The sequence below is a fragment of the Anolis sagrei genome, chromosome 5, assembly GCF_037176765.1.
Source record: "Anolis sagrei isolate rAnoSag1 chromosome 5, rAnoSag1.mat, whole genome shotgun sequence".
Lineage (NCBI taxonomy): Eukaryota > Metazoa > Chordata > Lepidosauria > Squamata > Dactyloidae > Anolis > Anolis sagrei.
The window spans coordinates 8,620,933-8,765,111 of record NC_090025.1 but is presented as its reverse complement, the minus strand read 5'-3'; the positions used below and the strand labels follow the sequence as shown (position 1 = coordinate 8,765,111).

General features: G+C 43.3%; 1 protein-coding gene across 4 annotated transcripts; it reads left to right on the top strand.

Moving 5' to 3' along the window:
• Positions 1 to 25,232: 25,232 nt before the first annotated feature.
• RNF24 (ring finger protein 24) lies at positions 25,233 to 129,322 on the top strand. Of its 4 annotated transcripts, none has more exons than XM_060779423.2 (6): positions 25,233 to 25,356; positions 99,183 to 99,332; positions 113,462 to 113,504; positions 115,470 to 115,511; positions 127,057 to 127,136; positions 128,343 to 129,321. In XM_060779423.2, the coding sequence occupies exons 2-6, from the start codon at positions 99,190 to 99,192 to the stop codon at positions 128,485 to 128,487; spliced, it is 453 nt and encodes a 150-aa protein (XP_060635406.2). In that variant the 5' UTR covers positions 25,233 to 25,356; positions 99,183 to 99,189; the 3' UTR covers positions 128,488 to 129,321. The 4 variants fall into 4 exon arrangements, with proteins under 4 accessions (XP_060635406.2, XP_060635408.2, XP_060635409.1 ...); XM_060779425.2 differs by lacking the exon at positions 25,233 to 25,356 and adding an exon at positions 46,568 to 46,683 and having other exon boundaries at positions 128,343 to 129,322; XM_060779426.2 differs by lacking the exon at positions 25,233 to 25,356 and adding an exon at positions 85,561 to 85,610 and having other exon boundaries at positions 128,343 to 129,322.
• Positions 129,323 to 144,179: the final 14,857 nt, after the last annotated feature.

Below are 144,179 nucleotides of genomic sequence, written 5' to 3'. Positions count from 1 at the left end.
GTTTCAGGGACTCTGCAGACAGGTGGCTTCTTTTGGCTGCAATCATAGGACAAGCCACCTGTCAATTATAGTTAGGCTCCCTGGTCCCACACCCTTTTTGGGTTTTTGGAGGGAATAGGAGCCTTTTTGGGTCAGTCCACACAGAGAAACCTTTCATGTAGGACATAATGCAACATTCACACTTGCCTAAAACAGACAAGAGTTCTTTCCCCCAGCCTGGTCATTATTCCACAGATGTATAACCCTAACTTGCCTAGTTTCCAACAGACCTCACAACCTCTGAAGATTTATTTCTTTTGTCGTGTCAGCAGTGATTTGAGAAACTGCAAGTTGCTTCTGGTGTGAGAGAATTGGCCTTTTGCAAGGATGTTGCCCAGGGGACGCCCGGATGATTTGATGCTTTTATCATCCTTGTGGGAGGCTTCTCTCATGTCCCCGCTTGGGGAGCTGGAGCTGACAGAGGGAGCTCATCAGCCTCTCCCCGGATTCGAACCTGCAACCTGTCAGTCACAGGGGTTTAACCCACTGCGCCAATGGGGGCTCCAACCTCTGAAGATGCCTGCCATAGTTGTAGGGCAGTGTTTCTCAACCTGGGAGTCGGGACCCCTGGGGAGGTCGTGAGGGGTGTCAGAGGGGTACCAAAAGCCATCAGAAAACATAGTATTTTCTGTTGGTCATGGGAGTTCTGTGTAGGAAGTTTGGCCCAATTCTATTGTTGGTGGGGTTCAGAATGCTCTTTGATTGGAGGTGAACTATAAATTCCAGCCACTGCAACTCCGAAATGTCAAACTCTATTTTTCCCAAACTCCACCAGTGTTCACATTTGGGTATATTGAATATTCATGCCAGGTTTGGTCCAGATCCATCATTGTTTGAGTCCACAGTGTTCTTTGGATATAGGTGAACTACAACTCCAAAACTCAAGGTCAATGCCCACCAAATCCTTCCAGTATTTTCTGTTGGTCATGGGAATTCTGTGTGCCAAGCTTGGTTCCATTCCATCATTGGTGGAGTACAGAATGCTCTTTGATGGTAGGTTTGACTATAAATCCTAGGAATTACAACTTCGAAATGACAAAATCGATTCCCCCCAACCCCACCAGTATTCATTTTGGACGTACCAGGTATTTGTGCCAAATTTGGTCCAGTGATTGAAAATACATACTGCATACCAGATATTTACATTACTGTTCATAACAGTAGCAAAATGACAGTTATGAAGTAGCAACAAAAATAATGTTATGGTTGGGGGTCACCACAACGTGAGGAACTGTATTAAGGGGTCGTGGCATTAGGAAGGTTGAGAACCACTAATGTAGGTGAAACGTCAGGAGAGAATGCTTCTGGAACATGGCCATACAGCCCAGAAAACTCACAGCAACGCAGTGATTCTGGCCTTTGATAAAACAACTCCGAACTGGCTTAAATATTCTAAAGCTTGTGTTTCTCAAACTATGCTTTGGATTTCAGGTCCCAGAAATCGCAGCCATCTTACCAGCTGTTAGGAATTGTGGGAACTGAAGTCCAAAACGATCTTGACAGATTAGAGAGATGGGCCAAAACTAACAAAATGAAGTTCAACAGTGACAAATGCAAGGTACTCCACTTTGGCAGGAAAACGAAATGCAAAGATACAGAATGGGGGACAATGCCTGGCTCGAGAGCAGTATGCGTGAAAATGATCTTGGAGTCCTTGTGGACAACAAGTTAAACATGAGCCAACAATGTGATGTGGCGGCAAAAAAAGCCAATGGGATTTTGGCCTGCATCAAGAGGAGCCTAGTGTCTAAATTCAGGGAAGTCATGCTATCCATGCTCTATTCTGCCTTGGTTAGACCACACCTGGAATATTGTGTCCAATTCTGGGCACCACAATTCAAGGGAGATATTGACAAGCTGGAATGTGTCCAAAGGGGGGCGACTAAAATGATCAAGGGTCTGGAGAACAAGCCCTATGAGGAGCGGCTTAAGGAGCTGGGCATGTTTAGCCTGAAGAAGAGAAGGCTGAGAGGAGATATGATAGCCATGTATAAATATGTGAGAGGAAGCCACAGGGAGGAGGGAGCAAGCTTGTTTTCTGCTTCCTTGGAGACGAGGACGCAATGGAACAATGGCTTCAAACTACAAGAGAGGAGATTCCATCTGAACACGAGGAAGAACTTCCTGACTGTGAGAGCCGTTCAGCAGTGGAACTCTCTGCCCCGGAGTGTGGTGGAGGCTCCTTCTTTGGAAGCTTTTAAACAGGGGCTGGATGGCCATCTGTCAGGGGTGATTTGAATGCAATATTCCTGCTTTTTGGCAGAATGGGGTTGGACTGGATGGCCCATGAGGTCTCTTCCAACTCTTTGATTCTATGATTCTATGGAGGAGCACAATTTGAGAAATTATACAGGGTTAGGACTTAAATGAAGGACCATCAAGGCATGCCAGGTGATGCAGGCTAAATTTCAGAGGAAGGAACTAGCAAAACCAACTCCCTTCTAAGGAAACCCTGCGAAATTCATTGCTCACCGTAACTCGACAGGTGACTTAAAGGCACACACAAATACACACACATATGCAAGAACAAAGCTGCCACTCCTCCTGGGTAAGGCGGCATTCAGTTCACGTTCACCTGGCCCAGCTGTGGGATGAGTCACCACCACCACTTTTCCACATCAGCATAACATTTACACCAGAGAAATCCAAGCAGCGCATTTCACGCCACTGAGTCACCAAGGTCTGGAGCCCACTCCCAGGATGCGATGCACCACCACAACAACAACCACTACCGGCTATCAGGAACTTAACACAGCCTTCTAAAAATGCAAACAAACATTGCACCCCTTCCCAATATATATTTATTTGTCAAGGACACGGTGTTCTCGCCGGCGCTTTGTTTGTTACCATGTTGGGTTTAGATTTCCTCAACCCACACTGCTGCTGCTGCTGCTTTTGCAACAAATGTGGGACTCCTACTCTTGACCAGACCTTGTTGTGCTTTTTAAAAGGACACAAACAAAGGCCTCGTTCAAAGGAATTGCAATTGGATTTTAACCTCACAAGATGCAGTGCAGGCTGCCATTAGCGTGTCTCTTAATTGCCTGGCTCTGTGGGTTTAATACAGAAGCTGTAGTGGGGAAATCCAAATTCAAATTACAAGAATCTCATAAAAAAGGAGAAAAGAAAAAGAGAACAGGATCCAGAAAGATCTTTTTGGGATCTGATTACAGTCTACCCCATGCCCATAACTGCATAAATATGTGTTTTTGAAGGCTTTCGTGGTCGAAATCACGGGGTTGCCATGAGTTTTCCAGGCTGTCTGGCCACGTTCCAGAAGCATTCTCTCCTGACGTTTTGCCCACATCTATGGCAGGCATTCTCAGAGGTTGTGAGGTCTGCTGCAAACTAGGAAAGTGAGGTTTATATATCTGTCGAATGATGTCCAGGGTGGGAGAAAGAACTCTTGTCTGTTTGGGTTTATATATCTGTGGAATGACCAGGGACAATCAGGGACATCTAATTACCTCTCAACAAAAGATTGCTCCAGGCACTGCCAGGCTATGAAATGCTAATCAAGGTGGTCAGTTGAAACATTCACACCTAGCTCCTGCAGACAAGAGTCCTTTGTCCCACCCTGGTCTTTCCACAGATATATAAACCCATTTTCCTACTTCCAACAGACCTCACTACCCCTGAGGATGCTTGCCATAGATGCAGGCGAAACGTCAGGAGAGAATGCCTCTAGACCATGGCCATATAGCCCAAAAAAAACCTACAACAACCCAGATTTTGTTCATTTTCATGGTTTCCTCCTTTCTGTTGAAATTGTTCACATGCTTGTGGATTTCAATGGCTTCTCTATGTAGTATGATATGGTAGTTGTTAGAATGATCCAGCATTTCTGTGATTTGAAATAATAGGCTGTGTCTTCCAGGTAGGAAGCAACCAGGCTTTGAAACTGCAAGGCTATTCAATGCTAATCAGGGAGGCCAACTGCAACATTCACACTTGCCTCCAACAGACTCTAAAATCAGGATAGTAAATTAAAGAACAACACTCAGAAAACAGGGAAAATCCAGACAGGAAACAATCAGGGGCAACTAACACCTCCCAATAAAAGATCCCCCCTAGGCAGGAGCAACCAGGTCTTGAAGCTGCAAAGCCATTAAATGCTAATCAAGCTGACCAATTGCAACACCTACCTCAAACAGACAAGAGTTCTTTCTCCCACCCTGAACATCGTTCCACAGGTATATAAACCCCACTTGCCTAGTTTCCAACAGAACTCACAACCTCTGAGGATGCCTGCCATAGATGTGGGTGAAACGTCAGGAGAGAATGCTTCTGGAACATGGCAGACAGCCTGAAAGACTCACTGCAACCTTGCATAAATATGCTTTGTGCTTAAAGCTTTAATACCACTCCACATTGCATCCCAGTGGGAAACTAGGCAAGTGATGATTATAGATTTGTAGAATAATGTCCAAGGTGTGAAAAAAAAACCTCTCGTTTGTTGAAGCAAGTGTGAATGTTGCAACTGGCCACCTTGATTAGCATTGAATGGCCTTGCAGCTTCAAAGCCTGGCTGCTTCCTACTGGGGGAATCCTTTGTTGGGAGGTGTTAGTTGGCCCTGATTTATTCTTGTCTGGAATTCCCCAGCTTTTTGAGTGTTGCTCTTTATTTATCTTTGTTGGGGTTTATATGAAAACTTACATTAGTCAGAAATATACTTTTTTTTCTACCCCAACCTCCACTTTTCTTATGATTTCCGAAGGCCCTAAACCAACTACCCATCTTTCTATGGTGAATAAAGGAGTGGGCATCTGTTACCAATTTCTGGAGGCTCCACATTGGCTTATTCTAGGCAGGAAGTTGTTTAGAGCTGCCTGTTTAAAAGCTAAAAGGATTTTTGGAGAGTTGGTCCAAAAGTATTGGAAAAAATTGTTTTTGCTGTGGCTTGTCTGTATTTACCTTTTGCCAGCTTATGTTGGCACACCAGCCGAATGGTGATAGCTGGCATTTATGTTAGTCATGCCCAGATAACCTGCTGCATAGGTTACCACAGTTTGTTTTAGGCAAACCTACCTCTTGAGATAGTTTGCAATTGTTATTAGTTGGTATAAAACAGAGCATGGAAAAATAATCAGGGGAAAAACATTTTCTTCGTGGAAAAATTTTGGATTGAGTCCTGTTCCTTAGTCCCAACTAGAGCAGACCTACTGATCCTGATTTTTACACAAGGTGCAATGATGCACACAATTTGTTGGAGGAGCGTAGGTTTCCTGTCTGAGTCACGTTCAGGAAGGAATGATAACAGAAGCAAACTACTTCCACTCCGCTTGCTGATAAACCACGCCAGCTCACCCTGAGATCCGGAACAGCACATAGAAACAAAAACACTAAGGAGGGGTTTTGCCCAATCTGGATGGAGGAATCACCCACCACAAGGTCTGTTTCCTTATCAATCCAACAAGCATCTCCTTCATGAAATCTAGAAAATATTGTTGAACTGCTATGCAGAGGTGGCCCTAGGTAATTTTCAACGGTAAGCAAACAGTATTTTGCCCCCCCCCCCCCCCATCAATCATTGATATATATATTCTGTTTGTCGTGGGAGTTCTGCGTGCCATATTTGGTTCAATTCCATCACTCGTGGAGTTCAGAATGCTCTTTGATTGTAGGTGAACTATACATCCCAGTAACTACACTTGCCACATTTGCTCCCTTGCCTGGCCCGCTTTGGGTCCAGAGGCGTGCCTGAAGACCCCCGGTGTGTGCACCAAAAGTCACCTCTTCTCCTGACTTTCTCCTCAGCCATTGGGACCGAGAGAGAGAGAGAGAGAGAGAGAAAGAGGTGGAGATGCCCACCTTTTCGTTGCTACTTCATAACTGTCATTTTGCTACTGTTATGAATCCTAATGTAAATATCTGATATACAGGATGTATTTTCATTCACTGGACCAAATTTGGCACAAATACCCAACACACCCAAATTTGAATACTGGTGGGATTGAAAGAGGGGGATTGATTTGGTCATTTGGGAGTTATAGTTGCTGGGATTTAAAGCTCACCTGCAATCAAAGAGCATCCTGAAAGATGAAATTGGGCCAAACTTCCTACACAGAACCCTCATGATCAACAGAAAATACTGTTTTCTGATGGTCATTGGTGACCCCCCAGGGGTCCGATCCTCAGGTTGAGAAATGCTGATCTACAGTATAGAAGTAATGCAGTTTGACACCATTTTAATTGGCATGGCTGAATGTTATAGAGTCCTGGGAGTTGCAGCTTGGTGAGGTACCAACAATCTTGGGCATCGAAGAGTAAAGACCTTATAAAACTACAGTTTTGGAGCAGAGATGGAAACTATGCCGTCCATTCAGACATTGCTCAACTACAACTCCCATTAGTTAGTTAGCAAGACTTATATCAAAGAATTGGAAAAGAGAAATAAATATACAAATAGAGGAGTGGTATAAGGAAGTATGGAAATTGGCAATAAATGATAAGCTGACACGTATATTAAAAGTTAAAAGAGGTATATGGAAACAAGGTGATTTTGATGAAATATGGAGAAAAATTATTGAAAAAGTATTTTAAAAGAAAGAAGGAAAGTTACATCCATAAGAAGAACTGAAATTTTGTTCAGATGATATATAAAAGCCGTGGCTTGAGAGGGGGGAGGGGAACACAGGGATGAGAGATAGAAAATATGTATAAGCAGAAAAATAACAGTAGATACTAAAATGATCAGGGGTCTGGAGAACAAGCCCTATGAGGAGTGGCTTAAGGAGCTGGGCATGTTTAGCCTGATGAAGAGAAGGCTGAGAGGAGATATGATAGCAATGTATAAATATGTGAGAGGAAGCCACAGGGAGGAGGGAGCAAGCTTGTTTTCTGCTTCCCTGGAGACTAGGACGCGGAACAATGGCTTCAAACTACAAGAGAGGAGATTCCATCTGAACATGAGGAAGAACTTCCTGACTCTGAGAGCCGTTCAGCAGTGGAACTGTCTGCCCCGGAGTGGTGGAGGCTCCTTCTTTGGAAGCTTTTAAGCAGAGGCTGGATGGCCATCTGTCAGGGGTGATTTGAATGCAATATTCCTGCTTCTTGGCAGGGGGTTGGACTGGATGGCCCATGAGGTCTCTTCCAACTCTTTGATTTTATGATTCTATGAAAAGTTAAAGTATGATAGATTGTATTGAATATTATGAATCTGCTGTAAATAAACAATGTATAACAATTGTATCGAACTCTCAAAAAATAATAATTTTTTTTTTAAAAAAAAAACTCCCATTAGTTCCAATTATCCTATTGAGACTTGTACCTAACACCATCCAGAGAAGCACGTGGTTCCCACTCCTGGAGCATCACCTGTTTTCAATAACCAGCATTTGGGAGTTTTATCTTTTTGGACACAATCCCCGGAATCCCACAGTTAGCATCGTCAGAAAAAGTAACTTTCCCCAAGCTCTGCCTCTTTGGAGATTAGCGTATTTGGATAAAGAATGAATTACACAAGGTCCTTTCTTGTTCTCTCTCTCCAAAAGACATCACAGCATATTGGCTCTGTTTGCACAGACGTATTTGTTCCGCTGGAGGTATGCTCGTTAAGGGATCTGGTCTGATTAGCCAAATATTTGAGAAATATCGTTAACACTCCAATGTTCATTACATCGTTCACGGTCACTTCTTCTAAAGTGTCCCTTCACTGCAGAGGACTTGTCTTGCTAATAACAACAAAGAGCAGATGTGATCCAGAGCCATGTCCTTTCAGTTATAGGTCCTTTTTTTTTGGTCTAATGCTAAAACCATTATATTGCGCTAACTCCTATATATTTACATGAGTACCTACCTATCAGTGACACTATTTTCCTACATTGGTAGGATTGTAAGGCAAGAGGTTATGATGATGGCAACAGTGGCTCCCAAATCAGACAAGCTTTTTTCAGATGTGCCAAAAAACAGCTTTAGTAGGGCATGACACTGTTGGAGGATATCTCAGGCATGTGCTTGGTAATATTGCACAGAAGGAGGCAGGGGAAAAATCCCTTGGATGTTTATTTGACATGTAAACACTAAGACAATTCAAAATGATACAGAAGATGGTGCCAGAAGATGAGGCTCCCAGGGTGAAAGGCACTCAATGAGCAGAAAACAACTCCACATTCCCAGGTTGAGCATCTTCAGGTCTGATTATTTGAGAAGCAATTGGCAGGCTATCGTTGTTCCTCTCTGCCATCCCTGGATCTGCAGCGAAAGTGGAACACTCTGCCCTGGAGTGTTGTGGAGGCTCCTCCTTTGGAAGCTTTTAACAGAGGCTGGATGGCCACATGTTGGGGGTGCTTTGAATGCAATATCCGTTTCTTGGTAGGAGGTTGGACTGGATGGCCCACAAGGTCTCTTCCAACTCCAGGATTCTATGAAAGTATAAAGCTGCACAACACCTATTAAGGGTAACATGGAATGTGAGAAGCATGAATCAGGGGAAACTAATAGACATAGTAAAACAGGAAATAGGGTGTGGATACTTCAACCAGAGAAATCAGCTGTAGCAGAGCACCTGATGAACCAACCTGGACACAGCATTTTATTTGAGAACACAGAAATGCTGGACCACTCTCACAACCACCATGTCAGGCTACTCAGAGAAGCCATTGAAATACACAAGCATGTGGACAATTTCAACAGAAAGGAGGAAACCATGAAAATGAACAAAATCTGGCTACCATTGAATATGAAACAATAAACTTTTTTTAAAAAAGAGTGCAAAGAAATATGTGTTTTCTGATGGTCTTTGGTGACCCCTCTGCACATTGCTCCACAACCCCCAGATTGAGAAACACTGATCTATAGGGATATGTTCTACGACCCCACTTGGAGAACTGAAGCCCAGGGCTGGAAGCATATCATAGAATTGCTTTGGAAGACCTAGAAAAGCAAGCAAATACTTCCAGAGGGGAATTTTTTTTTTTTTGGAGCATGGGTAAGTGGAGTCATGGGTAAGTTAATAAGATTTGTTCAAGGGTGTGCCTTTGCCGTCTTCTGAGGTTGAGAGAATGTCACTCAGTAGGTTTCCATGACGAGGTCTCCAGATTCATAGTACTCAAACTACTACAACACATTGTAGCCAAGACAAATATCTTGGGATTAAATCCTGCCCAATTTACTAAAGATTAAAGAAAGATTTGTGCATTAAAGGGGGTTGGTTTTCTCTTGCTTATTCAGCAGACACTCTCAGTTCAAAGCACCCTGCAAAGATAATTTGCTCCAAGTTTCATAGAGCACAAGCATGAGTCTTATTTCCATGGAAAATAAAATTGAGGAGTGGCCGAACAGGGAAAGGATTCACACTGGGAAAGGGCAAAATGTTGGCCTCACAGATGCGTTTATATCCCAAGATAAACAGAACAATGCTGTGTATTCATGACGGAGAAACCCTGCAAAGGAATGCAGTTGCTGACTGTTGCAAACGCAGAGCGAAATCCATGCAGATCTTATATAATAATTTCCTATGCCGTTGCCTGTTGGCTTCCCTGCCTGAACTATTTTTGACACTATTGACACTGCAGAATTATAGCAGTTTAACACCGCTTTAATTGTCATGGCTCCATCCTAAGGAATCCTGGGATTTGTATTCTGTTGCGGCAACAGAGCTTCCCGACAACTGGGAGTCAATATCTCACAAAATCACACATCTAAGATTTCCATAGCATTCAACCTTGGCAGCAATGTCATGTCAAACTTCTATGAGGATTCCAAGAGCAGAAATTTACCTACGTTTGGGCTAGACAAAGTTCACTCTGGGCTACTAAAGGTGTTGAAATCCACCCAAAAAGACTTTGGAGACAGACTTTCCGTCCCTTCTCTAAGATGTTCTTCAGATCCTTGGTATTTCCTGCAAAAAAGGTCAATAGTAAGTAATAGGAGAGGCTTTCATCCAAGACTCTGATTCTAAATTAAGTCTCTTCCCATATTCCCGTTTTCACTTTAGGAGCACTAACGAGAAACGCAGTGTCTTATGAGTAATCAGGGCCATTGGGATTTCCAAAGATATTCACCCAACCCTTGGACATTGTATGACTATAATAGTAGCTAAATGACACAAAATGCACAGATCTAAAAGCAAAGGAGCAAAGGAGGAAGAATGCATGAGAGCATATAGATCTAGGAAGCATAATGCAACTAAGGACACTGTCCATAATAGCAGATACCTATTGACTGGATATCAGCCCTCTTGCAATTGAGCTGGTTCACCAATTCATGATTCCACATATCCTTGCAAACCTGCCTTCCTACAAATCCTTAATCTTTTTAAAAAGTTGGAGCCCTTTTGGATTTTCACCTTTTAAAAACAAAAGGCAAATTTACGTACAAAATATAGAATAAAAGGAAAATGGTCGGCTAGAGAAGAGGGAGTGGGGAAAAGGAACCCTATCTCCTGACATCACTTTAATAGGTAAAGGTAAATGTTTTCCCCTGACATTAGGTCCAGTTGTGTCCGACTCTGCGGGTAGGTGCTGATCTCCATTTCTAAGTTGAAGAGCTGGCATTGTCCGTAGACACCTCCAAGGTCATTACTGCATGGAGCACCATTACCTTCCCGCTGGAGTGATACCTATTGATCTACTCACAATGTCATTGAGGGCATCCCAGGCCCCTGCCTTCAAGCTGGTGTGACCAGCAGCAGGGAGTTCCACAGTTCCCGGATGCAAAGATTGGGCCAACTGATGAAATGTGCCCCAACAGCAAGCTCAACCAGGGACTCAACACAGCCTATGCTCTTTCCTTTCACTTCCCTACCAAGCCCCAACTTTGTAACAAACCCTCAAATAAAGACTAATGAAATTGCAACTTTTAACTCTCTAGTAGTGATACTTTGTGTCTCTTCTTGCCTGAAACTATCTAGATGCATGAAACTAACCTTTTCCAGGCCGCAGGAGACTGCAGGCCTGCCCGGAATGCCTCCCTGCAGGCCGAATCTGCGCTCCCCCAAACCGCGGATACGGAAACCCCCAGAAGCCCCCGTATCTGCAAGATGGCGGATCGCCTCCATTTTGATGGCATATTTTTCCTAGCTTAATTCTAACATTATCTGCTATATCGCTTTTTGCATTTCGAGCTTCTACGCCCAGGGAATAATCATTTACGTTTTAAGAATATATTTTACAAGAAAGAGCTGATTGTCAAAAAGCCGGGTCCGTTGCTGCTGTGCTGCCGCGTTTTGCCATTTCATTGCCCCGGCCCCGGTGCGGCTACCCCATGGGGCTCTCGGGGAAGAGCTTGGCCTTGGGGCTCCAGTCCTTGGAGGGAGTTATAGTTTCCCAAGGACCAAAGACCATCTCAATCTTGGCGCTGCAGGAATCGATCAAGAAGCTACCAGCTGTGCGGAAAGGACAATTAGCAATCACAAAGGACTCTTATCATGATAACTCGTGCATGGAAAAATATAGAACTGGAAACCTCAAGTTTCCAACAGACCTCACTACTTCTGAGGATGCTTGCCATAGATGCAGGCGAAACGTCAGATGAGACTGCCTCTAGACCATGGCCATATAGCCTGAAAAAACCTACAACAACCCACTATTAGTTTGCCTGCCTTGTGTGATACAGTCCAAACTTTGTATCTGTGAGCACAGTTGTGTGTCTATGCAGGCTTTGCAAAACAAGAGGAGATTCAAGAGCCAAAGGGGAATAAAAAGTCAGAGCAATGGGAATCTCAGATCAATTGCATCAACACAGCCCATATTTTTAAAAAGGCATTTCCCAACAGTTTAGTGTTTTTCTCACAGTATCATTCCAACTTCAACGCCTCAGCTTAACAGGCCTGGAGGAAGTTTCGTATCCAAATTTGCACCGCAGTGTCAAATTGAGTACCATTGCATCAGGGAGCAGCATGCTGACTTCACGCTCCGTTCGTGAATTTCTCGCTAACCCTGACCCTCGTGGAAAACAGAACATCAGGCGAGATGAAACCTTGGGCTGAACAGCAGGATGCTTCTGTGCACGCAGCATATTTTTGTCGCAGCTGTCATGCAGCTTGGGAAATTGTGCTCTCCTGTACTATACAAACTGATGCAATGCAAGTTACCTTGGAAGCAGGTCCCAGTGGATTCGGGCGAAGCTACATCCAAATAACTGTTTTCAAGGATTGCAAAACTCCACCAACTGCTTACTGGAGTTGTCATGACCTGAAACTTCGGTATTATTTACTGTAATGTTAGCTTCAGATTATGACAGCCCAATTAAAAAGAGACATGCTTGATTATCAAACTTGGGGCTGTGGCTTCTTTATTGAGTCCATCCACCTGTAATACAGACTTTCTTCCACTTTGTTGTTGTTGCTGTTGTTGTCTGCCTTAAAGTTGTTCCTGACCTATTGCTTCCCTCAAGCATCCCTATCACATAATTTTCTTGGCAAACTCTGTTCAGAGAAGCTCTGCCAAGATTGTTATTTTTGTGCATGTCCTCTAGTTTGATTTACAGTCCCCACGAGGAAAGAGGTTTACGTGGCAATATACCACACTCAACAGGTACGTAAATAGGCAAACCCACAGACTATAGAGAGTGACACAATTGGCCCTAAACTGGATTACTGCCAAAGTCTGATTTAAGTGGGTGACGGTGGAAAGCTTGGCTCCTGTGGTTTCCTTGGTTTAGGAGGATGTATGTATGGCTCAAGCACAAATGATTCCTGAGAATCCGAAAATGGGTGGGTAGAGACGGAAACAACTTCTTCTGCTGAAAGACCGGATTAAAAGGGCAAGAGGTTAAACCCAGCAGCAGGGAGAAACCAATTAAAGCAACTTGGCTCATGGACCTGAGGGCCAAGTGACGGCTCAGGTTGGACCTTCGCCACGAAGCCCAGGCAGAGAAAGATCTGTGAAGTTGCCTACAGAGAGGTTTTCCCAATGCAAGGAGTTAGACCAAACTGAGTAGATTTTGTCACTTCCTGCAACAAGCCATGTATCATTGAATCCGTGGGTGGAGAAGCATCTGATCTTTAAAGCAGCATTGACATGTGAAAGCAACCTCTCCACTTACAAAAACAATTTCCTTTTGAGTCAAAACAAAGCATAGATTCCTTCTGTTATACGTACAGTTGAGAAGACTTATCTATTAATGTATGCATACGTATACAATTAAATTATTTTCATTGCTACTTCATAACTGTAATTTTGCTACTGCTATGAATCGTAATGTAAACATCTGATATGCAGGATGTATTTTCATTCACTGGACTACATTTGGCACAAATACCCGATCTGCCTACATTTGAATACTGGTGGGGTTGAGGAGGGATTGATTTTGTCATTTGGACACACACAAATTAGACACACAGGGTATCCCAAAAGTCTCCAAACATAGGAAAAATTTTGTCTCACCCTGGTCATTCCACAGATATATAAACCCTTTTTCCTAATTCCAACAGACCTCACTATCTTTGAGGATGCTTGCCATAGATGCAGGTGAAACGTCAGGAGAGAATGCCTCTAGAACATGGCCATGTAGCCCAAAAAACCTACAACAACCCATAGGAAAAATTAACAAACACATATTCTTGTTTATATTTTGACTTTGTGTTATGTTTGCCAAAAAAGGTGGTTAACACTAGAGAATATTTTGCAAATATTTTGTAATGAATATTTTTTAGCAAACATTTAGCAAACTATTTCCCTTTTTCCCTACATTTGGTGACTTTTGGAACATCCTGCATATATAGATAGGTAGAGAAAGAGAGCGTTAGAGAGAGAGAGCCATGATCTCCGTTGATCTATCTTCTAATAGATTGTAATTGGTAAAAACAGTCATTCCTCCATATCATTGAGCCACATGTTTGCGGATTTGACTATTCACAGATATGAGCATTCACGGATTGGATTAAAAATGTGCTCTAGGAATTTCTAGAGCCTTCCAATGCAATTACTTTTGTTTGTTGAAGAAGTGCCACAAGTAAGTCCCGTCTTGTATGGCCAGGAAAGGCATCAATATCCATCAATGGCATCTAGACAGGTAAGCAGACAATGGCACCTAAATATAGGTAAGCTCATATTTTATTGGCTGTCTTTATTGACTGCATTATGATTGGGTTGCTGTAAGTTTTTCGGGCTGTATGGCCATGTTCCTGAAGCATTCTCTCCTGATCTTTTACCTGCATCTATGGCAGGCATCCTCAGAGATTGTGGGGTCTGCTGGAAACTAGGAAAATTGGATTTATGTCTGGAGTTCATAACAGTAAATAACAGAGTTCATAACAGTAAGTAACAACATTCAAAAACAGGGGAACTCCAGACAAGAAACAATCAGGGACAGTTAATTACCTCTCAACAAAGGATTCTCCAAGGCAGTAAGAAGACACATCTCGAAAACTGCTAGGTCGTTAAATGCTAATCAAGGTGGCTAGTTGAAACATTCACACCTACCTCCAACAGACAAGAGTTCTTTCTCCCACCCTGGACATTCCACAAATATATAAACCCAATTTTCCTAGTTTCGAGCAGACCTCACAACGTCTGAGAATGCCTGCCATAGATGCGGGTGAAATGTCAGGAGAGAATGCTTCTGGAACATGGCTGTTGCACTCCAGGCAGGGAAAGCCCTCTGACTTTAAACACCACACAGCTGAGTAAAAATGCAAGCAGTTTATTGAAGATATTTTAAAAGCAATAGCAGTAAAAAGCAATCCACAAAAATAGGTAAATCCAATTAGGTAGAAAGATAGATAGAAACAAATAGTCCAGGAAATTAATCCATCAGAGTTTATGAAAACAAATACTGAAACTTCTGAGGTAAAACCCTAAAACTTGAACATGAATCAAACAAGGCACTTAGAACAGGAATCTATCCAAGATAAGGCTTCCAGGGACCTGGGACAACGTCTTGACTCAATTCCAACATTGCTTCATCTGGCTACAGATTCTGTACTTGGCACTTTTATCCCCTAATCTACTCTATATCCCAAGCAGTCAGGAATGGATTTCTTTTCAGCCCTGACTCTTTTATCAATCTCTCTCGCAATTTGGCAGAGCATCTGAGAGTTTGGCCTGTTTGTCTGTGCTGACTGAAAGCATTTCTCCTATCTACTGGCTTGCTGATTTCTGCATCTGGCCCAGGTGCTGAGCTTTTCTCAGGCTCAAAGCCTTGGGAATTTTCTGGTAGCAATTCAGGCCCAGGGAACATACCATCATCCCCAAACCCTTCAGGAACATTCCCATCAGAAAAGTCACTTTGAACTTGAATCCCATTGTCATTCTCTGCATCTAGAGCAGTGGTTCTCAACCTTCCTTATGCCGTGACCCCTTCATACAGTTCTTCATGTTGTGGTGACCCCCAACCATAAAATTATTTTCATTGCTACTTCATAACTGTAATTTTGCTACTGTTATGAATTGTAATGTAAATATCTGATATTCAGGATGTATTTTCATTTATTGGAACAATTTGGCACAAATACCTGACATGGGGTTTTGGGGGGTTTATTTTGTCATTTTGGAGTTGTAGTTGCTGGGATTTATAGTTCACCTATAATCAAAGAGCATTCTGAACACCTACAATGGAATTGAACCAAACTTGGCAGACAAAACTTCCATGACCAACAGAAAATTCTTGAAGGGTTTGGTAGGCTTTGACTTTGAGTTTTGGAGTTGTAGTTCACCTACATCCAGAGAGTACTGTGGGCTCAAACAATGATAGATCTAGACCAAACTTGGCAAGAATATTCAACATGCCCAAATGTGAACACTGGTGGAGTTTGGGGAAAATAGATCTTGACATTTGGGACTTGTAGCTGCTGGGAATTATAGTTCACATACAATCAAATAGCATTTTGAACCCCACTGATAGAATTGGGCCAAACTTCCCACACAGAACCCCCATGACCAACAGAAAATATTGTATTTTCCGATGGTCTTTGGTGACCCCTCTGACATCCCCTCGTGACCCCCTCAGGGGTCCCGACCTCCAGGTTGAGAAACACTGATCTAGAGTAACCTCATCATTAGAAACATTAACCTCATTGTCACTCCCAACATCCAGAGTACCCTGATCATTAGACACAATCACAAGCTGAACTCCAACACTGGCCATACATGAAATCACTCTCAACAAAAGATTCCCCCCAGGTGCTTCCAAGGCATTGAATGCAAATCAAGGTGATCAGCTGAAACATTCACAGCTAGCCCCAGCAAACAAAAGTCCTTTGTCTCACCCTGGTCATTCCATAGATATATAAACCCATTTTTCCTAGTTCCAACAGACCTCATTACCTCTGAGGATGATTGCCATAGATGCAGGCGAAACGTCAGGAGAAAAATTGCCTCCAGAACATGGCCATATAGCCTGGAAAAACCTACAACAACCCATGGATTCCGGCCATGAAAGCCTTCGACAGTACACTGGCCATACAGCCCGAAAAACTTACAGCAACCCAGTGATTCCGGCCATGGAAGCCTTCTACAATGCATTATGATTACTTATTATATCAGTATTGTGCCCCACCTCAAACTGTAAGGAGAGGCAGGTAATAAATAAAAATGTTGTTGTTTTGTTATTGTTATTATTATTGTTTCTCCAATGTAAAAATAATTGATTTGAATGTTGAGAGATTCCCCACGCAACGCTCTGGAGTTTCGTTTTGCCGGCTTGATCTCCACTAGCCGCTTCTGCTGGACCGCTTACCCTATTTCATTTTATTTTTTGCTTCAGGACTACTATTATTGTTATCCCCAATGCGTTGACATGCAAAAACCCAAAATAAAATAAAAGGGAGAGTGACATTGGCCCTGTCTACCAAAGCAACAAAGGGAACAGTGTGCTCTTGCAGAAAGCATTGTCTGGGCAGCGGCCTGATTCAGCAAGCTGCCCTTCCCTTTCATTGCGTCCTGGCCATGTGAATGCACACAGGGAAAAAAGCCGACAGCAGCAGTGGCACAGGCGAGAGAATGAGACCTTTCCCCTCGATGCCTGGGGGCCCTTGTCCTGCTGACTCTCGTCTCCTGAAATCCATCTAGACAGGCAAATGTGAGTTCAGGTCAGCACAGAACTGACCCAAGGAAGGGCACTGCCCACACTTCCACTTAGACGATCCCTCATTGTCCGAATAGGGTAGTCATCCAAGATCAGTGTACTGGTGGGTCTGTGGGTGACTGTGGAGCCCTATTCTTGACCTGCATGTTCTCCTGCAGTGAGGGCATTGATTTCCAGGTGGAATGAGGTCTCGGTCAGAGTTGGCTTGACGTGCCTTCCTCTTGGCACGTTTCTCTCTTTCACACTCCATTCGTGCCTCTTCAAATTCTACAGCACTGCTGGTCACAGCTGACCTCCAGCTGGGGCGCTTAAGGGCCAGGGCTTCCCAATTCTCATTGTCTATGCCATAGTTTTTAAGGTTGGCTTTGAGCCCATCTTTAAATCTCTTTTCCTGTCCACCAACATTCCGTTTTCTGTTCTTGAGTTCAGAGTAGAGCAACTGCTTTGGGAGATGGTGGTCGGGCATCCAGACTATGTGGCCGGTCCAGCAGAGTTGATGGTGGAGGACCATTGCTTCAATGCTGGTGGTCTTTGCTTCTTCCAGCAAGCTGATATTTGTCTATTTTTCTTCCCAAGAGATTTGCAGGATTTTCCAGAGGCAACGCTGATGGAATCGTTCCAGGAGTTGCATGTGACGTCTGTAGACAGTCCACATCTCGCAGGCGTAAAGCAGGGTTGGGAGTAGAGTAACTGCTTTGGGAGACAGTGATTGGGCAGTTGGACAACGTGGCCGGTCCAACAAAGTTGATGGTGGAGGAGCATCGCTGAAGCAGTGCTCGTAGTCTTTGCTTCTTCCAGCATGCTGACATTTGTCCGCTTGTCTTCCCAAGAGATTTGCAGGATTTTCTGGAGGCAGCACTGATGGAATTATTCCAGGAGTTCCATGTGACATCTGTAGACAGTCCATGTCTCGCAGACGTAAAGCAGGGTTGGGAGGACAATAGCTTTATAAAAAAAGCCCCTTGGTATCCCTGCGGATGTCCCGGTCCTCAAACACTCTCTGCTTCATTCGGAAAAAGCTGCACTCGCAGAGCTCAGACGGTGTTGAATTTCAGTGTCAATGTTGACTTTTGTGGAGAGGTGACTTCCAAGGGAGTGGAAATGATCAATATTTTCTAATGTTACACCATTAAGCTGTATTTCTGGCATTGGAGAGGGATTGGCTGGTGACTGCTGGAAGAGCACTTTGGTTTTCTCAATGTTCAATGATACGCCAAGCTTCTCGTATGCTCCTGCGAAGGTGTTTAGAGTGGCTTATAGGTCTTCTTCTGAATTTGCACAGACAACGTTGTCATCAGCATACTGGAGTTCTATAACAGATGTTGTTGTAACCTTGGTTTTGGCTTTCAGTCTGCTGAGGTTAAATAGCTCTGTCCGATAGATTATTTCCACTCCGGTGGGAAGCTTCCGGTCAGCAAGATACAACATACCACAAAGTGTGGTCTGATGGCAAATTAATGAGCAAGAAAACCAAAGCTAAGAGAGGTTGCAGCAGTTTGCTTTTGCCTGAGCCTTTTGGGAAGGGGAAGCTTCCCCCCCCCCCTCCCAGCTGAGTGCAAAACTTCTTTGGAGTTCGAACTGAATTTGCAACAATTTAAGTAAACTGAGGACAAAGGAAGAAACTGGGAGGACAAGGAAGAAAATTGGATGATTTAATCACACACTGATTTAGTTGAATCATAGTTTCATGGACTAGCCGTTGACCATGTGAAAGGGATCTATGAGTCAAAGTAATCCACAAGCTGAACATGAGCCAAGAGTGTGATGCAGCAGCTAAAAAAGCCAATGCACTTCTAGGCTGCATCAATAGTGTCGAAATCAAGAGAAGTCATGGTGCCTCTCGATTCTGCTTTGGTCAGGCCTCACCTGGAATAGTACTGTGTCCAGTTCTGGGCAAAGCTATCCAAGAAGGATATTGACAAGCTAGAATGTGTCCAAAGAACTGTGATCAGAATGATCACAAGTTTGGAAACTTGTGAGGAACACCTTAGGGAGCTTGGAGAAAAGAAGGCTGGAAGGGACATAAGAGCCATGTTTCCATCTTTGAAGGGATGTCACATGGAGGAGTGGGGAAAGCTTGCTTTCTGCAGCTCCAGAACACAACGAGCAATGGATTCAAATGAAGATTTCACCTTACCATCTTCCTGATGATAAGAACTATTCAACATTGTAATCTGCTGCTGCTTGGGAGTCTCTCCTGCTGTGAGGGCATCGGTTTCCAGGTGGAAGGTGGTCCCGGTCGGGGTTGGCTTGACGCGCCTTCCTCTTGGCACGTTTCTCTCTTTCACCCTCCATTCGTGCCTCTTCAAATTCTACAGCACTCCTGGTCACAGCAGATCTCCAGCTAGAGCACTCAAGGGCCAGGGCTTCCCAGTTTTCGGTGTCTATGCCAGAGTTTTTAAGGTTGGCTTTGAGCCCATCTATAAATCTCTTTTCCTGCCCACCAACATTCTGTTTTCCATTCTTGAGTTCAGAGTAGAGCAACTGCTTTGGGAGATGGTGGTCGGGCATCTGGACAACGTAGCCAGTCCAGCGGAGTTGATAACGGAGGACCATCACTTCAATGCTGGTTGTCTTTGCTTCTTCCAGCACGCTGACATTTGTCTGCTTGTCTTCCCAAGAGATTTGCAGGATTTTTCGGAAGCAACACTGATGGAATCGTTCTAGGAGTTGCATGTGCCGTCTGTAGGCAGTCCACGTCTTGCAGGCATATAGCAGGGTTGGGAGTAGAGTAACTGCTTTGGGAGACAGTGATTGGGCAGTCAGACAACGTGGCCGGTCCAACGAAGTTGATGGTGGAGGACCATCGCTTCAATGCTAGTGGTCTCTGCTTCTTCCAGCATGCTGACATTTGTCTGCTTGTCTTCCCAAGAGATTTGCAGGATTTTCCGGAGGCAGCACTGATGGAATCGTTCTAAGAGTTGCATGTGACGTCTGTAGACAGTCCACGTCTCGCAGGCGTAAAGCAGGGTTGGGAGTAGAGTAACTGCTTTGAGAGACAGTGATTGGGCATTCGGACAACGTGGCCGGTCCAGCAGAGTTGATGGCGGAGGAGCATTGCTTCAATGCTGGTGGTCTTTGCTTCTTCCAGCAAGTTGACATTTGCCCGCTTGTCTTCCCAAGATATTTGCAGGATTTTACGGAGGCAACGCTGATGGAATCGTTCTAGGAGTTGTATGTGACGTCTGTAGACAGTCCACGTCTCGCAGGCATAAAGCAGAGTTGGGAGGACAATAGCTTTATAAACAAGCACCTTGGTATCCTTACGGATGTCCCGGTCCTCAAACACTCTCTGCTTCATTCGGAAAAATGCTGCACTCGCTGAGCTCAGGCGGTGTTGTATTTCGGTGTCAATGTTGACTTTTGTGGAGAGCTGGCTACCAAGGTAGCGGAAATGGTCAGCATTTTCTAATGTTACACCATTAAGCTGTATCTCTGGCATTGGAGAGGGGTTGGCTGGTGACTGCTGGAAGAGCACTCCTCCAGCAGGCACAGAGTTTATTTATTTATTTACGAGAGTGGGTTACAAGTAAAAAGTAAATACAATATATTATATTATTATCATAGCGCAATATTAATATTATATATTACGATGTATTATAACATTATACTGTAATATTATTAGTAATACTGCATTTATATAAAATATATAATTATAATATCATATTAGTAGTATATTGTATTACATAGAATCATAGAATCAAAGAGTTGGAAGAGACCTCGTGGGCCATCCAGTCCAACCCCATTCTGCCAAGAAGTAGGAATATTGCATTCAAATCACCCCTGACAGATGGCCATCCAGCCTCTGTTTAAAAGCTTCCAAAGAAGGAGCCTCCATCACACTCTGGGGCAGAGAGTTCCACTGCTGAACGGCTCTCACAGTCAGGAAGTTCTTCCCCATGTTCAGATGGAATCTCCTCTTTTGTAGTTTGAAGCCATTGTTCCGCGTCCTAGTCTCCAGGGCAGCAGAAAACAAGCTTGCTCCCTCCTCCCTGTGGCTTCCTCTCACATATGTATACATGGCTATCATATCTCCTCTCAGCCTTCTCTTTTTCAGGCTAAACATGCCCAGCTCCTTAAGCCGCTCCTCATAGGGCTTGTTCTCCAGACCCTTGATCATTTGAGTCACCTTCCTCTGGACACATTCCAGCTTGTCAATATCTCTCTTGAATTGTGGTGCCCAGAATTGGACACAATATTCCAGGTGTGGTTATGAATATTATATGTGTATACTATATATTATATACTATATTATATTATATTATATTCACAGTGCAGGAGACAAGAAACCTAGAATTTCCCGGCAAACTGTTTTATTAGGTTAAAAAAATTAAGAATGATTAAATTCATGGTTTTTCACTTTTGTAGGGGTAGTCCTAACTCCAGCGAACATGGAAACCTTATTGTATTACGATTTATTTATATAATTCCTTTAAATATACATGGCCCTTAGTGTCTCCTATCAAAGGCCTGCGATCTAAAATATATGTGTGTAATATACACACAGGAATAACAAAGCACAAACTGTACAATGCAATTGCCAAACAAACCATCCAAATGAAAATACACAAAACTCCCCAAAAACAAAACAAAGACACCAAGGACTCCGGGTTCCCCTTCTTCACGGGAAGCAAAAATGACATCATAGTTGGAACATGCAAACATGGTGAAATTCCATGTTTCCTTTGCTGCGCTGACCTCCGTGTTCTCATACAGGGCCGGCTGGGATGTGTTCTGGATGAGATACAAACACATCGCGTCCACATTATTGTGGTACAAGGAGTAAAAAGTCCCAGAGACAACCACACTTCATAGACAGAAACCAGAACATGAGAGGTAATGTCATTGTCAGCGTGTGGTCAAGATGTCAACACAAAGGGAGGGGGTATGTCTACACTGTAGGAATTAATGCAGTTTGACACCACTTTAACTGCAATGGTTCAATGCAATGGGATCCTGGGATTTATAGTTTAGCAAGGCACCAGCACTCTAGCAAAGAAGGCTAAAGACCTCATACAAGTCCAACTCTTATGATTTCATAGCATTGAGTGATGGCACTCAGAAGTAGTGTTGAACTGCATTAATTCTACAGTGTAGAGGTGCAACCTTCACCTGCCTTGCTTCCATGCTATGGAATCCTGGGATTTGCAGTTTGGTAGAGCCACAGTACTCTCTTTGGCTACAGGCCTTGTAAAACTACGACTCCCAGGATTAAATGGTACTGCGACATGGCAGTTCTAATTGTATTAATTCTACAGTGTAGCCTCAATGCTATAGAATCCTGGGATTTACAGTTTGGTGGGGCCACAGTACTCTCTTTGGCTACAGGCCTTGTAAAACTACGACTCCCAGGATTAAATGGTACTGCGACATGGCAGTTCTAATTGTATTAATTCTACAGTGTAGCCTCAATGCTATAGAATCCTGGGATTTACAGTTTGGTGGGGCCACAGTACTCTCTTTGGCTACAGGACTTGTAACGCTACGACTCCCAGGATTATATGGTACTTAGACATGGCAGTTCTAATTGCATTAATTCTACAGTGTAGCCTCAATGCTATAGAATTCTGGGATTTACAGTTTGGTGGGCCAACAGTACACTCTTTGGCTACAGGCCTTGTAAAACTACAACCCTCAGGTTTATATAGAACTGAGGTAAGGCAGTTCAAATTGCATAAAGTGTAGAGAGATGCACCCTTCACCAATGCTACGGAGTCCTAGGATTTGTAGTTTGGTAGGGGCCCCAGCACACACTTTGGCTACAGGCCTTGTAAAACTACAACTCCCAAGAATGAATGAAAATACACACACACACACACACATATACATATATATATATGCCGTAACAGTTCAAACAGCATTAATTCTACAGTATAGCCTCAATGCTATGGAATCCTGGGATTTGTAGTTTGGTAGGGGCCACAGCACACTCTTTAGCTACAGGCCTTGCAAAACTACAACTCCCAGAATTATATATAGCACTGAGCCAAGGCTGCACTAATTCTCCTATGTGGAGAGATGTATCTTTCACCAATGCTATGGAGTCCTGGGATTTGTAGTTTGTAGAGGGCAAAAAGCACCAATAGCCTTGCAAAACTACAGCTCCCAGGATTATATATGGCGCTGAGCCAAGACTGCATTCATTCTATGCAGCTTTCACCTGCCTCAATGCTATGGAGCCCTGGGATTTGTAGTTTGGAGAGTGGAAAAAACACTAATGTGCTTGTAAAACTACAACTCCCAGAATAATTTGTAGCACTGAGCCAAGGCTGTATTAATTTCTACAATGTGGAGAGATGTATCCTTCATCACTGCTATGAAGTCCTGGGATTTGTAGTTTGTAGAGAAGGCAAAAAGCACCAATAGGCTTGTCAAACTACAACTCCCAGGATCATATATAGCACTGCGACAAAGCTGCATTAATTTCTACAATATGGAGAGATGCACCTTTCACCAATGTAATGGAGTCTTGGGATGTGTAGTTTGGAGCACCAATAGGCTTGCAAAACTACAACTCCCAGAATTATTTATAGTGCTGAGCCAGGGGTGCATTAATTCTACAATGTAGAAATTAATTCTACACTTCATCAATGCTATGGAGTCCTGGGATCTGTAGTTTGGAGAGGGGGGGGGGGAAATGCACCAATAGGCTTGCAAAACTACAACTCCCAGAATTATTTATAGCACTGAGCCAAGGCTGCATTAATTCTACAATGTGGAGAGATGTATCCTTCACCAACGCTATGGAGTCCTGGAATTTGTAGCTTGGAGAGGGAAAAAAGCACTAATGTGCATGTAAAACTACAACTCCCAGAATTATATATAGCACTGAGCCAAGGCTGCATTAATTTCTACCATGTGGAGAGATGTATCCTTCACCAATGCTATGGAGTCCTGGGATTTGTAGTTTGGAGAAGGGGGAAACACTAATGTGCTTGTAAAACTACAACGCCCAGAATAATTTATAGCACTGAGCCAGGGGTGCATTAATTCTACAATGTAGAAATTAATTCTACACTTCACCAATGCTATGGAGTCCTGGGATTTGTAGTTTGGAGAGGGGAAAAGGCAGTAATAGGCTTGCAAAACTACAACTCCCAGAATTATTTATAGCACTGAGCCAAGGCTACATTAATTTCTACCATGTGGAGAGATGTATCCTTCACCAATGCTATGTATTTGTAGTTTGGAGAGGGGGAAAACACTAATGTGCTTGTAAAACTACAACTCCCAGAATTATATATAGCACTGAGCCAAGGCTGCATTAATTCTACAATGTGGAGAGATGTATCCTTCACCAACGCTATGGAGTCCTGGGATTTGTAGCTTGGAGAGGGAAAAAAGCACTAATGTGCATGTAAAACTACAACTTCCAGAATTATATATAGCACTGAGCCAAGGCTGCATTAATTTCTACCATGTGGAGAGATGTATCCTTCACCAACGCTATGGAGTCCTGGGATTTGTAGTTTGGAGAAGGGGGAAAACACTAATGTGCTTGTAAAACTACAATGCCCAGAATAATTTATAGCACTGAGCCAGGGGTGCATTAATTCTACAATGTAGAAATTAATTCTACACTTCACCAATGCTATGGAGTCCTGGGATTTGTAGTTTGGAGAGGGGAAAAAGCACCAATAGGCTTGCAAAACTACAACTCCCAGAACTATTTATAGCACTGAGCAGAGAGTGCAGAGAGATGCAGCTTTCACTTGCTTCAATGCTATGGAGTCCTGGGATTTGTAGTTTGGAGAGAGGAAAAGGCACTAATAGGCTTGCAAAACTACAACTCCCAGAACTATTTATATCACTGAGCCAAGGCTGCATTAATTCTACAGTGTAGAGAGATGCACCCTTCACCAATGTAATGGAGTCTTGGGATTTGTAGTTTGGAGCACCAATAGGCTTGCAAAACTACAACTCCCAGAACTATTTATAGCACTGAGCAGAGAGTGCAGAGAGATGCAGCTTTCACTTGCTTCAATGTGATGGAGTCCTGGGATTTGCAGTTTGTAGAGGGGGGGGGAAATGCACCAATAGGCTTGCAAAACTACAACTCCCTTGATCAAGTGGGAGTCCAACTGCACTGTTTCTTAAGCCCAGTTGTCCCTATGCTCCTGCATTGCACCTCCCGCGCCTGCGCAGTGGGGAGCAAGACAGGGCCAGCCCCCTTGTGGGCGGGAGAGGCGAGAAAGGAGCGTTCTCCATCCGGGCACTTTTTCCCGGGGCTGCCTGCCTCTGTGCGCGCGCGCCTTGTGTTCAGGGCTGGCAGAGAGTGCAGCGGCTCGCTCAAGTTGGCAGTCCCCTGATTCCTCCGCCCAGCAGAGACACAGCCGCATCTCCCCTGGGTAAGTAAGCAAAGAGTCCTTCATTGTCCTCAATGTATTTTACCTTTGGAGGTGGGGTGCATTAGGGTTTGGGGGGGAATTCAACAAGAATAGCTTAACATGCATTTTTTTGCAATTTTCTGAAATTATTCCTAATTATCATTTGCAAATATAGGGGTGGAGGGGAAAAAACCCTCCTCCAATCATAATAATGTTTTGCAAAATTGCAAAAAAGGGTTCCTACTCTTAATTGCAAGCATGCAATCTTTAATTACTAATGATCAATTAATTTTACTATGTGTTTCCATGCTGTGCAATGCATGCATTACTCCAATCATAATAACAATCATATTAGTTCCTTTTTTTGCAGTTGTCTAAAGCAAGTAAAAAGGGGTTCCTACTCTTAATTGCAAACATGCAATCATTAATTACTAATGATGAATTAATTTCAGTATTTGTTTCCATGCTGTGCAATCCATGCATTACTCCTCCAGTAATAACAACATTAATATTGTTTACTTTTTGCAACTGTCTATTGCAAGCAAAAAATGGTTCCTACACTTAATTGCAAGCATTTTTGCAATTGTCTGTTGCAAGCAAAAAAAAAGGTTTCTACACTTAATTGCAAGCATGCAATCTTTAATTACTAATGATGAATTAATTTTGCTATTTGTTTCCATGCTGTACAATGCATGCATTACTCCAATAATAATAATAATAATAGTGCTTACTTTTTTGCAGTTGTCTATTGTATGCAAAAAAAGGTTCCTACATTTAATTGCAAGCATGCAATCATTAATTGCTAATGATCTATTAATTTTACTATTTGTTTCCATTCTGTGCAATGCATGCATTACTCCAATAATAATAATAATAATAATAATAATAGTGCTTACTTTTTTGCAGTTGTCTATTATATGCAAAAAAAAAGGTTCCTACTCTTAATTGCAAACATGCAATCTTTAATTACTAATAATCAATTAATTTTACTATTTGTTTCCATGCTGTGCAATGCATGAATTACTCCTCCAATCATAATATTAATATTGTTTACTTTTTTTGCAATTGTCTATTGCAAGTATAAAAACCCTTCCCACTCTTAATTGCAAACATGCAATCATTAATTACTAATGATTAATTAATTTTCCAATATTTTGTTTCCATGCTGTGCAAATGCATGCATTTGCAGGCACAGAGTCTCCTTGAATGGGGTCTTGCAACAAAGAGAGCCTTGGGAGGCTTGGGAAGCTTTGATTGTCTTGCTTTGCCTAATAATAATACTATATGAGAATAATAATCGTATATCAGAATGGCGTGCTAATTGTAGGGCTTGATCATGACTAGCTTTGGTAAAGCAGAAGAAAATGTATGAGAAATAAAGTAATTTTATATAGAGGGATGTATGGAAAACCTTAGTTCAGAAAGTCAGGTGGCAATATTTTCTTTATTTTTTTCTGCTAATATTTTGGGCATTTTTTTTCTTTATTTCTCTTCTTTGAAGGCATTGTATAACCATAGTTAAGAAAGGCAATGTAATATTTTCTGGTTTTTTCCTACTATTATTTTCTGTATATCTTTCTTTTTTGAAGTCATTGTAAAACTATAGTTTGAAAAGCTGAGGCAATGTATTATTTTCTCTATTTTTCTGATGATTTTTCTATGATTATTATTATTGTATATTTCTCTTCTTTGAAGTAATTGCAAAACCATAGTTTGAAAAGCAAGGAGGCAATGTAATATTGTCTACTTTTTCTGATGATTTTTCTATTATTATTATTATTATTATTATTATTATTATTTTCTATATGTTTTCTTCTTTGGAGTCATCCTATAATCATAGTTTAAATAGCAAGGAGGCAAGGTAATATTTTTTGTATTTTTTCTGCTGATTTTGCTATTATTATTTTCTGTTGAAGTCATTTGAAAACCATAGTTTGAAAAGCAAGGAGGCAATATAATATTGTCTGTACTTTTTCTTCTGATTTTTCTATTATTGTTAGTATTATTACTATTATTATTATTTTCTATATATTTTTCTTCTTTGAAGTAAATGCAAAACCATAGTTTGAAAAACCAGGAGGCAATGTAATATTTTCTGTAATTTTTTCTGCGGATATTTCTATTATTATTATATATTTTGCTTCTTTGAAGTAATTGCAAAACCATAGTTTGAAAAGCCAGGAGACAATGTCATATTTTCTATATATTTTCTGCTGATTTTTCTATTATTTTCTGTTGAAGTCATTGTAAAACCATAGTTTGAAAAGCAAGGAGGCAGTGTCATATTTTCTATATCTTTTATGCTTATTTTTCTATTATTTTCTGTTGAAGTTATTGTAAAACCATAGTTTGAAAAGCCAGGAGGCGATGTCATATTTTTTTTCTGCTGATTTTTCTATTATTATTATTATTATTGTATATTTTGCTTCTGTGAAGTAATTGCAAAACCATAGTTTGAAAAGCCAGGAGGAAATGTCATATTTTCTATATATTTTTCTTTAATTTTTTTCTGTTGAAATCATTGTAAAATGCACTTTTTCTGCTGATATTATTAATAATAATAATAATAATAATATGTATATATTTTAATCATAGTTTAAACAGCCAGAAAGCAATGTAATATTTTCTGTATTTTTTCTGTTCATTTTTCTATTGTTGTTGTTACTATTTATTATTATTTGTATTTTTTTCTACTTAACCATAGTTAAAGCCAAGAGGAAGTGCAATATTTTCTTTATTTTCTTTATTTTTCTATTATTATTATTATTATTATTTTATGCTTTTTCTTTCTCAGTATATCTTCTAATAAGAAACTATAATTCTTTGTGTATGTGTATGAGCTGTGAAAAAGTTCAGTGCCAACCATATCCTTGCTGCCAAGTTTAAATGGGTATTATAATAATAATGACGAGGAGTTCGTTCTGTAGTACTATCCTGCTCTTTTCGTAGGGTAAGAGCATTTGCAATTGGAGATTAGAGTCAGCATGGTTTGAGCATTGGTCTCTGAAGCAGGCATGGGTAAGGATTTGAACCCTGGTTTTTCAAAGTCTTCTACATTCAAAGCACTAGATCGCAATGGCTCTGAACATATGAGAAAGCTATCCTAGGTTGCTCTTGGATTTGCCGTTTGAGGTTGAGGGAGTGTGATTCGCACCAATGTCACCCAATGGGTTTCTGTTTCTGATCAGGGATTATGTAGGAGGTAAACTACAAATCCCAGCAACTACAACTCCCAAATGTCAAGGTCAATTTTCCCCAATCTCCACCAGTGTTCACATTTGGGCATATTGAGGATTCGTGCCAAGTTTGGTCGAGATCCATCATTGTTTGAGTCCAAAGTGCTCTCTGGATGTAGGTGAACTACAACTCCAAAACTCAAGGTCAATGCCCACCAAACCCTTCCAGCATTTTTTATCACTCATGGGAGTTCTGTGTGCCAAGTTTGGTTCAATTCCATTGTTTGTGGAGTTCAGAATGCTCTTTGATTGTAGGTGAACTATAAATCCCAACGACGACAACTCCCAAATGTAAGGGTCTATTTTCCCCAAACTCCACCAGTGTTCACATTTGGACATATTGAGTATCCGTGCCAAGTTTGACCCAGATACATTGTTTGAGTCCATATTACTCTCTGGATGTAGGTGAACTACAACTCCAAAACTCAAGGTCAATGCCCACCAAACCCTTCCAGCATTTTTTATCATTCATGGGAGCTCTGCGTTGGTTCAGTTCCATTGTTGGGGGAGTTCAGAATGCTATTTCATTGTAGATGAACTATAAATCCCAACAACTACAACTCGCAAATGTCAAGTTCTATTTCCCCCAAACTCCACCAGTGTTCACATCTGGACATATTGAGTATCCGTGCCAAGTTTGGCCCAGATCCATCATTGTTTGAGTCCATATTACTCTCTGGATGTAGGTGAACTGTGTGCCAAGTTTGGTTCAATTCCATCGTTGGGGGAGTTCAGAATGCTCTTTTATTGTAGGTGAACTATAAATCCCAGCAACTAAGACTCCCAAATGTCAGGGTCTATTTTCCCCAAACTCCACCAGTGTTCACATCTGGTCATATAGAGTATCTGTGCCAAGTTTGGTCCAGATCCATCATTGTTTGAGTTCACAGTGTTCTCTGGATGTAGGTGAACTATAACTCCAAAACTCAAGGTCAATGCCACCAAACCCTTCCAGTGTTTTCTGTTGGTCATGGGATTTTTGTGTGCCAAATCTGGTTCAATTCCATTGTTGGTGGAGTTCAGAATGCTCTTTGATTTTAGGTGAACTACAACTCCAAAACTCAAGATCAATGCCCACCAAACCCACTCACTATTTTCTGTTGGTCATGGGAGTTTTGTGTGCCAGGTTTGGTTCAGTTCCATTTTTGGGTGAGTTCAGAATGCTCTTTGATTGTAGGTGAACTACAAATCCCAACAACTACAACTCCCAAATATCAGGGTGTATTTTCCCCAAACTCCACCAGTGTTCGTATTGGGGCATATTGAGTATCCGTGCCACGTTTGGCCCAGACCCATCATTGTTTGAGTCCACAGTGCTCTCTGGATGTAGGTGAACTACAACTCCAAAACTCAAGGTCAATGCCCACCAAACCCTTCCAGCATTTTTTATCAGTCATTGGAGCTCTGTGTGCCAAATTTGGTTCAATTCCATCATTGGTGGAGTTCACTGCCTTATAGGAACCTGGTGTTGTTGCTTTGGAGATTGTGCGGTCGGTGTGGCGACATGTGGGTTGTTGTTCAGCGGAAGTGGGTGGAGGTGTGTGTGTGTGTGCATGTCTGTTTGGAAAGAAATGTGAATTTAAATGGCGGCATGTTTTTAATGGGCGTCTCCAGGAAAAACGTGCCCACCTTGTAGGGGAAAGGCGAGCTTCTCCAAGGATTGTTCCAGGTTCCGATTTGGGTGTTGTTGTTTCATTGCCAAGCTCAAAGTATACAAAGTCAACAGCTGATACCATCATCATCAATTTGCAAGAGTCCTCAAAGGCCACCTAGTCCTATCCCTTTTTTGCCATGCGAAAAAGCACAACCAAAGCCCTCCCGACAGATGTCCATCCAGCCTCTGCTTAAAACTTCCAAAGAAGGAGTCTTCCAAGCAGGAAGTTCTTCCTAGTATGTCATAATACATGCTATTTATTACCTGTTGCTCCTCAAAGTAGGACCACAACTACACAGATTAAATGCATATACTAAAACATCAATCTATGTAAATAAAAATGTAATATTCGTTTGTGGGATCAACATAACTCAATAACCACTGGACGAATTGGCACCAAATTTGGACACAAGACACCTATCAGGCCAGCAAATGACCATCACGCATAAAAACACTGAAAAACACAGCAGAAGAGACTTAAAAGGCCAAAAAACCCACAAAAATTACATTACAACACATGCACAAAACCACACATATATACGCAAACACACAAATATATACACAAAACACATATACACAGACTGGACCACAGCAACACGTTTCAGGGGATGGCTAGTAATAATAATATAATTGGGTAGCTGTGAGTTTTCCGCACTGTCTGGCCATGTTCCGGAAGCATTCTCACCTGACGTTTTGCCCACATCTATGGCAGGCATCCTCAGAGGTTGTGAAGTCTGTTGGAAACTAGGAAAATGGGGTTTATATACCTCTGGAATGATGTCTAGGGTAGGAGAAACTATCATGGCCCGCTAACATCTCCCAACAAAGGATTCCCCCCAGGCAGGAAGCAGCCAGGCTTTGAAGCTGCAAGGCAATTGAAGGCTAATCAAGTTGCCCAATTGCAACATTCACACCTACCTCAAACAGACAAAAGTTCTTTCTCCCACTCTGGGCGTTATTCCACAAATATTTACACAATCAGCCAGCTAACATCTTCCAACAAAGGATTCTTCCAGGCAGAAAGCAGCCAGGCTTTGAAGCTGCAAGGCAATTGAATGCTAATCAATCTGGTCAATTGCAACATTCACATTTGCCTAATAAAGCAGACATTATTCCACAGATATATAAACAATCACAGCCAGCTAACATCTCCCAACAAAGGATTCCATCAGGCAGGAAGCAGCCAGGCTTTGAAGCTGCAAGGCCATTCAGTGCTAATCAAGGTGGCCAATATTAACACTTGCTTCAAGCAGACAAGAGTTTTTTCTCCCACCCTGGACATTATTCCACCTCACTTGCCTAGTTTTCCAACAGACCTCACAACCTCTGAGAATGCCTGCCATAGATGTGGGCAAAACGTCAGGAGAGAATGCTTCTGGAACATGGCCAAACCCATTGCATTTCTGAGCTGATCTTGGTCAAATGTGTCAGGGAATGTATAAAGGGCAATTGGTGCCATTTCCTCTGCGTATGGGAAAGCCAGGCGAAATTATACGGGTGTCTCCAAAGTGTCTAGACGGGAGGGGAAAAGCTGCATTTTTTTGGCTCTCTACCTCCACCCTGCCTCCAAATTGCCATTGATTGTAGCGTGAGTAAAGCACCAGGATTGTGTGAAATCTAGTGCTGAGATGAGCATATGAGTGGTTTAGATGTTGGACCCAATGTCTCTGGAGACAAGGTTCAAATCCTTGCTCTGCTATGAAAACCCAGGTCACTTCGGAAAACCCCATGATAATTGGTCTTGCTTAGATTGAAAACATATTACAACAAAGGAATTGGAACACCTTCAGAGGTTTTTCTGGATGGCCATCCGTCGGGAGTGCTTTGATTGTGTGTTCTTGCCTGTCTAGAGGGTTGGACTGGATGGCCCTTGGGGGTCTCATTGACGTATATGATTCTTTGGAGACTTTATAATGTCATAGAGTTGGAAGAAAGCTCCCCAAAGGCCATCCAATCCAACTCAATTCTTCCATGCAGGAAGACACAGTCAAGGCACTCCTGACAGATGGTCATCTAACCTCTGTTGACAACCTTCACCACACTCCTAAGAAGTGTGTACGTTCCACCCTTGAATAGCTCTTACTGCCAGGAGGTTTTCTATCCAATCCAACCCAAGTCTTCCATGCAGGAAGACACAGTCAAAGCACTCCTGACAGATGGCCATTCAGCTTCTGTTGAAAAACCTCCACCATACTCCTAAGAAGTACGTTTGTTCCACCCATGAAAAACCTCTTACTATCAGTAGGTTTGGTATCGGATCCAACCTAAGTCTTCCATGCAAGAAGACACGATCAAAACACTCCTGACAGATGGCCATCCAGCTTCTGTTGAAAAACCTCCACCATACTCCTAAGAAGTACATATGTTCTACCCGTGAAAAACCTTACTGTCAATAGGTATGGTATCAGATCCAACCTAAGTCTTCCATGCATGAAGACACAATCAAAGCACTCCTGACAGATGGCCATCCAGCTTCTGTTGAAAAGCCTCCACCACACTCCCAAGAAATGTGTATGTTCCACCTTTGAACAGTTCTTATTGTCAGTAGGTTTTGTATCCAAACCAACCCAATTCTTCCATGCAGGAAGACATAGTCAAAGCACTCCTGACAGATGGTCATCCAGCTCCTAAGAAGTATGTACGTTCCACCCTTGAAGAGCTCTTACTGTCCGTAGGTTTTGCATCAAATGCAACCTAAGTCTTCCATGCAGGAAGACACAATCAAAGCACTCCTGGCAGATGGCCATCCAGCTCCTAAGAAGTATGTACGTTCCACCCTTGAAGAGCGCTTACTGTCAGTAGGTTTTGCATCAAATGCAACCCATTTGAAGACATAATCAAAGCACTCCTGACAGATGGCCATCCAGCTCCTAAGAAGTATGTACGTTCCACCCTTGAAGAGCTCTTACTGTCCGTAGATTTTGCATCAAATGCAACCCAAGTCTTCCATGCAGGAAGACACAATCAAAGCACTCCTGACAGATGGCCATCCAGGTCCTAAGAAGTATGTACGTTCCACCCTTGAAGAGCTCTTACTGTCCGTAGGTTTTGCATCAAATGCAGCCCAAGTCTTCCATGCAGGAAGACACAATCAAAGCACTCCTGACAGATGGCCATCCAGCTTCTGTTGAAAAACCTCCGCCACACTCCCACGATGTATGTATGTATGTTTCACCCTTGCACAGTAAGGTTTTCCTAATGCTTCAGCAGAAACACATGATGTGCTTTTGTGTGTGTGTGGTTTTTGCTCCAAGCCACGATTGGCTAGCTAGCCCCGAAATGCCTCTCCCCTTCCACTCCTTTTTGCAAATACCAAAGGAAGTGCCGAGCCTTCTGTGTGTGTCTTGTCTGTGTGTTGAAAGAACTTTTTGGCAATACATTCTGGTTGCATATGGCTCTGATTGGCTTCTCTCTCTCTCTCTCTCTCTCTCTCTCATTCCTTCCCTTTCCTCCCCTTCATCTGTCGTTCTCGATCGTGCATGTTCTCGCTGGCGCTTGCAACGTGCTTGGCGACACGCAAAGCCAGCTCAGTAGCTCCGCTTGCAGGGCTTCTTTGAAATGCAGTGTGCGCCGTTGTGCCAACTCCCATCCTTTTGCATTCAAGGCATTGATGCAGGCAGAGTATCCTTTACTCGAAATGCTTGAGGACAGCATTTTTGGGTTTTGCAATACAAACTTCAGACTTGCAAACAACTTCTAGTTAAGAACGGGTCTGAGACAACAGGAATCGACTCCTCGGAAGGGTAATTCACTCCTGGAAAAATTATTATGCAACATTACAATACATTTAGAAGCATAAAAACAATGAATAATAAAATAAATAATAATAATAATAATACAATAAATAAATAAATAAATCATTTTCATTACTACTTCATAACTGTAATTTTGCTACTGATACGAATCATAATGTAAACATCTGATATGCAGGATGTATTTTGATTCACTGGACACAAATAACGGATACGGCCAAATTTGAATACTAGTGGGGTTGTGGAGAGGATTGATTTTGTCATTTGGGAGTTGTAGTTCACCTACATCCAGAGAGCAGTGTGGACTCAAACAATGATGGATCTGGACCAAACGTGGCACAAATATTCCATATGCCCCAATATGAACACAGATGGAGTTTGTAGGAAATACGTTGACATTTGGGAGTTGTAGTTGCTGGGATATATAGTTCACCTACAATCAAAGAGCATTCTGAACTCCACCAACGATGGAATTTAACCAAACTTGGCACACAGAACTCCCCCCATGACCAACAGAAAACACTGGAAGGGTTTGGTGGGCATTGACCTTGGAGTTTGGGAGTTGTAGTTCACCTACATCCAGAGAGCACTGTGGGCTCAAACAATGATGGATCTGGACCAAACTTGGCACAAATACTCAATATTCCCAAGTGTGAACACTGGTGGAGTTTGGGGAAAATAGACCTTGACATTTGGGAGTTGTAGTTACTGGGATTTATAGTTCACCTACAATCAAAGAGCATTCTGGACCTCACCAATGATATAATTGGACCAAAATTCCCACACAGAACCCCCATGACCAACAGAAAATGCTGTGTTTTCTTATGGTTTTGGCAACCCCTCTGACACCCCCTCACAACCCCCAGGAGTCCCGACCCCCAGGTTGAGAAACTCTTCTTTATCCCCAATCCTTGTTTCCACATCAAGCCAAATTTTCCAAAATCCAATTATCACAGGGACACAAAGTGCAGCGAAATCTTCTGCACAGCAGCACAGACTGCAAAACAAATGTCACAGGGGGGTGTTAACCCTTCCCTATTCGATCCAGAACTGATATATATATAGTTGGTTGGAGCTGTACTTAAAAAAGTACTTGTTCCAACTTACATACTGATTCAACTTAAGAACAAACCTGCAGAACCTATCTTGGGTTGTCGTGAGTTATCTGGGCTATCTGGCCATGTTCCAGAAGCATTCTCTCCTGACGTTTCGTCCACATCTATGGCAGGCCTCTTCAGAGGTTATGAGGTCTGATGGAAGCTAATCAAGTGGTCTTTATATATCTGTGGAATAATGTCCAGGGTGGGAGAAAAAACTCTTTGTCTGTTTGAGGCAAGTGTGAATGCTGCAGTTGGCCACCTTGGTTAGCATTGAATGGACCTGCAGCTTCAAAGTGTGGTTGATTGCTGCCTGGGGGGGAATCCTTTGTTTGGAGGTGTTAGCTGGCCCTAGTTGATTCCTGTCTGGAATTCCCCTCCTTTTTGAGTGTTACACTTTATGTACTGTCCTGATTTTGGAGCTTTTTTTAAAATGGTAGCCACTTTGTTCATTTTCATAGTTTTCTCCTTTCTCTTGAGAATGTCCACATGCTTCTTGCGGATTTCAGTGGCTTCTCTGTGTAGTCTGATATGGTAGTGGTTAGAGCGTTCCAGCATTTCTGTGTTCTCAAATAATATGCTGTGTTCAGGTTGATTCATCAAGTGCTCTGTGTGTTTGAGGCAAGTGTGTATGCTGCAGTTTGCCACCTTGATTAGCATTGAATGGCCTTGCAGCTTCAGTGCCAGCCTGCTTCCTGCCTGGTTCCTCAAAGCGGACAAGAGCAGAGCAGACAGCAGTCTCCCAAAGCGGACAAGTGCATGAGGCACGGAGGCTGCTCCCTTGAACCCTGAAAGTCCTGGGCTCTCGCGCTAGTGCTCCTCCTGGCGCCAGCGCCTAATGCAAAATGCTGCTCGTATGTCAAAGCAAATCCAGGCCATGTTCCAGAAGCATTCTCTCCTGACATTTCCCCTACATCTATGGCAGGCATCTTCAGAGGTTGTGAAGTCTGTTGGAAACTAGGCAAGTGAGGGTTATACATCTGTGGAATAATGACCAGGATGGGAGAAAGAAGTCTTGTCTTTTTGAGGCAAGTGTGAATGTTGAAATTGGCCACCTTGATTAGCATTGAATGGCTCTGCAGCTTCATTGCCAGCCTGCTTCCTGCCTGGTTCCTCAAAGCAGACAAGAGCAAAGCAGACAGCAGAGTCCCAAAGCGACCAAGAGCACGAGGCACAGAAGCTGCTCCCTTGAAGCCTGAAAGTCTGGGGTTTTGCACTAGTGCTCCTCCTGGCACTAGCGCCTAACTCAAAATGCCGCTCATATGTCAAAGCAAATCCAGGCCAGGTGATAGCTCTTAACTCAAACCACTCTTATGCTGGAACACAGCTCTTAACTCAAAACACTCTATGCCGGAACACAGCTCTTAACTCAAAACACTCTTATGCTGGAACACTCTTAAGTCACTGTATTTAAGCCAGTTTGGAATTGGTTTTGCCAGCTTGTTCCAGTAGCATTCCCTCCTGACATTTCACCTGCAACTTTGGCGGGCATCCTCAGAGACCTCGCAACCTGATTGATCCCAGACTGGAATTCCTCCGTTTCCTGAGTGGTGTCCTTTATTTACTTTCCTGATTTTAGAGTGTCTTCGTACTTCTTTTCTGGTTCAAGGATGGATTCTATCTGATGAACAGGACTGGGAATCATTAAGAATGCTTTTTGCTCCAAGCCGTGTTGACATTCAGTTCCAGGTCTCTCTCTCCTTTCTTTCCTCTTTGCTGACACCTATTTTGTCCACAACTGAGACTCGATATTTTGGTTCAGCGAAGCGTTAATGTGTGGCATGTAAGGTAGATGAGTAGCTGCTTTAACCAACCGTTGGGTTAATTTTCAAACAACCATTGCTTCTAACTTGTTGTGTTTCTGTGTTTCTTAGGGAGAATTGTTGCTTAATTGTAGACTTCTGTAGAATTGCAGAGTTCTAGAGAAAAGGCCAATACCTAAAGGAAGTTGAATTGAGAAAGTAATGGTTATGTAAAATATTTAGTACAGATCTCCAGGCAAGTCAGATTTTGGACTGCATCACACGTTGCTGTGGCCCAATTCTATCATTGTTTGGGGTTCAGAATGCTCTGTCATTATAGGTGAACTATAAATCCCAGCAACTACAACTCCCGAATGTCAAGATTCTATTTTTCCCAAACTCCACCAGTGTTCCCATTTGGGAATATTGAGTATCCGTGTAGAGTTTGGTTCAAATCCATCATTGTTTGAGTCCACAGTGATCTCTGGATGTAGGTGAACTACAACTCCAAAACCAAACCTTTCCAGTATTTTCTATTGGTCATGGGCGAACTGTGTGCCAAGTTTGGGTCAATTCCATCATTGGTGGGGTTCAGAATGTTCTTTGTCCTTCACTCAAAAAAAATGATTTTGTCATTTGGGAGTTGTAGTTGCTGGGATTTATAGTTCACTTACAATCAAAGAGCATTCTGAACCCCACCAATGATAAAATTGGGCCAAACTTGGCACACAGTTCTCCCATGACCAATAGAAAATAGTGGAAGGGTTTGGTGGGCAGTGTCCTTTGATTTTGGAGTTGTAGTTCACCTACATCCAGAGATCACTGTGGGCTCAAACAATGATGGATCTGGACCAAATTCTACACGAATACTCAGTATGCCCAATGGTTGCATTGGTTGCTAAGGAGGCTTTTGGACAATTAATTAAAATTAATTTCGCACAATTAATTAAAACTCAGCAGCAGAGTAGCAAAGCACAAGGGAAGATGTCTTCACTGTATCTGGTTGTGATCCCCAGGTTGTGCCAGTCAGCTTTGCAAATTGCTATGAATCCAATGGTATTGAAACACTGTTGAGGCTGTAAACAATCTGGTTCCAGTACTGCTTTTATTAAATAATGCAAGGAAGCAGGTAATCGGATGCTTCTATTTATCACCTGAATAAGTTATCAGATTTGTGGGACGAGATCTTGATAGCATTTCCAAGGGTGGCTGCATTGGCTGTGCAGCAAAATACAGTAACACCCCAAATCTACCAAAAGGCATTATTGTGTCAACAAAAATATAGTATATATTGCACATTTAGGAGCCCGACTTGCTTCTTCGTCCGGCAAAGGTGTTAAAGACCACGCTGGAGAGTTGCAAGTCTACATTTTGTCAAGATACTGTTTTTGTGACTCATTTACGATAGTCTGGAGGGCCACATGGGAAACAAAGAGTCATAAAATCCAGGCCATCAAATTCCAACTCCATTAGCAACAGAAAAAAATAATAATTTCCCTTTTGGCTCAGGAATTTTATGTTTTGATATCATTTCTCCATGAACAGCCCCAAAAGGCCTTGTAAATCAAGTTCGAATTCTAGATTAAATCCAGACCAAGATGAGATGGTCTCATAGAATCATAGAATCAAAGAGTTGGAAGAGACCTCCTGGGCCATCCAGTCCAACCCCATTCTGCCAAGAAGCAGGAATATTGCATTCAAATCACCCCTGACAGATGGCCATCCAGCCTCTGTTTAAAAGCTTCCAAAGAAGGAGCCTCCACCACACTCCGGGGCAGAGAGTTCCACTGCTGAATGGCTCTCACAGTCAGGAAGTTCTTCCTCATGTTCAGATGGAATCGCCTCTCTTGTAGTTTGAAGCCGTTGTTCCGCATCCTAGTCTCCAAGGAAGCAGAAAACAAGCTTGCTCCCTCCTCCCTGTGGCTTCCTCTCACATATTTATACATGGCTATCATATCTCCTCTCATCCTTCTCTTCTTCAGGCTAAACATGTCCAGCTCTTTAAACCACTCCTCATAGGGCTTGTTCTCCAGACCCTTGATCATTTTAGTCGCCCTCCTCTGGACACATTCCAGCTTGTCAATATCTCTCTTGAATTGTGGTGCCCAAATTAGACACAATATTCCAGGTGTGGTCTAACCAAAGCGGAATAGAGGGGTAGCATGACTTCCCTGGACCTAGACACTATGCTCCTATTGATGCAGGCCAAAATCCCATTGGCTTTGTTTGCTGCCGCATCACATTGCTGGCTCATGTTTAACATGTTGTCCACAAAGACCCCAAGATCTTTTTCACACGTACTGCTCTCGAGCCACCTGTCCCTCGTTGTGTATCTTTGCATTTCGTTTTTCCTGCCCAAGTGGAGTATCTTGCATTTGTCCCCGTTGAACTTCATTTTGTGAGTTTTGGCCTATCTCTCTAATCTGTGAAGATCGTTTTGAATTCTGCTTCTGTCCTCTGGAATGCTGGCTATCCCTCCCAATTTGGTGTCGTCTGCAAACTTGATGATCATGCCTTCTAACCCTTCATCTAAGTCATTAATAAAGATGTTGAACAGGACCGGGCCCAGGGGGGAACCCTGCTTGTAGCACTCCACTCGTCACTTCTTTCCAGGATGAAGAGGAAGCATTGGTGAGCACTCTCTGTGTTCGTCCACTTAACCAATTACAGATCCACCTCACCGTAGTTTTGCCTAGCCCACATTGGACTAGTTTCCTTCCCAGAAGGTCATGGGGGACCTTGTCGAAGGCCTTACTGAAATCCAGGTACGCTACATCCACGGCATTCCCCGCATCTACTCAGCTTGTAACTCTATCGAAAAAGGAGATCAGATTAGTCTCAGACTGTTCCTGATTCCAAAGGAGCAAAATCCCAACTTGTTCTTTTTCCTCCTGCTTTAGATAACTTTCCCGACGCTCATAAAACTCCTCCTCAGAAGTTGTGTTCCTTGGTCACTTGACCACCGATGACTTTCATCCTCCTTCGCTTGATGCATCATTAAAGATTAACTATTAGTTTGAGCTTTCTTTGAAAGGCAAACTATAAAATGTATTCTGAGGTCTTGTTTTGGAATGCAAGAGATGCCCGGTGTCCACCTTCCTTTCTATTTAAAAGCTCCTTCAGTGTGCATAAGAGATACTTTGAATGGGTTGTTGTAGGGTTTTTCGGGCTATATGGCCATGTTCTAGAGGCATTCTCTCCTGACGTTTCGCCTGCATCTGTGGCAAGCATCCTCAGAGGTTGTGGGGTCTGTTGGAACTAGGAAAATGGGTTTATATATCTGTGGAATGACCAGGGTGGGACAAAGAACTCTTGTCTGTTGGAGCTAGGTGTGAATGTTTCAACTGACCACCTTGATTAGCATTTCCAATTTTAAGTTTACATTTGGCCTTCCCACAGTTTTTAATTGTGTGTTGTCTTATTGTTAATTGTTGCATATTTTATTGTCTATGTTTTTTTTTATTTTAATTGCTTGTATTGTTATTATTGCTTATATTGTTGTATTTGGGCTCGGCCTCATGTAAGCCGCACCGAGTCCCTTGGGGAGATGGTATTGGAGTACAAATAAAGTGTTGTTGTTGTTGTTGTTGTTGTTATTATTATTATTATTATTATTATTTGATGGCCTGGCAGTGCCTGGGGCAATCTTTTGTTGAGAGGTGATTAGATGTCCTTGATTGTTTCCTCTCTGTTGTTTTGCTGTTGTAATTTTAGAGTTTTTTAATACTGGTAGCCAGATTTTGTTCATTTTCATGGTTTTCTCCTTTCTGTTGAAATTGTCCACATACTTGTGGATTTCAATGGCTTCTCTGTGTAGTTTGACATATAGACCGAAAAAAACCCACAACAACCCAGTGATTCCAGCCATGAAAGCCTTTGACAAGGATACTTTGAGTGTTTTGGTACCACCACAAGTTCTATGAAGACCCTGAGTCCCATGGAAATCATTAGGTACATCTATACTATTGAATTAATGCAGTTTAACACAGTGGCGCAGTGGGTTAAAGCACTGAGCTGCTGAGCTTGTTGACCAAAAGGTCGCAGATTCGATTCCAGGGAGCAGCATGAGCTTCCGCTGTCAGCCCTAGCTTCTGCCAACCTAGCAGTTTGAAAACATGCAAATGTGAGTAGATCAATAGGTACTGCTCCGGCGGGAAGGTAACGGCGCTCCATGCGGTCATGCTGGTCACATGACCTTGGAGGTGTCTATGGACAACGCCGGCTCTTTGGCTTAGAAATGGAGATGAGCACCACACCCCAGAGTCAGACATGACTGGACTTAATGTCAGGGGACAACCTTTACCTTTAACACTACTTTTTTTTGGCATGGCTAAATGCTTTCGAATCCTGGGAGTTGTAGTTTCACCAGGTCTTTTAGCATTCAGGTTCCTCACCAAACTATAAATCCCAGGATTAATAGCACTGAGTGATGGCAAACTGTGTAGATACAAATCTAGAGTTCTGTAATTCATTCAGTAAGGTCAACACTTTAATGACTGTCACCATTTAATCTGGCACGTCTTCTGTTTATTTAGCATCAAAGTGAAAATTGCGCACAGGTGTCACCGTGCAGGTACTACAACCGATGTGTTTGCTTTAATGAGAGCAGTATTGCTCATTTCCCAGGTGCATCCGGATTTATTGCTGGAGAGCCGGGCTCTGTTTGAATGCAAATGTGTTTTTCTTCAACGAGCAGATTGGAATGGCAAGCAATGGGCGCATTGTAAACATAGGAAACTTCCTTCTACAGATACTGAGAGTTGGTCCATATGGACCTTGTATTATCTACTCTGGCAACCTTAAATCTAAGGAGTCTTTCCTAGCCTGAAGTTTCGCCTGCATCTATGGCAAGCATCCTCAGATGTTTTGAGGATGCTTGCCATAGATGCAGGTGAAACGTCAGGAGAGAATGCTTCTAGAACATGGCCAAATAGCCCGAAAAACCTACAACAACATAGTGATTACAGCAATGAAAGCCTTCGACAATACACTTTCCTAGCCTCCTTATTGTTACCACTCTTCTGTTAATTGCTTTGGACAACATCTTATTTATTTATTTATTTATTTACAGCTTTTATATTCCACCTTTCTCACCCCGCAGGGAACTCAGGACGGATTACAGTGGACACATATATGGCAAACATTCAATGCCAATTTTGACATACAAACATATACAGACATACACAGAGGCTATTTAACTTTTTCTGGCCGCCAGGGGAGCTGTCGCTTTTATCGTCCATCTGCAACGCTGATGAAGCACTTCCGCATTCCCCGCATGCTTCCCCGCTGGAATGCTTTGCTGGAGTCTTTTTTTTATGGCCTCATAAATTAGTTAATTTAGCCTCCCCACACGTTAAGGTGGTACCTAATTTTCCTACTTGACAGATGCAACTGTCTTTCGGGTTGCAAAGGTCGACAACAGGCTACACAATGGTTGGAAACCCACTCTAACCCGGGCTGGCTTTGAACTCATGACCTTTTGGTCAGAGTGATCTTAATGCAGCTGTTTTCTGTTGGTCATGGGAGTCCTGTGTGCCACGTTTGGTTCAATTCCATCGTTGGTGGAGTTCAGAATGCTCTGACTGTAGGTGTACTATAAATTAAAGCAACTACAACTCCCAAATGACAGAATCAATTTTTTTTAGTGATGGTCACTCCTTGGATTAGTAGGTGTCTTGTGACCAAATTTGGTATCAATTCGTCCAGTGTTTTTTGAGATATGTTAATCTCACAAACAAACATTACATTTTTATTTATATAGATGAGGCCATTCACAAGGGCACATCTACACTGCAGAATTAAAGCAGTTTTGACACCACATTAACTCCCATGGCTCGATGTGATAAGATTCCTGGGAGTCATAGTTTTGAAAGGCTTTTGGTTGCTGTGTCAGCTCTGGGTGCAGCTCAGCACCACACATTTCGAAAAGGAAATGATATCTTGCATTACAAACTACACAAATACCCATCCCCTCTGTTGCGTTGACAGTGTGAAATGGAACTCATATCCTGTTGGGAGTGTATAAAAACAAACGTGCCATAAAATGCACATCAGCCAACCTGGCTGATGTTTGCTTTCTTGTTTACCTTTCTGCTCATGATGGTGCAGATATGATCCCTACCATGATATCTGCAATACATATGTTCACATTTGCCATCATTGGCTTAGACGAGGACGAGTTCTCAACCTTCCTAATGCCGTGACCCCTTAATACCCACTTTGTGGTGACCCCCAACCATAAAATTATTTTCATTGCTACTTCATAACTGCAATTTTCCTACTGTTATGAATCGTCATGTAAATATCTGATATGCAGGATGTATTTTCATTCACTGGACCAAATTTGGCACAAATATCCAATACACCCAAATTTCAATGTTAGGGGGGTTGATTTTGTCATTTGAGAGTTGTAGTTGCTGGGATTTATAGTTTATCTCAAATTATGATGGATCTGGTTCAAACTTGGCACAAATACTCAATATGCCTAAATGTGAACATTAGTAGAGTTTGGGGAAAATAGACCTTGGAATTTGGGAGTTGTAGTTTCTGGGATTTATAGTTCACCTACAATCAAAGAGCATTCTGAACTCCACCAATGATGGAATTGAACCAAACTTGGCACACAGAACTCCCATGACCAACAGAAAATACTGGAAGGGTTTGGTGGGCATTGACTTTGAGTTTTGGAGTTGTAGTTCACCTATATCCAGAGAGCACTATGATTGATCTGGATCAAACTTGGCATGAATACTCAATATGCCTAAATGTGAACATTGGTGGAGTTTGGGGAAAATAGACCTTGGCGTTTGGGAATTGTAGTTTCTGGGATTTATAGTTCGCCTACAATCAAAGAGTATTCTGAACTCCCTAGAGCACATTGAACCCCACAAATGATGTATCTAGAGCAGACTTACCCAACATAAGAAACTTGGCTATGGCTGCTAACACAGTAGAAGGAGATTTGGAGAGCTAGAAAACTCATAGTTTGGACAGCCACAGGTTAAAGAAATGCATAGCAAAGTGTAATTTCGCCTAGTAATAATATTAATATTTCAGAGTATCTGACAAAGTTGGCGGCGGGCCTCTTAACAACCTGCCTAATATTGATGCTAGCGCTGGAGTCATTTTGGGACACACAATCCACTGAATGTAGCTCTGTCCAGAAACAGTTGGAAATTTGGAAAGGAAACCAATGAGGAACCCTTTCCAATAAACACTGTATGTTAAACTGATGACTTGCACCAACACTGTGAGAAGTGACTGAGACCCAGTGATGCCATGTTGGAAGCTTGCAAAGTAGTTTGGGGTTTTTCTCTCTCTCCCTAACACGGTTTGAATGAAAGCATTAAAGATCGAAATGATCTGTGAGTTTCTTTGTTCCTTGCTTGTAAATGGAAGGGAGACTCGGATGCGTACATATGCACAGACCCCTTGGTTGTAGATGTGCCTCTTGATTGATTCCACACTGGTGCCCTCCAAATAGTGCTGTTGGGTTGCAGTTCTCATTATCCCCTGTCCACATGGTGGTTCATGGTGGAGTCGTTGTTCAGGAACATCTGGGGAGCCAGATTGGGTACAAATTAAAGCGCATGGGCTGCTCTGTAAAAAAATTACAGTTGGCCCTTTGTATACACTGATTTTGCATCCATGGACTCAGTGCCAGAACCAAGGTGATAATAACAATAATAATCTGGCACACTACACCACGGGAGAAATAACACTGCTTAGCCGGTATTGCACCACCTGACATCCGCCAGGAAGTAGCAACCAATAGTGAAAGGACCAAGGCAGAGACGTCTCTAGCTCATCCCCTGTTTGGGTATCAGCCAGCACATCAACGACTTAAATCAAGAAATAGTTTTCTAAGATCTACAGAGACACTTGCTGGAACATCTCAGCAAGCGAGAGTCCAAAAGTGGCAGGCTCAAACCCAGAACTTCAATCAATGGCTGATACCAAATGAGAGACTCCCCCCTGGGCACACAAAAGACTGGGCGACTTGGAAGGTGCTGAACAGACTGCGCTCTGGCACTACAAGATGCAGAGCCAACCGGAAGAAATGGGGCTACAAAGTGGAGTCCACAACATGCGAGTGTGGAGAAGAGCAAACCACTGACCACCTGCTGCAATGCAACCTGAGCCCTGCTACATGCACAATGGAGGACTTTCTTACAGCGAGGCCAGAAGCACTCCAAGTGGCCAGCTACTGGTCAAAGGACATTTAATCAACTACCAAGCTTGCAAATTCTGAGTTTTGTTTGTTTGTTAAAAAATGCAATACAACTGTTTGGTTTGTTCCTGACACGATAAATAAATAAATAATCTGGTCCCAGTGGAGATTGTCACACTGGGTTCAGTGCCTAAAGACCTTGGCCTGCACTTAAACACAATCGGTGCTGACAAAATTGCCATCTGTCACCTGCAAAAGGCCACCCTAATGGGATCTGGACACATTATTCGCTGATACATCACACAGTCCGAGACATTTGGGAAGTGTCTGACATGTGATCCAATGCAACAGCCAGCAGAGTGACCTTGTTTGCTGTGGACTCGTGTTGTGTTTCAAATAATAATAACAACAATAATAATAACTGTATAATAATAACCAGTACAGATGATCCCAGTGCTCATGGGCACACTGGGTGCCGTGCCAAAAGATCTCAGCCAGCATTTGGAAACAATAAACATTGACAAAATCATGATCTGTCACCTGCAAAAGGCCACCTGACTTGAATCTGCGCGCATCATTTGAAAATACATCACACAATCCTAGACTCTTGGGAAGTGTTCGACTTGTGATTTTGTGATACGAAATCCAGCATATAGATCTCATTTGCTGTGACATACTGTGCTTTTGTGTCAGTAAAATAATAATAGTAATAGTCCTAGACACTTGGGAAGTGTCCGACACGTGATCCAATACAACAGCCAGCAGAGTGTCTGCTGTAAACTCATCTTCTTGTGTTTCTTCTTCTAACAACAACAACAACAACTCCATCTCCCCAAAGGGACTTGAAGCAGCTTACATATAGCACAATGTGCCAACCCCCCCCCCCAAAAAAAACCCCCACATAAAATAAACAAGATGGTGGGACCAAGAGAAGGGCCTCCCCGGCAGATCTTAATGCTCATGCAGGAACATTGTGGGGATGCGGTCACGAAGTTAGGCAGGGCCCGAGCCCTTCAGAGCTTTTTAGGTGATGACCTGCACTTCGAATTGGAACCGGAAAGTTATCGGCAACCACTCCAGCTGTTTTTGTTATCACTACTTGTGCTGGCTCACGCCGCTGCTGCTAAGTTACTCTGATGTGCATTTATGAGGAGGGTCTTTTGTTATTAAGCCCACTCTCCCAACAAAAACAACCATTTTTTTCACCATCTTGAGATGTTCTTCTATGCATTTGCCTCCTTGGTGGTCTGTAGACTACATGGGAAGAAAACTATTGGATGCGTTTCCAAGATTCGCACTCCAACCTAGCTATGGATAGGTTTGCTATTTATTTATTTACAGTATTTGTATACTGCTTTTCTCACTCCGAGGGGGACTCAAAGTGCTAGTTGACCAACGATGGAGGGAAGACCCATCCCACCCAGCGTCCGTTCATTTGGCTGCCGGCCAAGTGCAGACCACCTGGGCTTGTCCATTAACAGCTCCGTTGCTTCGTCAGGGCTCTTGCAACCCGTATTACTTTCCACCCTCGATACATCAGCTGTCCTATTTGCGGCCAGTGGGATTTGGGGTTAGTCGACTTCTTTCCTTGATCAACGCCGTTGCTTTTGTATGCTTCGCTTTGGGCTTTTAACCTGTCTTTTTTTCCTTTTACAATCTGTGCAGATGTCCCTCTCCCTTCAGATGTCAAACTTGATGTAAGTTGCGGGGCATTTTTTCCCCCCAAATACGGGGTTGGTCAATGTGAAAGAGTTTGGAGGTGCTTTATAGGTTTCTGCTTTTGATGCAATTGGGATGTTTGGATTTATGCAGTTGGGTTACTTTCAGAAAAAGTTGACTTCAGTGTTTATCATTTTGACATGCAAAGAATGAAAACACGTGTTTTTGGTAAAGAGGGAACGATCGGCTTCGACTTGGTGCTTGTGTTTGATGTCTATTACAAGTTTAATGCAGTTTCTGGGCTGCTACTAGGTGAATCCTTAATTATACATTCAACATCGGGGTGCAAATATCACCGTCTTGTATTTATATTCCTTCCGAAAAAACTGTTACGGAGGCAAAGACAGAAAAGGAAGATTCGGTTGGTTCTTGGTATTGGATTATGTTTACTTCCAAAATCTTTGGAACTAAATCAAACCCCATTGTATACAATGGTGCAATAAGATAGTATCCCTTATATAAAATGGGAAAATCAAGGTTTGCTGTTTGGATTTTTTTTTTAAAAAAAATCAAGCCATAGATGGTTGGATTGGTGGATACAGAATCCGTGGATACAGAGGGTTAACTTTAATGCTTTTTGATTAGGTGTTTCTAATTCAGGAGCACAAAATATGATACCTGTTTTTCTTTCTCCATGTTTTGTTTCGTTATATTAGTTTTGGATGTAATGCTAGAATTTTCCTTTTACTTGTGTTTGATTTGGCCGGCCCGTTTCTCTCTATTATTACCACCAATAATAAAGGGATTAAGGCAGGTATGGGCAAACCCAGGATCCGGGACCCGGTGTGACCCATTGGACCCTGTTCTCAGGCTCTCCTCTCTCTCAACATCCTGTCCTTCCTTCCTTCTCTCTTTCCTTCCTCCTTCCCTCCCTCTCTTCCCTTCTTACCTCTTTGTTTCTTCCTCCTTCCTTCCCACACTTTTGTCCTTCCTTCTCTCTTTCCACCTTCCTTCCCTCTATCTCTTTCTCTCTCCTTCCTTCCTTCCTTCCTTCCTTCCTTCCCTTTTGTCTTTTCTTCCTTCTTCCTTTCCTCCCTCCTATCCTTCCCTTCCTTTTCTTCCTTTCCTTCCTCCTTTCTTCCTTCTCTTCCTTGACCCCTTCTTTCTCCCTCTTCCTTCTACCCTTTTATCCTTCCTTCCGTCTTTCCACCTTCCTTCCCTCTATCTCTTTCTCCTTCCTTCCTTCCTTCCTTCCTTCCTTCCTTCCTTCCTTCCTTCCTTCCCTTTTGTCTTTTCTTCCATCTCCCTTTCCTCCCTCCTACCCTTCCCTTCCCTTCCTTTCCTTCCTCCTTTCTTCCTTCTCTTACTTGACCCCTTCTTTCTCCCTCTTCCTTCCACCCTTTTATCTTTCCTTCCTTCCATCTTTCCACCTTCCTTCCCTCACTCTTTCTCCTTCCTTCCTTCCCTTTTGTCTTGTCTTGTTTCTTTCTTCCCTCCTACCCTTCCCTTCCTTTCCTTCCTCCTTTCCTCCTTCCCTTCCTTGACCCCTTCTTTCTCCCTCTTCCTTCCACCCTTTTATCCTTCCTTCCCTCTCTCTTTCTCCTTCTTTCCTTCCCTTTTGTCTCCTTTCTTTCCTCCCTCCTACCCTTCCTTTCCTTCCTCCTTTCCTCCTTCCCTTCCTTGACCCCTTCTTTCTCCCTCTTCCTTCCACCCTTTTATCCTTCCTTCCGTCTTTCCACCTTCCTTCCCTCTCTCTTTCTCATTCCTTCCTTCCCTTTTGTCTTTTCTTCTTTCTTTCCTCCCTCCTACCCTTCCTTGACCCCTTCTTTCTCCCTCTTCCTTCCACCCTTTTATCCCTCCTTCCGTCTTTCCACCTTCCTTCCCTCTCTCTTACTCCTTCCTTCCTTCCCTTTTGTCTTTTCTTCCATCTCTCTTTCCTCCCTCCTACCCTTCCCTTCCCTTCCTTTTCTTTCCTTCCTCCTCTCCTCCTTCCCTTCCTTGACCCCTTCTCTCTCCCTCCTTTCCTTCCACTCATTTATCCTTCCTTCCCTCTTTCCACTTTACTTCCCTCTATCTCTTTCTCCTTCCCTCCTTCCCTTTTGTCTTTTCTTCCATCTCTTTCCTCCCTTCTTCCCTTACCTTCCCTTTCCTCCCTCCCTCCCTCCTTTTCTTTTCTTTTCTTCCTCCTTTCCTTGCTGCCTGGGAGTGTGGTGTAGTCTCCTTCTCTGGAGGTTTTTCCGCAGAGGCTATCTATCGGGAGTGCTTTGATTGTGCCTTCCTTCATGGCAGGGGGTTGGACTGGATGGCCCTTGGGGGTCTCTTCCAGCTCTAGGATTCTATATTGGGACTAGGCAATACGAGGACTAAGGGATACGCTTTTTGTTTTCCGTCCACCATCTCATCTTGACCAAGGCCAACCCTTTTGGGATCCAAACATTTCCCATCTTTCCTTCACTTTCTGCCTCCAAGACATTAGATCAGAATGAATACAGTTGATGATTAAGATCTTCTAATTCTAATGTCATTGCGATGTGTCTTCAGGTCAACTTTTAAGTTGCAGAAACCCCGTCTTCATTTTGTTTGGGGCCAGATTCTGTTCAGAGAGGATGTGCTTTTGCCTCCGTCTTAAGGTTGAGAGAGTGTGACTTGCCCAAGGTCACTCCATGGGTTTCCGTGGCTGAGCAAGCATTCAAACATTGGCAATCCTAACCCAACACTCCAACCACAAAACCATGTTGGTTCTTAATTGCATTCAAAGCAAAACATGAATGGGAAGATGTTGCATGGGGTGCTTACTTTAGTCATTCCTTGGCACCAATGAATTTTAAAACTCGTTCATGCATTTTAGAAAACCAAAGTGCCTTTAAGAACTGAGCAAGGCATTGCATTGCCACATGATCTGGGAATGAGCAAATAATTACAGATATTCAGTTACAAGACGAGATTCCATTCTGCATTTTAGCAGAATGGCCCGTGGTCAATCTTTCATTCCGATTCACAGCTTCGGAGTACCTGATCTCTGTAAAATATCTCTGGTTACTCATGCTAAGATGTTTAAAAGTGGTTTATGTTTCTTAAGTATTTTTGTTTTTCTCAAGACCTCCCCCAACTATCTGTGCTAAGGTTCACTTTGGCCGAGTTTTGTTTTGGTTCTTTGGCTTCTTCACACTGTGAAACCGTTCGTTGCACAATATAAAGCTTGGCAATGGAAATAAAAGCACATTTATTTTTATCTGGCTATGGGAATAGTGTCTGGTTTCAGAAAATTGCAAGCGGGAAATGTTTGTTGAGCTTGACCATGGATCTGTGGCCAACCCTAGAAAGGTGGCCAACTTTGGCCCGTGACGTAACTTGGGATCGGGTGACCGCTGGCCCATGTGATGCGGATCTGCCTTACGGTGTCTGCCCTTCGGGTTGGTCTTCAAGTTAACCCCATGCTTCTTGTATGAATTGTGGAATATTCCCTACTAGCTTGGGTACCCGGTGGTGCCCGGGTTATTTGAAAAAGGCTGTGACAGCGCAAGTGGCGTCACCTATATGTAGAACAAGCTTCAGGATTTGAACTGTTGTATCGAACCTGATTTTGCCTTTTTACCCTGTAAATGTATAGTTGAATTGATTGGTTATTTATAGCTGTCAATCAGTGTTGTTTGCACCAGTTGAATTGCTCCTCCTGCTCAATTGTTTGACCCCACCTCTTCCTAGAGAGCAGGACAGTGTTTCTTTTTCCATTCCACCATCCAACTTTCTATCAGATGGACGTGAGAGAGAGACTTGGCTCTGAAGCCCTTGATTAAGTTATCTCTCAGCACCAATTCTGAGGTTCTTACCCTTGAGACTTATGCTTCATGTTCAGATCAACCTGGACGACGTTGAGAAGTCTCAAGCGCCTTCAAACCAGTTCTTTGGCACCAGAGGAAGGCTTTGTGCCTTCAAAATATAGGCCATTGGAATTGGGGTTGTGATTATTCTGATATTCACAGCCATTGAGAAAGAGGGATCTGGAAAACCTTCTCAGCTGCAAAACTTCTTGGACCCAAGAAAACCAGAGACTGTAATGTGTATTTTCCTTTACCCCTTTGAAACTTCCAACTTATTGCTTTAAAGGGATAACTCTTTGTGAACAAATAAACCTATTTTGAGTTATCTACGGTGTTTTGGTCCTTGGGAGTTCCAGTTTTCCTAAAGGAGGGCAAGAAGCAATCTCCTGGGGGAAAGATGTCACGTCCATGCCTCTTTCACTAAGAATTATCGCCCCCAGGCGCAACGGCATAAAGGCACTGTTCATTTTGGCGTGTTAGGTAATACCATTTAGTTACGAGGGTTGAATGAGAAGTAATGCTTCCACCTTCCTAACTCCTCAACAGATGGCAGTACTGGTATGTGGCAGGTACTGGCTTGTTCAGTAAACTCTCCTCTACAGTTCCATTTTGTCAGGAAGCCTTAGCATTGTACAGTTGTGTTGTTAAAGTGTGAAGTATGGAACCCTGCGCAGACAGTCGGTCAGTGTGCCTTAAGCAACATGCAGTCATTGAATTCTTGGCAGCAGAAGGTATCACCCCAAAAGAGATTCATCAGAGAATGCAAGCTATTTATGATGATTGTGTTGATGTGAGTACTGTGTGTCGTTGGGCGAGTAAGTTTAAAGATGTTGAGGTGGGAATATCTGAATTACATGAATTACATCTTTTGGGGAGAGTTGGGCGTCCTGTGACAGCAACCACCGAGTTTCACAAGCAAAAGGTTGAATGAAAAGTAATATCTCCACCTTCGTAACTCCTCAACAGATGGTGGTACTGGTATGTGGCAGGTACTGGCTTGTTCAGTAGACTCTCCTCTACAGTTCCATTTTGGCAGGAAGCCTTAGCATTGAACAGTTGTGTTGTTAAAGTGTGAAGTATGGCACCCTGCGCAGACGGTTAAGTAGCGTGCAGTCATTGAATTCTTGACAGCAGCAGGTGTCACCCCAAAGGAGATTCATCAGAGAATGCAAGTTGTTTATGGTGATTGTGTTGATGTGAGTACTGCGTGTCATTGGGCGAATAAGTTTAAAGACGTTGAGGTGGGAACATCTGAGTTGCGCGACAAACAGAGTTGGGCGTCCTGTGACAGCAACCACCAAGTTTCACAAGTGAAAGGTTGACATTGATTCAGGACGATCGTCGTATCACTCAGAGAGAAATTTCAAGCATAATCGACATTTCAGAAGAATGTATGGGTCACATTATTGCTTTGCTTGGCTATCGGAAGATCTGTGCATGATGGGTTGCAGAAACAGTGTGTCAACTGTATTGTCAAAGGCTTTCATGGCCGGAATCACTGGGTTGTTGTAGGTTTTTTCGGGCTATATGACCATGTTCTAGAGGCATTTTCTCCTGATGTTTCGCCTGTATCTATGGCAAGCATCCTCAGAGGTAGTGAGGTCTGTTGGAACTAGGAAAATGGGTTTACATATCTGTGGAATGACCAGGGTGGGACAAAGAACTCTTGTCTGTTGAAGCTAAATGTGAATATTTCAACTGACCACCTTGATTAGCGTTTGATGGCCTGGCAGTGCCTGGGACAATCTTTTGTTGAGAGGTGATTAGATGTGCCCGATTGTTTCCTCTCTGCTGTTTTGCTGTTGTAATTTTAGAGTTTTTTAATACTAGTAGCCAGATTTGGTTCATTTCCATATTTTCCTCCTTTCTGTTGAAATTGTCCACATGCTTGTGGATTTCAATGGCTTCTCTGTGTAGTCTGACATGGTGGTTGTTCGAGTGGTCTCATCTCCTAAGATATCTCATGATGCATATACAGATATTCCAAAATCCAAAACACTTCGCGTCTGAAGTACTTTGGAGAAGGGATACTCAATCTATATGTATGTATGCATACATGTATATTATACATAAATAGAGAGAGAGCTAAATTGATGTATTGCCTAGTCTCAATTAGAATAGACTCGCTGGATCAATGGAATTTACGTAAGTATTAGGATGCCAAGTTTCCATTGACCCTTTGTGTCTATATTACCAGTGGCAATCAATTGGATTTAGGTCACCGAAGGGCAAAGGGCAGCCTTTCAGATATTGGACTGCATCTCGCAGTCGCCCCAGCCAAAACAAGAGCTAGGATTTAGGGCATAGCTGGCAGACATTCTGTGCATTGGTGAAAGCTGCAGTATTCAGTGTCTTGCATGCAGACATAATAATAATAATAATAATAATAATAATAATAATAATAATAATAATCCTGAGCTCACAACCGTGTTAAAAAACAAAGTATGGATCAATGTATTGTCAAAGGCTTTCATGGCTGGAATCACTGGGTTGTTGTAGGTTTTTCCAGGCTATATGCCTCTAGAACAATGCCACAATAACAACCCTACAACAACCTAAAGTATGGATCGTTAACGTCGTAATCCCATCAGGATTGAAGAGAAACAACCGGAAAAGCTGAGACGATATGAGGATTTAAATATCGAACTGCAAAGACTCTGGCACAAACCAGTGAAGGTGGTCCCAGTGGTGATCGGCACACTGGGTGCGGTGGCACAAGAACTTGGCCTGCACTTAAACACGTCAGGAGGGAATGCTTCTGGAACATGACCACACAGCCTGGAAAACTCACAACAATCCAATGCATACATACAGAAAGACTATTTTTATCTGAGGGAACATCTCTGTAGAAATCTCTAGTGTCACCTGAAGATCCAATTGTTTTAGAGAGAACATATGACCCAAATTCATGAATAATCAAATCCGTAAATGGAGAGTAGATTGAATTTTGTGGGACCGGATAATGGATACTCAACGCTACCTTGGCAGCCACCTCTCCACAAAAGTCAACATCGACACCGATAAACAACACCGCCTCAGCTCTGCGAGTGCAGCATTTTTCCAAATGAAGCAGAGAGTGTTTGAGGACCGGGACATCCGTAGGGATACCAAGGTGCTTGTTTATAAAGCCATTGCCCTCCCAACCCTGCTATATGCCTGCAAAACGTGGACTGTCTACAGACGTCACATGCAACTCATGGAACGACTCCATCAGCGCTGCCTCCGGAAAATCCTGCAAATCTCTTGGGAAGACAGATGGACAAATGTCAGCGTGCTGGAAGAAGCAAAGACTACCAGCATTGAAGCAATGGTCCTCTGCCATCAGCTCCGCTGGACCGGCCACGTTGTCCGACGCCCGACCACCGTCTCCCGAAGCAGTTGCTCTACTCCGAACTCAAGAACGGAAAACGGAATGTTGGGGGGCAGGAAAAGAGATTGAAAGATGGGCTCAAAGCCAACCTTAAAAACTCTGTCATAGACACTGAGAGCTGGGAAGCCCTGGCCCTTGAGCGCTCCAGCTGGAGGTCAGCTGTGACCAGCAGTGCTGCAGAATTTGAAGAGGCATGAATGGAGGGCGAAAGAGAGAAATGTGCCAAGAGGAAGGCGCGTCAAGCCAACCCCGACCGAGACCACCTTCCACCTGGAAACCAATGCCCTCACTGCAGGAGAATATGCAGATCAAAATAGGGCTCCACAGTCACCTACAGATCCACAAGAATACTGATCCTGGAAGACTATCGTACTCGTCCAACAAGGGATCACCTAAGTAAGTAAGTACTCAACCTGTACTGATTTTTTTTAGGGTGAAGGAAAATCCATTTGGTTTGAAAGGCAATGATCTGGACATTGCTGGGTACATTTTTAATAATCAACGTCATCATCATCGCATTTTCAAACCCTGTCCATGCTGGTTGAGTTCAGCTTTTTGGAGCCTTGGAATTTCAGACGTGTTCCCGCATGCCTTATTTATTCTGCGTACAGTTGAGCAAGCTCTTCTCCACCAAAGAGCTTGCCGTGTAAATTCTGATGCTGGAGGAAAGTATGGGAACGCCGCAATTGACTGCCTTTATTGCCGCACGGAAAGGCAGAGCCAGGTCTTTTCTCCCATGCGGAGACTGCCCGAAGCTGTTCCGATTTCGAAGCCAAAGCCATTTCGGTTCCAAGACCGTCACGAGCCGTAATTGAATCGATTATTGAAGCTCTAAATATTCGTAGCTGGAGCAGAACCTGCTGCGTCGGCATGTGAAAATGGATGCAAAGGAAGGCTGGAGCCGTCCAAAAACCCCAAGAGTTAAATCTCCTGTAACAGTCGCTTGTCACGACCGGCACGTAGGGCTTCGGTTTGCAATTCGTCGGTTGCCTCGCGCCTCCTCCGCTGGCACACGGTGCACTTGAGATCGACATCTGGAAACAAACACAACTTTCAAGTCCACGCGGCAGAGCAAATTGCAAATTAAACATCACTCGGAGCTGTCGCTATGAATGCCGTCTTTGCAGCCAGGAGTGCGTCTGCATTGTAGAACTGATGCAGTTTCATACCACTTTAACTGCCTTGGAATCGTGCCATAGCATTGAGCCTTTCTCCTTTTGTGTACTTTTGGGCACAAAAGGCTAAAGGATTTGCCATCTTACAAGGTCTTTAGCCTTTTCTGCCCAAGAGTGCACAAAAGGCTAAAGACCTTGTAAGATGGCAAATCCTAGGATTCCATAGCATTGAGCCAAGGCAGTTAAAGTGGTATCAGATTGCATGAATTTGACAGTGTGGATGCACTTGTTTCAAAGTGGCCGAATCATGTACCTTTAGGCTTTAGTTTTCCTAATGAATCAGTATGCAACACGGTTTGCAACCCTTGCAAAGCTGTTTGGAAAAGGGATATTTCTCCTAGAATCAGAGTTGGAAAAGGCCCAAAGGACCTGGAGAATAAGCCCTATGAAGAGCAGCTTAAAGAGCTGGGCATGTTTAGCCTGAAGAAGAGAAAGCTGAGAGGAGACATGATAGCCATGTTGTAAATATGTGAGAGAAAGTCACAAGGAGGAGGGATCAAGCTTGTTTTCTGCTTCCCTGGAGACTAGGACATGGAACAATGGCTTCAAACTACAAGATAGGAGATTCCTTCCGAACATTAGGAAGAACTTCCTGACTGTGAGAGCCGTTCAGCAGTGGAACTCTCTGCCCCGGAGTGTGGTGGAGGCTCCTTCTTTCAAGGCTTTTAAACAGAGGCTGGATGGCCATCTGTCAGGGGTGCTTTGAATGCAATATTCCTGTTTCTTGGCAAGTGGTTGGACTGGATGTCCCACGAGGTCTCTTCCAACTTTGTGATTCTATGACCCATTCCATTCAGACAAGCAGGAAATCACAATCAAAGCTCTCCTGACAGATGAACCTGTCGCACTTCAGAGTAAAATCACCTTGCTTAAGACACCAAAGAGCACCCAAGCAGTAGTCTTTATGGTTTATTAAAGTAAAAGATAAAAAGTTCAAAAAGGCAAAGGTATATCTCAAAAGATCAATCCAAGGTAACATAGGCAAACAAGATCCATGAAGACACAGGCAAGGCCAAGTCCCATGAGAACATGACAAAGTCCTGAACACATGAACATGAAAGCTGCAAGATAAATCTTAAGTGTCTTGGCTGAAGCGGGAAGTTGCCCTGACACTGGGGCATATTCAAACAGCCTGTTTAATACTCTTTGGACAACATGAAGGCGTTCCTATGGCCCCGACCTCTCTCTCTCTCGCCTGTTAGCAATTCTGACACTCCTTCGAACCTTAAATTCCAAACAATCAGCTCGATCTAAAGCTCCGGCTTCATCAAGGTCAATTCCCTCGTTAGTGCTTTTTCCCTCGTTATCTGGCTGAGAACCATCCTCCCTTCCTGAATCATGCACCTGACTCTCAATAGTTTTACTATCAACAGCGTCATCCCTTGCTGTGGGGAACAATTGAACTTCTGCCCCCTGTTCCTGGTCTTCATCGTCTAACACAGGGGCATCATTGCTTTGCACCTGACTGTGATTCTGAATCCCATCATCCCCATCAGAATCATTGACACTATCACTCTGAGATTCCAGCTGAGTCACAACAGAACCTTCTGTTGAAAAATCTCCTAGCAATTTTGAGAAAGATTGGGACTTCTTTATCATTGTTCTACAGCAAAGGTGTGTTGCTCTAGTCCAGTGGTTCTCAACCTGGGGTCCCCAGATGTTTTGGGCCTACAACTCCCAGAACTCCCAGCCAGTTTACCAGCTGTTATGATTTCTGGAAGTTGAAGGACAAAAACCTCTGGAGACCCCAGGTTGAGAACCACTGTTTTAGTCTTTGGAGCAGCAGGAAAACAAGTTGGCTTCTTCAACGTGACACTCCAACATGGATATCATGTCACCTCTTAACCTTCTCCAGGCTTCCTAAGGTGCTCCTCAGAGGGATTTATGGTTTCCAGACTCCTGGCCATTTTGGCTGCCCTCGCCTTCACCCTCCCAGTGTGGCCTCTTCTAAGAAACCTCCCTCCGTGACGTTGGTGAGGTTCTCCTCTTCCATCGCAGACACCTTTGCCAGTTTTCTGAAATAGCAAAGGAGCAACACTCGAAATTCCCGACATGCCGGATTGACAGCCAGGATGCAACCCTTAACGAAATGCGTCCCGTACCTAAACACCAGGCGAAAGTATTCATTTCAATTAACCTTGACATGTATTTATCTGTCCAATTCAGCACGTCCACATTCATAAAGAACGTGGTAAACACACCTGTCTTTATGAAGTAGACACTCCCAAAATACAGGAATTTTTGGGGCACCATAAGAGGAAAGGTTTGCCAGTCCTCAAATACTTTGGAATGTCTTTCTCTTGGAGGTATTGAAGCAGAAACTAGATGACCATCTGTTAGGTGGGCTTTGATTGTGTCTCATGGGGTTGAAATGGATTGTTTTTTAAGTCTCTTCCAACTTCTATGAAATACGGGATCTATCTTACAATGAGGGATAGCTGCTGACCCTATAAGACCGTGGTTCTCAACCTTCCCATTGCCGCGACCCCTTCATACAGTGACCCCCAACCATAACATTATTTTCGTTGCTACTTCATAACTCTCATTTTGCTACTGTTACAAATTGTCATGTAAATATCTGATATGCAGGATGGATTTTCATTCACTGGACCAAAATTGGCACAAATACCCAATATGCCCAAATTTGAAAACTGGTGAGGTTGGGAGGGAATACCCAATACACCCAAATTTGAAAACTTGTGAGGTTGGGAGGGAATTGATTTTGTCATTTGGGAGTTATAGTAGCTGAGATTTATAGTTAACCTGCAATCAAAGAGCATTCCGAACTCCACAAACAATGGAATTGAACCAAAGTTGGCACACAGAACTCCTATGACCAACAGAAAATACTGGTGAGCACTGACCTTGAGTTTTGGAGTTGTAGTTCACCTTCATCCAGAGAGCACTGTGGATTCAAGTGATTATACATCAGGACCAAACTTGGCACAAATGCTCAATATGCCCAAATGTCAACACTGGTGGAGTTTGGGAGAAATAGACCTTGACATTTTGGAGTTGTTGTTGCTGGGATTTATTGTTCACCTACAATCAAATAATATTCTGAACTCCACTAATGATGGAATTGAACCATCTCACAGAACTCCATGACCAACAGTAAATATTTGGAAGGTTTGGTGGGCATTGATCCAACCCTTGACATTTGGGAGTTGTTGTTGCTGGGATTTATAGTTCACCTACAATCAAAGAGCATTCTGAACTCCACCAACGATGGAATTGAACCATCACACAGAACTCCATGACCAATAGTAAATACTTGAAAGGTTTGGTGGGCATTGACCTAACTCTTGACGTTTGGGAGTTGTTGTTGCTGGGATTTATAGTTCACCTACAATCAAAAAGCATTCTGAACTCCACTAATGATGGAATTGAACCATCACACAGAATTCCATGACCAACAGTAAATACTTAGAAGGTTTGGTGGGCATTGACCTAACCCTTGACGTTTGGGAGTTGTTGTTGCTGGGATTTATAGTTCACCTACAATCAAAGAGCATTCTGAACTCCACTAATGATGGAATTGAACCATCACACAGAACTCCATGACCAACAAGAAATACTTGAAAGGTTTGGTGGGCATTGACCTAGCCCTTGACATTTGGGAGTTGTTGTTGCTGGGATTTATAGTTCATCTACAATCGAAGAGTGTTCTGAACCCCACCAACGATAGAATTGAACCATCACACAGAACTCCATGACCAATAATAAATACTTGAAAGGTTTGGTGGGCATTGACCTAACCCTTGACATTTGGGAGTTGTTGTTGCTGGGATTTATAGCTCATCTACAATCGAAGAGTGTTCTGAACCCCACCAACGATAGAATTGGGCCAAACTTCCCCCATGCCTTAAAAGGGACTTGATGGTGTGGTCTTCCTTCCAGTATCGCACGCTCTCCTCACCCGCACGTGCGCACCACATTGCCATGCGCCAATCATGTCTGCTCTCCCATCCCCACTTGAAGTCTCAGAAACAGCCCTCCCCATGGCTGAGAGGCTGGCTAATCACAGCAGAAGAGGGCTTTTGGTGGGAAGATTCACCGTCTGTTTCCAAAACGAAGAGAAGGACAGGCAAAGAGATCTTCAGCCTTCTCTCCCAAAGGGGTTCCTACGGCCATCAGAAATATATGTTTTCTGATGGTCTTTGGTGACCCCTCTGAAACGCCTTCGAGACCCACACCCCCAGGGATCCTGACCCCCAGGTTGCTATTAGAGTTGAGCTTGTTGGTTGTCAAATAACAAGATCAGTTCTACTTGGCATTGGCCAGGATTTCATCCTTTGGCACTTTTGTAACTATCTCCAAGCAGCCTCCCTCCCCACCCTTTTTGGAAATGAAGTCAGATAGCTAAGCAAAGATCTTTGGAGCCACAAGGATGCTTTGCATATTTGAATTTAACTTGGGTTGCAAAGCTTACTTGAGGAATTCTTTATTGCAAAGAGATGGGAAACATTTGAGAATCCCAACTGCGGTCAAGTTGTTGAAAGCCAAGCAATGCTACAGTAGGTCTGTTGCTTTTGGGGAGCCGGAAGGAGCCCGAAAGGTCATCTAGTCCAACCTCCATACAATGCAAATGAACAAAATCTGGCTACCAGTATTACAAAACTCTAAATTACAACAGTAAAACAACAGACAGGAAACAATCAGGGACTTCTAATCACCTCTAAACAAAAGATTGCTCCAGGCACTAACAAACCACACCAAACAATTGCCAGGCCATCAAATGCTAATCAAGGTGGTCAGTTGAAACATTAACACCTAGCTCCAACAGACAAGAGTTCTTTGTCCCACCCTCGTCATTCCACGCATATATATAAACCCATTTTCCTAGTTCCAACAGACCTCACTACCTCTGAGGATGCTTGCCATAGATGCAGGCGAAACGTCAGGAGAGAATGCCTCTAGAACATGGCCAGATAGCCCGAAAAAATGCACAACTCAGTGCAAAAATCTACTACTAAAGCAATCCTGAATGGTTACGATCAGATTTATGTGGAAATACATTGATCCCTCGCTACTTCGCGGTTCGCTTTTTGCGGACTCGCTGTTTCGTCGGTTTTTCCTCCAAGTGTATGAATGGTTGCCGTTACCCAGAACGGCGTTCTAATTCTGCTTCCTGGCAATGATGGAGTGTGGAAGGGGGTTTCACCTTCCCCCTCAGCCAATAAAGAGTGAGAAGAGATACAAGCAGTACGTAAATCACGGCCTTATAGCCCCTTCCTTACAGCTAGCAAAAAAAAAGTGTGTCGTGCCTTTAAATCTCTCCTAGTTTCTGTCTCACCTTTGGAACGCGATATACATATATAGCGTCCCTACTTCGCGGATTTTCACTTTTCGCGGATGGTCCTGGAACGCAATACCCGCGATAAGTGAGGGAACAATGTATCCACATATTTCCAACACCTTTTGGAATCCAGTGCCTTTTGGCGAAGTTCTTCCAAATTTTAGGTAAAACAGTTCTCCTTTCTATATTGAAAGATAACTGTGTGTTCTTGATGTTGGCCAAGGACACCAGGATTCAAATCCTCCGTCAAGTCAGATGCTCTCAGCCTTAGAAAAATGGCAATGGCTAAATCTTTGGAGACCAAAATCCACTGATTATGGTAATGCGAATGTATCTAAATTAACTCAATATGTTCTTACAAATCCACATATCAGCAAAACACAGAGCTGCCACATTAACATTAAGCAGAAACAATTGGTTCTTCTTTTGAAATATGAAACAAAGTGTGAGTAAGAATAGTCCTTGAATGTCAATAAATGTCCTATTCTTTATTGCATATGAGTAGACTCCAGTAATCACAGTAGGTATCCTATTCTCTTCGTTACACACGAGTTGACTCCAACCTGCAACCGGTTTCGACTCACAAGAGCCTTCATCAGGCGGTTGTAAAAGTTTGGTTTGGAAATCAGTGTCTTTGGGTGAAGTGACCACCTCTAAAATTTGTACTCGAAATGATTCAGGGCTGTGGTTCAGGTCCACGAAATGCTCGTACAGAATAGAATCAGTGGAATGTTTCCTGATTTTACTTTTGTGCTCAATGATCCTGAGTCTGAATGTATTGTCGAAGGCTTTCATGGCTGGAATCACTAGGTTCTTGTGGGTTTTTTCGGGCTATAGAGCCATGTTCTAGAGGCATTTCTCCTGACGTTTCGCCTGCATCTATGGCAAGCATCCTCAGAGGTAGTGAGGTGAGTCTGACTTCTCTGCTTGTTTGACCAATGTAAATAAGTGAGCAAGGACATGTGATGGCATATACTACACCTTCAGTGGAGCAGGTAGCAAAGTGATTGATTCTTTTCAATGGCTAAATCTTGAAAGTTAGTATGGCATGGACAGATTGGAGTGTGGACCCGGGGTTGGGGAGTTGTTCTTGTGCACCTTCAACTCATTTCTGGCTTACGTCAACCCTAAGGCGAACTCGTCATGGGGTTTCCTTGGCAAAGCTTGTTTTGCTTTTCCCTTCCTCCAAGGTTGAGAGAGAGTGACTTGCCCAATATTGTCTACTGGGTTTCCATGTCTCTCCAGGATTCGAGCCCTGGTCTCCAGACCTGTTGCCCAACACTTAGTTCTTGCGTGGTTTTTGTTCTGAATTGTTTATGCTATGTCTTGAATGACGCTTTCAGGAGGAATAGTTATGGGAAAGTTTGGGTTTTGGCTGCAAATCTTTATTTTCTTTTCTTTTTTGGAGAAAGAATGAGTGGTTCTAATTCCTGACAATGAGATCAAGGGATTAATGTCTTCAAAGGCTTAGAGATTAGCTCAGTCCCATTCCCTCCTCCTTTTATGCCCTGCCACCTTCACATTGGATGGCATAAAAAGAAGCAGAAATGGAGAAACACCCAATGAAAGCCATCTTTGGAGGTCTTTAAACAAAAGCAGGATGGGCATATTTCGAGAGTGTTTTGGTTGTGCATTCCTGCATGGACTAGATGGCCTTTGGGGGTCCCTTCCAAATTAAGTTCTCATTTTCAGCCCTTGCGTGTTGACACTTCAATTGTAGGAAATGTTACTCCTGTTACAGTGAATGGAAATTTTTAATAAAAAGACAAAAGAGATGAGGAGTGATTTGTATAATTGCTGTGCATTGCAAACTTCTCTTGTAGGATCTTGCAAGATCATGAATTCCCTTTAAAAGAAAATCCCAATCTGCACCCGAGTTCTGTAATCTTGCTTTCAAACGAGGGACGTATTGCGCTGCTGTGAGTTTTCTGGACTGTCTGGCACTGTTCCAGAAGCATTCTCTCCTGACCTTTCACCCACATCTATGGCAGGTGTCCTCATAGATTGTGAGGTCTGTTGGAAACTTGAAAAATAGGGTTTAAATACTTGTGGAATGTCCATGTTTAGAGAATGAACTCTTGTCTGTTAGAAGTAGGTGTGAATGTATCAATTGGCCACTTTGATTAGCATTGAATGACCTAGCAGCTTCAAGGTCTGGCTTCTTACTGGGACGTATTCTTGTTTGAGAAGCATCACCTCCACCTCACCAAATTTTGCAAGCAATGTGGTGGATTGCTATTTGTTTGTTTGTTTGTTTAAAAAGCAACCGCAGTTCACGAAAAAGTCACATTTTTGGCCACGAGCTTTGGTCTTTGGAAACAGGCCTCTGCAAAGCCACGTCTCTCGCTCTGCGAATACAGCTATGACAGTATTTTTAGCCGATCTCGTCCAACAAGTTGGGTTGCCATTTCAAAACGTGCCAGTCTTTGCTGGAGAGCGGAGATTTGGTGGGTGGAATAATCTCATTTTGTGACGCTGTTTTTGTTTCCCGAAATAGACGGAGCGGGGCATCTTTTCCCAGCCCAAGCCAAAAACAGATTTGTCCTTTCCAGAGTCTTTTGCACACTTGCCGTTAATTTGAAAATTCCTATCCAAAGAATGGAGCAATGCTTCAAGTTCTACTGCAGACTGGAAAGTTCCCAAGTCTGGAAAGTTTTTCTCAAATTAGGAATGCTCAATGTGTGTTTTGACTCAGAGTTTGTGCAAGTTTTTTGGAACGATGACTCCCAAGATCTTTGAGACTGGAGATTCCGAAGGTTGCAGCCTCAATAACAACAAATTATTATTATTATTATTATTATTATTATTATTATTATTATTATTATTATTAGATACATAACAAGATTAGTACACAGCAAGCAAGATCACTATTCTGCCTTTTGTATTTAATCACACATTGGACACTTCCCAATTGTGTAGGACTGTGACGAGTAGGGTGGCCTTTTGCATCTGACAGATGGTATTTTTGTTAGTGCTGATTGTTTTTAAGTGCAAGCCAAGGTCTTTAGGCACTGCACTCAGTGTGCTACTTACCACTGGCACCACATTTACTAGCATTATTATTATTATTATTATTATTATTCGATACAAAACAAGATGAGTACACAGCAGACAAGATCACTCTGCTGGCTTTTGTATTCGATCACACTTCGGACGCTTCCCAGGTGTCTAGGACTGTGTGATGTATTGGCAAATAATGCGTGCAGATCCGAGTAGGGTGGCCTTTTGCAGCTGACAGATGGCGATTTTGTCAGCACCGATTGTTTTTAAGTGCAGGCCAAGGTCTTTAGGCACTGCACCCAGTGTGCCAGTCACCACTGGGACCATCTTTACTTACTTGCGCCAGAGTCTTTGCAGCTCGATCTTTAAATACTACTATTATTATTATTATTATTATTATTATTATTAGATACAAAACAAGATGCGTACACAGCAGACAAGATCACTCTGCTGGCTTTTGTATTCGATCACACTTCGGATGCTTCCCAGGTGTCTAGGACCGTGTGATGTGTTGGCAAATAATGCATGCAGATCCGAGTATGGCAGCCTTCTGCAGCTGGAAAATGGTAATTTTGTCAGCATCGATTGTTTTTAAGTGCAGGCCAAGGTCTTTAGACACTGTACCCAGTGTGCCAGTCACCACTGGGACCATCTTTATTTACTTGTGCCAGAGTCTTAGCTTTACTTACTTGTGCCAGAGTCTTTGCAGCTCGATCTTTAAGTATTATTATTATTATTATTATTATTAGATACATAACAAGATTAGTACACAGCAAACAAGATCACTATTCTGCCTTTTGTATTTGATCACACATCGAACACTTCCCAATTTCTAGGACTGTGGCGAGTAGGGTGGTCTTTTGCATCTGACAGATGGTAATTTTGTCAGTGCTGATTGTTTTTAAGTGTAAGCCAAGGTCTTTAGGCACTGCACTCAGTGTGCTACTTACCACTGGTACCACATTTACTGGCTTTATTATTATTATTATTATTATTATTTGATACAAAACAAGATGAGTACACAGCAGACAAGATCATTCTGCTGGCTTTTGTATTCGATCACACTTCAGATGCTTCCAAGGTGTCTAGGACTGTGTGATGTGTTGGCAAATAATGCATGCAGATCCGAATAGGGTGGCCTTTTGCAGCTGACAGATGGCGATTTTGTCAGCACCGATTGTTTTTAAGTTCAGACCAAGGTCTTTAAGCATTGCACTCAGTGTACTGCTCACCACTGGCACCACCTTTACTGGCATTGTTGTTGTTGTTGTTGTTGTTGTTATTATTATTATTATTATTATTATTATCTGATCTCACTTCCTAAGTGTCTAGGACTGTGTGATGTATTGGCGAATAAAGTGTGCAGATCCAAGTAGGGTGGCCTTTTGCAGCTGATAGATTGTACTCAATTGTTTTTGAGTGCAGGCCAAGGTCTTTACGCACTGCACCCAGCGTGCCGATCTCCACTGCGACTATCTTTACTTACTTGTGCCAGAATCTTTGCAGCTCGATCTTTAAATACACTCCTCCTTCTCCTCCTCATTATTATTATTATTATTATTAATAATAATAATTAATTAATAATAAACAGCAGACAAGATCACTCTGCTGGCTTTTGTATTCGATCACACTTCAGACGCTTCCCAGGTGTCTAGGACTGTGTGATGTATTGGCAAATAATGCATGCAGATCCAAGTAGGGTGGCCTTTTGCAGCAATTTTGTCAGCACCGATTGTTTTTAAGTGCAGGCCAAGGTCTTTAGGCACTGTACCCAGTGTGCCAGTCAAATCAAATCAAATCATTTATTTCGGTCATTGACCAGCACAGGAAATAGAGTCACATTTTCATACAAACTTGGTATGTTTGGTACATTAAAAATATAAATATAACTACTAAAGCACAATATGGGTGAGGGAGCAGAAGGGGAAACAAGATAAAAACATACAATGCCCAGATCCATCACCAAATTGCAGTGTGCCAGTCACCACTGGGACCATCTTTACTTACTTGTGCCAGAGTCTTATCTTTACTAATTTGTGCCAGAGTCTTTGCAGCCCGATCTTTAAGTGTTGTTATTATTATTATTATTATTATTATTATTAGATACATAACAAGATTAGTACACAGCAAACAAGATCACTATTCTGGCTTTTGTATTTGATCACACATCGGACACTTCCCAATTGTCTAGGACTGTGGCGAGTAGGGTGGCCTTTTGCATCTGACAGATGGTCATTTTGTCAGTGATGATTGTTTTTAAGTGTAAGCCAAGGTCTTTAGGCACTGCACTCAGTGTGCTACTTACCACTGGCACCACATTTACTGGCATCATCATCATCATTATTATTATCTGATCTCATCTGGATCCTTTTGGTCTGCAGATAGGAACACAGTATAAAAACAGTATAAAAACTAAAATCACAGAGCTACCTTAGATCTTTATTTACACCCTGTGATCCTATATAAATAACACCTCTTTATATTTTGATTGTTAAAATGATATTTGTATAAAATCTAAATATTCATTGTTTGCATGAATTAATAATAATTCATGCAAATAACATGAATTATTTTTCCAGAATTTTTGCAAAATTACTATCTGCATTCATTATTCGTCAATACATCACACTCCTAGACACTTGGGAAGTATCCACCATGTGATCAAATATAAAGCCAGCACCTAGTAGTTCAAAAAAATGCAAATGTTAGTGGATCAATAGGTATCACTTCTGCAGGAAAGTAACGGTGCTCCATGCAGTCATGCTGGCCACATGACCTTGGAGGTGTCTACGGACAATGCCGACTCTTCGGCTTAGAAATGGAGATGAGCACCACCCCTCAGAGTCGGACACAACTAGACTTAATGTCAAGGAGAAACTTTAATTATATAGAAATATGTTTTGAGGAAACCATGAAAATGAACAAAATCTGGCTGCCAATATTAAAATAAACCTCTAAAATTACAACAGCAAAACAACAGAGAGGAAACAATCAGGGACATCTAATCACCTCTCAACCAAAGATTGCCCCAGGCACTAACAAGCCACACCAAACAACTAGCTCCAACAGACAAGAATTCTTTGTCCCATCCTGGTCAGTCCACAGATATATAAACCCCTTTTCCTAGTTCCAACAGACCTCACTACCTCTGAGGATGCTTGCCATAGATGCAGGCAAAACGTCAGGAGAGAATGCCTCTAGAACATGGCCATATAGCCCGAAAAAAACCTACAACAACCCAGTGATTCCAGCCATGAAAGCCTTCGATAATACTTTTAATATGTTCTTTCTATGGAATGTGTTTTATTATAACTATGTGATGCCCTGCCTCAAGCCGTAAGGAGAGGCGGATAATAAATATAATAAATTATATTATTATCGTCATCATTGTAAGAGTATTATTAGCCGGAATTGAAAGGCTTGACCTTCACGCATCGTTTAAGTTGGCTTGCTTGTGGCATTTTGGTTGCTAAGTGGTGGCACTAAAACAGGTAACGCCACTTTGCCTTCCCGTATTTTACGTTCCTGGCTTCACATCACTCTGCGGAGAGACACGTACACCAACAAAGATGCCCAAGCCTTGATTGTTGCCTAAGCTTTTGGTGACCATATAGTCGCACTTGGAGGAAGGTGTGCCATAGGCGTAATTGCTTGGCAAAAACCTGCAACTTGTGTGCTGTCTTCTTGCTTGGTTTTGCAAACTCCACTGTTGTAGTGTAAACAACAACAGCAACCCACTCCTAAAAGGGATCTCTTTTTAAAGAAAATAACACAAATCTTTTTTCAAAGCTGAATTGCACCATTTTCCTTCAAAACAAGGCATACACTCCTGGTGCATCTTGTTTTGTTTTGCTTTTTTTCGGGGGAGTAATGTGATTTTTAAAGCACTCTCTTAGCATCAAGTACATCCTTTGCCATTATAGTCCACCACACCTGCCAAGTATCCATACCTGATTGAAAGTGCTCTTTGCCTTAAGTAACTACTCTTTTATGTACCCACTATTGCCAACGTTTGTTATTTTGTGGGTAGACTGCAACTCCCATCATTCTTTTTTAATCCCCCACAAACCCTGCCAGTATTTTAAGTTGGATCTTGATGCGTATGAATTTTGGCCCAGATCAGTGATGCATCTCTCTAGAAGTGGAAAAACTACAACTCCCATCATCCCTTATCATTCTCCCTTAAACCCTGCCAGTATTTTAGGTTGATCATGATGGATATGTGTGCCAAGTTTGATCCAGAGCCATCATCGCTTGCATGGGAAGGAATCCCACTGGATATCTGGGAAGGAATCCCACTGGAGCATTGCAGTGCACCCAAATACCTGGGAGTCACTCTGGACCGTGCCTTGACCTACAAGAAGCACTGCCTGAACATCAAGCAAAAAGTGGGTGCTAGAAACAATATCATACGAAAGCTGACTGGCACAACCTGGGGATCACAACCAGACACAGTGAAGACATCTGCCCTTGCGCTATGCTACTCTGCTGCTGAGTACGCATGCCCAGTGTGGAACACATCTCACCACGCTAAAACAGTGGATGTGGCTCTTAATGAGACAAACCCAGAACCTCAACCAATGGCTGATACCAAATGAGAGACTCCCTCCTGGGCACACAGAAGACTGGGCGACTTGGAAGGCGCTGAACAGACTGCGCTCTGGCACCACCAGATGCAGAGCCAACCTCAAGAAATGGGGCTACAAAGTGGAATCCACGACATGCGAGTGTGGAGAAGAACAAACCACTGACCACCTGCTGCAATGCTCCCTGACCCCTGCTACATGCACAATGGAGGACCTTCTTGCAGCAACACCAGAGGCACTCCAAGGGGCCAGATACTGGTCAAAGGACATTTAATCAACTACCAAGCTTGCAAATTCTGTGTTTTGTCTGTCTGTTTGTTTATTTTTGTTAAAAATGTAATACAAATGTCTGGTTGATACTGACACGATAAATAAATAAATCGCTTGCATTCATACGGCTCTCCAAATGTGGGTGAATTACAACTCCAATCACCCTCTAACTATGGATATGGGTGAACTATAACTCCCACCATCTCCTGTCAACCTCCCTCAAATCTTGCTGGTATTTTGAGTTGGATCATGAAGGGTGTGTGTGCCAGGTTTGGTCCAGATTTATCGTTGGTGGGATTCACACGGCTCTCTGGATGTGCCTGAACTACAAATCCCATTATCCTACATCACACACACACCCAACCCTTCAGTGGTTTTAAGTGGAATCATAATGGGTATGTGTACCACATTTGGTCCAGATCCATCAAACTGTGTAGGAGCCTTTGTGGATTAAACATACATATTGGAGTTGCACCATTCAAGAGTCAGGTCTCCAATCTGCTGCGTGTTTCCACCAAAAGTTTCTTCCTATTAGGGAAAAAAAGTCTCTCTTGGACCTAAAAAGATTAGGAGGAGGATCATCCAAGCAGATGACTTTCTAGACATTGTTTCAGGTGGGATTTAATACAAAAAATGGAGGGAGTCCAACCTTCTTTGAGCTGCCGTTTGAGTGTGGAAAGCAAAGCAAGGTGCATTCAAGCAAGCATTTGCGCTGGACGCGTTGTGTGGTTTTCTCCCCCAGATTGCCATTTCCAAAACATGCTTCACACAGAGCTTAAACCTTGGCAAGCGTAATTTTAATTCCCTTGCATTTTTTTTCCTTGCCCAAGGAAAGTGAAAACAGATTTCTCCCTGGGTGCCTAATTACCCGCATTAATGGCCACAGTAGTTTGTTTGGGAACGGACTTTTCTTTCCTATTGAGTTGGGATGGAACACTTAAAAACTGTACTGAATTAGTTTGGAAACTGGCACTCTTCTTCAATCAATGCAGCCCAAATGTGAAAATATATTCAATCCAGTGGCCGGTTGAGAAAACCTAGATGGTCTTTCAATGCTTTCAGTATCCACAATATTCCACTTGGACTCCCATAGCACAAAAATGCTATAGTTTGCAAGTATTTAACAATTTTACATCCTTTCCCCAAAGTGTATTTATTTAACCTTGTTGCAATTGTTTATCATTCAGCTGCAACTCCAAAGACATGGGTTTGAATCCTAACTCCACTTTGAAACCCATTGAGTGGAGTCAACGAGTTTACTTTTAGTTGGAGGAGCCAAATGTGTTTAAATTTAACATATGGATTATATATAGCATAGCCCTCTAATAAATGGGCTAAGCTTTGAGGTGCCACAGGGCTGTTTCTTGCAGATTTTTTTTTGTTCTGCTGAAAACTCTTTGCATAAGGCAAGATTGGAAAGAAGAAAGAGGGCAGACCAAAGGATGCCTTGCATAATTGCATGGCTAATCTTCCATTTTACAGCTGTGTCCCTTCTATGACACAAAACCCCTTCCCTTCCCTGTAAGTCCAAAATAGTTCTTGGCAAACATGTCCATTGCAAAACACACACAGAGCTCTCAAAATAGCTGGTGTCATGTTCATCTTCTAAATCTCCTCCAAGCCTCTTCTGTGTCTTCCTTTCGCAGATGTCCATCCCATTTTGACATTCTGCAAAACTTTCTCATTGGTTTTGCACTTTTTTTCTTCCTTTCTTCCTTTCCCTCTTCTCTCATTCCTTCCTTCCTTCCCCTCTTTTTCTTTGAATCATTGAATCATAGAATCAAAGAGTTGGAAGAGACCTCATGGGCCATCCAGTCCAACCCCATTCTGCCAAGAAGCAGGAATATTGCATTCAAATCACCCCTGACAGATGGCCATCCAGCCCCTGTTTAAAAGCTTCCAAAGAAGGAGCCTCCACCACACTCCGGGGCAGAGAGTTCCACTGCTGAATGGCTCTCACAGTCAGGAGGTTCTTCCTCATGTTCAGATGGGATCTCCTCTCTTGTAGTTTGAAGCCATTGTTCTGCGTCCTAGTCTCCAAGGAAGCAGAAAACAAGCTTGCTCCCTCCTCCCTGTGGCTTCCTCTCACATATTTATACATGGCTATCATATCTCCTCTCAGCCTTCTCTTCTTCAGGCTAAACATGCCCAGCTCCTTAAGCCGCTCCTCATAGGGCTTGTTCTCCAGATCCTTGATCATTTTAGTCGCCCTCCTCTGGACACATTCCAGCTTGTCAGTATCTCTCTTGAATTGTGGTGCCCAGAATTTATTTTTCTCCCTCCCTCCCTCCCTTCCTTTCTTCCCCTCTTCCTTCCTATCCTCCATCCTTTATTTATTTATTTATTTATTCATTCCTTTCTTTCCCCTTCCTCCCTTTCTTACTTCAATCCTTCCTTTCCTCCATCCTTAATTTCTTTCTTTCTTTTTTCCACCTTTCCTTTCTTCTTTTCTTACTTCCCTCCTTCCTTTCCTCCATCCTTAATTCTTTTCTTGCTTTCTTTCCCTTGTTTCTTTCTTTCTTTCTTTCTTTCTCTCCTTCCTTCCTTCCTTCCCCTCTTTCTTTCCTTCTTCTTTCTTTTCCTTCTTTTCTTTCTTTTCCTCCCTCTGTCCTTTCTTCTTTTCCCTCATTCTTTCCCTCCCTTTTTTCCTTCCTTCTTTCTTTCTTTCTTTCTTTCTTTCTTTTCTTCCTTCCTTTCCCTCCCCTTTTCCTTCCTTCCTTGGTTATGTTTGTTTACTAATGTTGAGGAGCCCCTGGCTAAACTGAAGATCGACAGGTTTGACTCCAGGGAGAGTGCAGATGAGCTCCCTCTGTCAGCTCCAGCTCCCCATGCGGAGTCATGAGAGAAGCCTCCCACAAGGAGGGTAAAACATCAAAAGATCCAGGCATCCCCTGGCAAACGTCCTTGAAGACATCCCATTCTCTCACACCAGAAGCGACTTGCAGTTTCTCAAGTCACTCCTGACACACACAAAAAAACTAATATTGAATGCCGTGTATTTGTGCATCAGAATAAGACAGAATATATTTTTAATGCTTGAAGCTGCGTTTACATTAAAACAAACAACAAATTGTAAAACAGCACATGGTTTATGCACATTGTTTGGCGGTCGGTTTCTATCCATTGTTTTTGCAAAATGCTTGAGAAATTGTTAATGTTTAATTAGGAGAAGGGATTCCACCAGTTTAATGTGCATGAGGTTGAGGTTTGTGTATATTTCCCTGTGGAAGACAACGAGGGTTTATTTAGGGTGTAAGTTAATGTTTTCTTCATAGGTCAACATTCCTAGTTGGGATGAGGAAGAAAATAATATCTGGTAAAAAAAAAAAAAGAGGAAGTTAATGTTTGGACTCTAGGGACTATTTTGCTTGCTTTGCCATTCTGATGCAGTCTTTTGCTTAATCAGGATATATGCTGCTACAAAAAGGATGGAAAAAATAACTTTTTGGACTATATTTATTTAATAATTAGAGCCGATGTGGTATTCATAATTTTTCATGGGTCGTCAGCCTCTCCTCTCCAGTTGCTCTCGTTGCCGCATGGGTTCGAGGCAATGGTGCAATAATGGTGACCATATTTCCATTCTTGTGCACCACTGGTAGTCCATGGACCATAAGTTGGGAACCACTGGTCTAGTGTAACTGGGACCAGTAACAGAATCCAAGCCACATCATGTAATCTTAGCTGAACACTTTTCAACTATGGCTTGTGTACTCAGAGCCCTTGTTAAGCTTTTTAAACTTGTTTGGATGGTTGAATGCGTTGTTATCTTGTTTACATTATTTAAAGGTAAAGGAAAAGGTTTCCCCTGACATTAAATCTAGTCTTAGAATCCTAGAGTTGGAAGAGACCTCATGGGCCATCCAGTCCAACCCCATTCTGCCAAGAAGCAGGAATATTGCATTCAAAGCACCCCTGACAGATGGCCATCCGGCCCCTGTTTAAAAGCTTCCAAAGAAGGAGCCTCCACCACACTCCGGGGCAGAGAGTTCCACTGTTGAATGGCTCTCACACTCAGGAAGTTCTTCCTCATGTTCAGATGGAATCTCCTCTCTTGTAGCTTGAAGCCATTGTTCCGTGTCCTAGTCTCCAGGGAAGCAGAGAACAAGCTTGCTCCCTCCTCCCTGTGGCTTCTTCTCACATATTTATACATGGCTATCATGTCTCCTCTCAGCCTTCTCTTCTTCAGGCTAAACATGCCCAGCTCCTTAAGCCGCTCCTCATAGGGCTTGTTCTCCAGACCCTTGATCATTTTAGTCGCTCTCCTCTGGACACATTCCAGCTTGTCAATATCTCTCTTGAATTGTGGTGACCAGAATTGGACGCAATATTCCAGGTGTGGTCTAACCAAGGCGAAATAGAGCATGGGGAGCATGACTTCCTTAGATCTAGACACTATGCTCCTATTGATGCAGGCCAAAATCCCATTGGCTTTTTTTGCTGCCGCATCACATTGTTGGCTCATGTTTAACTTGCTGTCCACGAGGACTCCAAGATCTTTTTCACACGTACTGCTTCTTCGGCTCAGGGTGGTGGTGCTCATCTCCATAATGTAAGGGGGCCACCAGGGAGCCCCTTACATTATTTATTAACTTGCTATCGATTTTTTTTTTGTCGTGTCGGGAGCGACCTGAGAAACTGCAAGTCACTTCTGGTTGAGAGAATTGGCTGTCTGCAAGGACGTTGCCCAGGGGATGCCCAGAGGATTTGATGTTTTATCATCCTTGTGGGAGGCTTCTCTCATGTCCCTGCATGAGGAGCTGGAGCTGATAGAGGGAGCTCATCCGCCTCTCCTTGGATTCGAACCTGCGACCTGTCGGTCTTCAGTCTTGCCGGCACAGGGGTTTAACTCGAAGATAAAAAGGGTATGAATAATGAATAAATTCTAGTGCTGTCATGTATTACAGTAAAATGTAGTTAAGACACTCATCCGTTCCATCGCTGGAAGGGGAAGAACAAGATTGAATCATTATCCCTCCCATCCTGACTTCCTTAGATCCCACTTTCTATTTCTTTATTCTCCGGCATTTCGTGGAAAAGGAGGAGCGCAATCCTAATATCCAGCTGAGTTTTGCTTTCAGTTCATTCAGACCAAGCAAGAAGGGGAGCTGGCTCATGCCATTGACAACAAATCGAAATTGACCTTAAAAACGTAGTGCCGGACAATGAATATTTCCAGCTTTCTCTGTGCAAGTCGTAAGTTCACAGAGAGGAAGGTTATATAACATCGTGACGTCCTTTGGCACAATCGAAGAGCAAATTAAGTATGTCTCTTCGTACAAAGGTGTCGTAGTAATGACTCAAAATTGCTGGTACTACAGGTACCCATTCAGGTGATTGGAGATTATATAATGCAAGAAAAACAACGAAATAAGAGAATGACTATTGTTGTCATTCACTCTGTGCTTACGGTGCAACGGTTCTCTCATCCAAGAGAGACTGATTGCTCTCTCCAAGGATCCTACAATTTTAACACATTGGGCATGGGTTGTAGGAAGATGGAACCAATCAAGGAAATGACCTAGGCATTTATTATTATTTCTAAATAAAAGCATATAAACCAGCATTTCTCAACCTGGGGGTCGGGACCCCTGGGGGGGGGGGTCGCCAAAGACCATCAGAAAACACAGAATTTTCTGTTAGCCATGGGGGTTCTGTGTGGGAAGTTTGGTCCAATTCTATTATTGGTGGAGTTCAGAATACTCTTTGATTGTGGTGAACTATAAATTCCAGTAACTACAACTCCCAAAGGCCAAGGTCTATTTTCCCCAAACTCCACAGGTTTGGTGCAGATCCACCATTGTTTGGGTACGCAGGGATCTCTAGATGTAGGTGGACTACAACTCCAAAACTCAAGGTCAATGCCCACCAAACCCTTCCAGTATTTTCTGTTGATCATGGGAGTTCTGTGTGCCAAATTTGGTTCAATTCCATCATTGGTGGAGTTCAGGATGCTCTTTGATTGTAGGTGAACTATAAATCCCAGCAACTACAACTCCCAAATGACAAAATCAATTCCCCATCCCACCAGTATTCAAATTTGGGCATATCAGGTATTAGTGCCCAGTTTGGTCCACTGAATGAAAATGCATCCTGCATATCAGATATTTACATTATGATTCATAACAGTAGCAAAATTACAGTTATGAAGTAGCAACGGAAATACTGTTATGGTTGGGGGTCACCACAACAAGAGGAACTGTATTAAGGGGTTGTGGCATTAGGAAGGTTGAGAACCAGTGATATAAACAATGGCTTCAAAAGATGGTCATACGAGTAGGATGGTGACATGGGACAGACCCCAACATTTCACAGATGAAAATAGGGGCACATCTGGACACGTAACAAGGGTTGGGACAAAATGGGAGGCGTGATTAATGTGGAAAACAGACAAACAAGAAGAGGTCACAATAGTTTTGTTTTTGAAAACTAACTTACTTAGGCGATCCCTCGTAGTCCGAGGATGATGGTCCTCCAAGAGTGGTATCCTGGGTGGATCCCTATTCTTCTCCCACAGTGAAGGCATTGGTTTCCAGGTGGAAGGAGGTCCCGGTTGGGGTTGGCTTGACACACCTTCCTCTTGGCACATTTCTCTCTTTCACCCTCTATTCGTGCCTCTTCAAATTCTACAGCACTGCAGGCCACAGCTGACGTCCAGCTCGAGCACTCAAGGGCCAGGGCTTCCCAGTTCTCAGTGTCTACGCCAGAGTTTTTGAGGTTGGCTTTGAGCCCATCTTTAAATCTCTTTTCCTGTCCACCAATGTTCTGTTTTCCATTCTTGAGTTCGGAATAGAGCAACTGCTTTGGGAGACGGTGGTTGGGCATCTGGACAACATGGCCGGTCCAGCGGAGTTGATGGCGAACGGCCATTGCTTCAATGCTGCTGGTCTTTGCTTTTTCCAGCACGCTGTCGTTTGTCCACTTGTCTTCCCAAGAGATTTGCAGGATTTTTCGGAGGCTGTGCTGATAGAATCATTCCAGGAGTTGTAGACAGTCCACATCCAGTAGCCATCCCCTGCCACGCGTTGCTGTGGCCCACATGGGGGTTCTGTGTGGGAGGTTTGGCCCAATCCCATCGTTGGTGGGGTTCAGAATGCTCTGTGATTGTAGGTGAACTATAAATCCCAGCAACTACAACTCCCAAATGTCAAGATTCTATTTGCCCCAAACTCCACCAGTGTTCACATTTGGGCATATTGAGTATTCGTGTAGAGTTTGGTCCAGATCCATCATTGTTTGAGTGCACAGTGATCTCTGGATGTAGGTGAACTACAACTCCCAAACTCAAGGTCAATGCCCACCAAACCCTTCCAGTGTGTTCTGTTGGTCATGGGAGTTCTGTGCACTACAACTCCCAAATGACAAAATCAATTTTTTGAGTGAAGGACATACATTGGGTTGTTAGGTGTCTTGTGTCCAAATTTGGTGTCAGTTTGTCCAGTTGTTTTTGAGTTCTGTTAATCCCACAAACGAACATTACATTTTTATTTATATAGATTGTCTCTAGGTATTCCAGCTCCTCTGATTATATGTTATTCTTGAGCCAGAGGTCCTTCATATCTATGGGATTTGTTTCTATGCATACTTTCACGTATCTGTGCGAAATCAGTCAGTGTGGGTTCAGGAATCATACGGTAGGTGTGGATCTTATGATCAGAGAACGATGAGAGAAAAATTAGATCGACTAATAAGATAAAAGGTTGTGTTGTTCACTTGAATCACAAGGTTCTGTTTCCCTGGGATGCTATGACCAGCGCATGAGCATCAACCACTCATGGGTTTATGACTGTGCATTTCAAAAGTCAATTGGAGCAACGCAAGTGTAGTGTGTGACGCAGGCTGGCTTCCAACCGGTCCAGAGGTTGCCTTGTTCCTCAGGCACTCCCTCCACCAATTTGTCACTCGGGGGTTAATGCGGAGGTCACCATGCCACCTTATGCGCAGGACACAAACCATTCCTCCCTTCCTTCACACTTAATATTTGCATTTCATCATAGAGGCTGATTATGGTGTAACTTTACAACCGTTTCCAAATCAGCAAAGTGATCAACGGGAGCATTTGTGTCCTGACGCCTTAGTTCACCCTTTCATCGCAAGTGGCAAATGGGATGGCATCGATGTTCAAGACATTTCCTTCATGTCTTCGACAAAACATTGAATTGCATTTGAGATACTTAACAAATGTTAGTGGTATTGTCTTGGTTTTACAATCTATTGGTTAGAGATTAGGACCATTGATTTGGATTCTATTGGAGAATCTAGGAATCTGCGGTATCTATCCGGTATCATTGGGTAATGCGACATGTTATGAGTATTGTCACTTTTTACAATTGTGGTATTGTGATCTTATGGCAGCCTAATTAAGATGTTTAATCTGTCCTTTTGGGGTTGCTCCCAGATTTCCTATTACTTGACAATAGGAATGATTTGAGGATTATGGTGTCAGTTGCATAGAGCAGTGGTTCCTAAACACACAGTGAACAACGATGTACAACCTTTTGCTATATCCGGCGTCTGGAGGCGATGCTCAGCTCCGGCCATGGGGAGGTGCTCATGTTTTGTTTTTTCATGCTGAGAAGCCTGTTGTCCATAGACATCTTCGTTTGTGTTGCCAACATGTCTGCATGTCTACCTTCCTGTCGAGGCAGTACCTATTGATCTACTCTCATTGCATGTTTTTAAACTGCTAGGTTGGCAGAAACTAGGGCTGGCAGTTAGGAGCTCAGCCTGACTTGCAGCATTGAACTGGCAACATGTAGTATGCCAGAACAAGAACACCTCTGTCTTTAAACACCACACCAGTGTAGTAAATCAGCAAGCAGTTTATTGAAGAATATAGGTGAGCAAAGAAATAAAAATGATAAAAACAATATAGGTCAAAGCAAAGTTGTTCCAAGATAAAAGTCAGTCCATAAACATGCAGGTAACAAGATAAAAACACAAGATCCAAAGTACAGAATCCATATAACAAGGCGGCATGACAATCCAATGAACAGAACAAAAACTTCTCAAAACTTGAAACATGGAAGTAAAATTCCCCTTGGAGAAACAAGATTGACATGAAGTATCAATGTTGTCGAGAATGAGGTGACACTTCCCCTGGTATCAATATATAAAGCCTTTCCTGACCCCTGAAACGAAAGGAAAGCATTTCCTTTCGGGAAAGCACCCTTGCAACCAGATAAGGCTTTCTTATCTCATTTATTTATTTATTTATTGGCATCATTTCTACCCTGGCCTTCTCAAACTCCCACCCCCCCGGGAGGGACGGACTCAGGGCAACTAACATAGACAGCAATTCAGTGCCATCATCTCAATAGACAACAATATAAAACCATGAATATATAAAATTTTGAAAATAATAACATTAGAATTATAGAGTTGGAAGAGACCTCATGGGCCATCCAGTCCAACCCCCTGCCAAGAAGCAGGAATATTGCATTCAAAGCACCCCTGACAGATGGCCATTCAGTCTCTGTTTAAAAGAAGGAGCCTCCACCACACTCCGGGACAGAGAGTTCCACTGCTGAACGGCTCTCACATTCAGGAAGTTCTTCCTCATGTTCAGATGGAATCACCTTTCTTGTAGTTTGAAGCCATTGTTAAAAATTATCGCATCATATAGCCTTTTCCAATTACATCACATAGCCATTTCCAGTTATCATAACAGTTGTATGGTCCAGTTCGAAGTCCCTGGTGCTGCTGTGCTTGTTCGCCAAAAGCTTGGTTCCACAACCGTGATTTTAGTTTTTTCCTAAAGAAAAGGAGGGAGGACGCCGATCTAATCTCACTGGGGAGGGAATTCCATAAACGGGGGAGGGGGCACCACCAAGAAGGCCCTGTCTCTCGTCCCCACCAGATATGCTTGCGAAACTGGTGGGACCGAGAGCAGGGCCTCCCCAGTAGATCTTAAACTACGAGGTGGAACGTAGAGGGAGATACGTTCAGATAAGTAAGCTGGGCCAGAACCGTATAGGGCTTTATAGGCCAAGGCCAGCACTTCGAATTGTGCTCTTCTCCAAGAGATGAATTGACCTCCTTTGAGCCTGAGAACTATACCTCCTTTTACAAAAATCTAGTTCATCCTCATTAAATTCTGCACCTGACAATTCATCCTCAGAGAAAGACTGCTGTGGCCTTTTCCCAGGAATTTGACCTTGCGCATCTGCTGGAGAAACACTCCAAAACACTCTCTCCTGAGCTTCACTCAAGTCCAACAAAACAACAGACACAGGACCAGAAGAACCCTCATCCCCCATTGACATCAGACACAATCACAAACTGAACTACAACACAACCTTCCTTTCCTGCAGCTAGCGGTTTAACCCGCTACACTACCACACCGCAACTCCAATGCAAAAACACTTCTGGTCTCTAGCATTTTGGATATAGGACACTCAGTTCTGGAAGTGAATTTCAATGTATAGTTGAGTGCAATCTTTCTAAAGTGCATTCATGAATGCAAACGGCTTTCCATTGTAAATCTGATTGATGCCGCTTTCTGTGCCGGAGTCTCCGTGGGACTTTGGTGGAGAGATTTCTTTCCTCTCGTTCTCATTTGAGAGAGAGAACAGAATCTTGGCAGCCTTCGAGGGGAACGTAATGCGGCCTCTGAGCTGGTCCTGGATTAGATATTATGACATCCATCCCAAGCAGCTGTCTCATCCTGGAGCCATTATGCGGAGGGGTGGAAACTCAATCCGGTGGCCCCATGAGCCTTAACGGGGGGTTTCCATGCCCTTCTTGCAAACCGGAATATTTCCAAAGGGAAATGAGTGGGTTCTGCCCCTCCTTATCTGCCTTTTTTTTTTGGCTCAGGTTAAAAACAAAAGAAATCAAATCATTGCTTGGCCATGACACACGAGCTGGCTCAGAGCCTTTGAACTTTCCCCTTATTCTCTAAATAACATCCATGCTGCGTTCTTGGCTGTGGTTTCCCCATTTCTTGGAAGCGGCAAATCATTTTCTCTCAACACAGATGCATACAAACAAATGGGCTCACTCCCCCCCCCCCCCCCGGTGCATCTACACTAGATAAGTTAATGCAGTTTGATGCCACTTCAACTGCCACCAGCAAGTCTCTTCAAGGTATGGAGGTTCATTGTGGGAAGTTTGGCCCAATTCTATCATTGGTGGGGTTCAGAATGCTCTTTGATTGTAAGAGAACTATAAATCCCAGCAACTACAACTCCCAAATGTCAGGGTCTATTTTCCCCAAACTCCACCAGTGTTCACACTTGGGCATATTGAGTATTCGTGCCAAGTTTGGTCCAATTCTATTGTCGGTGGGGTTCAGAATGCTCTTTGATTGTAAGAGAACTATAAATCCCAGCAACTACAACTCCCAAAGGTCAAGGTCTATTTCCCCCAAACTCCACCAGTGTTCACACTTGGGCATATTGAGTATTTGTGCCAAGTTTGGTCCTATTCTATTGTCGGTGGGGTTCAGAATGCTCTTTGATTGTAAGAGAACTATAAATCCCAGCAACTACAACTCCCAAAGGTCAATGTCTATTTCCCCCAAACTCCACCAGTGTTCACACTTGGGCATATTGAGTATTCGTGCCAAGTTTGGTCCAATTCTATTGTCGGTGGGGTTCAGAATGCTCTTTGATTGTAGGTGAACTATAAATCCCAGCAACTACAACCCCCAAATGTCAATGTCTATTTCCCTCAAACTCCACCAGTGTTCACACTTGGGCATATTGAGTATTTGTGCCAAATTTGGTCCAGATCCATCATTGTTTGAGTCCACAGTGCTCTCTGGATGTAAGTAAACTACAACTCTCAAACTCAAGGTCAATGCTTACCAAACCCTTCCAGTATTTTTCGTTGAGCGTGAGAGTTCTGGGTATACAGTTTGGTTCAATTCCATCATTGGTGGAGTTCAGAATGCTTTTTGATTGTAGGTGAACTATAAATCCCAGCAACTACAACTCCCAAATGCCAAGGTCTATTTTCCCCAAACTCCACCAGTGTTCACACTTGGGCATATTGAGTATTTGTGCCAAATTTGGTCCAGATCCATCATTGTTTGAATCCACAGTACCCTCTGGATGTAGGTGAACTACAACTCCGAAACTCAAGGTCAATGCCCATCGAACCCTTCTAGTGTTTTCTGTTGGGCATGGGAGTCCTGTGTGCCAAGTTTGCTTCAATTCCATCATTGGTGGAGTTCAGAATGCTCTTCGATTGTAGGTGAACTGTAAATCCCAGCAACTACAACTCTCTAATGACAAAATCATAATTTTTTGAGTGATGGTCACTCCTTGTGTTGTGAGACATTTTGTTGCCAAATTTGGTGTGATTTCGTTCATTGATTCTTTTGATTTTAAGGTACTCATTATGCAGAGAGCATTGATAGATAGATAGATAGATAGATAGATAGATAGATAGATAGATAGATAGATAGATAGACAGACAGAGAGATAGATAGATAGATAGACAGACAGACAGACAGATAGATAGAGGATAGATAGATAGATAGATAGATAGATAGATAGAGGATAGATAGATAGATAGAGGATAGATAGAGGATACATAGATAGATAGATAGATAGATAGATAGATAGATAGATAGATAGATGGATAGAGGATAGATAGAGGATAGATAGAGGATAGATAGAGAATAGATAGATAGATAGATAGATAGATAGATAGATAGAGGATAGATTACCAGCTCCTGTATCATTAATAGTTGACTTGAAGAGAGAATTTCAGCAATTTTATTAAATAGGTAACAAGCTCGTGCCTGGAAGTCCTTCGTCGTTTCCTTCTCTGGAGGTTTTTAAGCATAGGCTAGATGGCCATCTGCTGGTAGGGCTTGGATTGTGTCTTCGAGCCTTGCACAATGGGGTTGGGCTGAATTCAGGGAAATGTAGTCCAAAGACAATACTCTCCAAGCCTTTGCCGATCTCTTGCGAAGGCGAATTTTGCAAAATTCGTCTTGCAGTCAAGTTCTGTTTCCTGCCTTCCATGGAAAGAGTTGCATGGAGTGACGCATGAATCCGTTTTGAAAAGGCTTCATTCATGTTGGTGAGAATGTACACTCTGTTGTGTTAATTTGTGGCTTTGCGGTGATGGCTTTTTTTTTGTATGTTTGTTTAAAAGTCCACTCATTCAAGAATCTCAATTGTGTTTTCATAACATCTCTGAATGACATTGGTAATAAAGGAGCTTTATTGTGCTAGCAGCTTATACTCTTGTCTTTTGACATTGATGTTTTCCAATTACGTTGCATTTCAGAATGTCTCCAATACATTGCCTTGGTAATCCTAACAAAAGCTAGCTTGTTGTTGTTATCGTTACTATTATCGGTTTTCCATTTACGTTGCATTTCAGAATGTCTCCAATACATTGCCTTGGCAATCCTAACAAGAACCAGCTTGTTGTTATTGTTGTTGTTGTTGTTGTGGTATTTCTTCTATTGTAAGTCACATTTTTCCCTTATATAAACATTTCTCAAAATGTGTTGCATCTTAAAATTGCAGGTGCATCTTGCGTGTTTTTTTCTTGGTGGTGGCAATACTAAATTTAGTATGTGTCTTACAATTGATGGTGTCTTACAGTTTAAGAAATCCAGTCTTGTTGTTGTTACTATATTCTTTTCTTGATTGAGACACAAAGTGGCACACAACATTAGAAAACAATGCAATTTAAAATCTATAGGCATTGTGGTGCCAGGATTTGCCCTCCACTCTGCTGTGCATCTGTCTTCTGGTCATACAAATCAGTTAAAATCACCTAAAAGTAGTTTAAGGAAGGCTGAGCGAAGGAAGAGAGATGCTTTTGAGCTGTGGTGTTGGAGGAAAGTGCTGAGAGTGCCTTGGACTGCGAGAAGATCCAACCAGTCCATCCTCCAGGAAATAAAGCCCGACTGCTCATTGGAGGGAAGGAGACTAGAGACAAAGGTGAAGTACTTTGGCCACATCATGAGGAGACAGCAAAGCCTAGAGAAGGGAATGATGCTGGGGGAAGTGGAAGGCAAAAGGAAGAGGGGCCGACCAAGGGCAAGATGGATGGATGGCATCCTTGAAGGGACTGGACTGACCTTGAAGGAGCTGGGGGTGGTGACGGCCGACAGGGAGCTCTGGCGTGGGCTGGTCCATGAGGTCACGAAGAATCGGAGACAACTGAACGAATGAACAACAACATGAAAAGTAGTTTAGAAGTAGTTTAAATAATTAAATCACTATGGAACACCCACTGGCTCAATCATAAATTGCCCGGATTCCCTAGTGCAGCATTTATCAACCTGGGGGTCGGGACCCCTGAGGGGTCGCCAGGGGGTGTCAGAGGGGTCGCCAAAGACCATCAGAAAACACAGTATGTTCTGTTGGTCATGGGGGTTCTGTATGGGAAGTTTGGCCCAATTCTATTGTTGGTGGGATTCAGAATGCTTTTTGAATGTAAGTGAACTATAAATCCCAGTAACTACAACTCCAAAATGTCAAGGTCTATTTTCCCCAAACTCCACCAGTGTTTACATTTGGGCATATGGAGTATTCGTGCCAAGTTTGGTCCAGATCCATCATTGTTTGAGTCCACGGTGCTCTCTGGATGTAGGTGAACTACAACTCTAAAACTCAAGGTCAGTGCCCACCAAACTCTTCTAGTATTTTCTGTTGGTCATGGGAGTTCTGTGTGCTAAAATTGTTTCAGTTACATCATTGGTGGAGTTCAGAATGCTCTTTGATTGTAGGTGGACCATAAATCCCAGCAACTACAACTTCCAGATGACAAAAATCAATTACAACTCCCAAATGCCAAATTTGGTCCAGTGGATGAAAATACATCCTGCATATCAGATATCTACATTACGACTTGTAACAGTAGCAAAATTATAGTAATGAAGTAGCAACAAAAATAATGTTATGATTGGGGGTCACCACAACATGAGGAACGGTATTAAGGGGTTGCGGCATTCGGAAGGTTGAGAACCACTGCCCTAGTGTAAAGCTATGACATTTGAAGTGGTGTCAAACTGCATTAATTCTGCAGTAATTACTTTGGTGATCTCTCATTGTCCGAATATGATGGCCCTCCAAGTGTAGTGCCTTGGCGGTGGACATCCATCCCAAGGTGACTGTGGAGTCCTGTTGTTGACCCGCATGTTCTCCCGCAGTGAGGACATCGGTTTTGAGACGGAAGGCGGGACCGATCAGGATTGGCTTGACATGCCTTCCTCTTTCATGTTTCTCCCTTTCGCCTTCCATTCATGCCTCTTCGAATTCAACAGCACTACTGGTCACAGCTGACCTCCAACTGGAGCGCTCAAGGGCCAGGGTTTCCCAGTTCTAAATGTCTATGCCAGAGTTTTTAAGGTTAGATTTAAGCCCATCTTTAAATCTCTTTTCCTGTGCATCAACATTATGTTTCCCATTCTTGAGTTGGAAGTAGAGCAACTGCTTTGGGAGATGGTGATCTTTGGGCATTCGGACAACATGGCCAGTCCAGCGAAGTTGATGGTGGAGGACCATCGCTTCAATGCTGGCGGTCTTTGCTTCTTCCAGCACGCTTACATTTGTCTGCCTGTCTTCCCAAGAGATTTGCAGGATTTTTCGGAGGCAGTGCTGATGGAATCGTTCCAGGAGTTGCATGTGATGTCTGTAGACAGTCCACGTTTCGCAGGCATATAGCAGGGTTGGGAGGACAAGGGCTTTATAGACAAGCACCTTGGTGTCTCTACGGATGTCCCGGTCCCCAAACACTCTCTGCTTCATTCGGGAAAATGCTGCACTCTCAGAGCTCAGGCGGTGTTGTATTTCGGTGTCGATGTTGACTTTGGTGGAGAGGTGGCTGCCAAGGGAGCGGAAAGGATCAACATTTTCTAATGTTACACCATTAAGTTGTATTGCTGGCATTGCAGAGGGGTTGGCTGGTGTCTGCTGGTCTCTAACATACATACTTTTGTATAGACATTTCAGCAAGAACTTGACCCATGCCTGCAAAGGTATTTTTGAGGAAATCATCCTTTTGTATGAAAGGGGAAACTTTGAGAAGAAGGTTCATGTTTTCATTCTCCTTTGGGCACCAAAGCTAGACTATCATTACTTTTGCTGCAACACCTGCTTTCTGGGACTTTTCCAACTCCTTCTGTAGAACAAGTTTGGTGGAAGATGGAGCTCTGTCTTCGTGCCTCCAGGTCAGATGTGGCGACAAATGCTCACATACTGCGGAAGTTCAACTCCCAAGTCCTGCACTTTGTCAATGTCAGGGTTTTTTTTCCCTTCAAAGTATTATACCCTAAAGCAAACATGAGCAAACTTCAGTCCTCCAGGTGTTTTGGACTCCAACTTGGGAGTTGGGAGTCCAAAACACCTGGAGGGCTGAAGTTTGCCCATGCCTGCCCTAAAAGTACCAGATCCTATCTAGTCTTTGATGCTAAGCAGGGTTGGCCTTGGTTAGAACTTGGATGGGAGACCACTAATGAATATCAGTTGCTGTAGGCTGCGTTTCGGAGGAAGGGACTGGCAAAACTATGTCCTTGCCAAAAACCTTCTAAAATTCTTTGGGTCACCATAAGACACACAATACATACATTTCGTGTCTGTGAGCAAATTAACTGTTGACCCCTTGCATTTCATTGGGTTTTTATAGTTAAGGAAGACTCCAAGGTGGTTTTGCCAATCCCTTTCTCTGAAATGTACCTTCGTATTCTTTGGCGGTCTCCCATCCAAGTATCATCCAAGACCGGCCCTGCTTAGCTTCCAAGATAAGGTAGGATCTGGTGCCTTTGGGGTATTTAGGCCTGACAGAAATAGAGTTTTGTTAGACAAGGAGTGGTTTTTACAGGTCATTTCCTCACAAATAGAGCCTGTATCACTTGCAATTGTTGGTGGTCTCCCATCCAAGTACTAACCAGAGCTGACCCTGCTTAGCATCCCAAGATTGGACAGGAATTGGTGCTTTTATGATATTTAGGCGCTCTATATGTTTAATAGCAAATCAAAAAAAGCAGAAAACCGTATTTTGGAGACATTGGATGTTTTTGGTGATGAGGACTCCAAGACATTGCAATTGTTGTTGGTCTCCCATCCAAGTACTAACCAGAGCTGACCCTGCTTAGCATCCCAAGATTGGGCAGGAGTTGGTGTCTCCATGATATTTAGGCGCTCTATATGTTTAATAGCAAATCAAAAAGCAGAAAACAGTACTTTGGAGACCTTTGATTTTTTTTGGTGATGACTCCAAGACATCGTGACTCCCATCATTCCAAAAAGAAGTAACTTTCCAAGCACCGAAAGAGAAATTTTGCTTCACAAAGTGTATAGAGTTCAAAAGGAGGGAACCAGGGCTAGGTATACTGTCTCTGTGTATATTGGATCTCTAGAAGCAGAAAAAACACCTGATTATTACTTTGAAACAGGTGGGGATAGAAAGAAGCCGGCGGCCAGACTGTGAGAAAACAGAAGAGGAAGTGGGGCAGATTGCAAATAGCCGAGGTTGGTAAACCGAGACTCGTTGAAATTGCAAATAACATAAACAACCGCAGAACTTTTCTATGGAAAAGCTTCAAAGAAAACCCCCTTTTGCTGTGTTGACCCAAAACAAGTCTGCAGGGAAGAGAGGTGTGTCTATATCTGTGCAAACCTGTTTGCAGATATGTGTGTGGCCGATCGTTACTCTACGAAATTCTATAATATTCGTTGCTATCGCTTCTTCTCCTAACTTTAAACTAGAGTTAGGAATGCTATGGGACTCAAATGTTATGGGACTCCATCTCCCATCATCACTGACTAGGCTAAACAGGGATGATGGGAGATGAGGTCCCATAGCAATATAACCCTATGATATGTTCACCTTCTGGATATCATATATCTGAAATGACTTGGAGGTGCACAACAACGATCATGAGATTAGATTTCCATCCTAACGGGTCACAAGTGGGACTTACAAGATTGTTGTTGTTGTATTGTCGAAGGCTTTCATGGCCGGAATACTGGATTTTTGTAGGTTTTTTCGGGCTATATGGCCATGTTCTAGAGGCATTCTTTCCTGACGTTTCGCCTGCATCTATGGCAAGCATCCTCAGAGGTAGTGAGGATGCTTGCCATAGATGCAGGTGAAATTTCAGGAGAGAATGCCTCTAGAACTTTGCCAAATAGCCTGAAAAAACCTACAACAACCCGTTGTTGTTGTTGTTTGCATGAAATAAAGTTGGAACAGAAGCGTACTTTTGTTAGGATTCAAATGTTATGGGACTCCATCTCCCATCAGCACTGACTAGGCTAAACAGGAATGATGGGAGATGAAGTCCCATAGCAATATAACTCTATGATACGTCACCTTCTGGATATAATATATATCTGAAATGACTTGGAGGTGCACAACAACAACAATCATGAGATTAAATTCCCATCCTAACAGGTCACAAATGGGACTTACAAGATTGTTGTTGTTGTTTGCACGAAATAAAGTTGGAACAGAAGTGTACTTTTGTTCTAATTTTGGGAAGGTCAGTGCGCAGTCGAGTGAATGTGCCTTTGGGTAACAAAATGATGGAGCTCACTTCCAAAGGCTGAGATACCCAGCATTATGGGGCATCCACACTGACTGTTTAATGCAGTTTCAAGCCAGTAGTGTTGTTGCTGTTGTTTGCATTGTTGTTGTTGTTTGCATGAAATAAAGTTGGAACAGAAGTGTACTTTGGTTTTAATTTTGGGAAGGTCGGTGCGCAGTCGAGTGAGTGTGCCTTTGGGTAGCGAAATGATGGAGCTCACTTCTAAAGGCTGAGACACCCAGCATTATGGGGCATCTACACTGACTGTTTAATGCAGTTTCAAGCCAGTAGTGTTGTTGTTGTTGTTGCTTGCATTGTTGTTGTTGTTGTTTGCATGAAATAAAGTTGGAACAGAAGTGTACTTTTGTTCTAATTTTGGGAAGGTCGGTGCACAGTCGAGTGAGTGTGCCTTTGGGTAACAAAATGATGGAGCTCATCTCCAAAGGCTGAGATACCCAGCATTATGGGGCATCTACACTGACTGTTTAATGCAGTTTCAAGCCAGTAGTGTTATTGTTTGATTTGTTGTTGTTGTTTGCATGAAATAAAGTTGGAACGGAAGTGTACTTTTGTTCTAATTTTGGGAAGGTCGGTGCACAGTCGAGTGAGTGTGCCTTTGGGTAGCATAATGATGGAGCTCACTTCAAAAGGCTGAGATACCCAGCATTATGCAGCATCTACACTGACTGTTTAATGCAGTTTCAAGCCAGTAGTGTTGTTGTTGTTGTTGCTTGCATTGTTGTTGTTGTTGTTGTTTGCATGAAATAAAGTTGGAACAGAAGTGTACTTTTGTTCTAATTTTGGGAAGGTCGGTGCGCAGTCGAATGAGTGTGCCTTTGGGTAACAAAATAATGGAGCTCATCCCCAAAGGCTGAGATACCCAGCATTATGGGGCATCCACACTGACTGTTTAATGCAGTTTCAAGCCAGTAGTGTTGTTGCTGTTGTTTGCATTGTTGTTGTTTGCATGAAATAAAGTTGGAACGGAAATGTACTTTTGTTCTAATTTTGGGAGGGTCAGTGCGCAGTCGAGAGAATGTGCCTTTGAGTAGCGAAATGATGGAGCTCACTTCCAAAGGCTGAGATACCCAGCATTATGGGGCATCTACACTGATCGTTTAATGCAGTTTCAAGCCACTTTCGCCATGCACATAGAAAGTCCCATAATATTCGAGGACCAGATGGTGATTGTACGAACCGCAGAGTGCTGATGCGCATTAGTCCTTTTTGGGGAGCACTTTCATGGGCATTCCTTATGTAGCGACTACAGTTTAAAACTAGGTTTGAACTGGATTAAATAGTCAGTATAGATAGGACCTTGGGTCAAGTGGTGCTGTATGTTCTAGATAGCTTTTCCTCTTGAGATTGCAATGCTATAACGCCATGGTGCATTATGTATCTCTGTGTGGTGCATTGTACAATACTGTAATGGGTGCAGAAGTGCAGAAAGGAAAAAAAATCAGTTATTTTTTCCCAAAAACACAATTGTAGCTGGAGTTGTGCAAGAAATGCTTATAGTTTTCCATCTACCCAGATCAGTGAACAAAATGTAAGGTGAATTTACCCAAATCTTTCTGTTTTATCCCATTCTTCTATCTCCAAAACACTTTTGTGTTTGGACCCCCAAATGCTGCAGAGGGTATTTGTGGGTCTGGCTGTATTGCGAATCCCAGAACTCCAGCTACAGGCACTCTTTTGCCCTGCAAAACACATGCAGGAGATTTCAACACGAACAATGCGGAGATAATATCAGGTCAGAGCTTATCTCAGCACTAGAGCATGGAAAAGTTTTGGATTGCTCTGAGAAAAGGGAAGGAAAAATTCACAAAACCGCTCATAACATTAGAAAGCATTTTACTTTTAGTAATGACCAGTTGCAGCTACGAGGGACGTTCATGAAAGATTTCCCTTGACCCACTTCCTGTGGACTGAGAGCAATGAAACTTGGCACAGTTCTGAGTCCTTCTCTCCATCGGACACACACCTAGGGACACACACGTCTCCCATCTTTGTAAGTAACTGTAAACTCCTCGCTTGGAGAAGTCAACAGATTGCTCCAAAAGCCACGTTGCGACTTCAGAAATCAGAGTCTCGTATCTGAAAAATGTTTGTCCTTCAAAAATAATTTCAATGTTGGAAAAAGGTGGAAGTCCGATGGTGCGAGGTCAAGTGAATAAGCGGGATGGGGGAGAATTTCAAAACCACAGGAGCATGCTTCCATTTGGGCAACATGTGAATTGTGAACTGGTGCATTGTCTTGCAGAAGGTGGACACTTTTGGTGAGCATGCCACATTGTCTCTTGGTTTTGGTGTCCTCCTGCAATTTCAGCAGCAGTGAAGCCTAGTTTGCCCCAGGGATCATGGTTCCCTTTGATAGGAAATCCACCAATACTACTCCGTGCTGGTCCCAAAATACTGTGAGCATGACCTTGCCTGCTGAGAGTTGGGCACATGCCTTCTTTGAAGGCGTTGAGTCATGATGCTTCCATTGCATCAACTCAACGGATAGAGATGGACCCAGCTTTCATCCTGTGTGATCAGTCTGTTGAAACAGTCCTCCTGGTTTCTATGGCACATCATTGTCAATAGCGCCTGAGAGCATTTGACTTGTTCCTTCTTCTGGAAAGGTGTGAGCAACCGGGGAACCCAGCGAGCGGATACCTTATGTATGTGAAGATGATCTTGGGTGATTTTTTCCACAGACCCCACACTAATCTTGACATTTTGAGCTAGGTGGTGAATGGTTATGCAGTGATTTTCCAAAGTGGTGACTTCCATTTGCTGGATGATGTGTTCATTGATAGCAGATTGGGGTCACCCTGGAATTGGAGCGCTTTGCACCAAAGTCCGACCACATTTGTATTAACAATGTCAGTTCTTGACTCCATCATATGATGGGGAATCCTCACCATAAACCTCTTTCATCTCATCAGATGTCTCCTTTGGTGTGCAGCCTTTCAAGTAAAGGAACTTGAGGACTGCTCTGTATTCCACTGGGTCCATTCTCAACCCTCACACCACCTTAGCACCTGTCAAATCAAGACTGTTCTCAGTTCTGAGTTATAAATTGGCACATAACCCATAGAAACTTATATCATTACATATGTGCAGTTTCAACATTCTGTGATAAAGAGAAGTGGGTCGGGGAAATCTTGAATGAATGTTCCTCATAATTGCGTCTATTAAGCATTTCCTGGGGTTGGGGATGCCACGAAAACGAAAACAATCACAAATAAAAGATGCTGTTTGTTTATCTTTGGGAATAGTCTTTATGGTGAATTTCCATTTGAAGTTGACCATAGAATCGCATTGTAAATCTGCAGACTTTGTGGTCAGCTTGCATCCAAAACTGACCGTTGTTTTGACTTGGAAGACCTAGATATTTCTGGAGAGAACATCCACACATGTCCAACTCATAAATGCAGATGATATAGTGGTGAACCAGCTCTAAATTCCATTTATTACTTTGAAATAAGCAACCAGGGTGCTTCCTAAACCTACTTTGGAGGATGGCAAAGGCTCATGCCTTGCGTAACGCTTTCAAAATTTGGAATAAACCTCAAAGTTGGTTCGCTATCCCACTGATTTGGATAAGGAGCCCCCGGTGGCACAGTGGGTTAAACCCCTGTGCCGGCAGGACTGAAGACCGACAGGTCGCAGGTTCGAATCCGGGGAGAGGTGGATGAGCTCACTCTATCAGCTCCAGCTTCTCGTGCAGGGACATGGGAGAAGCCTCCCACAAGGATGATTAAAAACATCAAATCATGCGGGCGTCCCCTGGGCAACGTCCTTGCAGATGGCCAATTCTCTCACACCAGAAGCGACTTGCAGTTTCTCAAGTCGCTCCTGACACAACAACAACAAAAAATCCCACTGATATGGATGCTGCCCATGATGAAGACCTACGCACATGAGAAAAATAAAAGACCAGAAGAACCTGCAGTTCTGTGCTTCTATGCCAAATGCATCTGCTCTGAAGTGTGAGCATGTTTTTAAAGGCGGCTTTTCAAAGCTACATTCATAAAGATTTGCCATTCACAAAAAAAGGGGATATAATTCGACCAAAGTGTAGATGTCAAAAGGCTTCAGTGTGTTTGAAAATTCAAAGTAAACTTACGTAATGCTTTAACGGGCAGGAAATAACGAGGTTCCCCCCTCCCCCCATTTTTTCGTAATGACAAAATCCTTCCTTCCTTCCCATTCTTTCGACTGAATAGATTCTTGCAGCGCTTCAAGTTGCTTGTCTCTCAAGCGATGACTCACAACACGGTAATGTTTTTTCCGATCCTTTTGTCCAACGTAGTGCTATGTTCCTCGTTAAGGAAATAACTTTTAGATGTGTATTGTTATTATTATTGTCAATACCTACGCAGCCAAAAAAGGACATGTAATGTAAATAGAGACCCCCAGATATGTGGTGTTGGAGTTCATGCTCCCCCCATTTGTAATGCAAATGATCAACAACTCAAAGAATCACAGTTTCAGGTTAGCAACTTTTTTCTATTCGTCTGGTTGCAAATTTATTTATCATGTCAGGAGCAAACCAAACAGTTGTATTGCATTTTTGAACAAACAAACAAACAAAGCTTGATAGTTGATTAAATGTCCTTTGACCAGTATCTGGCCACTTGGAGTGCTTCTGGTGTTGCCGCAAGGAGGTCCTCCATGGTGCATGTGGCAGGGCTCAGGTTGCATTGCAGCAGGTGGTCAGTGGTTTGCTCTTCTCCACACTCGCATGTCGTGGATTCCACTTTGTAGCCCCATTTCTTGAGGTTGGCTCTGCATTTCGTGGTGCCAGAGCGCAGTCTGTTCAGCGCCTTCCAAGTCACCCAGTTTTCTGTGTGCCCAGGGGGGAGTCTCTCATCTGGTATCAGCCATTGATTGAGGTTCTGGGTTTGAGCCTGCCACTTTTGGACTCTCGCTTGCTGGGGTGTTCCTGCAACTGTTTCTGTAGATCTTAGAAAACTATTTCTTGATTTAAGTCGTTGACGTGCTGGCTGATACCCAAACTGGGGATGAGCTGAAGATGTCACTGCCTTGGTCCTATCACTATTGGTTGCTACTCCCTGGCGGATGTCAGGTGGTGCAATACCAGCTAAACCAGTGGTTCTCAACCTTCCTAATGCCACGACCCCTTAGTACAGGTCCTCATGTTGTGGTGACCCCCAACCATAATGTTATTTTCGTTGCTACTTCATAACTAATTTTGCTACTGTTAAGAATTGTAATGTAAATATCTGGTATGCAGGATGTATTTTCAGTCATTGGACCAAATTTCGCACAAATACCCGATACGCCTGTTCAGCACCTTCCAAGTCGCCCAGTTTTCTGTGTGCCCAGGGGGGAGTCTCTCATTTGGTCTCAGCCATTGATTGAGGTTCTGAATTTGAGCCTGCCACTTTTGGACTCTCGCTTGCTGAGGTGTTCCAGCGACTGTCTCTGTAGATCTTAGAAAACTATTTCTTGATTTAAGTCGTTGGCGTGCTGGCTGATACCCAAAGAGGGGATGAGCTGGAGATGTCACTGCCTTGGTCCTTTCACTATTGGTTGCTACTCCCCGGCGGATGTCAGGAGGTGGGATACCGGCTAAACAGTATAATTTCTCCAGTGGTGTAGGGCACAGACACCCCGTGATAATGCGACATGTCTAATTAAGAGCCACATCTATTGGTTGCAAATATGTATTCCTAAATAAAGGGTGGATCAGACTTCTCACAAGCTTTTTGGACAGGGTATGACACTAATACATGTACCTGCGGCCGATGTGCATGACAGTGCTGACTATCTTGGTCACTCTTCTTTGGACACTTTCTAACTTGTCTATCTCCTTCTTGAATTGTGATGCCCAGATGTTGGGGGAATGTTGCAATTGACCACTGATTAGCATTGAATGGCCTTGCAGTTTCAAAGCCTGGCTGCTTCCTGCCTGGGGTAATCCTTTGTTGGGAGGTGTTACCTGGCCATGATTGTTTCCTGACTGGAATTCCCCTGTTTTCTGAGTGTTCCTCTTTATTTATGTCCTGATATTAGAGTTTTTTAAAAAAAATACTGGTAGCCAGATTTTGTTCATTTTTGTGGTTTTCTCCTTTCACACTTGACTCAGGCAGACAAGAGTTCTTTCTCCCACCCTGGACATTATTGCACAGATATATAAATCCCACTTGTCTGGTCTGCTTGAGGAAGGTGCAAATGTTGCAATTGACCACCATGATTAGCATGGAATGGCCTTGCAGTTTAAAAGCCTGGCTGCTTCCTGCCTGGGGTAATCCTTTGTTTCTTTCTCCCACCCTGGACCTTATTCCACAGATATATAAACCCCACTTGCCTGGTCTGTTGCAATTGACCACCTTTATTAGCATTGAATGGCCTTGCAGTTTGAAAGCCTGGCTGGTTGCTGCCTGGGGGAATCCTTTGTTGGAAGAACGCCTTGATGGAAAGTTGCTGCATGGGGGAATCCTTTGTTGGAAGAACTTGATGTAAAGAGTTTTTAGATGGTGGAATATGCTGCTTAGAAATGCAATGGAGTCTCTGGATTGCAATTGACCACCTTGATTAACATTGAATGCCCTTGCAGTTTGGAAGCCTGCCTGGGGGAATCCTTTGTTGGAAGAACTCCTTGATGGAAAGAGTTTTTAGATGGTGGAATATGCTGCTTAGAAGTGTAATGGAGTCTCTGGATGGTTTTGAATGGGCATCTCTCATGAGTGCTTTGATTGTGTCTGTTGGCAGGCTAAGATTGGTTTGGATGACCTTTGGGGGTCTCTTCCAATTGTGCGATTCTAAGGGGAAGCCAGAAATGCTGCTTGCAATCTGCCAAACAGCTGGGCACCCCATACGGAGAGCGCCACGGCTGTAAAAGCTCACTTTTATGACGCTTGTAATTTTCCTCTGGCTGTATCAGACGGTGAGTGGAAATCTCCTCCTTCCCCTCCCTTGTGCAAATCCAAAACCACGCCTGGAAACAAAAGGAGAAAGCCTGTGCCCGTGCCTATAGGATCATTCATTCCAGCCAAACCGAGAGAGAGGAATCGGTTCCCAGACTCCAGCGGTTTTGGAGGGCGGCCAGACCGAGCTCAGCAATTGCAGCTTGGCATTTTATTTTCCCTTTTTTTGTGTTGTTGTTCCCCAAGAGGGAATTTCTGCCGGATGAGCGTCTGTCGCTTCGCGGCTGCCAAAAGGACATTCTTATAATTTGCCCGAAGCTACCTGGAAGAAGAAGAGCATTTTCCCCCTCCTAGAACAATACGAAAACCTATGTTCGTGCTTTCCGCCTTCCTTCCCATCATCACGATGCCGCACAGCATGTAAGTCTAATGGTGCAAGTCGTGGTTTTATTTGCGCCTCTTTCTTACCGCCTCCTCGATTTTCCTGCAAAAAGGACTTGCTTGAATGTCTAGGAAAGGAAATATTTTAGAGCAAAGAAGGTATTTTAGAGCTGTTGTAGTTTTTGTTCCTCTGCTTTGTTTTGTTTGCACTTTGGTTGTACTTTGGCTTACCTGGATTCCAGGTAAGCTGTATGTAGTACTCTCAATCCATCCTGCCATCCTTGATATGTTTGCACTTTGGTTGTACTTTGGCTTACCTGGATTCCAGGTAAGCTGTATGTAGTACTCTCGATCTATCCTGCCATCCTTGATATGTTTGCACTTTGGTTGTACTTTGGGTTACCTGGATTCCAGGTAAGCTGTATGTAGTACTCTCGATCTATCCTGCCATCCTTGATATGTTTGCACTTTGGTTGTACTTTGGCTTACCTGGATTCCAGGTAAGCTGTATGTAGTACTCTCGATCTATCCTGCCATCCTTGATATGTTTGCACTTTGGTTGTACTTTGGCTTACCTGGATTCCAGGTAAGCTGTATGTAGTACTCTCGATCTATCCTGCCATCCTTGATATGTTTGCACTTTGGTTGTACTTTGGCTTACCTGGATTCCAGGTAAGCTGTATGTAGTACTCTCGATCTATCCTGCCATCCTTGATATGTTTGCACTTTGGTTGTACTTTGGCTTACCTGGATTCCAGGTAAGCTGTATGTAGTACTCTCGATCTATCCTGCCATCCTTGATATGTTTGCACTTTGGTTGTACTTTGGCTTACCTGGATTCCAGGTAAGCTGTATGTAGTACTCTCGATCTATCCTGCCATCCTTGATATGTTTGCACTTTGGTTGTACTTTGGCTTACCTGGATTCCAGGTAAGCTGTATGTAGTACTCTCGATCTATCCTGCCATCCTTGATATGTTTGCACTTTGGTTGTACTTTGGCTTACCTGGATTCCAGGTAAGCTGTATGTAGTACTCTCGATCTATCCTGCCATCCTTGATATGTTTGCACTTTGGTTGTACTTTGGCTTACCTGGATTCCAGGTAAGCTGTATGTAGTACTCTCGATCTATCCTGCCATCCTTGATATGTTTGCACTTTGGTTGTACTTTGGGTTACCTGGATTCCAGGTAAGCTGTATGTAGTACTCTCGATCTATCCCGCCATCCTTGATATGTTCAACCATGCTCTCATTTTGAAATTGGGAACGTATAGGGTTCAGGAAGAGAGGAAAGGGGTTGTTGTTGTTGTTGTTTGTTGTTTATGCTTTGATTTGATTGCTGTAACATGTTGACCCCACGTAAGCCGCTCCAAGTCCCCACTGGGGAGATGGTGGTGGGGTATAAATAATAATAATAATAATAATAATTATTATTATTATTATTATTATTATTGCTTATGATTGCAAAGGTGGGGCAGATACCTATAGGACAGCATTTCTCAACTTGGGGGTCGGGACCCCTGGGGGAGTTGCGAAGGGGGGGTCAAAGGGATTAAATAAATATTATTATTATTATTATTATTATTATTATTGCTTATGATAGCAAAGGTGCGGCAGATACCTATAGGACAGCGTTGCTTAACCTGGAGGTCGAGACCCTTGGGGAAGTTTCGAGGGGCTTTCAAAGGGGTCGCCAACAACCATCTGCACTTTCTGTTGGTCACGGGGTTCTGTGTGGAAAGTGTGGCCCAATTCATTGTTAGTGGAGTTCAGAATGCTCTTTGGTTGTAGGTGAACTATATATCCCAGTAACTACAACTCCCAAATGCCAATGACTATTTTCCCCAAACTCCACCAGTGTTCACATTTGGGCATATTGAGTATCCATGCCATGTTTGGTCCAGATCAATCATTGTTTGAGTCTGCAGTTCTTTCTGGATGTAGGTGAACTACAACTCCCAAACTCAAGGTTAATGCTTACCAAACTCTTACAGTTTTTTCTGTTGGTTGTGGGAATTCTGTGTGCCAAGTCTGGTTCAATTTCATCATTAGTGGAGTTCAGAATGCTCTTTGATTGTAGGTGAACATTAAATCCCAGCAACTACAACTCCCAAATGCCAAGGTCCATTTTCCACAAACTCCACTAAGTGTTCACATTTGGACATATTGAGTATTTTTTCGAAATGTTGTCCAGATCCATCATTATTTGAGTCCGCAGTTCTTTCTGGATGAAGGTGAACTACTACTCCAAAACTCAAGGACAGTGCCCACCAAACCCTTCCAGTATTTTCTGTTAGTCATGGGAGTTCTGTATGCCAACTCTGGTTCAATTTCATCTTTAGTGGAGTTCAAAATGCTCTTTGATTGTAGGTGAACTATAAATCCCAGCAACTACAACTCCCAAATGCCAAGGTCTATTTTCCACAAACTCAACCAGTGTTCACATTTGGACATATTGAGTATTCTTTCCAAGTTTGGTCCAGATCCATCATTGTTTGAGTCCGCAGTAATCTCTGGATGTATGTGAACTACAACTCCCAAACTCAAGGTCAATGCCCACCAAACTCTTCCAGTATTTTCTATTGGTCATGGGAGTTCTGGGTACACAGTTTGGTTCAATTCCATCATTGGTGGAGTTCAGAATGCTTTTTGATTGTAGGTGAACTATAAATCTCAGCAACTACAACTCCCAAATGCCAAGGTCTATTTTCCACAAACTCCACCAGTGTTCACATTTGGGCACATTAAGTATTTGTACCAAGTATTTTTCCAAGTCCTTTGTCAAGGGAGAGTCTTCCGCATTACCTGCAACCTGATTCCTCAAACTGTTGCCAGGTGCCAAGGGAGCATCTCCACTGTAGGCTTAATGCAGTTTGACACCACTTTAACTTCCATGGATCAATGATGTGGAATCCTGGGAGCTGTCGTTTGGCACAATCTTTAGCTTTCTCTTCCAAAGAGTACGTGTGCCTCAACAAATTACACAGCATTGAGCCATTGCAGTTCAAGTGGTGTCAAACTGCATTAACTCTGCAGTGTAGATGCACCCTGAATCTGGTTCTTTTCATATGCAAAGCATGTGCCTTACCCACATGCAAAGTAAATGTTTCCATCAGTGCTTGACTGCAATTTGAGCCATGCGCCATCCATATTGGGCCCATAGTTGAATCCTTCTCTGGGGAGTAGGTTATGGGATTCAAAAGGCAGGAAAAGAGATTCCGCCTAAATGTTTGGAAAAACATATTTATTTATTTACTAGCTGTCCCCTGCCACGCGTTGCTGTGGCCCAGTCTGTTCATCTGGAAAATAAAGTAATGAGAATGTGTTGTTTTCTAATTTATGTAATTTATTTATGCTTGTGGGTAAACAGTATTTGATTACGTTTTCTTGCCCTGGTGAAGGGAGTTGGACTGGATGGCCTTAAGTATTTTCTATTGGTCATAGGGGTTCTGTGTGGGAAGTTTGGCCCAATTCTATCGTTCATGAGGTTCAGAATGCTCTTTGATTGTAGGTGGACTATAAATCCCAGCAACTACAACTCCCAAATGTCAAAGTCTATTTTCTCCAAACTCTACCAGTGTTCACATTTGGACATATTGAGTATTCGTGCCAAGTTTGGTCCTAATCCATTATTGTTTGAGTCCACAGAGCTCTCTTGATGTAGGTGAACTACAACTCCCAAACTCAATGTCAATGCCCACCAAACCCTTCTAGTATTTTCTGTTGGTCATGGGAGTCCTGTGTGCCGCGTTTGGTTCAATTCCATCATTGGTGGAGTTCAGAATGCTCTTTGATTGTAGGTGAACTATAAATCCCAGTAACTACAACTCCCAAATGTCAAGGTCTATCTTCCCCCAAACTCCATCTGTGTTCCTAGTTGGGCATACTGAGTATTCGTGCCAAGCTTGGTTGAGATCCGTCATTGTTTGAGACCACAGTGCTCTCTGGATATAGGTGAACTACAACTCCCAAACTCAATGCCCACCAAACCCTTCTAGTATTTTCTGTTGGTCATGGGAGTCTTGTGTGCCACGTTTGGTTCAATTCCATCATTGGTGGAGTTCAGAATGCTGTTTGATTGTAGGTGAACTATAAATCCCAGCAACTACAACTCCCAAATGTCAAGGTCTATTTTCCCCAAACTCCACCAGTGTTCACATCTGGGCATATAGAGTATCAGTGCCAAGTTTAGTTGAGATCCATTATTGTTTGAGTCCACAGTGCTCTTTGGATGTAGGTGAACTACAACTCCAAAAGTCAAGGTCAATGCCCACCAAACCCTTCCAGTATGTTCTGTTGGTCATGGGAGTCCTGTGTGCCGCGTTTGGTTCAGTTCCATCATTGGTGGAGTTCAGAATGCTGTTTGATTGTAGGTGAACTATAAATCCCAGTAACTACAACTCCCAAATGTCAAGGTCTATTTTCCCCAAAACTCTGCCCTGGAGACTTGGATGTAGAACAATGGCTTCAAACGACAGGAAAGGAGACTCCACCTGAACATTAGGAAGAACTTCCTGACTGTGAGAGAGAGCTGTTCAGCAGTGGAACTCTCTGCTCCGGAGTGTGGTGGAGGCTCCTTCTTTTAAACAGGTTGGGTGGCCATCTGTCGGGGGTGTTTTGAATGCGATTTTCCTGCTTCTTGGCAGAATGGGGTTGGACTGGATGGGCCACCAGGTCTCTTCCAACTCTAGGATTCTGTGACTTCTTGTGAGGCTGAGAGAGTGTGACTTGTGGGAATTCAAACCTTTAAGGTTAGGTAAATGTTTTCCCCTGACATTAAGGCCAGTCGTGTCCAACTCTGGGGGTTGGTGCTCATCTCCATTTCTAAGCCGAAGAGCCGGCGTTGTCCGTAGGCACCTCCAAGGTCATGTGGCCAGCATGACTGCATGGAGCACCGTTAAGTTCCCCCAGAAGCAGTACCTATTGATCTACTCACATTTCAATTAGGTCAAATTCTTATGCAGCACTTTATATTTCACCCCTCCTGCATCAAAATCTTGCCATCGCATTGTTTTTCCTGGTTTTTGAAATGCTTCTTAGTATTTTTTTTTTTATTTTGCATTTGTGTGTATCCTTGAGCTCGAAACCTGATTTTGTTTAGAAATGTCCTTTCTTCCCACAGGGCGGTCGTGATGGTTAACTCATCCTAATATTTTGGTATAGAATAGCTTTGGATTTGCTGAATCAGAACGCGGTGTGTGCAAGACTTTCGGACGCAATTAATTCCCTTGTTTCCTTGTTTCTTTGCAGACCATCCATGAGCTCAGATTTCCAGCATTACAGTTTCAGGATGCCAAACATTGGATTCCAGAACCTGCCTCTGAACATATACATTGTGGTCTTTGGCACTGCCATCTTCGTCTTCATCCTTAGCTTACTCTTCTGCTGCTACCTGATCAGGTGAGTCAACCACTTCCTCGCATGAAAAAAGGGTGTGTTGACATTGTAGAAGTAGCTGTACACACCACAGGTTGTTGTGGTCAACCTTCCTTCCTTCCTTCCCTCCCTCCCCCTTCCTTCCTTCCTTCTTTCCTTCCTTCCTTTCTCTCCTTTCTCTCCTTTCTTCCCTCTTTCTTTTGTTCTCTTTTTTTCTTTCCCTCTCTCCTTCCTTCCTTCCTTCCTTCCTTCCTTTCTTCTCTTCCTTTCCTTCTCCTCTTTTCTTTCCCTTCCCCTTTCTCTCCTTCCTGCCTTCCCTCTTTCTTTCATTCTCTTTTTTCTTCCCCTCTCTCCTTCCTTCCTTCCTTCCTTCCTTCCTTCCTTCCTTCCTTCCTTCTTTCCTTCTCTCCCTTTCCTTCTCCTTTTTTCTTTCCTTTCCACTTCTTCTCCTTCCTTCCCTCTTTCTTTTTCCCCTCTCTCCTTCCTTCCTTCCTTCCTTCCTTCCTTCCTTCCTTCCTTCTCTTCCTTTCCTTCTCCTCTTTTCTTTCCCTTCCCCTTTCTCTCCTTCCTTCCTTCCATCTTTCTTTCCTTTCCTTTTTTCTTCCCCTCTCATCTTCCTTCCTTCCTTCTTTCTCTTCCTTTCCTTCTTTTCTTTCTCATTCCCTTTCTCTCCTTCCTTCCCTCTTTATACATTCCATTTTTATTTCCCTCTCTCTCTCCTTCCTTCCCTTCCCTTCTCTTTTCTCTACCCCTCTCTCCTTCCTTCCTTCCTTCCTTCCTTCTCTTCCTTTCCTTTTCCTCTTTTCTTTCCCCCTTTCTCTCCTTCCTTCCTTCTCTCTTTCTTTCCTTCCCTTTTTTCTTTCCCTCTCTCCTTCCTTCCTTCCTACTTTCCTTTCTTCTCTTCCTTTCCTTCTCCTCTTTTTTCCCTTCCCCTTTCTCTCCTTCCTTCCTTCCTTCCCTCTTTTCTTCCTTCCCTTTTTTCTTTCCCTCTCTCCTTCCTTCCTTCCTTCCTTCCTTCTCTTCCTTTCCTTCTCCCCTTTTCCTTTCCCTTCCTCTTTCTCCCCTTTCTTCTTTCTCTACCTATTCTTGGACTGCAACTCCCATCTATCTAATCTATCTGCCTTATCTCTCTGGAGGATTGCTGGGAGTTGCAGTCCAGGAATAGGAAATTGGAAATATGCAGGGATTGGGATGCTCTCAAAGAAATCCAAGGAGAAGCAAGCTTGCAGCTTGGAAGCAGTGCATTTGGATCATCCTCCTCTCCTAAAGGGCCTGGTCTAGGGGATGCTGGGAGCTGTAGTCCAGAAGCGAGTGTGGATATGCTATTTTGTGTGTGTGTGTGTGTGGGTTTTTTTTGCCAGGGGGAGTCATTTTGCACATGCACTGTAGTGTCTTTTTGCTTTTGGGGGGCTTTTAAAGTCCCTTCCGCTGTGTTTTCCAGTGTTTTATGAGTGATGGTCACTCCTTGGGTTGGTAGGTGTCTTGTGTCCAAATTTGGTGTCAATTCATCCAGTGGTTTTTGAGTTCTGTTAATCCCACAAACGAACATTATATTTCTATTTATATAGTTTAATGCAGTTTGACACCACTTTAACTCCATAGCTATGGAATCCTAGGTGTTGCAGTTTGGGGAGGCACAGTTAAAAGTTTAACCACAGTTAAAGTGGTGCCAAACTGCATTAATTCCACAATATAGATGCACCTATATTCTTTCGAGGGTTACAGAATAGTTTCTGGCTTTGTCTGCAATAGGCAAATAGGGGTTGTTTCCTCCTCCATAACTGGCTTGGAATTCTAATATCATTCAGGCGCCTGTTTTCTATGGCCGTGTGTACATATCTCCGAAGGTGTGGCACAGCCGCCAGGTGGTTTCCCTAGAGATTGTTTGCTCCTAAGACCACAGGCCAAAAAGTCGGTTGTGAGGCTTGTGCGGCAGGAAACAGGAGGAGATTGATTACCAAAGTCCGGGACTAGAAAAGCTCAGGAGACTTGGAAAGGGCTGTAACTCAGTCGTGAAGCACTCGCCTCCCATGCAAATCTATATAAATAAAAATGTAATGTTCGTTTGTGGGATTAACATAACTCAAAAACCACAGAACGAATTGACACCAAATTTGGACACAAGACACCTCTCAGGCCAACGAGTGTCCATCACTCATAAAAACATTGAAAAACACAGCAGAAGAGACTTAAAAAGCAAAAAAAACCTCCATTACAATGCATGTGCAAAACCACATATATACACAAACACACATACACACATGTATGCATATATACACACGCAAAACACATATACACAGAAAGGGGGAAGGAAGGAAGGAAGGAGAGAAGGAGGGATAGAAAGAGGGAAGAAGAGAAGGAAAGAAATGTAGTGAAGGAAGGAAGGAGAGAAGGAAATAAAAAAGTGAAAGAAGGAAGGAAAGAGAGGGGGAGGAAGGAGAGAAGGAACAAAAGAGAGAAAGAGGGAAGGAAGGAAGGAAAGAGAAAAGGAAGAAAGGAAGGAAAGAAAGAGCAAAGGAAGGGAGGAAAGAAACAGGTAGAGAAGGAAGGAAGGAAGGAAAGAGCAAAGGGAGGGAGGAAAGAAACAGGTAGAGAAGGAAGGAAGAAAAAGAGAGAATGAAGGAAAGAGGGAGGGAATGAAGGAGAGAAGGAACAAAAGAGAGAAAAAGGAAGGAAGGAAGGAAGGAAGGAAGGAAGGAAGGAAGGAAGGAAAGAGCAAAGGGAGGGAGGAAAGAAACAGGTAGAGAAGGAAGGAAGAAAAAGAGGGAAGGAAGGAAAGAGGGCGGGAAGGAAGGAGAGAAGGAACAAAAGAGAGAAAGAGGGAAGGAAGGAAGGAAAGAGCAAAGGGAGGGAGGAAAGAAACAGAGAAGAAAGGAAGAAAAAGGGAAAGAAAAAGAGGGAAGGAAGGAACGATGGAGGGAAGGAAGGAAGGAAGGAAGGAAGGAGAGAAATAAAGAGGTAGGGAAGGTTTGGCCACAGTCACTCATAAAAACACTAAAAAACACAGCGGAAGAGACTTAAAAAGCCAAAAAAACCCATTACAACGCATGTGCATAACCACATAAATACACATATACACAAATATATAAATACACAAAACACATATACACAGACTGGGTCACAGTAACGCGTGGCAGGGGACGGCTAGTAGTAATAATAATATCCATATTCAATCCCTGGGTGTCCAAGTAATATTTCCAAGCAGCCGATTGATGGGAAATACTTGGTGGACATCTACACCAGAGTTTTCCAACCATCTCATGTTGGCTACACACCTTTTTTCAGTGTGCATCATTTCACGACACAGTAATCAAGTTTTACTGATGGAGATACGGACACATAATATAAACTGATATAACTAAACGTATAGGAGGCCCTAGTGACGCAGCGGAGTAAACCCCTGAGCTGCTGAACTTGCTGACCGAAAGGTCGGCGGTTCAAATCCAGGGAGTGGAGTGAGCTCCAGCTGTTAGCCCCAGCTCCTGCCAACCTAGCAGTTCAAAAACATGCAAGTGTTGGTGGATTCCTAGGTGTTTTGGCCTAAAACTCCCAGAAATCCCAGTCAGCTTGCTAGATGTTAGGATTCCTGGGAGATGAATTTACGACGCCATAAAAATCTCCAGCAAGCATGCAAAGAATGAGGAAGTACTTCATCAGTGTCACTAATGGAAGGTCCCCTGGTGGCCAGAATACCCTCATGAAAAAGCTGGAATGTTAAACAGCCTCTGTGTGTCTGTCTATATATGTTGTGTGTCTATAGCATTGAATGTTTGCCATGTATATGTACATTGTAATCCGCCCTGAGTCCCCTGCAGGGTGAGAAGGGCGGAATATAAATACCGTAAATATATAAATACGTGTGAATAGATCAATAGGGACCGCTTCAGCAAGAAGGTGACGGTGCTCCATGCGGTCCAACGGGCAACCCAACGTGCCTCCAGCTCTGTACAAAAGATGGGCTTCTGAAAAATATGGGGTTTGGTCACTGATCCAACAAAACGTTGCACTTGCATCGTCCTTCCCAAACAAAGCATTATTCTCCACAATTCGTCTCCCTTTTCTACACATCTGTTATTCTTTCTTCTCTATTTACCTAGAATGCTCAGTCTTGTTTGACCTGTTCTGGAGTGACTGATATTTATCTCCATTTATACATTCGTTCGTGTGTGTTTTGCAAGACACAACAGCTTCCCCCAGGCAAGCAGAAAGACTCTTAATGTTCAATGCTGCCTATTTTGGGAGACCACTAGGACGTAAGGCGGTCTCCAGGTCAGGCTTGGAGTGCATCTTTCCTGAAATCCTGTTCCTGAAATCCTTTCCTGTTCAACAAGTTCAACAGCTCAGTGCTATAGATAGATGGATGGATCGATGGATCGATCTGAACTGGTTCTATCAGAAAAAATAATATGAAAAGTTTATTGAACTGCATGCAAAAACTTTGTTTTTGTGAGAGGGACATCCTACAGCATACTTCACTCTATGGCAATGTTTTTAACCTGAGGGTTGCAAGGAGGTGTCAGAGGGGTCACCAAAGACCATCAGTAAACACAGTATTTTCTGTTGATCATGAGGGTTCTGTATGGGAAGTTTGGCCCAATTCTATCCTTGGTGGGTTTCAGAATATTCTTTGATTGTATGTGAACTATAAATCCCAGCAACTTCAACTCCCAAATGTCAAGGTCTATTTTCCCCAAAGTCCACCAATGTTCACATTTTGGCATATTATTTTTGCCAAGTTTGGTCCAGATCCTTCATTGTTTGAGTCCACAGTGTTCTCTGGATGTAGGTGAACTACAACTCCAAAACTCAAGGTCAATAATCACCAAACCTTCCAGTATTTTCTTTTGGTCAGGGGAGTTTTGTGTGCCAAGTCTGGTTCAATTCCATCGTTGATGGAGTTCAGAATGCTCTTTGATTGTAGGTGAACTTTAAATCCCATCAACTTCAACTCGAAAATGTCAAGGCCTATTTTCCCCAAAGTCCACCAGTGTTCACATGCGGGCACATTGAGTATTTGTGCCAAGTTTGGTCCTGATCCATCATTGTTTGAGTCCACAGTGTTCTCTGCATGTAGGTGAACTACAACTCCAAAACTCAAGGTCAATGTCCACCAAACTTTTCCAGCATTTTCTGCTGGTCATTGGAGTTCCGTGTGCCAAGTTTGGTTCAATTCCGTTGTTGGTGGAGTTCAGAATGCTCTTTGATTATAGGTGAACTATAAATCCCAGTAAACTACAACTCCCAAATGACAAAATCAATCCCCCCCCCCAACCCCACCTGTCGGAACCCAGATGCCTTAAAGAGCCAGACACAGGAGTATGTCCAAAATAATAATTTATTAAAGCAAACAGGACTCAGAGACACTTGCTTCAGTGCCTCTGGTCAAAACTCAAAGATTGTAGCAATTTCTAGCTAGTAAAACAAACTCAGAAAAAAATCCAGATTAAACTGGCAAAAAACCCGGATTAAACAAGAATTCTTCCAAAGCACACCAAAATCACAGCTCAATCACGCAAACAAACAAAAAGCCGAGAAGAGAAGAGAAGCCATTGTCCAGTAGCAGTCCAAGGTCGAAGAAATCCCAGTTGAAAGTTCCAAAGTCCACAAGGCAGCGTCGTCGTCAAAAGCAGTTCGAAGTCAAGTAGAGGAAAAATCCGCACTTAAGAGAATCCAAGCCGGTCGATACACAAAGCAAACAGCAACCTGCAGATCCAGGACCCAAGCCCAATAGGAAAGTAGCAGTGACAAGACCCAAAGCACGAAACCAACACTTTGCCTACTGCAAAGTTCTATCATTCCAGTGCCCACATTTATCTTATAGCTCATCATCCGATGATTAGCTGCCCTCCACCCCATCCTCATCACTCTCAGCTGGCTTAGTTTCTACATCTGAATACCAACGCCCATCCCTCCAACTCTTCCACTTCTTGTCAAGACTTAGGTCTCCCCATGATTCCACAGTGCCTCCAGATTGCCAATCCCCGCCACCAGAAAACCCCGCAAAAGTGTCACTAGACGTTGGCTGAGTACGCACATTCTGAACCTCCTGTACCTTGGTCCATTCTAGTGGCTCCTCTTCATCCCCATCACTCCCAGACCCATAATTTCCAGAAAAACCCATGAAATCCTCTTCCTCCGTGGGAGCAGTAAGTATGTCCCGGATCTTCTTTCTCTGACACTCCTCGTCTGATACCTGCTCTCGAGTAATCCTCTTAGTCCCTCTGTTCCCATCTGTATCTCCTTTTCTCCTCCTCACTCATTTCACTCTCGGAGAAACCCTCGAAGGACTCTTCATCAGTGGGTGACATAAGTATCTCCTGGATCCTCTTCCTTTGCTGTTCCTCATCTAACGCCTGGGCACCTCGTTTCCCTCCTCTAATACTCCAACTACCAGTTGCAGTGTTGCCAACAGGCTCTACTACAACACCACCAGTATTCAAATTTGGGCATATTGGGTATTTGTGCCAAATTTGGTCAGTGAATGAAAATACACCCTGCATATCGGATGTTTACATTACGATTCATAACAGTAGCGAAATGACAGTTCTGAAGTAGCAATGAAAATAATATTATGGTTGGGTGTCACAACAACATGAGGAACTGTATTAAGGGGTCGCAGCATGTGGAAGGTTGAGAAACCCTGTTTTAGGAAGACATCCTGCAGCACATTTTGCTATAGTTTTTCAATGAATATCCCATTGAGTCTCAACCAATTTAACCTACTTTGTGGCAGCCAGATAAACAAAGTTTCTGGAGTGTAACAACTACTTTCAAAGTAAGGATTGCACATTTAAACAGGAAATAATACTTTCAAACCAGGAACAGATTTTTTTATAATGTCTAAAACACAGACATGTGCCTTTCACCTTAAGAACAGACAAGCATCCCGAGCTCTGAGGATTACCTGGGAAGGAATCCCACTGGAGCATTGCAGCGCACCCAAATACCTGGGAGTCACTCTGGACCGTTCTCTGACCTACAAGAAGCACTGCCTGAACATCAAACAAAAAGCGGGTGCTAGAAACAATATCATATGAAAGCTGACTGGCACAACCTGGGGATCACAACCCGACACAGAGAAGACATCTGCCCTCTGCTGCTGAGTACGCATGCCCAGTGTGGAACACATCTCACCACACTAAAACAGTAGATGTGGCTCTTAATGAGACATGCCGCATTATCACGGGGTGTCTGCGCCCCACAGCAATGGAGAAATTACACTGCTTAGCTGGTATTGCACCACCTGACATCTGCCAGGAAGCAGCAACCAATAGTGAAAGGACCAAGGCAGAGACATCTCCAGCTCATCCCTTGTTTGGGTATCAGCCAGCACGTCAATGACTTAAATCAAGAAATAGTTTTCTTAGATCTACAGAGACACTCGCTGGAACACCCCAGCAAGCAAGAGTCCAAAAGTGGCAGGGTCAAACCCAGAACCTCAATCTGTGGTTGATACCAGATGAGAGACTTCCCCCTGGGCACACAGAAGACTGGGCGGCTTGGAAAGCGCTGAACAGACTGCGCTCTGGCACAACGAGTTGCAGAGCCAATCTTAAGAAATGGGGCTACAAAGTGGAATCCACGACATATGAGTGCGGAGAGGAGCAAACCACTGACCACCTGCTGCAATGCAACCTGAGCCCTGCCACATGCACAATGGAGGGCCTTCTTGTGGCAACACCAGAGGCACTCCAAGTGGCCAGCTACTGGTCAAAGGACATTTAATCAGCTACCAAGTTTGCAAAATTTGTGGGTTTTTTTTAATCTGTTTGTTTGTTTTGTTCTGTTAGAAATGTAATACAATGTTCTGGTTGCGGATGACACGATAAATAAAATACATATTTTGAAGTAGGTTTGTTGAGCGTTTCTTCTCTTGTCCCTTCTCATAAATAACTTGCATATTTTGTGCTCAAGGAATGGTTTGCATCTGCCATCTCCAACTTCTCAGGTGCAAGCTGCTACTCGAAAGGTGACGAAAGAGGCTTGGATTGCTAATGTGAACAAAAGTGGGACAACCTCATTGCAAAACCGTGGCCCCTTCCAAAGCTGGAATAGTTAAACTGAACCTCGATAGGGATCTTTAGGGGAGCTTTGTTGATACATTTGAGACGCTCCACACGCATGACCCAGAAGCAATCTGGGATGGGGAATCCCATGATGCTTGTTCAGCAGGCAATGTTCTGGCTCCGGTCGAGTTGGGAACAAAGGCTTCCATTGTGTGGACTCCGGTTTATTAGCCCCTATTGTGAAGTCTGTCTGCGCAGCAGTGCTGAGCTTGAAACAACCATTTTTTCCAAAGTAATTATCAACTCAGCAGGGACTCGGCATGTTTTGTCCCTCTGAGCAAAAGGAGAGAATGCCCAGGAGACCCTCCGTATCCACAGGTTGCACCATCCATGGCTGGAACTTGTTCCAAAATATCAATTTCCAAAAGCAGGCCTTGATTTGGTGAGCACCAGTTTCCTACGCTATTGCATACAATGGGACTTGAGCATCCACAAATTTGGGTTTCCTTGATCCCAACCCTAGTGGATAACGAGACCCCGCTGTACTTGCATTGCTTCTGCTGGAAATTTTACACGGAAAGGATAGGTAGGTCTGCATTTTTGTTGTTATTGTTATGTTTATTTATACCCCACCTTTTCTCTCCAGAAGGAGAGAAAAAGCAGCCTGCATCATCACCACCACCATCATTATATTTATTACATTTATTAAAGAGAATCAAAGTGGTAAAGTAAATGTAAAGGTTTCCCTGACATTAAGTCTAGTCGTGTCCAACTCTGGGGGTTGCGGTTCATCTCCATTTCTAAGGTGAAGAGCTGGCGTTGTCCATAGGCACCTCCAAAGTCATGTGGCCAGCATGGAGCGCTGTTACCTTCCCGGTGCAGTGGTACCTATTGGCCTACTCACATTTGAACTGCTAGGTTGGCAGAAGCTGGGGCTAACAGCAGGAGCTCACCCCGCTCCCCAGATTCGAACTGCCGACCTTTCGGTCAGCAAGTTCAGCAGCTCAGTAGTTTAACCCACTGTGCCACCGTGGGCTCCATCAAAGTGATAAGCATTAGTAAAAACAATACAGTACACATTAGTCATAACCTCTTAGAGGTGTTGAGTTTACTTTGATTGATTTTGTCATTTGGGAGTTGTCATTTGGGAGTTGTAGTTGCTGGGATTTATAGTTCTCCTACAATCAGAGAGCATTCTGAACTAAACCAACGATGGAATTGAACCGAACTTGGCACACAGAACTCCCACAACTAACAGAATATACTGGAATGTTTGGAAGGCATTGACCTTGATTTTTGAGAGTTGTAGTTCATCTACATCCAGAGAGCACTGTGGATTCAAATAATGATGGATCTGGACCAAACTTGAAAGGAATACTCAATATACCAAAATGTGAACACTGGTGGAGTTTGTGGAAAATAGACCTTGACATTTGGGAGTTGTAGTTGCTGGGATTTATAGTTCACCTACAATCAAAGAGCTATTTGAACCCCACCAACAATAGAATTGGGCCAAACTTCCACACAAAACCCCAATGATCAACAGAAAATACTGTGTTTTCTGATGATCTTTGGCGACCCTTCTAATACCTCCCTCGTGACCCTCCCCGGGGTCCCGACCCCCAGGTTGAGAAACTTTGCTCTATCGAATTGATGGAGATTCTGTGATATATTCAAAACTAGAGCAAAATGTGCTGCGGGATGTCCCAAAAAAACTAAAGTTTTTGCAGTTTAATAAACTTTTCTCATGTTTTTTTATGATAGAGCCAATTAGGAAATGACATTTATAACCCAGGAACCCAAATCGTGTTATTTCCGAGTGGAACGGTCCCCAGATGAAACAAGTCTTTCTGTGTTCCTTTTGCACCGGCTCAAGATCGGATCTGTCCTCGTTCCACGAGGTGCATGGATGCCGGTTCTCTTTCTCTGCTCAGACCATCTTTGTACGAATGCAGAGGCTGGGACTGCGTCGTCCCACAAAGACGGCATTCTGCCCATTCATAAATGGAAGAGAATATCTGGTTTGAAATGGAAACACGCGTCTTCATTCTGAATTGTGCTGGATTTGTGCATAGGTTTCTGTTACTGAGCGTGAATAGGCTTTTGGAAACGGCCAGGAAAGGTGGAAGGAACAGCCTTCGCTGTACTGTACCACTTTAGTATGGAATGAGATGTAGTTGGCATTGTTTTGGTCATTTCCCTATACTTTGGAAATAAAGTGCAATCTGGCTGGAAAAAGTTTGATTTGGGGGGGAGTTGTATAGTTTTAAATGTATTTTAATACTTTTATGTTCCACGGCAGAAAAGATTTATTTCATTTTTGTATTCATACTAGTGTCTATACCCAGTGTTTCTCAAGCTAGGCATTTTGTAATGCTGTGTATTGTTTATTTCATTTATTTATTTACTAGCTGTACCCGCCATGCGTTGCTGTGGCCAACGTTCCCTCCCTCCTTCTATTTCTTTCTCTCCTTCCTCTCCTTGCTCTTTCCTTCCTTCCCCTCCCTTTTTTCTTCCCCTGTTTTCCTCTCCTTTCTTCCTTCTCTACCTCTTTCCTTCTTTCTCTCTTTCCTTCTCTACCTCTTTATTTCCTTCTTTCCCTCTTTCCTTCAGTCCCTCTTTCCTTCCTTCCCTTATTTTCTTTCCTTCTCTCCTTCCTTCCTTCTCTACCTCTTTCCTTCCTTCCCCTCCCTTTTTTCTTCCCCTTTTTCCCTCTCCTTTCTTCCTTCTCTACCTCTTTCCTTCCTTCTTTCTCTCTCTCCTTCTCTCCCTCTTTCTTTCCCTCTTTCCATCACTCCCTCTTTCCTTCCTTCCCTTATTTTCTTTCCTTCTCTCCTTCTTTCCTTCCTTCCTTCCTTCTCTACCTCTTTCCTTCCCCACCCTTTTTTCTTCCCCTTTTTTCCTCTCCTTTCTTCCTTCTCTCCCTCTTTCTTTCCCTCTTTCCATCACTCCCTCTTTCCTTCCTTCCCTTATTTTCTTTCCTTCTCTCCTTCCTTCCTTCTCTACCTCTTTCCTTTCTTCCTTCCCTCTTCCCTTCCTTTTTTACTTTCTTTCTCCTCTTCCTTCCCTCCGTTTTCCTTCCCTTTTTTCTGTATTGTCATTTAGTTTTTCATCATTTCGCTTTGGGGGAGGGGAGTTAAGTCCTATCCATTTTTTGTGGGGATTTTCTGAGTGATGGTCACTCGTTGGTCTGTTAGGGGTGTAGTGTCCAAATTTTGTGTCAGTTCGTCGAGTGGTTTTTGAGTTATGTTAATCCCACAAACAAACATTACATTTTTATTTATATAGATTTACAGTATTTATATTTCGCCCTTCTCACCCCGCAGGGGACTCAGGGCAGATTACAGTGTACATATACATGGCAAACATTCAATGCCATAGAGACGCAACATATATAGACAGAAGCACAGAGGCTATTTATCATTCCAGCTTTTTCATGAGGGTATTCTGACCACCAGGGGAGCTGTTGCTTCACCGTCCATTTGTGACACTGATGGAGTACTTCCTCATTCTTGGCATGCTTGCTGGGGATTTTTATGACCTCACAGATTAGCGTCCCTGTGTAAGCAGTACTTAAATTTCCTTCTTGAAAGATACAACTGTCGTTTGGGCTGCAAAGGGATTGTGGCGCAGCTGGCTGAGTGTCAGCTGCATTAAGATCCGCCCTTAAGATCACTCTGAGTTCGAAGCCAGCCCGGGTTGGAGTGGGCTTCCAACCGATTGTGTAGCCTGTTGTCAACCTTTGCAACCCGAAAGACAGTTGCATCTGTCAAGTAGGAAAATTAGGTACCACCTTAAAGTGTGGGGAGGCTAAATTAACTGATTTATGAGGCCATAAAGAAGATTCCAGCAAAGCATTCCAGTCGGGCAGCCTGCGGGGAATGCGGAAGTACTTCATCAGCGTTGCAGACGGACGATGAAAGCGACAGCGGCCAGAAAAAAGTTAAATAGCCTCTGTGTATGTCTCTATATGTTTGTATGTCAAAAATTGGCATTGAATGTTTGCCATATATGTGTAGACTGTAATCCACCCCGTGTCCCCTGCGGGGTGAGAAGGGCGGAATATATAAGCTGTAAATAAATAAATAAATAATATACATGGCAAACATTCAATGCCATAGACACACAACATATATAGACAAACGCACAGAGGCTATTTAACATTCCAGCTTTTTCATGAGGGTATTCTGGCCACCAGGGGAGCTGTTGCTTCGCCATCCATTTGTGACACTGATGGAGTACTTCCTCATTCTTTGCATGCTTGCTGGAGATTTTTATGGCGTCGTAAATTAGCCTACACGCATAAGCAATATCTAAATTTCCTACTTGACAGATGCAACTGTCTTTCGGGCTGCAAAGGTCGACAGCAAGCTACACAAATTGGTCGAAAGCTCACTCTGACCCAGGCTGGCTTCGAACTCATGACCTTTTGATCAGTAGTGATCTTAATGCAGCTAATACAGTCCTGGTATTAGAAATATTCATTGTTGGCCTTTCGATTCTGTGAATGTTTCCATTAGAAAAAGAATGCATACCCATATAATGGGACTTTTTATAAAATTGCAAAGTTGATGGGCTGCAAGTCCCATGATCAGGATGCAACTCCCATCAGCCTCTATCAGATGTGGCTGGACTCCAACTCCCATCATTCTCTATCAGTCCCACTCCCAATCTCGAGTAAAAGCAGAGTTTTTCAGTCCTTTTTTTAGGCTGAAAAAGCCCCCTTGGCTTTGTTTTTGCAAGCATCACCTTTGTGGAAATTTGCGGTCGGAGAAGAGAAGTCATATACCGCCTTCTTTTGCATGTTAACGTCACAGGGATCAAAACGAAAGCAGAAGTGCCCATAGAAGACCGCAACGTCTGTTGGCCCTTTGCACTGGGTTATTATGTCTTATTAAAGCAAACAACCACCCAGCAGTTGCCTTTCACAGGAAACACTTAATTTGTATGTGTGCCGTAGTCTACAAAATGCAAGAGCCGGACAGAGAAAGAAGGAAATGGCTTTTCAAGATGAGAAAGGGACACAAGATAATATTTCCATCCAAAGAGATAATGGCTCCAGGCTTGTCAAGATATTCAATTATGGGGACTGGGGTATGGATAACTCTTTAACTCTTGCTTTTTTGACTTCAGAAGGCCCCAACCATCCCCACAATTGGTTGTCGAAGGCTTTCATAACCAGAATTATTGGGTTGCTGTGAATTTCCCAGGCTGTCTGGCCATGTTCGAGAAGCATTCTCTCCTGACATTTCACCCACATCTATGGTAGGCATCCTCAGAGGTTGTGAGGTCTATTCGAATGTGAGGTTGTGGAATGTCCAGGGTGGGACAAAGAAAGACCAGTAGACACCTCCTAACAAAGGATTCCCCTGAGCAGGAAGTAGCCAGTCTTTGAAGCTGCAAGGCCATTCAGTGCTAATCAAGGTGGCCAATTGCAACATTCACTCCTGCATCAAGCAGGCAAGAGTTCTTTCTTCTACCCTGGACATTCCACAGATATGTAAACCCCACTTGCCTAGGTTGTTTTGGTTTCCCGGCTATATGTCCATGTTCTAGGCCATATAGCCTGAAAAACCTACAACAACCCAGTGAATCCAGCCATGAAAACCTCTCTAACTTGACACCTCACAACCTCTGAGGATGCCTGCCATAGATGTGGGCGAAATGTCAGGAGAGAATGCTTCTCTCCTGGCTTTTGGAACAATAGCCCAGAAAACTCACAGCAATTCATCTCAACTTTTTGTTAAGATATCAGTATGCTTTTTTTTTGGGGGGGGGGTATATTTTACCCCCTAAACCAGGCAAAAAGTCCCAAAATACAAGGAGACACACAAAAAATAATGAAATACAAATGAAATGCAAATATATAGGATGGGTGACACCTGGCTTGCAAACAGTCCATTTGAAAGAAATCTAGGAGTCTTAGCAGACCACAAGCTGGACATGAGTCAACAGTGTGATGTGGCAGCGAAAAAGGCCAATGCGATTCCAGACTGCATCAATAGTGTCGAGATGGAGGGAAGCAATATCTGCAGCAATGCTCTGAAATGTAGGAAGCATTTTACCTTGCAAGTCTCTAGTTATATTACTTCCTGTGGTGGCATTTCCAATTTACTATATTTATTCTTCTTTGTTCTTGAATTGTAGGCTGAGACATCAAGCCCATAAAGAACTATACGCTTACAAACAGGTGAGACATTTAGGTGTTCCCTTTATTTTCTGTTTCTTTCTATTATTTTTCAGTATACATTTGCTGCCTTTCAAGTCTCCTATCTTATTTTGCTCAAACTATAATCCAAGGTGTGTCTACACCAGGTATGAGCAAACTCTGGCACGCAGGCCGGATGCGGCCCCTTGGGCTCTCCTCTCTCTCACCATCCTATCCTTCCTTCCTTCTCGCTTTCCTTCCCTCCCTTGCTTCCTTACCTCCCTCTTTCTCCCTCCCTCCTTCCTTCCCTTCCACCCTTTCATCCTTCCTTCCCTCTTTTCTCCTTCCTTCCCTCGCTCCTTACATTCCCTTCCTTCCATCCTTGCCTTCACCCTTTCATCCTTTATTCCTTCCTTCCCTCCCTTTTGTCTTTCCTTCCTTCTTGCTTTCTTCCCTCCTTTCTCTCCCCTCTCCTCCACATTCTCCTTCCTTCCTTCCTTCCTTCCTTCCTTCCTTCCTTCCTTTCTTCCTTCTCTTCCTTTCCTTCTTCTCTTTTCTTTCCCGTCCCCTTTCTCTCCTTCCTTCCTTCCCTCTTTCTTTCGTTCCCTTTTTTCTTTCCTTCAATTCTTCCTCCCTCCCTCTCTCCTTCCTTCCTTCCTTCCTTCCTTCCTTCCTTCCTTCCTTCTCCTCTTTTCTTTCCCTTCCCTTTCTCTCCTTCCTTCCTTCCCTCTTTCTTTCGTTCCCTTTTTTCTTTCCTTCAATCCTTCCTTCCTTCCTCCCTCCCTCTCTCCTTCCTTCCTTCCTTCCTTCCCTCCCTCCTTCCTTCCTTCCTTCCTTCCTTCTCCTCTTTTCTTTCCCTTCCCCTTTCTCTCCTTCTTTCCCTTTCTTTCGTTAGCTTTTTTCTTTCCCTCTCTCCTTCCTTCCTTCCTTCTCTTCCTTTCCTTCTCCTCTTTTCTTTCCCTTCCCTTTCTCTCCTTCCTTCCTTCCCTCTTTCTTTCGTTCCCTTTTTTCTTTCCTTCAATCCTTCCTCCCTCCCTCTCTCCTTCCTTCCTTCCTTCCTTCTTTTCTTTCCCTTCCCCTTTCTCTCCTTCTTTCCCTTTCTTTCGTTCCCTTTTTTCTTTCCCTCTCTCCTTCCTTCGTTCCTTCTCTTCCTTTCCTTCTCCTCTTTTCTTTCCCTTCCCCTTTCTCTCCTTCCTTCCTTCCCTCTTTCTTTCGTTCCCTTTTTTCTTTCCCTCTCTTTCCTCCCTCCCTCCCTCCCTCCTTCCTTCCTTCCTGTTTGTCCTCCCTCCCTTCCTTCTCTTTTTCCAGCTCTTTTTCCTTCCTCCTTTCCTCCTAGGGAGTTTTTGGCTGGGAGAAGATAGAGAAGGAACATTGGAACCATGTTTCAAGATTTCGAATGTTGTCCCATTGAGGAGAAGGAGAGGGAAAACTGACTTTCTGCTGCTCTAGAGACCAGGGCACAAGGAAGCAATGGGTTCAAACAGCAGGGAAAGAGATGTGACTGAAAAGATTAGGAAGAACTTCCTGGAGAGTGGCCTAGGCTGCCTAGAAATGCGGTGGAGTCTCCTCTTCTGGAGGATTTTCCACAGAGGCTGTCTATTGGAAGCGCTATGGTTGTGCCTTTCTGCATGGCAGGGGGTTGGATTGGATGGCCTTTGGGGGTCTCTTCCAGTTCTAGGATTCTATATTGGGAATAGGCAATATGGGGTTTAATGGATACACTTTTTCTCTCCCGTCCACCAGTTCTGGGATCTCGCTAGACTACAAATCTGGCAATTCCACAACATCGAGCCATGGCAATTGAAGTGTTGCATCAATTCCAAATCGTTAGGGATGTCAGAAAACATCAAAGCTCAGGTTAAAACGCAAGGTGGAGTCGCTGCTCCGCTGAAATGGAAAATACCAGCCAGAATTACATTTTAATATTTTTCAATGATAATAATAATCGTTGTTGCTGCCATTGTTGCTATTGATTAGCACCCTCTCTCAATATCTCTTTTCTTGCAGGTTATCCTAAAGGAAAAAGTCAAAGAACTCAACTTACATGAGGTAAGCTGATATGCTCCTTCGTGGTCTCTGTGAAATTGCACCTACGAGTCTCACTGTTTTTGAATAATTTTATTAAACCTTTCATTTAATATAATATTTTCATATAAGTGATATATGGTGTTTTCTGGACATTTTTTCCTAAGGACCTTCTATCTTCTAGCAGAAGCATGGGCAAATTTCAGCCCTCCGGGTGTTTTGGACTTCAACTCCCACAATTCCTAACAGCCTACTGGCTGTTAGGAATTGTGGGAGTTGCAGTCCAAAACACCCGGAGGGCCAAAGTTTGCCCATGCCTGGAATTAGGGGATTGATCACTACTATAGTAGATTGCCCCCAGTGAGGCAGGGGGTTAAACCACTGAGCTGCTGAACAAATGATCTTTAGATGGCTTGTGAAGTATAACAAAGTCTTTTATTAATGAACAATCAAACAGAAACTTCTCTTGTCTTCAGTAAAGATATACAAATGATTCCAGACTTTATGCAACTGGTAGCTTCCTAAACTTGCCCACGAAGGACAGGCAACTGTCTTCAATAACTAATTCTTTACTTTAAAGGAAAATCCTCTTTTTAACTTCTCCCAGGCTGACTGTAATCTAACCCTTACTGATGTGGGCTCCGCTACCGGGTCGAACTGCGTCTCAAACGCCAAGTGAACCTACCAGTAAAGGCTTGTTCTCAAGTGTTTTCTCACATGACAACCTGTGCTATGGGGATCTAAGAAATCTGGGGCAGATGAACAAACCTCCAGCTGGAGTTCTTTGGTGTTTAGGGCTGTTTCCCTGGAAATCTTTAGAATCTTTGGAGAATCTTAAGACTGTTCTCCCCCGGAAAGTCTTAAGGGTTGAAGCTTTTGTACAGGGGAAGCTTGCACATGTCCTGTACATTAGTTTTTCTTGCTGAGACTAACTAAAAAATGGCTCATTTCCCTTCCCAATTTCCCTGAGCAAGGGGCGGGACCAAAACTTAACGATGATGAACAGGTGACTTGCCCTACGACTGCAACCAAAGGAAGCCACCTATCTGCAGAGTCCCTGAAACCCAAGGCTGCAAGCAAACATTTAATACAAAGCAAATAAAATTGGAGCTCCTGGTACAGCCGTATCAGCACAGTATTGTTTTTGTTTATTGCTTTCTTATTTTATTGATGTGTTGTTGGGCTTAGCCTCATGTAAGCATCTCCGACTCCCTTGGGGAGATGGTGACGGGATATAAATAAAGTATTATTATTATTATTATTATTATTATTATTATTATACATTAGAGCAAAATAAATACAGAACGGCAAAAAATAACATCACAATAAAATAAGAAAAACATACAAGTAAAATAAAACAGTGCAAAATAACAAAGTGAAAAATCAAACACAGTGGGCGGGCCAAATGTACGACATAAAATGATAAAACTCTAGATGAGATAACAATAAAAAAGTATATTTGTAATAGGTCCTGCTCTTGTTGTTGTTGTTCATTCGTTCAGCCGTCTCCGACTCTTCGTGACCTCATGGACCAGCCCACGCCAGCGCTCCCTGTCGGCCGTCACCACCCCCAGCTCCTTCAAGGTCAGTCCAGTCACTTCAAGGATGCCATCCATCCATCTTGCCCTTGGTCGGCCCCTCTTCCTTTTGCCTTCCACTTTCCCCAGCATCATTGTCTTCTCTAGGCTTTGCTGTCTCCTCATGATGTGGCCAAAGGACTTCAACTTTGTCTCTAGTCTCCTTCCCTCCAATGAGCAGTCGGGCTTTATTTCCTGGAGGATGGACTGGTTGGATCTTCTCGCAGTCCAAGGCACTCTCAGCACTTTCCTCCAACACCACAGTTCAAAAGCATCTCTCTTCCTTCGCTCAGCCTTCCCTAAGGTCCAGCTCTCACATCCGTAGGTGACTCCAGGGAATACCATGGCTTTGACTAGGCAATGGATCTTTGTTGCCAGTCTGATGTCTCTACTCTTTACTATTTTATCGAGACTGGACATTGCTCTCCTCCCAAGAAGGAAGCGTCTTCTGATTTCCTGGCCACAGTCTGCATCTGCAGTCATCTTTGCGCCTAAAAATACAACGTCTGTCAAGGCCTCCACATTTTCTCCCTCTATTTTCCAGTTGTCAATCATTCTTGTTGCCATAATCTTGGTTTTTTTGATGTTTAGCTGCAACCCGGCTTTTGCGCTTTCTCCTTTCACCTTGATTAGAAGGCTCCTCAGCTCCTCCTCGCTTTCGGCCATTAGAGTGGTGTCATCTGCATATCTGAGGTTGTTAATGTTTCTTCCAGCCATTTCCACCCCAGCTTTGCATTCCTCAAGCCCCGCACATCCTTGCATGATGCGTTCTGCATACAAGTTTAAAAGGTTGGGTGAGAGTATGCAGCCTTGCCGTATGCTTTTCCCAATCTTGAACCAGTTTGTTGTTCCGTGGTCAGTTCTGACTGTTGCTACTTGGTCCTTGTACAGATTCCTCAGGAGAGAGGGAAGGCGGCTTGGTATGCCCATCCCACCAAGAACTTGCCACCATTTATTATGATCCTCACAGGTACTGCTCTAGCAGGAAGGAATCAATAGGTACTGCTCAATAAGTACTGCTCAAGCAGGAAGGAAACAGCGCTCCATGAAGTCATGCTGGCCACATGACCTTGGAGGTGTCTACGGACAACGCCGTCTCTTCGGCTTAGAAATGGAGATGACCACCAGTCCCCAGAGTCGGACACGAGTGGACTTCATGTCAAGGGAAAACATTTACCTTTACGTATAGTAGATTGCATTTGCGTGCATTTCAGAAACGTAGGAAAAAAGAAAGTTGCTCCTTTTGTGAGCATTCCCTATCTCGTCTCCTTGGGCCCCAGGTGAGCTGGTTTTGCTGGCTTTTTGAGACGCTTCCGAAACCTGTTTGGCCGGAGAACGTGCTGGGATGAAGGGAGTGCGTGTACATTTTAATAAAACACATGCAATCCCTTCAAAAAATATGGGCGGAACGAGAGTGTGGGCACATGCATCTCCAACCTCTTATTATTTTTGTGCCCAGAATATCCTCCAAAGTCCCTTTCAGTTACCCACACAATCCCCTAAGAGTGCCGTAATTCAATAGTTTGAGTCAATTTACCCCCTAAACAAAAGGAACTACATAAAAAGAGGAAGAAAGTCAGCCACTTTTAAACCCCAGGCCCTTTCACGTTGCAAAATTATTATTCTGCTTTGATTGATTGTTGAATATCACATTGTTCCCCTGTATGCGATTTGGATTGGCCAACGGTTATGTAAAAACACAGTACGGCTAAAGGAAAACTATTAATACAAAGCTTAACGCACAATGAAACCCTATTTCCACAAGTTAAAAGTGCAAATTAAAACACTTTCGAAGCATAACAAAAGGGAACGCCACCGTCTCCATTAAAAGCTCCATCTGATAGAAACATACCTGAAGTAATGCAGCTCCATTCTCTGGGATTTGGAATTCAGGGAGACATTTGACTTTCCTAACCTGAGATATAGAGGATTAAACCACTGACCTGTTGAACTTGCTGACCGAAAGGTCGGTGGTTTGAATCCAAGGAGAGGGGTGAGCTCCTGCTGTTAGCCCCAGCTTCTGTCAACATAGCATTTTGGAACCATCCAAATGTGAGTAGATCAAGTAACGGCAATTCGTGCAGTCATGCTGGCACATGTGTCATGTGCTGTCTCCTGACATTTCCACATCTATGGCAGGCATCCTCAGAGGTTGTGAGGCTTGTGTGGCTATGTTCCAGAAGCATTCTCTCCTGACGTATCTCCCACATCTATGGCAGGCATCCTCAGAGGTTGTGAGGTTTGTGTGGCTATGTTCCAGAAGCATTCTCTCCTGACGTATCGCCCACATCTATGGCAGGCATCCTCAGAGGTTGTGAGGTCTATGTGGTCATGTTCCAGAAGCATTCTCTCCTGATGTATCTCCCACATCTATGGCAGACATCCTCAGAGGTTGGGAGGTTTGTGTGGCCATGTCCCAGAAATATTCTCTCCTGATATTCTCTCCTGATATACTCAGAGCTTGTGTGAGGTCTGTGTGGCCATGTCCCAGAAGCATTCTCTCCTGACATATCTCCCACATCTATGGCAGGCATCCTCAGAGGTTGGGAGGTTTGTGTGGCCATGTCCCAGAAATATTCTCTCCACAGAACTTCCTGACTGTGAGAGCCGTTCAGCAGTGGAACTCTCTGCCCCAGAGTGTGGTGGAGGCTCCTTCTTTGGAAGCTTTTAAACAGGGGCTGGATGGCCATCTGTCAGGGGTGATTTGAATGCAGTATTCCTGCTTCTTGGCAGGGGGTTGGACTGGATGGCCCATGAGGTCTCTTCCAACTCTTTGATTCTATGATGTTTCGCCCACATCTATGGCAGGCATCCTCAGAGGTTGTGTGGCTATGTTCCAGAAGCATTCTCTCCTGACGTTTCACCCACATCTATGGCAGGCATCCTCAGAGGTTGCAAGCCCGGAAAACTTACAGCAACCCAAGGGAGATTCAACCTGCAACCTGTTCCCAAATCTTTAGTTATACCAAAGTTGATTTTTCTATTTAATGAAAAGAGCCAAATGAAGTCTGAGGAAGAAATAAATATTTATCTGGAGTTGCCTTGTCATCAGCCTATACCTGAGTCCATCGGATATGTTCATTAATATTTTGCAATTCTTAAAATCTAAAGAGCGCATTTGCTAAGCTGGGGAAAGCACCGAACCCTTCCCGGAAAAACAGTGCGAGCAGAATGACTTGCAGAGACTCTAAATTTGAACTTGTGGACATTGGAGAGCCCAGGAAGGGAGGGAGCGCATTTGGCACAAGCTCGGAAGCCCGAAAGCGACACCATGAGCGGGCTGCTTGGAGGAAGCGGAGCCAAGGCTGGGTTACGCAACCGTCGTGGCAGCAGCCCTGGCCAACCGTCACACAAGTGGAAGTTATTTATATTTGCTGTAAACTCTTGCTTTGAGTGGAGAGGGTGGAAGGAAAGTCCCCACTCGTCTTGATCAAAGAGTTCCACCTTTCTCTTTTATTTAAACCTCTGAAAGTACTGTATATACTTGAGTATAAGCCTAGTTTTTCAGTCCTTTTTAAAGGCTGAAAATGCTCCCCTTGGCTTATACTCGAGTCAAGGTTACAGTTTTATGTAAATACAGTTTTATGTACCTGCCACGCATTGCTGTGGCCAACTTTCCCTCCCTCTTTCTCTCCTTCTTTCCCTCATTCCTTCACTCCCTCTTTCCTTCCTTCCTTCCCTTTTTTTCTTTCTTACTCTCCTACCTTCCTTCTCTACCTCTTTCCTTCCTCTCTTTTTCTTTTCTTTCCCTTTCTCTCTTTTCTTCCTTCTCTAACTCTTTTCTTCCTTTGCTTTTTGCTTCCACCCTTCCTTCTTTCTTTCCTTCTTTCCTGCCCTCCCTCTTTCTCTCCCTTCCTCCTTCTCTACCTCTTTCCCTCCTTCCATCGCTCTCTTTCCTTCCTTTTCATCTTTCCTTCCTTCCTTCTCTACCCCTTTCTTTCCTTCCCCCTTTTTCTTTTCCTCTCTCTTTTCTTCCTTCTCTACCTCTTTCCTTCCTTCATTTGCTTTTTGCTTCCACCCTTCCGTCTGTCTTTCCTTCCCTCCCTCTTTCTTTCCCTTCTTCCTTCCCTCCCTCACTCCTTCCTTTCCTTTTTTCCTTTCCTTCTCTCCTTCCTTCCTTCTCTGCCCCTTCCTTTTCCCCCTTTTCTTTTCCTCTTTCTCTCCTTTCTTCCTTCTCTTCGTCTTTCCTTCATTCCTTCGCTCTTTGCTTCCATGCTTCCTTCTCTTTCCTTCCTTCCGTCTTTCTTTCTCCCCTTCCTTCCTTCCCTCCCTTTTCTTTCCTTTTTTCTGTATCATCATTTAGCATTTCATCATTAACTTTTGGGGGGTTTTAAGTCCTTTCCACTGTTTTTTTTGGGGGGGGGTTATGAGTGATGGTCATTCATTGGTCTGTTAGGGGTGTTGTGTCCAAATTTTGTGTCAATTCGTCCAGTGGTTTTTGAGTTATGTTAATCCCACAAACGAACATTACATTTTTATTTATATAAGATTAATAAACATGTAACCTACTGATGCTTCAATTAATATAATTTTATTGGTATCTATTTTTATTTTGAAATTGACCAGTAGTTGCTGCATTTCCCACCCTCGGCTTATACTCGAATCAATAACGTTTAGTGGCAAAATTAGGTGCCTTGGCTTATATTCGGGTCGGCTTATACTCGAGTATATACGGTAGTTATTATATTCCAGAAACTTGGTTTCTGTGACTGCCACAAACATGGTTGGAATGGTTGAGATTCAATGAGATATTTATTGGAAAATTATAGTAAAATGTGCTACAGGATGTCCCCAAAAAACGTTTTTTGCAGTTTATCCTTGTTTTTATGATACAACCAAATAAGGTAAAGGTTTCCCCTGACATTGATGTAATGCAATATAATACTACTAATAATAATAATATATTATTATAATTAAATATTTTTATTATATGTAATATTACTAATAATATTACAATGTAATGGTATAGTACAATATTACAATATAATGTAATACTGATATTGTACTATGCTAATAATATAATATTGTGTGTGTGTGAGTGTGTGTGTGTGTGTGTATATATATAGATTGGAAAATTATAGTAAAATGAGCTGCAGGATGTCCCCAAAAAAACAGTTTTTGCAGTTTAATCAACTTTATCCATGTTTTCATGATAGAACCAATCAAGGTAATGGTTTTCCCTGACATTAATGTAATGCAATATACTACTAATAATAATATAATATATTATAATTAAATATTTTATATTACATGTAAGATTACTAATAATATTACAATATAATAGCATAGTACAATATTACAATATAATGTAATACTGATATTGTACTATGCTGATAATATAATATATTGTATGTATATATATATATATCTTGGAAAATTATAGTAAAATGAGCTGCAGGATGTTCCCCCAAAAAAACAGTTTTTGCAGTTTAGTCAACTTTATCTGTTTTTATGATAGAAACCAATTAAGGTAAAAGTTTCCCCTGACATTAATGTAATGCAATATAATACTACTACTACTACTACTAATAATAATAATAATAATAATATATTATTATTATTATTATATATTTTTATTATATGTAATCATAGAATCAAAGAGTTGGAAGAGACCTCATGGGCCATCCAGTCCAACCCCATTCTGCCAAGAAGCAGAAATATTGCATTCAAATCACCCCTGACAGATGGCCACCTAGCCTCTGTTTAAAAGCTTCCAAAGAAGGAGCCTCCACCACACTCTGGGGCAGAGAGTTCCACTGCTGAACGGCTCTCACGGTCAGGAAGTTCTTCCTCATGTTCAGATGGAATCTCCTCTCTTGTAGTTTGATATTACTAATAATATTACAATATAATGGTATAGTACAATATTACAATTAATGTAATACTGATATTGTACTATGCTAATAATATAATATATTGTATGTATATATATCTTGTAAGTCGCTCTGAGTCGCCTTCAGGGTGAGAAGGGGGCATATAAATGCCATAAATAAATAAATAGTTGTGTATGACTCTGGGGGGTGGTGTTCATCTCCATTTCTAAGCCAAAGAACCGGCGTTGTCCATAGACACCTCCAAGGTCATGTGGCCAGCATGACTGCATGGAGCGCTGCTACCTTCCTGCCAAAGAGAGAGGATGCACCTCCAAAATCCCACCTTGCTCTGCTTGGATTTGAAGTTGTTTTCGACAGCCAATTTACATTCTAAAACTCAAGTTGGAGTGTTTCTACTGGGTGATCTCAATTTCAAACATACTCTCCCTTCAGCCTTTGCATTTGTGTGCGTATGATGGTATGTAAGAATGTAATGATTCTGCATTTAAACATTTTTGAGCATGTTAATGTTTACAGACAATGCAGTGTTGTCGAAGCCTTTCATGGCCGGAATCACTGGGTTGTTGTGAGTTTTCCAGGCTATCTAGCCATATTCCAGAAGCATTCTCTCCTGATGTTTTGCCCACATCTGTGGCAGGCATCCTCAGAGGTTGTGAGGTCTGTTGGAAACTAGGAAAATGGGATTTATATACTTAGTTATTTTACTTAAGCAATGCCTCGTTGTCCGAGTAGGATAGTTTACCAAGATCAGTGTACTGGCGGTGGTTCCATAGATGACTGTGGAGCCCTATTCTTGATCTACATCTTCTTATTAGTTTCCACGTGGAAGGCAGTTCCGGTCAGGGTTGGCTTGACGCACCTTCCTCTTGGCACGTTTTTCTCTTTCGCCCTCCATTCGTGCCTCTTCAAATTCTGCAGCACTGCTGGTCACAGCTGACCTCCAGCTGGAGCGCTCAAGGGCCAGGGCTTCCCAGTTCTCAGTGTCTATGCCAGAGTTTTTAAGGTTGGCTTTGAGCCCATCTTTAAATCTCTTTTCCTGTCCACCAACATTCCGTTTTCCGTTCTTGAGTTCGGAGTAGAACAACTGCTTTGGGAGACGGTAGTCGGGCATCCAGACAACGTGGCCGGTCCAGCGGAGTTGATGGCGGAGGACCATCGCTTCAATGCTGGTGGTCTTTGCTTCTTCCAGCACACTGACATTTGTCCGCCTGTCTTCCCAAGAGATTTGCAGGATTTTCCGGAGGCAGCGCTGATGGAATCATTCCAGGAGTTGCATGTGACGTCTGTAGACAGTCCAAGTCTCGCATGCATATAGCAGGCTTTATAAACAAGCACCTTGGTATCTCTATGGATGTCCTGGTCCTCAAACACTTTCTGCTTCATTTAGAAAAATGCTGCACTTGCAGAGCTTAGGCGGTGTATTTCAGTGTCAGTGTTGACTTTGGTGGAGAGGTGGCTGCCAAGGTAGCGGAAATGATCAACATTTTCTAATGTTACACCATTAAGCTGTATTTCTGGCTTTATATATCTGGAATGTCCAGGGTGCGGGAAAGAACTCTTGTCTGTTGGAGGTAGCTGTGAATGTTTGAATTGGCCACCTTGATTAGTTTTTAATGACCTAGCAGTTTCAAGGTCTGGCATCTTACTGCCCGGGGGAAACCTCAAACAGACAAGAGTTCTTTCCCCCACCCTGGACTTTCCACAGATATATAAACCCCATTTTCCTAGTTTCCAACAGACCTCACTACCTCCAAGGATGCCTGCCATAGATGCAGGCGAAACGTCAGGAGAGAATGCTTCTGGAACATAGCCATACAGCCCGGTAAACTCACAACAATCCCTTGATGTCATGGTTTGAGTGTTGGATTACAGCTCTAGAGACCTGGCTTCAAACCCACGTCTGAACAAGGACAGCCCATGATAAGTTTGCCTTAGGGTTGCCATATAGTCTGCATTGACCTGAAGGCAACAGCAATTATGAGAAACCTGAGAGGTAAGAAAAGGGATCGCCTTATCACCTGGGAGTTGAAGTCCAAAACATCTGGAATAATATAGAGTTTTGGAAATCGTTGCAAACGAATGGTCCCCTAGATGGGTTTTCCAGATGCAAAATAAGTCAGCGGTCTTGTACCTCTAATGGTTTTGTGGAAGAGGGGGTTTTAGCACACGGCGATCGCATGACAAGCAACACCTGCGGATATTTCCTCTTCTGTAGAGTCACCGGCAGTTCACACGTCCTGTTCTGTTTCCAAAACCATTGTCATCTTGAGAAGTTAGGCAGGAGGAGCAAATTCCTCAAAGCAGATGTCCAGGAGTGTAATCATTGGCTACATCCAGGAGTTGAAATCCAAACCATTCCTAGGTTTCACATCTCCGCAGTTTTGGGTGTATTCGTAGTCTTGTTCTGTAATAACACCCTAGACTCATTGAATCCTAGAGTTGGAAGAGACCTCATGGGCCATCCAGTCCAACCCCATTCTGCCAAGAAGCAGGAGAATCACATTCAAATCACCCCTGACAGATGGCCATCCAGCCTCTGTTTAAAAGCTTCCAAAGAAGAAGCCTCTACCACACTCCGGGGCAGAGAGTTCCACTGCTGAACAGCTCTCACAGTCAGGAAGTTCTTCCTAATGTTCAGATGGAATCTCCTTTCTTTTCGTTTGAAGCCATTGCATCCTAGTCTCCAGGACAGCAGAAAACAAGCTTGCTCCCTCCTCCTTATGACTTCCTCTCACATATTTATACATGGATATCATTTCTCCTCTGAGCCTTCTCTTCTTCAGGCTAAACAAGCCCAGCTCTTTAAGCCACTCCTCATAGGGCTTGTTCTCCAGACCTTTGATCATTTGAGTCGCCCTCCTCTGGACACATTCCATCTTGTCAATATCTCTCTTCAATTGTGGTGCCCAGAATTGGACACAATATTCCAGGTGTAGTCTAACCAAGTCAGAATAGAGCATGGGGAGCATGACTTCCCTAGATCTAGACCAGTGTTTCTCAACCGTCCTAATGCCATGACCCCTTAGTACAGTTCCTCATGTTGTGGTGACCCCCAACCATAACGTTATTTTCGTTGCTACTTCATAATTGTGATTTTCATTTACATGAATAGTCATGTAAATATCTGATATGCAGGATGGATTTTCATTCACTGGACCAAATTTGAATACTGGTGGGGTTGGGGGGGATTGATTTTGTGATTTGGGTGTTGTAGTTTCTGGGATTTATAGTTCACCTACAATCAAAGGACATTATGGACTCCACCAATGAGGGAATTGAACCAAACTTGGCCACACAGAACTCCCATGACCAACAGAAAATACTGGAAGGATTTGGTGGGTATTGACCTTGCGTTTGGGAGTTGTAGTTCACCTCCATCCACAGAGCACTGTGGACTCAAACAATGATGGATCTGGACCAAACTTGGCACAAATGCTTAATATGCCCAAATGTGAACACTGGTGGATTTTGTGGAAAATAGATTTGGGAGTTATAGTTCACTTATAATCAAAGAGCATTCTGAACCCCACCAACGATAGAATTAGGCCAAACTTTCCACACAGAACTCTCATGACCAACAGATAATACAGTGTTTTTTGGTGGTCTTTGGCCACCCCCCTGACACCTGCTCGCGACCCCCCTAGGGGTCCTGACCCCCAGGTTGAGAAACACTGGCCTAGACACTATACTCCTATTGATACATGGCTGTGATATCTCCTCTCAGCCTTCTCTTCTTCAGGCTAAACAAGCGCAGCTCTTTAAGCCACTCCTCATAGGGCTTGTTCTCCAGACCTTTGATCATTTTAGTCGCCCTCCTCTGGACACATTCCAGCTTGTCAAAATCTCCCTTCCATTGTGGTGTCCAGAATTGGACACAATATTCCAGGTGTGGTCTAACCAAAGCAGAATAGAGCATGGGGAGCATTACTTCCCTAGATCTAGACACTAGACTTCTATTGATGCAGAGCAAAATCCCATTGGCTTTTTTTGCCACCACATCACATTGTTGGCTCATGTTTAACTTGTTGTCCAAGAGGAAACTTTTGGGTCTCCTTTGAGCTCTAATTATATCTGTCAGGAATGCAAAGTGTTTTTCCAGTCGTGCCTCTGACTGACCTTTCCCACTTTTGTCCCTTTTTTGGTTCTTTTTTTCCCCAGATCTGTGCTGTTTGTTTGGAGGAATTCAAGCCCAAGGATGAACTGGGAATCTGTCCATGCAAGCATGCCTTCCACAGAAAGTAAGTGCCCAATCTTGTTGGTGAGCGCAAAAGGTCAGGGAAAAATGACTGAGGCAGCCTTGGAAACCCTGGCTCACTCTTGGCAAATCTGGGATCAGTGAATGGAAGATTAGAAGCAGATCAGCCTTGGCTGGAAAGCTAGCAATTGCTGGTTTCCTTGAACATTGATTGGCACGTGCGCTAAACATCAGGTGCACTGTTTTGGAGGCCTTGGGATCACACCTAAGTCCATGCTCCACTTACCTGTCCTCCTTTCCCTCCTCTCCCCTTCCTTCCTTCTCTACCCTGCTTTCTTTCTTTCTTTCCTTCCCTCCTTCTTCCCCTCTTTCGCTCCCTCCTTTCTTCTCTCCCTTTCTTTCTTTCCTTCTCTCCTTCTTTCCCTCCTCTCTTTCCTTCCTTCTCTATCTTCCTTTCTTTCCTTCTCTTCTTTCTCTCCTCTCCCCTTTCTTCCTTCTCTACCCTGCTTTCTTGATTTCCTTCCCTCCTTCTTTCCCTCTTTATCTCCCTCCTTTCTTCTCTCCCTTTCTTTCTTTCCTTCTCTCCTTCTTTCCCTCCTCCTCTCTTTCCTTCCTTCTCTACCTTGCTTTCTTTCTTTCCTTCTCTTCTTTTTCTCCTCTCCTCTTTCTTCCTTCTCTACCTTGCTTTCTTTCTTTCCTTCCCTCCTTCTTTCCCTCTTTCTCTCCCTCCTTTTTTCTCTATCTTTCTTTCTTTCTTTCTCTCCTTCCCTCCTTCTTTCCCTCTTTCTCTCCCTCCCGTCTCGTGTCGTTTTAGTTGCCCTTGGTGGCCCCCCGCAGCTTCCATGCCCTCCCCGAGCGTGAGTGCTTACATCAGTCTGGTGGGCTTTCTCAGGCTGGGCTCGTGTAGAGGGAGGCAGGCAGACGGCAGTGCGCATACGGAGGGAGATTTGGGCGCGGGGGAAGCTGGGAAATGGAGTCCTTCCTCATCGTTTTCCTCCCGAGGCCTCTGCGCATGCTCCGTGTTTTTCGGGTATTGTGCATTTGTGTTGTTGCGTATTGGTGTTTTGAGGGTTGTTGGTCATACCTTGGGGGAAGAGGTATGAGCATGCCAAATTTGGTGAGATTTCATCCGGTGGTTTAGCCGTTTTTGACCGCCTAATTACGACCTTACGGTTCTTATATATATAGATATAAGGAGTCCAATGCCCAATGTCCACCTGAACGTGTGCTGCTTGCTTTCCATCCGCAGGTGCCTCATCAAGTGGTTGGAGGTGCGCAAAGTGTGCCCCTTGTGCAACATGGCCGTTCTCCAGCTGGCCCAACTCCACAGCAAGCCCGACCACCACGGACTCCCCCCGCAGGAACCCCTCCCCGGGGCAGCAAACATCGTATAGCTTCCCAAGCGCCGCAGACGTCTCCAACACAACCCAGAACTCAACGGACCTGCGCAGAGCGGCTCCGATGCCTGGACCCGCTGCCGGTTGCCTCGGACTATCGAGCAGGGTTCCTTTTGTCTCTTGAAGAGTTTCCCGAGATGCACTGGAAGGAAGGAAGGAAGGACAATGGCGCCAGTCCCTGCAGCACAACACGAACGCCAAAAGTCTGTGGGTTTGGCTTTGCTTTAGTTCTTTTTTTAAGAAATCGTTTTGTACAAGCACTTTACAAAGGACGCGAGTAGGGTATAGGATCAGGTGCCTGCCTTTCCCTTCAATGGGATGGAAGGAGGGAGAGGACAATGCCGAAGGGGATGAGGATGATGACCAGGAATGGCCCCGAGCATCTGGGGGCAAGGAGACTCCACGTACCCCTCTCAGACGAGACTGTGCCCCCGACCCAAACATTTCCGCCTCCCTGGCCGTTACCTCATACCAGATTGCCTGTGGGCTTCCAGGACAGAACAACAGTAAGGCAATATCCTGACGTGGGGGCAGCACAACCATCCGGGGTTCAACATGGAAATCCCACAGGGAAAACGTCAACAGTTGGGCCACTATCCAGCCCTGAAGGTTCCTGTTAGGCACTTGAGACCCCCTTTTTCCTCCACTCCTGCCTCCGAAAACAATTCTTTTAAGTGCCCCAAGGAGGAGGAGGAGGAAGAAGGGCAACCCCCCCCCCCCCCATCTCACAAAATACTGTCATCTTATTGTCGAAGGCTTTCATGACTGGAATCACTAGGTTCTTGTGGGTTTTTTCGGGCTATAGGGCCATGTTCTAGAGGCATTTCTCCTGACGTTTCGCCTGCATCTATGGCAAGCATCCTCAGAGGTGAGGATGCTTGCCATAGATGCAGGCGAAACGTCAGGAGAAATGCCTCTAGAACATGGCCATATAGTCCGAAAAAACCCATAAGAACCTACTGTCATCTTGATGGATGGACTTCCATCTTTGGTGGGAAGCTCAAAAGAAAACCCAACCTTGCCAGCTCCTGAGAAAAGGGACCGATGGATCCAAACCACAGGAGATAGGGATGTCCCCATTCCACTCTGCAGTGTGCATCTCATTCTCAAACCATGCGCTGGAGAAAAGGGTGTTTATTTTTCCAAGTTAGATTGGAATTTTCTCTTTTTTAAAAAAATGGCAAATGCAGCAATCTTGGAATTTAGTTGGTTTTGCGTGTCAACCAGTTCAGATGAATCCATGCAGAAAGAGCTGAACTGGATCAGATCTAAGGTTCCTTGAAGTCCACCAAGAGTCATGTTCTCCAGCAAATGGTACCTAAAGACATGTACCTATTGCTGGGAAACAAACAAAAAACAGATATACTGCCTCAAAACCAAAGCAGAGGTTAATTTCTTTGAGTGGAAACTCCAAATTCCCCCTTTAGCCCTGGCTAAGAGGAATTCTGGGTTCTGTAGTCCCAAGAAAGGTCATATTTTCACATATGACTTTTGCAGCCATCCATTACAGCTCTTTTCCAAACAGTCTCAACTCCAGACTAAATTGCCAAGCAATACTAGGCCAATACACTCAATACATTGAGTTTATGCAATATTTTTTCATATTGAGGTTCCAGTTGAGGGCCCATTCAGGGTCTGGATGGAGTCTTTAAGTCACCTTTCACTGTGGATTTGGCTTCCTGAAAATAATGACAGTTTATTAGAAAAGGCAAGTGCTAAATCAAAAGTTTAGGCAGCTTAAGGTCAATGATGATATCCTGTTTCCCTGAAAATAATATTAATTTTTGCTTCCCAAACATGCACTAGGTCTTATTTTCAGGGGGTGTCTTATTTTTCCATGAAGAAGAATTCACATTTATTGTATTGTTGAAGGCTTTCATGGCTGGAATCACTGGGTTGTTGGAGGTTTTTCGGGCTATGTGGCCATGTTCTAGAAGCATTCTCTCCTGACGTTTCGCCTGCATCTATGGCAGGCATCCTCAGAGGTTGTGAGGTCTGTGAGCACTCCACAGAGGTTGTGACCATCCTCAAAGGTTGTGAGGATGCTTGCCATACATGCAGGCGAAACGTCAGAAGAGAATGCTTCTGAAACATGGCCATATAGCCCGATCTATGGCAGGCATCCTCAGAGGTTGTGAGGTCTGTGAGCACTCCACAGAAGTTGTGACCATCCTCAGAGGTTGCCATAGATGCAGGCGAAACGTCAGGAGAGAATGCTTCTGAAACATGGCCATATAGCCCAAAAACCTATAACAACCCATTCACAGTTATTGTTGAACAAAAAAAGAACATTTATTATATACTGTACGGTAGTTGTCTGGTCATACTGGTTGCCTGACTCACACACAGGGTCACACAAAATAAGGATTGTAAAGACCCTGGTTCCCACACACAGTCTACAGACAGTCATGATCTCCCACTGCAGTTCCTGGACCACTTGGACAGCAGGGACGGTTTTGCAGCTTTCAGCAACCGGGGGAGTAAACAAACACTTCGCTAGGTCTTACTTTTGGGGGAGACCTTACATTTAGCAATTCAGCAAAAGCTCTACTAGGTCTTATTTTCGGGAGATGTCTTATTTTTTCCATGAAGAAGAATTCACATTGTTGAACAAAAAAACTGAACATTTATGATACACTGTACGGTAGTTGTCTGGTCACACTGGTTGCCTGACTCACACACAGGGCCACACAAAATAAGGTCTGTAAAGACTCTGGTTCCCACACACTGTCTGCAGACAGTCACAATCTCCCACAGCAGTTCCTGGACCACTTGGACAACAGGGACGGTATTGCAGCTCCCAGCCACCTTCCGGGGAGCAAACAATCACTTTACTAGGTCTTACTTTCAGGGAAGGCCTTATACAGGATGAGGCAGCATAACTTCCTTTTTTCAAAATTTAATAAAACCCATTGTATGAATCAGAATTTTTTTTAATTTTTATAATGTAGGCGCATACCTAAAGTTTTGTTTGTTTTGAAGATCAAGTTAGGTAGGTGACGTCCCCCCTTCTCCATTCTCCATACACTGAGTAAACCAATTTCTGGCGTTTGTCATGACTCTTGCGAGCATAGCCGGCATTATGTTGGCAATTAGGCTTGGGCAATCCATGGTTCTAAAGTACTTACAAAACTAAAGTTCTGGTGGTGAAAATTTCAGAACTCTAACAAAACTCTCAAAATTTCATAATAAATGGCAGTTCCTAATTGGTTCTGTCATTAAAATCACCAATAATGAAATAATAATTAAATTTTGAAAGTTTTGTTAGAGTTCTGAAATTTTCACCACCAGAACTTTAGTTTTGTAAGTACTTTAGAACCATTCAGAACCATGGATTGCCCAAGCCTATTGGCAATTTCTTCCTGGATGTTGGTCTTCAAATCTTTTAGGGTCTTTGGACGGTTCACATAAACTCGGGATTTCAAAAAAACCCATAGAAAAAAATCACAAGGGGCCAAATCTGGAGAGCGGACGCGCCACTCCAAATCCGCTCGAAAAGTAGGCCTCAACGGCAAAAGCACGCTCCTCACATGATGCATGATGGCGACTGAACCGTGTCAGGACAAAACTTTATACTCCCGCCTCTCGAACGAGACCACTAGTGGGTTGTTGAAGGTTTTTCCGGGCTATATGGCCATGTTCCAGAGGCATTTTCTCCTGACGTTTCGCCTGCATCTATGGCAAGCATCCTCACTACCTCTGAGGATGCTTGCCATAGATGCAGGCGAAATGTCAGGAGAAAATGCCTCTAGAACATAGAATCAAAGAGTTGGAAGAGACCTCTTGGGCCATCCAGTCCAACCCCATTCTGCCAAGAAGCAGGAATATTGCATTCAAATCACCCCTGACAGATGGCCATCCAGCCTCTGTTCAAAAGCTTCCAAAGAAGGAGCCTCCACCACACTCTGGGGCAGAGAGTTCCACTGCTGAACGGCTCTCACAATCAGGAAGTTCTTCCTCATATTCAGATGGAATCTCCTCTCTTATAGTTTGAAGCCATTGTTCCATTGCGTCCTAGTTTCCAGGGCAGCAGTAAATAAGCCTGCTCCCTCCTCCCTGTGGATTCCTCTCACATATTTATACATGGCTATCATATCTCCTCTCAGCCATATAGCCTGGAAAAACTTAAACAACCCAGTGATTCCGGTCATGAAAGCCTTCGACAATACAGAGACCACTAGTGCTCCGCTACGTCTTCAACCAACTGAATGGTGCACATTTAAAAAAAGGAAGTTATGCTGCCTCACCCTGTATTTAGCAATTCAGCAAAACCTCTACTAGGTCTTATTTTCAGGGGATGTCTTATTTTTGGGGAAACAGGGCAGGAGATGAGTTCCCAACCAAATCAGGAAGGTCGGACTTTTATCTCCTATCATTCTTGACCAGGCTGATTGAGGTTGCTGGGAATTGGAGATCCAGCAACTTGTTTTTGGAGGAATATAGGTTGATCCCTTCTTGTTAGAGATTGAAAAAAGTCAACATGGCCATTCCAGCATCTCTGACGTGGAATCCAGTCCCGATTATAACTGTGCGCATCATTTCGGTGTATGCAAAACAGGCAGGGTGTCTCTCCCCAAGTCATGACATGACCTTCCTTTGGGGAGTGTGTTCGTTGTTGTTATTGATCTGTCCATGCTTGCAGATGTTCAAAGGAGACAGGGAAGGTTTTGATTTTACAGTATTACGTTGTACAGTGTGGGTTTATCTTTTAAGACAACGGCTTCCAGACTGTTCTTCCTCCGTAGGGCAACTTCCCAACAGCCGATTGAGATATAAAACGTGGCATGGGTTTGTGGTCGCTGCCCACACTTCAGATTGTCTTTTTACCATTGTAGACCATCCAGGAAGTTTCCAACACTTCCCATTCCCCCTTCTTTTTTTGTAAATAGTGTGTGACTCTCTCTTGAACAGAGTTTATGAACCTTAAGGGAATCCTCCTGGATTCATAGACACCTTTGTACACTAAATAAATAAAATTCTGCAGCAGAATATTTTTTTTATTAAGGAGAAAAAAAACAAACAAAACAAAACCGAAGATGGAAAACATTTGCTGGGTTATTATTTTGTAAGCTATATTTTTGTATATTTAATTGCTATTTTAAAAAATCCTAATGCATCTTTTTTGCTAATCTCACTATTCTTAAATGCGAGTGGGGTGGGGGCAGGGAGGACGTTTGCATGTGATTTGACTTGAAATGTAAATAAAGGCAGATTTTTTTTGGAAATAATAACTGCGTTGGGGAATCTGTTAATGACTACTCTATTGCAAAGGTCTTGCCTCACACTGGCATAGCTTATACCAGCGTTTCTCAACCTGGGGGTCGCGAGGGGGTGTCAAAGGGGTCACCAAAGACCATCAGAAAACACAGTATTTTCTGTTGATCATGGGGGTTCTCCATCCCCATTCCCATCATGAACATCAACATGAACATCACCCCCATTCCCACCACGAGCATCAACATAAACATCATCCCTATTCCCACCACGAACATCAACATAAACATCATCCCTATTCCCATCATGAACATCAACATGAACATCATCCCCATTCCCACCACGAACATCAACATAAACATCCCTATTCCCATCATGAACATCAACATGAACATCACCCCCATTCCCACCACGAACATCAACATAAACATCATCCCTATTCCCATCATGAACATCAACATGAACATCACCCCCATTCCCACCACGAACATCAACATAAACATCATCCCTATTCCCATCATGAACATCAACATGAACATCATCCCCATTACCATCATCATCAACATGAACATCACCCCTATTCCCATCATCAGCATCAACATAAGTTTGGCTCAATTCTCTCATTGGTGGGGTTCAGAATGCTCTTTGATTGTAGATGAACTATAAATCTCAGCAACTTCAGTGGCCAGATGTCAAGATCTATTTTCCCCCAAACTTCATCAGTGTTCACATTTGGGCATATTGAGTATTCATGCCAAGTTTAGTTCAGATCCATCATTGTTTGAGTCCACAGTGCTCTCTGGATGTAGGTGAACTGCAACTCCAAAACTCAAAAGTAAATGCCTACCAAACCCTTCCAGTATTTTCTGTTGGTCATGGGAGTTCTGTGTGCCAAGATTAGTTCAATTCCACCATTGGTGTCGTTCAGAGTGCTCTTTGATTGTTGGTGTGCTATAAATCCCAGCAACTACAACTCCCAAATGATAAAATCAACTCTCCAACCCCATCAATATTCAAATTTTGGCAAATTAGGAATTTGTGCCCAATTTGGGCCAGTGATTGAAAATACATCCTACATATCAGATATTTACATTCATAACAGTAGCAAATTCATAACAGTAGCAAAATGACAGTTATGAAGTAGCAATGAAAATAATGTCATGGTTGGGGGTCACCACAACATGAGGAACTGAATTAAGGGGTCGCGACATTAGGAAAGTTGAGAACCACTGGCTTATACAGTCAGCCCAACACATTGGCAGGTTTAACTTTTGCTGATCTGATTTGTGCATTGGCTTAATATGTTCTCTGGAAGCTGACCATTCAGTCACTCTGCTGTTGAACCTAGAGATTCCTAGACAGAACATTTTCTCTACGCCAGTGTTCCTCAACCTTGGAGTCGGTACCCTTGGAGGGGTCACAAGGGAGTGTCAGAGGGGTTGCCAAAGACCATCAGAAAACACAGTATTTTTTATTGGTCATGGGGGTTCTCTGTGCCAAGTTTGGCCAAATTCTATCATTGGTGGGGTTCAGAATTCTCTTTGATTGTATAAATCCCTACAAATCCCAGCAACTACAACTCCCAAATGTCAAGGTCTATTTTCCCCAAACTCCACCAGTTTTCACATTTTGGGTATTCATGCCATATTTGGTCCAGATCCATCATTGTTTGAGTCCACAGTGCTCTCCGGATGTAGGTAAACAACAACTCCAAAAGTCAATGCGCACCAAAACTTTCCAGTATTTTCTGTTGATCTTGGAAGTTTGTTTGCCAAGTTTGGTTCATAGAATCATAGAATCAAAGAGTTGGAAGAGACCTCATGGGCCATCCAGTCCAACCCCCTGCCAAGAAGCAGGAATATTGCATTCAAATCACCCCTGACAGATGGCCATCCAGCCTCTGCTTAAAAGCTTCCAAAGAAGGAGCCTCCACCACACTCCGGGGCAGAGAGTTCCACTGCTGAACGGCTCTCACAGTCAGGAAGTTCTTCCTAATGTTCAGATGGAATCTCCTCTCTTGTAGTTTGAAGCCATTGTTCCGCGTCCTAGTCTCCAAGGAAGCAGAAAACAAGCTTGCTCCCTCCTCCCTGTGGCTTCCTCTCACATATTTATACATGGCTATCATATCTCCTCTCAGCCTTCTCTTCTTCAGGCTAAACATGCCCAGTTCCCTAAGCCGCTCCTCATAGGGCTTGTTCTCCAGACCCTTGATCATTTTAGTCGCCCTCCTCTGGACACATTCCAGCTTGTCAATATCTCTCTTGAATTGTGGTGCCCGGAATTGGACACAATATTCCAGATGTGGTCTAACCAAAGCAGAATAGAGGGGTAGCATTACTTCCTTAGATCTAGACACTAGGCTCCTATTGATGCAGGCCAAAATCCCATTGGCTTTTTTTGCTGCCACATCACATTGTTGGCTCAATTACATTGTTCATGGGGTTTAGAATGCTCAGCAACTACAACTCCCAAATGACAAAATCAATCCCCAACCCCCACCGGTATGCAAATTTGGGCATATCAGGTATTTGTGCCAAATTTGGTCCAGTGAATGAAAATACATCCTGCATATCAGATATTTATATTATGATTCATAACAGTAGCAATATTACAGTTATGAAGTAGCAACAATTAATTTTATGGTTGGGGGTCACCACAACATGAGGAACTATGTATTAAGGGGCTGCGGCATTAGGAAGGCTCTAGGCATGTATAGATCTTTTGGGGGGGGGGGAGCATTCCCATGTGCCCCTTTGAATGGTTTTTAATCATCACAACATTCAAAAACAGGCAATCTGGAGCATTCCAACACACTATATGAAAATTAACTACTAATTAATAATCTGCAAATGTCTTCCTGTACTCCTAGCCATAGAATCATAGAATCAAAGAGTTGAAAAAGACCTCATGGGCCATCCAGTCCAACCCCATTCTGCCAAGAAGCAGGAATATTGCATTCAAATCACCACAGACAGATGGCCATCCAGCCTCTGCTTAAAAGCTTCCAAAGAATGAGCCTCCACCACACTCCGGGGCAGAGAGTTCCACTGCTGAACGGCTCTCACAGTCAGGAAGTTCTTCCTCATGTTCAGATGGAATCACCTCTCTTTTAGTTTGAAGCCATTGTTCCATTGTGTCCTAGTCTCCAGGGAAGCAGAAAACAAGCTTGCTCCCATACTGTGTGAGGCTTTCACCACACCGCCCATCCCACACGACATAGCCAAGAAATTGCACAACCAATAAACAAGTAAATAATACACCATCAAAATACCATACAAGCAATTTGGTGGTTCCACAACTAGGATTTGAGTATGTTAACAACCATATTAGATACCTTTAAGAACTGAGATCTTCTGATTCAGAGGAGAGATTTGATTGTCTTTCTTATTTTTAATTTTAGTTATTCCATTTAGGAAGCTGAGCGTTATTATATTTTAAGTTTTCCATGTAGGTACCGCAGTTAAAAGTTCCCAGAAAATGTTGTCATCCTGGTTCTGTATTCTTCTAGTTAATTTATCCATTTCAGAAAGATCCATGAGTTTTGTCTTTTATTCTTCCACTGTAAGTGTTGTCTGTGGCATTTATAGATTCTGATTAAATTAGACTTATAGAATTGTTGGAAGAGACCACATGGGCCATCTAATCCAACCCTGCCCTGAGTCCCGCCTCGTGGGGTTAAGAAAGACAGGATATAAATGTTTGAAATAAATAAATCCCTTGCCATGTAGGAAAAGCACAATCAAAGTATCCCCCAGAGATGGCCATGTAGCATCTGTTTAAAAGCTTCCAAGGAAGGAGCTTCCACCACACTCAGGCAGAGAGTTCCACTGCTGAACAGCTCTTCTTACAGTCAGGAAGTTCTTCCTCATGTTCAGGTGGAATCTCCCTTCTTGTAGTTTGAGGCTATTGCTTCGTGTCCTAGTCTCCAGGACAGCAGAAAACAAGCCTGCTCCCTCTTCCTTTCACATATTTATACATGGCTCTCATGTCTCCTCTCAACCTTCTCTTCTGCAGGCTAAACATACCCACTTCTTTAAGACCTTCCTCAAAGAGATTATTCATGGTCTCCACACCTTTGATCATTTCAGTTGCCCTCCTATGGACACCTTCCAGCTTGTCAATAATTCCTTTGAGCTGTGGTGCCCAGATTTGGACACTGTGATTCTAGGTGAGGTCTGACCAAAGCAGAATAGAGAGGTGCCATGACTTCTGTGGATCTAGACCAGTGGTTCTCAACCTGGGGTCCCCAGATGTTTTTAGCCTTCAACTCCCAGAAATCCTAACAGCTGGTAAACTGGCTGGGATTTCTGGGAGATGTAGGCTAAAAACATCTGGGGACCCCAGGTTGAGAACCACTGATCTAGACAGTACACTCCTTCTGATGCACCAGGATTGTGGTGCAGCTGGCTGAGTGTCAGCTGCATTAAGATGACTCTGACCAAAAGGTCATGAGTTCGAAGCCAGCCCGGGTTGGAGTGGGTTTCCAACCATTGTGTAGCCTGTTGTCGACCTTTGCAACCCGAAAGACAGTTGCATCTGTCAAGTTGGAAAATAAGGTACCACCTTAAAGTGTGTGGGGGGGGGGGGGGGGCTAAATTACCTAATTTATGAAGCCATAAAAAGGACTCCAGCAAAAACATGCGGGGAATGCAGAAGTACTTCATCAGTGTCGTGGATGGACGATGAAAGCGACAGCTCCCCTGGCAGCCAGAAAAACTTAAATAGCCTCTGTCTATGTCTGTATATGTTGTATGTCAAATTGGCATTGAATTTTTGCCATATATGTGTACACTGTAATCCGCCCTGAGTCCCCTGCGGGGTGAGAAGGGCAAAATATAAAAGCTGTAAATAAATAAATAAAAATGCAGTCTAAAATCCCATTGGGTTTTTAAGCTGCTGCATCACCCTCTTGGCTCAAGTTCGACTTGTTGTCAACTAGTGATGTGCGCGGCATTCGGTGACCCAAACATTATATTTGATTGATCAAAACATTAGAAAACTTGGTGGGCTAAGAGTGGTAGATGTGCCCTCAATGTGTGGCAATTTTCGCCACTCTAGCCCTAAAACGGGAAGGGGAGCCTGGGAAGGCTACCAATGTTGGATAATTGTCCAAAAAAATTTGTTCTTTCGAACCAAGAATTTTTAAAAACTCATTTGGAAAGGAGCCCGTTTTCGGGAAAAGCACTCAAAAACAAAAACAGAGCCTTACGAAGGAAACAAGCAGAAACGGATGATGTTTCTATACAAATGCACAAGGTTATTGTAAACTAAAACCTCAAGATCTTTTTCACGTGGACTGTTGTCAAGCCAGGCATCACCCATCCTGTATCTTTTCATTTCATTTTTTTCTGCCAAAGTGGAATATCTTACATTTGTCCTTGTCAAAATTCATTTTGTTAGTTTTGGCCAATCAGCTCTCTAATCTGTTACGGTCATTTTGACTTCTGATCCTGTCCTCTCGAGTACTAGCTCTCCCTCCTAATTTCTGCAAACTTGATAGGCATGCCCTTTAAACCTTCATCCAAGTTATTAATAAAGATGTTGAACAGAACCAGGCCCAGGACAGAACCCTGCGGCACTCCACTCGTCACTTCTTTCCAGGATGAAGAGGAAGCATTGGAGAAATTCACCCTTTGGGTTCGGTTGCTTAACCAATTACATATCCACCTAATAGTAGTATTGCTTAGACCACATTTGACTAGTTTGCTTGCAAGAAGGTCAGGAAAGACCTTGTCGAAGGCCTTCCTGAAATCAAGATATACTACATCCACAGCATTCCCTGCATCTACCAAGCTTGTAACTCTTATAAAAAAAGAGATAAGATTAATCTGACACAACTTGTTTTTTGAGAAATCCATGCTGACTTTTAGTAATCACAGCAATCTAAGTGATTGATCAACTGAGTTGTACTTGAGGACACAGATATTCCTACACAGTGTTCTCAGGCTAAAAAAACAACAGAATACATATTTTGTCGAAGGCTTTCATGGCTGGAATCACTAGGTTCTTGTGGGTTTTTTCGGGCTATATGGCCATGTTCTAGAGGCATTTTATCCTGACGTTTCGCCTGCATCTATGGCAAGCATCCTTAGAGGTAGTGAGATCTGTTGGAATTAGGAAAATGGGTTTATATATCTGTGGGATGACTGGGGTGGGGCAAAGAGCTCTTCTCTGCTGGAGCTGGGTGTGAATGTTTCAACTGACCACCTTCATTAGCATTTGAAGTCCTGGCTGAGCCTACTTCAACCAGAGAAGTCAGCCATAGCAGAGCACCTGATGAACCAGCCTGGACACAGCATATTATTTGAGAACACAGAAATGCTGGACCACTCCAACAACCACCATGTCAGACTACACAGAGAAGCCATTGAAATCCACAAGCATGTGGACAATTTCAACAGAAAGGAAGAGACCATGAAAATGAACAAAATCTGGCTACCAGTATTAAAAAAAACTCTAAAATTACAACAGCAAAACAGCAGAGAGGAAACAACCAGGCACATCTTAACACCTCTCAACAAAAGATTCCCCCAGGCTCAGCCAGGCCTTCAAATGCTAATGAAAGTGGTCAGTTGAAACATTCACACCTAGCTCCAGCAGAGAAGAGCTTTTTGTCCCACCCCAGCCATTCCACAGATATATAAACCCATTTTCCTAATTCCAACAGATCCCACTACCTCTGAGGATGCTTGCCATAGATGCAGGCGAAACGTCAGGAGAAAATGCCTCTAGAACATGGCCATATAGCCCGAAAAAACCCACAAGAACCTAGAATACAGGTTTGTTTATCCGATTTCAGGCCAATGGGGTGGCCCTGAGAGGAAGGCATAGCAGATAAAAAAACGTCCACAGCACAGATATAAACATGAGTTCTGCCTGATGGTGGCCTATCTATTTGTTTGTTTGTACCGTGTCAAAACCCAATATTTATCTATTTAGACTATTTATACCCCTCTCTTCAGCCACAAAGGCTCTCCAAGAAGCTTAATTTTAGAAGGCTCATCTTCCTGTGGTTGTAAAAAGAGGATACGTGTCAACAAACAGCCACGTCGACTTTCAGGAAACATGTGCTTGTAAAAAGAGAGATGCATTTGGGATGAAACCTTCAGTTGTCTCTAGAAGGATCACAATGTACTTATAACAGGCTGATCTGGTTGTTGCATTTCACAACAAAAACTATGGCGTGTTTCAGATGGAAAAGTTCACCTCGCCTTCCTCTATTCCAGCATTTCTCAACTTAAGGGTCGGGACCCCTGGGGAGGTTACGAGGGGGTGTCAGAAGACCATCAGAAAACAGTATTTTCTGTTGGTCTGTGTGGGAAGTTTGGCCCAATTCTATCATTGGTGGGGTTGAGAATGCTCTTTGTAGGTGAACTATAAATCCCAGCAACTACAACTCCCAAATGTCAAGGTCTATTTTCTCCAAACTCCAGCAGTGTTGGGTATATTGAGTACCTGTGCCAAGTTTGGTCCAGATCCATCATTGTTTGAGTCCACAGTGCTCCCTGGATGTAGGTGAACTACAACTCCAAAACTCAAAGTCAATGACCACCAAACCCTTCCAGGGTTTTCTGTTGGTCATGGGAGTTCTGTGTGCCACACTTGGCTCAGTTCCATTGTTGGTGGAGTTCAGAATGCTCTTTGATTGTAGGTGAACTATAAATCCCAGCAACCATAACTCCCAAATGTCAAAGTTTATTTTCTCCCAAATGTCAAAGTTTATTTTCTCCAAACTCTACCAGTGTTCACATTTGGGCATATTGAGTACCTGTGCCAAGTTTGGTCTAGATGCATCATTGTTTGAGTCCACAGTGCTCCCTGGATGTGAGCTACAACTCCAAAACTCAAAGTCAATGACCACCAAACCCTTCCAGGGTTTTCTGTTGGTCATGGGAGTTCTGTGTGCCAAGCTTGGCTCAGTTCCATTGTGGGTGGAGTTCAGAATGCTCTTTGATTGTAGATGAACTATAAATCCTTGCAACTACAACTCCCAAATGTCAAGGTCTATTTTTCCCCAAACTCTACCAGTTTTCACATTTGGACATATTCAGTATGCATGCCAAGTTTGGTCCAGCTCTACCATTGTTTGAGTCCACAGTGCTCCCTGGATGTAGGTGAACTACAACTCCAAAACTCAACGTCAATGCCCACCAAACCCTTCAAGTATTTTCTGTTGGTCATGGGAGTTCTGTGTGCCAAGTTTGGCTCAGTTCCATCATGGGTAGAGTTTAAAATTATCTTTGAATTTAGGTGGGCTATAAATCCCAGCAACTACAACTCCCAAATGCCAATGTCTATTTTCCCCAAACTCTACCAGTGTTCACATTTGGACATATTGAGTATGCGTGCCAAGTTTGATCCAGCTCCATCATTGTTTGAGTCCACGGTGCTCTCTGGATGTAGGCGAACTACAACTCCCAAACTCTAGGTCAAAGCCCACCAAACCCTTTTAGTGTTTTCTATTGGTCATGGGAGTCATGTACGCCACGTTTGGTCATGGGAGTTCTGTATGCCGCATTTGTGAACTACAATTCCAAAGCTCAAGGTCAATGTCCACCAAACCCTTCCAGTATTTTCTGTTGGTCATGGGAGTTCTGTGTGCCAAGTTTGGCTCAGTTCCATCATGGGTGGAGTTTAGAATGATCTTTGAATGTAGGTGGACTATAAATCCCAGCAATTACAACTCCCAAATGATAAAATCTCCATGGATCCAACCAACCATGGATTGAAAATAATAATAATAATAATCCACATATTTAAAAAAATAGAAAATGGTGTGTTTAAAGTACATGTTTTAAAAAGGCAATGTGATGCATATCATTTCTCCACCACAGCCTTGTGAGAGAACCGTGGCAGAAACATTTGCCTTTGGGACACATGCCGTGGGTTTTGGGGTGGAAGGGATCAAGTGATGTGCAAGCTTTATATAAAGCTCCCTTTTATAAAGGGCTGTAACCTATTTTTGGTATCTCTGGGATATTTTAGCCCCAATCAACCCCTTGTGGGTACACAGGGCCAACTGTATGTTTATAGTCATTGCATAACCTCTATTGCAGTGGTTCTCAACTTTCCTAATGCCGCGACCCCTTAATTCAGTTCCTCATGTTGTGGTGACTCTCAACCATAACATTATTTTCATTGCTACTTCATAGCTGTCATTTTGCTACTGTTATGAATGTAAATATCTGATATGCAGGATGTATTTTCAATCACTGGACCAAATTGGGCACAAATACCTAATTTGCCAAAATTTGAATATTGGGGGGGTTGGGGGGGTTGCTTTTATCATTTGGGAGTTGTAGTTGCTGGGATTTATAGCACACCAACTATCAAAGAGCAATGTATTGTCGAAGACTTTCATGGCTGGAATCACTGCGTTGTTGTAGGTTTTTTTCAGGCTATATGGCCATGGTCTAGAGGCATTCTCTCCTGACGTTTTGCCTGCATCTATGGCAAGCCTCCTCACTACCTCTGAGGATGCTTGCCATAGATGCAGGCGAAATGTCAGGAGAGAATGCCTCTAGACCATGGCCATATAGCCCAAAAAAACCCTACAACAACTCAATCAAAGAGCATTCTGAACTACATCAATGGTGGAATTGAACTTATCTTGGCACACAGAACTCCCAAGACCAACAGAAAATACTGGAAGGGTTTGGTAGACATTGACTTTGAGTTTTGGAGTTGTAGTTCACCTACTTCCAGAGAGCACCATGGACTCAAACCATGATGGATCTGGACTAAACTTGGCATGAATACTCAATATGCCCAAATGTGAACACTGGTGAAGTTTGGGGGGAAATAGATCTTGACATCTGGCCACTGAAGTTGCTGAGATTTATAGTTCACCTACAATCAAAGAGCATTCTGAACCCCACCAATGATAGAATTGGGGCAAACTTCCCACAGAGAACCCCCATGACCAACAGAAAATACTGTGTTTTCTGATGGTCTTTGGTGACCCCCTAGCGACCCCCCCCCAAGGGGTCCCGACCCCCAGGTTGAGAAACGCTGCTCTATTGAGAGTTCTGCAAATGTAAACATTGCACATGCTTTCTTCGATGGTATATAATACCCAACTCTGTCTTTATTATACGTTTTGATTTACTAACGTTGTGCAAACAGCAGCCATACTGACAGATAGGGAACTAGATGGATCATGCTGATAATTCAGCAAAAGTGTTGTGCAATACAGTACTGGTATCTATGTGAGAATAGTGGGTTGTTGTGGGTTTTCCAGGCTGTTTGGCCATGTTCCAGCAGCATTCTCTCCTGACATTTTGCCTGCATCTATGGCAGGCATCCTCAGAGGTTGTGAGGTCCTCAGGCCCATTCCTTTCCCCCCTCAGCCGCTTAAGCGGACCTCACAACCTCTGAGGATGCCTGCCATAGATGCAGGCGAAATGTCAGGAGAGAATGCTTCTGGAACATGGCCATACAGCCTGGAAAACCCACAACAACCCAGTGATTCCAGC

Coding starts and splice junctions, on each gene's coding strand:
- RNF24 (XM_060779425.2), top strand. CDS start 46,598: ATGCTTCGCTTTGGGCTTTTAACCTGTCTTTTTTTCCTTTTACAATCT. Junction 99,333..113,461: donor TTCTGCTGCTACCTGATCAG/GTGAGTCAACCA, acceptor CTTGAATTGTAG/GCTGAGACATCAAGCCCATA. Junction 113,505..115,469: donor AACTATACGCTTACAAACAG/GTGAGACATTTA, acceptor CTTTTCTTGCAG/GTTATCCTAAAGGAAAAAGT.